This window comes from Drosophila bipectinata, chromosome XL (assembly GCF_030179905.1).
Source record: "Drosophila bipectinata strain 14024-0381.07 chromosome XL, DbipHiC1v2, whole genome shotgun sequence".
In the NCBI taxonomy this organism is placed as follows: domain Eukaryota; kingdom Metazoa; phylum Arthropoda; class Insecta; order Diptera; family Drosophilidae; genus Drosophila; species Drosophila bipectinata.
This window is the reverse complement of record NC_091734.1, coordinates 1-140,533: the sequence shown is the minus strand read 5'-3', so window position 1 is coordinate 140,533 and position 140,533 is coordinate 1. Positions and strand designations below refer to the sequence as shown.

General features: G+C 42.2%; 12 protein-coding genes and 1 long non-coding RNA gene across 16 annotated transcripts in view; 8 read left to right on the top strand and 5 right to left on the bottom strand.

Moving 5' to 3' along the window:
* LOC108119382 (aminopeptidase Q) overlaps positions 1-510 on the top strand; it is a 3,061-nt gene extending 2,551 nt beyond the window's left edge. The window contains exons 3-4 of the mRNA XM_017232552.3: positions 1-137; positions 200-510. The exon at positions 1-137 is cut by the window's left edge and continues 366 nt beyond it. Coding sequence (XP_017088041.2) covers positions 1-137; positions 200-446 — 384 coding nt within the window. The 3' untranslated portion in view covers positions 447-510. The remainder of the gene's footprint in view (positions 138-199) is intronic.
* X11Lbeta overlaps positions 1-46,324 on the top strand; it is an 85,695-nt gene extending 39,371 nt beyond the window's left edge. Inside the window, exons 3-16 of the mRNA XM_070281894.1 lie at positions 18,609-18,655; positions 35,355-35,528; positions 35,610-37,075; positions 37,562-37,768; positions 37,829-38,265; positions 38,325-38,909; positions 38,966-39,488; positions 39,547-40,032; positions 40,091-41,326; positions 42,390-42,520; positions 43,127-43,132; positions 43,335-44,102; positions 44,160-44,300; positions 44,363-46,324. Coding sequence (XP_070137995.1) covers positions 35,371-35,528; positions 35,610-37,075; positions 37,562-37,768; positions 37,829-38,265; positions 38,325-38,909; positions 38,966-39,488; positions 39,547-40,032; positions 40,091-41,326; positions 42,390-42,520; positions 43,127-43,132; positions 43,335-44,102; positions 44,160-44,300; positions 44,363-44,434 — 6,216 coding nt within the window. The 5' untranslated portion in view covers positions 18,609-18,655; positions 35,355-35,370 and the 3' untranslated portion in view covers positions 44,435-46,324. The remainder of the gene's footprint in view (positions 1-18,608; positions 18,656-35,354; positions 35,529-35,609; positions 37,076-37,561; positions 37,769-37,828; positions 38,266-38,324; positions 38,910-38,965; positions 39,489-39,546; positions 40,033-40,090; positions 41,327-42,389; positions 42,521-43,126; positions 43,133-43,334; positions 44,103-44,159; positions 44,301-44,362) is intronic.
* On the bottom strand, positions 11,331-12,373 carry LOC108119380 (uncharacterized). Of its 2 annotated transcripts, none has more exons than XM_017232549.3 (3): positions 12,129-12,373; positions 11,935-12,053; positions 11,331-11,880 (listed from the first exon to the last, which is right to left on the bottom strand). In XM_017232549.3, the coding sequence occupies exons 1-3, from the start codon at positions 12,300-12,302 to the stop codon at positions 11,802-11,804; spliced, it is 372 nt and encodes a 123-aa protein (XP_017088038.2). In that variant the 5' UTR covers positions 12,303-12,373; the 3' UTR covers positions 11,331-11,801. Both variants share the same exon structure in this region, with proteins under 2 accessions (XP_017088038.2, XP_070133931.1).
* Positions 13,369-14,346, top strand: LOC108119379 (uncharacterized). The gene has a single exon (XM_017232548.3). It carries the CDS (start codon positions 13,496-13,498, stop codon positions 14,303-14,305), a length of 810 nt encoding a protein of 269 aa, XP_017088037.2. The 5' UTR covers positions 13,369-13,495; the 3' UTR covers positions 14,306-14,346.
* Positions 46,325-60,529: 14,205 nt separating the features above from the next.
* stx (ubiquitin-like domain-containing protein stuxnet) lies at positions 60,530-90,909 on the bottom strand. The gene is made up of 4 exons (XM_043210166.2): positions 89,439-90,909; positions 73,670-73,757; positions 62,857-65,094; positions 60,530-62,786 (listed from the first exon to the last, which is right to left on the bottom strand). Exons 1-4 carry the CDS (start codon positions 89,798-89,800, stop codon positions 62,088-62,090), a joined length of 3,387 nt encoding a protein of 1,128 aa, XP_043066101.1. The 5' UTR covers positions 89,801-90,909; the 3' UTR covers positions 60,530-62,087.
* Positions 90,910-91,755: 846 nt separating this feature from the next.
* Positions 91,756-95,963, top strand: ras (Inosine-5'-monophosphate dehydrogenase ras). Its single transcript, XM_017231967.3, has 6 exons — positions 91,756-91,856; positions 92,096-92,459; positions 93,332-93,482; positions 93,712-94,363; positions 94,548-95,088; positions 95,146-95,963. Exons 2-6 carry the CDS (start codon positions 92,308-92,310, stop codon positions 95,249-95,251), a joined length of 1,602 nt encoding a protein of 533 aa, XP_017087456.2. The 5' UTR covers positions 91,756-91,856; positions 92,096-92,307; the 3' UTR covers positions 95,252-95,963.
* Positions 95,964-98,336: 2,373 nt separating this feature from the next.
* Rph (Rabphilin) lies at positions 98,337-109,881 on the bottom strand. The gene is made up of 5 exons (XM_017231968.3): positions 109,526-109,881; positions 104,152-104,615; positions 101,523-102,427; positions 99,614-99,828; positions 98,337-99,558 (listed from the first exon to the last, which is right to left on the bottom strand). The coding sequence occupies exons 1-5, from the start codon at positions 109,600-109,602 to the stop codon at positions 99,255-99,257; spliced, it is 1,965 nt and encodes a 654-aa protein (XP_017087457.2). The 5' UTR covers positions 109,603-109,881; the 3' UTR covers positions 98,337-99,254.
* A 2,688-nt stretch (positions 109,882-112,569) lies between these two features.
* Positions 112,570-118,143, bottom strand: Tango5 (Transport and Golgi organization 5). The gene is made up of 5 exons (XM_017241641.3): positions 117,989-118,143; positions 114,586-115,024; positions 114,244-114,525; positions 113,880-114,186; positions 112,570-113,804 (listed from the first exon to the last, which is right to left on the bottom strand). Exons 2-5 carry the CDS (start codon positions 115,005-115,007, stop codon positions 113,280-113,282), a joined length of 1,536 nt encoding a protein of 511 aa, XP_017097130.2. The 5' UTR covers positions 115,008-115,024; positions 117,989-118,143; the 3' UTR covers positions 112,570-113,279.
* LOC138926054 (uncharacterized) lies at positions 116,696-118,953 on the top strand. 2 transcript variants are annotated; one of them, XR_011442367.1, is made up of 2 exons: positions 116,696-117,375; positions 117,481-118,953. It is a non-coding gene; the product is annotated as an uncharacterized lncRNA (long non-coding RNA). The 2 variants fall into 2 exon arrangements; XR_011442370.1 differs by having other exon boundaries at positions 117,477-118,953.
* On the bottom strand, positions 118,752-121,525 carry Atg8a (Autophagy-related 8a). The gene is made up of 3 exons (XM_017241673.3): positions 121,257-121,525; positions 119,527-119,724; positions 118,752-119,462 (listed from the first exon to the last, which is right to left on the bottom strand). The coding sequence occupies exons 1-3, from the start codon at positions 121,344-121,346 to the stop codon at positions 119,385-119,387; spliced, it is 366 nt and encodes a 121-aa protein (XP_017097162.1). The 5' UTR covers positions 121,347-121,525; the 3' UTR covers positions 118,752-119,384.
* A 1,709-nt stretch (positions 121,526-123,234) lies between these two features.
* Positions 123,235-127,658, top strand: Amun (protein amun). Of its 2 annotated transcripts, none has more exons than XM_017241662.3 (3): positions 123,235-123,768; positions 124,736-125,713; positions 125,885-127,658. In XM_017241662.3, exons 2-3 carry the CDS (start codon positions 124,897-124,899, stop codon positions 126,760-126,762), a joined length of 1,695 nt encoding a protein of 564 aa, XP_017097151.1. In that variant the 5' UTR covers positions 123,235-123,768; positions 124,736-124,896; the 3' UTR covers positions 126,763-127,658. The 2 variants fall into 2 exon arrangements, with proteins under 2 accessions (XP_017097151.1, XP_017097142.1); XM_017241653.3 differs by having other exon boundaries at positions 124,733-125,713.
* A 734-nt stretch (positions 127,659-128,392) lies between these two features.
* On the top strand, positions 128,393-132,425 carry LOC108125429 (alpha-(1,6)-fucosyltransferase-like). The gene is made up of 5 exons (XM_043209949.2): positions 128,393-128,517; positions 128,599-129,414; positions 130,140-130,686; positions 130,797-131,221; positions 131,282-132,425. The coding sequence occupies exons 2-5, from the start codon at positions 129,170-129,172 to the stop codon at positions 131,919-131,921; spliced, it is 1,857 nt and encodes a 618-aa protein (XP_043065884.1). The 5' UTR covers positions 128,393-128,517; positions 128,599-129,169; the 3' UTR covers positions 131,922-132,425.
* Positions 132,426-137,395: 4,970 nt separating this feature from the next.
* LOC122321002 (uncharacterized) lies at positions 137,396-139,204 on the top strand. Its single transcript, XM_043209747.2, has 2 exons — positions 137,396-137,568; positions 137,626-139,204. Exons 1-2 carry the CDS (start codon positions 137,564-137,566, stop codon positions 138,014-138,016), a joined length of 396 nt encoding a protein of 131 aa, XP_043065682.1. The 5' UTR covers positions 137,396-137,563; the 3' UTR covers positions 138,017-139,204.
* The last annotated feature ends 1,329 nt before the right edge of the window (positions 139,205-140,533 follow it).

The following is a 140,533-nucleotide window of genomic DNA, read 5'->3' as shown; positions in this document are numbered from 1 at the left end:
CGAATGCTCAAGTCGTCGTTTCAGAGTGACGGAGTTCGGAAATCAAAAAGAGCTTTCCGGGCCATTGTCTCGAATCCCCTGGGGTATCGAATAGCCATCGATTATATCTCGGAAAACATCCAACTTGTGAAGAACTTGTAAGTCCTGGGAGGTGCTTTGCAAGATTATTTATTTCTTTTCTTGACATTTTTCCAAAAAGTTGCAACAATTCAACCACCAGTGTGGTGGATTTAATGAAACCTTTGGCGGAGAATCTCATAATGGAGAGCGAATTGCAGTTCCTGGAGAAGTCCCTGACCGGGCAACTAAAGGATATTGCGGGGATTGACGAGATGATGAAGTTACTCCTTGAACAGGGCAGCAACAACATTCACTGGCTTAGCTCTAAATACGAACCGATGCTGAGGGCTATCAGGGATATATCACTCTGGAAGTATCAGAGTTGAGAGCCCGTAGTACCCATCCCACTGAGTTGTAAGAATAATAAACCATATAGTATTTAGATTTTTATATTTTTGCTCGACATTAAGCCCTCTTTGTGTGACATAACTGGTGATGGGTCGGTCGGTTCGCAGGGGCAATTAGTGGAGCTGCATATCTGCTGCTGCCAGTTGGCATTTTCCAGTTTGTGCATCATTCAGTTGCGCCACGCAGTTGCAGTGGCAAATGCGCATTAGCAGGCCACACGAGGCAGCCAAGTGACAACTGACAATTGACAACCGACAACGACTGACGACTGACGACTGCCAGATGATGAGTGTGTGGCACGAACAAGGGCGGTGGCACTGTGACTAGGAGGCACTATCTATCGGCTTACATGCTCACACACTATCCTGTGCCACCCCCGCCTCCCTCTGTGGACCAAAAGGGTGGGGGCGTTGCCTTAAGGCGCTTAGTTTTGGACTCCTGGGCCCCAGAATCGAACATGGTTATGCAACTGCAGCTCTCGGGGGGGTTCTGTGAGGTTTTTGGTGGTTTCTTGCTTTAGTGTTGCGGTTTTTTGGGGCATACAGAGAGAGAAAAGGATTTAGAAAATAATTACGAAATACATCTTCGACTTTATGGGATATAGATTTTAAAACTGTTTAGAAAAGTGACAGTATTTTCAAAGAAAAACACATTTTTATAATAAAATTTGTATAATTTTTGACAGTGCATATGTATGGGGAACTGGAAAAATCATCATCATTAGCATACTTGGGGGGGAGTGGGCGGTTGGTGGCTATCATTGCTCTCATTGTGGGTGTGTGGGATTTCTGAAAATGGCATCAAATTCAGCGGCTAATTAGCTTCTTATTTGCCGTTTTCGGTTTTAGCCATTTTTAGCCGTTTTTCGACGCGAGAGTGTCAGGGCTTATTACGCAAACAAAAAGCTAATGAGCTGAGTCTCAAATTTCTGGTATTAGTCGTGTCAGGACCGAGTCGGCTTCCGAATGGAATGGGTTTTCCATGATGACAGGGTTTCTCATTTATTCAAAGCCTGGCAGGCAGGCAGGCAGGCAGGCAGGCGGGCAGGCGGGCAGGCGACTGGCTACCAAGAACACAACAAAAACTGAATGAATGCAACTGTAATTTACAATTCTCTATTTTCAAAAGGGGCTAGGGGGGTCTGGGGAGGGGTCAGAGGTCAGTGGCTAGCCAAGCGTCAAACGTTGGCCAGAGACTCTGTATTTACATGTTGTTGATTTGCAGTAAGTTACTTCCTTCCTTCCTGTACATCTATTTTGTTCTTTTGTACAACTTGTCCGGTGTCCTTCGTCCTGTTCGTCCTGGTTTTTCAATCTCCTCCTGGGCCAGCTTCGGCCAAGAATCGACTTTTGTTGCCTGGCCATTTGGCTGCCATGGCTTTTGTTCGTTTTTGGCCTATTGTTTAAGCCTTTTCCATTATTTAAATGCAATTTTAGATGCCTAGCCTTCTCAGCCCTCTGGATTTCATTTTCCTTCTTGTTTTCTCTCATTTTTTTGTTTACGGCATCTATTTCGTTGGACATTCAATATGCCAGAGATCCTGTCGCCGCCATTTCTAATCCTTCTTTGGAAAAACAAGCCACTGAAGCCCTTCAATCTCTCCGGGCTGTATTAATTACAACTCATCCTTTGTGGCACAAAACTGCAACTGCAACAGCAACTGCAACTGCCACATTGTAGCTCGTAATTGAAAATATTTCCACACCAAGCCACACCCCAACACACACACACCCAAAATTGCATAAAATTAATTGCCATTCATAATCAATGAGCTAGAAAAAATAAATTGAAATTTAATTGAAATGTTGCATTTTGTATGCAAATAAATAAATAAATATTTAAGAGAGCGACGCTGAGCGAAACCATCATAAATAATAAACAGTTCAAGGAAATAAAACTTAAAAAACCAGTGGCATTTAGCACATTTTTTATTAAATGTTTTTTTATTAAAACTATGTCGGTCTATGCCAGAAAGCTTAAAAAAAACATTATGCTTAGAGAAGTGTGCGTTTTGGTATCTCTTTTAACAAATGGTTTCCGTTTTGTGGTTTTCTGGCTTAAATGATTTTTTTTTAATATTTATGGCCTAGAATTAAGTTCAAAGCTGTATTTTAGAAAAATATTCTCGGATGAAAATTGGGGAAGATATAGCCATCGCGGTGGGCCCTAGAGGGGAAAACCCCATTTTCAAGGGATCCCATCGAAAAATGGGAAAAAAATCTGAAAAATATTTTGTCTCAGGGGTTTGATGCAGAATGGTGGAGAATCGTTCCACAAATCGATTAAGGTACTTGGCTTGAGAATCGGATGAGAATTAGCGAAGATATAGCCATCGCGGTGGGCCCTATAGGGGAAAACCCCATTTTCAAGGGATCCCATCTAAAAATGGGAAAAAAATCTGAAAAATATTTTGTATCAGGGTTTTGATGCAGAATGGTGGAGAATCGATCCACAAATCGTTTAAGGTACTCCGCTTGAGAATCGGATAATAATTGGCAAAGATATAGCCATCGCGGTGGGCCCTATAGGGGAAAACCGCATTTTCAAGGGATCCCATCGAAAAATGGGAAAAAAATCTGAAAAATATTTTGTCTCAGGGTTTTGATGCAGAATGGTGGAGAATCGATCCACAAATCGATTAAGGTACTTGGCTTGAGAATCGGATGAGAATTAGCGAAGATATAGCCATCGCGGTGGGCCCTATAGGGGAAAACCCCATTTTCAAGGGATCCCATCGAAAAATGGGAAAAAAATCTGAAAAATATTTTGTCTCAGGGGTTTGATGCAGAATGGTGGAGAATCGTTCCACAAATCGATTAAGGTACTTGGCTTGAGAATCGGATGAGAATTAGCGAAGATATAGCCATCGCGGTGGGCCCTATAGGGGAAAACCCCATTTTCAAGGGATCCCATCAAAAAATGGGGAAAAAATCTGAAAAATATTTCGTCTCAGGGTTTTGATGCAGAATGGTGGAGAATCGATCCACAAATCGATTAAGGTACTTGGCTTGAGAATCGGATGAGAATTAGCGAAGATATAGCCATCGCGGTGGGCCCTATAGGGGAAAACCCCATTTTCAAGGGATCCCATCGAAAAATGGGAAAAAAATCTGAAAAATATTTTGTCTCAGGGTTTTGATGCAGAATGGTGGAGAATCGATCCACAAATTGATTAAGGTACTTGGCTTGAGAATCGGATGAGAATTAGCGAAGATATAGCCATCGCGGTGGGCCCTATAGGGGAAAACTCCATTTTCAAGGGATCCCATCGAAAAATGGGAAAAAAATCTGAAAAATATTTTGTCTCAGGGTTTTGATGCAGAATGGTGGAGAATCGATCCACAAATTGATTAAGGTACTTGGCTTGAGAATCGGATGAGAATTAGCGAAGATATAGCCATCGCGGTGGGCCCTATAGGGGAAAACCCCATTTTCAAGGGATCCCATCGAAAAATGGGAAAAAAATCTGAAAAATATTTTGTCTCAGGGTTTTGATGCAGAATGGTGGAGAATCGATCCACAAATTGATTAAGGTACTTGGCTTGAGAATCGGATGAGAATTAGCGAAGATATAGCCATCGCGGTGGGCCCTATAGGGGAAAACCCCATTTTCAAGGGATCCCATCGAAAAATGGGAAAAAAATCTGAAAAATATTTTGTCTCAGGGTTTTGATGCAGAATGGTGGAGAATCGATCCACAAATCGTTTAAGGTACTCCGCTTGAGAATCGGATAATAATTGGCAAAGATATAGCCATCGCGGTGGGCCCTATAGGGGAAAACCGCATTTTCAAGGGATCCCATCGAAAAATGGGAAAAAAATCTGAAAAATATTTTGTCTCAGGGTTTTGATGCAGAATGGTGGAGAATCGATCCACAAATCGATTAAGGTACTTGGCTTGAGAATCGGATGAGAATTAGCGAAGATATAGCCATCGCGGTGGGCCCTATAGGGGAAAACCCCATTTTCAAGGGATCCCATCGAAAAATGGGAAAAAAATCTGAAAAATATTTTGTCTCAGGGGTTTGATGCAGAATGGTGGAGAATCGTTCCACAAATCGATTAAGGTACTTGGCTTGAGAATCGGATGAGAATTAGCGAAGATATAGCCATCGCGGTGGGCCCTATAGGGGAAAACCCCATTTTCAAGGGATCCCATCAAAAAATGGGGAAAAAATCTGAAAAATATTTCGTCTCAGGGTTTTGATGCAGAATGGTGGAGAATCGATCCACAAATCGATTAAGGTACTTGGCTTGAGAATCGGATGAGAATTAGCGAAGATATAGCCATCGCGGTGGGCCCTATAGGGGAAAACCCCATTTTCAAGGGATCCCATCGAAAAATGGGAAAAAAATCTGAAAAATATTTTGTCTCAGGGTTTTGATGCAGAATGGTGGAGAATCGATCCACAAATTGATTAAGGTACTTGGCTTGAGAATCGGATGAGAATTAGCGAAGATATAGCCATCGCGGTGGGCCCTATAGGGGAAAACTCCATTTTCAAGGGATCCCATCGAAAAATGGGAAAAAAATCTGAAAAATATTTTGTCTCAGGGTTTTGATGCAGAATGGTGGAGAATCGATCCACAAATTGATTAAGGTACTTGGCTTGAGAATCGGATGAGAATTAGCGAAGATATAGCCATCGCGGTGGGCCCTATAGGGGAAAACCCCATTTTCAAGGGATCCCATCGAAAAATGGGAAAAAAATCTGAAAAATATTTTGTCTCAGGGTTTTGATGCAGAATGGTGGAGAATCGATCCACAAATCGATTAAGGTACTTGGCTTGAGAATCGGATGAGAATTGGCGAAGATATAGCCATCACTGTGGAGCCTATAGGGGACTATATCCTATAGGAGTTCAGTTTCTATTTAGTGACTTATAACCTTAACCCTTATAAGTCTCCCATTTATCGCATAAACCTGTTGCCCATTAGGTCCAGAAGCTCAAATCTCGACCAAGTCGGCAACCATTAGCCGAATTGTCAGTGGCCTTAAAAATTCATCCAAAATGCTCGTTGTGCTCTGGCTTTGGCCAATTAATCCATCACAATTAGGGCCAGTGGTTTGGGTGGTGCGACTATGTATGCCACACTGGGTGGTTGATGCAACCACAGTGCTTTCCCCTCCTCTCTGTGTCTCTCGTTTGCTCTGTTGTTGCATTGATTGACTGGACAGGACTGGACGGTACCGAACTGGTCTGGCAAATAGCAGAAAGTTGCAAAAAACCAACAGAATTCCGTTTTGCGAATGTGTAGATGCGGATGTTGAATGGTCCTCCATGGGAGATGCCTCTTCCTGTTTGCTTTTCTGATTATCATGGCATTTATTTTTGCTGGGTGGGTGGTTGTACTGCTCCGTAAAAACCATTTTTTTTGGCAACAAAAAATGTAAAAATATTATTTCAATATGCAACCGAATGTGCAACTCGACGGGGTATGTGTGTGAGTGTGGAAATTCTGCATTTGAATTGTTCTTTATATATTGTTTCCCCCCTAGCTTACCCTAGCATACCCATTAGAAGTCTTACAAGGGTATGATGGAATAACTAAAAGTCTTATACTGCTTTTAATTAATTTTAAGTCAAACTCAAGTTCCTAAAATGAGGAAGAAAATCATTTTTAAAATATTGTTTTTCACAAAAAAAGATGGGGTAACAGTGGGTATATTCCTAGCCACATAACCTCACACTTTGTGCCATTTTTGCTGCGCTGTTAACGCCATTTTGTTGTGTAATGGCTCAGAAGTTTGTTTGCTTTATCCTCACACCCTTACAGGACTCGTTGTTTTTTTCCTTTTTCCATCGCTTTGTTCATTTTCAAGTGCCAGATGAGTAAGTCAGCTCCGGGATTACAGAGAAAAAATTGCCAGAATGCTGGACATTTTAATATTTATTAATTTACGGCTTGTTTGCTCAGCTCTTCACTGAAGCGAAGCTATCCAGTCGCATAATGTATATGCGATACATGGCCATTGGCCACCATATATGCCAATACACATAAGTAGGCAAAATGTATATATAATGTGGGGATGTGTGGCGTCAAAATTGCATTGTAAATGTGAGAAAATGTGTTTGTTTGCCTTGTCGGTCTTGTAAACACGTTTGTCCGACATTCATTATGCATGATTTCGATTTCAATTAATTGATTTCTCACTTTTTTGTTGTTTTTTGGGGGTTTTGGGAGAGATTTTCCACTCAAATTGGCATATACTTTGGGCACAAGAGCCATCGAGGCTTGAATATTCAAATCATTTACTAGAAGTGATTTGTTTTTATTTTTGATAATTAATTTCAAATACTCGATAAGCTTGGGCATTTAATTATCCATAAAAGTCGTCTGGATTCACCGCCTCTATTCGTTTATTTCCCGAGGACATTACATCCGTCTTGTGTGTTTTGGGAAAGGACACTGCCTCCACACATAACCAGTTTGAGTTTGCGTGTTTGTTTGATTGAATCAATCATTTAAATACAAATACCAAATAATGCTAAATTGCCTTTTCTGGGCATTATTATTTTAATTAGAAACCAAAGTTAAATTTGCATTCAATTTATGCTTGCGCACTTTCAATTAAACGGCAACACATGGCGTATGAGTAATTGGGGTGTGTTGTGTGTAGAGTTAATATTACGCATACGCCGTGTGGTTTGCTAACTAAATTTTGGATATAAATTGCCAAAGGGTTTGGATAATTTGGTTCAAAATTGGCGAGACTAGGCCTTTGGGCTTTAAAAAAAGTCCGCTTATTCCCAAACAAAACCATTTCCATCCAATAGAACTTTTTAATCTCTCCCTTTACCTATTAACTAGTTTTTATTTTAGTTATTTGTTACTTTTAGGCTATATTTTTGAATTTTATATATACAATCTATATATACAAAAGCTTGTCCGCGTGCCTGTTAAACAATAAAAGCAAAGAATTACTAATAAAGCTTCTCATTATCTTACTATTAAAGATATAGAGTAAACAAAGGTCTCCGTGTGTCCGTGTGTCTGCTAGTTTTTAAGCGAATTACTCGCTAACTGTCCAAGCTATTATTCTCCTATTTGAAACACTAACTTTTCCTAACTTATCGGTTAACATTTAAACCATTTTGAAGCTTTGGAAAGCACTAGAATTTTATTTAATGCGAAAAACTATTAAGTGCAAGCTCTAAACGGTAATCGTTTATCAAAAAATAACTTTTTTTTGTTGCAAACTATCTCTCTTATGACGGCGATTAAGTGAGTGGCATCACCTTGCCCTGCCTGCAACCAGCCACCAGCCACCTGCCACCTGCCTCCAGGCACTTGCCCCGTGCCACACTCTCGCCAAAAAGTGGGTGGCACTTTGCATTTTATTGCCAGTGCCAGTTAACGGCTTGTCGTATTAATAAATGTTTATGTGTGTGTGTGAGTCTATGAGTGGGCGTATCTGGCTCTCGCTCTGTGTATGTGTGGGCCATGAATGAGCATCGAAATCGCTTTGTAAAGCACTTGTAATTATTTCTCATTGGATATTAATGCGCCCAGAAGCTGACTGCACTTTGCCGCTTCGCTGTTTTCCACTAAACGTGGCAGAAAAAACAAAAAAAGCATTTAATTGGGGTTTATGCCACACACACACACCCACTAAGTGCAACCTCCAAAAAGTTATAAACACCCACACACACACTATAATGTATATGTTATGTAGTGCGGGGGTCCTGGGTGAAAGTGGCTTTGGCGAAAGTAATTTAATTATGAAAAATTGGATTAGCTGGGTAGTGCTTTGTGCTCTCCACATAATATATACCATATATTTAAGGAAAATAAAGCAAACATGTGTGTGACCTTTATGCATTATGGTCTTTATGCAGTTGACATTAAAAGTATTCCTCTTTTTTTAATGCATTTTAATAGCAGCGGTGGTGCTGTGTCTTAATTTATGGCATTTTAAATGCAATTTAGTGTCGGGACTCAAGGACTCTATGGCCAGAAAGAGATGGCTAGTGAGAGATAGAGAGATGGAGAGATTGTGTCACAAACTATTATGCACTTCCTGTCACATGGAAACTTCAGCAATCAAAGCCAAAAACTTGTTGTTTTTCGGGGCTGTATGATGGCATTGTCCTTGGCAGGAGCTCTGTTAAGGTCCCCAAGCTCTCAGGCCACATGTATCCTTGGTCCTTGGTCCTTTTGTTTGCACAGTTCATCTCTCTTTCTGGCCGGGTCTGCCCATCTCGTTCCTACCTTTGTTGTGTACTTTGTTTGTTGGTCTCTCCGGCTTGCAGGCTCTCTGGCTCACTCTGGCTTACTTTAATTGTTAATTTGGCTTATAGCTCTTCTCCCCCTCCCTCGCTCTGTGTTGACCACAAATCATATTTTACCAAAACCCCCCCGCCCCGTCACCGTCCATCGATGCCCCCAGGGGAGGCAGTCAGTGTCCTGTGTCGACAGGGGAGGACTCACTTAAGGTGTTTTCACTGCCGCAGTCGTTCTGCGGCCAGGATGAGTAAATGTAATCAAAACCAAATTGCTGAAATTATTATTTAATTAATATAGAGCCAGCTGTGATTCGCACGGGCTACGATGGACTCTGCCAGCCAGCCATATGCCTGAGATCCAAGGTGGATCAAATTAAAGCTTAATGCCCTTCATCGAGCAGGTTGCCGGCTGTTAATTCAAAGCCAATTAAACAAGGGAATTAGGAGTCTATAACTGGGCATTAAATAGGGCTTTTTTAAAGGATCATTATAGTTGTTTAATATTTTAAATTATTAAAAGGTTAAAGGTCTTGAAATATCTCAAAAAAACTTTATTAAGTTGTGACTCTGAAACCAAAAAAGCAAACCCATACTCTCTGCTGAAAGCTGCTGTCTCTTGTCATAATTTGTTAGGAATTTGAGATTCTTGACCTTTCACCTTGAAGGTAGACTTTAGAAGGAGAAAAACAATGAATGACGTAGAAAGATAAGAGAAGAAAGCACTTGCCAAGGCAATAACTCAATGGCTAAATCAATTGACGCTCTCTCGGCCACTCTGGTAGTCCGTTGAGAGTGCAGCTTATACCAAGTCATGGCCAAAAGGACACAGCCTCCGCTACAGCCTCAGCCACACCCACCATCCACCTGCTGTTGTTCTTGGCAAGCCTTGAGCCTCCTCCTCCTCCTCCTGCACATCCTTCGAAGGCTTCAAAACAAAAAGTCAAATTGAATTACTTTTGCAACATGGCAGCCACTCATTGTTGTGCGGAGTCTGTATTGTTGTTGTTGTTGCTGGCATTATCCTTGTAGTGTTTCCGTACAACAGTGGCAACCAGCAGCAGCAGCACCAGCACCAGCACCTGGCCATAGCAGAAGTTTTCATCCTGCCACACCTGACACATCCTTCGCATCCTTCGGCTTCCGCTCAACTGAAAAGCTATTGAAAGAAGAGTCCTTTGCCGAGGCAGGAGGAGGGCTGGGGGGTGGTCGTGGGCAGGATTCAGGACATGGCTGGATTGGCCAGCACTTTGGCCAGGACTCCATCTTCCAAGAGGCTGCAGTGCATCTGCCGGGCATTCGAACACTGGAGCATCCGAGCAGCAATATGGCCTGCACTCGAAAAAATAGTTATTTCCTTTTGCTGGTGCTTGATCGAAGAATATAAAGGTAGGGAACAGAGATAGGAATACTTCTAAAGAATTATTATACTTTTATTTAAATTAAATATTTTTCCACAAAAAGCTGTACAGTAAGGTGACCTTTAAATATAAATATTTAGGAATTTCCATCACCTTTTATGTTATTTTCTGAAAATTGAACATTTGAAAAGGTTTCTCGAAAAGGGATCTCTCAAGAAATACATTTAAAGTATAAATGGAAACCATACCAAATATTTCTTCCAGTGTCTGGGCCACAGAACACAAATAATAAAAAAAAAAAGTCCCGAAAGAAGGGAATTTTTTACGCTTTGTAAGCAAAAGTGTGCAAACTTCCGCCGGAACTGAGACAGAAGGGAGAGATGCAACGAGGGAGGGGGTGAGGAAGTGTGGCAGGGTTTCGGGTTGGGGGAAAACTTGGCAACTCCAGGGGCAGGATGTTGCAGGAGGCTCTTAAACGCCGCGGACACTGGCAAACATTGCGCTTCTGCTGTTGCCGCGTAAGTTGCCTGAAAAGCTGTCGTACCTCCGCCCTTTACAGCCTGCTGCCTTCGTCCTTCGTCCTTTTGTCTGGGCTCTATACAATGCAAGTTAATGCAGCCACCAACTCGGGGCAACAGCTGCTCTATTGCCAATGCGCCCGCCTGCCCATTTTTGTGGCAGAGCCGCCAACAACTTGTTGGCGTTGTTTCCTGTCAATCAGCCCACGTCCCGGGGTCCTGTCAGTGTCCTGCTGCCTGCATTGTTTGCGGCCAGGACACAAAAATAAAAATAAAACGAAAGAATAGCAACAAAAACAAGAGAAAACATAATCTAAATTTTTTTTGTAATTGTCCCAGGAAGGACCTCGTTGCCTCGGGCAACCAAGGCAGCCGAGGCAGTCGAGGAGGAGGCAGGGCATTCACTGGGATTTTGTTGCCAGTCAGTCATCATTGTCCTGGAGCCGGGCTCTCTCTCCCTTTTATTTTTAATGCCCTACGAGAAGACACAACTAAAATTATGTCCATGGAAGTTGTAGAGTTTGAAAGGCCTTTTAAGATCCTAGGGTATTTCAGACTTCGTCAAAGCTTTTCAGCTTTCTCTCTTCTTCCTGTCGGTCCTGTCCTGTATGCCCCGTCCTGTATTATTTTTTGTAATCACTTTAGGAGCAGTCCCCCAGGCCTTTCGTCCTGCCATGGTATTCCCTCCCTAATACAATATCTTCCACTCAATTTGGTCTTAATGCCCTTTTTTCATTTAGTCCTGCCCACACACTACCACATTTATTTAGTTCCTTTAATTTTTCGTTTATTTCATTGAAATCGAATCGGGGTTCTACATCATTTCGTGGCGCAACCGGGCACCCACAAAAGCCACTCCTAACCCAACCAGCAGGTACACCGCCAGTCGCAACACTGAGCCCCCAGCTTCAATAGGGAGGCAGGGCTCGAGGGTGGTGGCCTTTGTCGGATTTGGGCAATGTTTGTAGTTGGCGGCCGCCTTCTCCGCGACCAGTTGGGACATGGACTGATCCCACAGAGCCGCCGTTTCGCTGTGGCACAGGTGGTAGTTCTGCTGCAACTGCTGTTGCAGGTTCAAGCTCCGCTCCGACATCGATTTCCACAGTTTCCCGTTCTCGAACTCCATTTTATTTTACTTGCAATTTACTGACAATACTAGCTTGATTGAAATTTGATTTACTTTCACTAGGAATTTCCAAATACTCAAAGAAATATATGACTTATAGCTCTATGATATAACACAGAGGCATTTTTTAGAGCTTTCTGGCTCATCGTGACTAGATTCTGGTTTAGCTGCCTTTTTCAAACTAAAGTGATAAAAAATATATAAAGTAAAGGCTTATTTTCAACTAACAGCTTACCCTTCAGATTTTGTAACAAAAGCTGCCTCCTGAGCGGGATGAGAGTGCAGAGTTCTTTCAATTCCAAGCTCTTCCAGATCAGATTGTATGTCTTTTAAAGTGTCCACAATGATCGCAAGCTAGGTTAGAGTTTATCTCAGCAAAGCCTTTCTACACGCTTCTGAAGGTGACCACCTATGGCTCTTACTACTCACCTTCTGTGAAATTTGAAATCTCTCCTGCTGATAGTGTTCGAAATCGGAACAATTCTGCTCATAAGTGGCATGATAATTACGGAGTCGTTTGCTCCACTTGTCATTGAACTCTTCAGTAATTTTATTAAGCTTTTGGCGCGGAATTGCAACAGTCAGTTCCATATTAGAGGCCATTTTTCCAGTCAGTTCTCTCCGAAATGTTCACGTTTTTCGTTGTGTTTGAAACTCCCTTCAAGGCCCTCTGTTTGACAAGGAACGTGGGGGTATTATTGTTGTATTTCCCTGCTTCTCCATCTTGTTTTTTTTAAACGAGGCCAAAGGTCAGGGCATGGACCAGGGAGCAACTGAATGGCAACTGGGTCAGTGAAATAAATAATGAATATTGTTGCCAACAGCAGGGCAAACAACAGCAGCAGCAGCAACTCGAGATGTGTTGCAAGTGCAACACGCGCACGGCGGCGCTAAGCGGCTGCATTAAAAGGCCACTCGTTGGGCGCCAAAATAACAAAAAAAAATAAAAATTATTTTTTTTATAAAACAATGGTGGAGAACTTTGACTGGCGGGGCTCGAAGGCTCGACAAAAAAATCGAAATACTGGCAACAGAATGATGAAATGCTAAAAAGCATGAAACTGCAACACCAGCAGCAGAAGCAGGCACCCGGGGAGGCAGCTGTGGGCCCGTGTGGCAGGACTTGTGGGGCGAAAGGGGCGCCCTGAAGTGGGCGCTTGATTACACTGAAATGCACTCAAAAGTGGCGAACGAAGCGATGCCGCCAGCGAATGCAATCGAACGGGAATAACTCGACCTGCCACCCGCCGACCCGCCCTCACACACATACACACTTGCCACACACTAATACCCCGCCCCCCGAAAGGCTGGGGCCGAAAAGTTCCACAAATTACATTTAAGTGACGCAAAAGTTAAGTGAAACTCATTGCGAAAATCGCGGCTAGATGCAATGTGGCATGACTGAATGGCGGTAACGGAGGGCTGACTGCCATAGCAGGGCTGTGTTGCAAGTTCAGTATGTGTGTGTGTGCTTGCAACACTGTTAAGTGCTTTGGCATGCCGAAAGTAGGCACTTGAACTATTTCTGTGTTCTCGCCGCACTCTCCCACACATACGCATCCTGGCAGTTGTTTATGGCTTGGCGATGTTTCTGAAGGGCTTGAACCCCTCCCCCCAACTACACCCGCTACGGGACGGAAATCGAGATAATCCATACTCCTGGAATGAGTCCCAGTAGGCTTTCCAGTCACCCCACTTGTGGCAGTCAAGTCCTAACTCCAAAATCCCAGTTATAATCCCAGTTGTGGAACAATCTCTCAAATATCTCGAAGTATCTTATTAAACCCTCTGAGACCATGGCACCTCGTGTTCCGTATACCTGGCGTCTGCCAGACTTTCCCGGCGATGGCAGCGACCTCAAGTGGATAGATCCCAGCCTGCTGGTCATCTGCCAGAATGCCGATGTGGATGCCGCCATCCAGCCCCTGTTGCAGACACTCAAGCAACCGTTTGCCCCCCGATTGGTGGCCAGTGTCTTCTGCCACGAGACGATGCGTGAGGTGTTCAAGAAACGGGTTGTGGCCTCCATGGAGCTGCTGCATCGCCATGCCGGCAATCATTCCCAGTACAAGAAGGCCTGTCGCATGATCGAATGCCTCAACGCCGAGGTGATCTGTGTCCTTTACTCGGACTACATCGGTTTCCATTGGCAGCGGGCCGACGGCTCGCCGGTCATTGTCTGCGAGTTCGACCAGAGCTTCTTCGGCGGCCAGAGGCCCACCTCGGTCGTCACCCTGCACACGTTCCGCAATGTCCAGGAACTCCCGCAACTGGTGGCCCGGGAGCGTATACCGTTCGTCAGTGCCGCCGTCTGGTGTCCCAAGATGTCGGCCGCCTACGAGACCGCCTTCAAGCTCGGCTTGGACGTGGTCTACATCAACTGTCACTCGATTCCGCTGGTCCCCATCATGGAGTTCTTTCTGGCCCAGCAGGCGCATGTTATCCTGGCCAATCACCACCACTATGAGGTTGTGCGCCACGAGGACAAGTGCCGACTCATTGTCTTTCCGGCCGTTGTCCTCTGGTGCCCTGCCGAGCCGCCACAGCCGGAGCCCGCGAAGAGGAAGTCAGACCAGGGCAAGGGTGCAAAAATTGCAGAGTCCTAGACCCTAGTGTAAATAAAATTTTAAATGCTTTTTTTAAAGGATTCTTAGATTTTGGCTAAGAGGTATATGTGAGAACTATGAGATCCCACAAGTACCGGGTGTTTATTCTGTTAGCTCTCAGATCGTCGGCAAATCCCGTTGTCTCTTCTTTAAGATTCCAGAGTCGCCACAAGTACCGGGTATCTATAGACTCTCAGTGACTTCACAAGTACCTGGTATCATCTATCCCTCACTTAAACCTAGATGAAATCCCATAATTCCAGTGTCGGAAGCAAACTGGATTTTCGGGAGATTACAATTCGTTAGGACTGATTCCTAGATTTTTCGTTTCGTTGGTCACAAAAGGGTGTGTGTGTGTGTGTCGTGTCTCCGGTTGTTGCATTAACAACTCAATCCCTTTCGAGGAATCTAACATATCCTGGCAAGACCAGTCAGCGTTCGTTCCCCCCGCCCGTTCAGCCCCTGCCTTGGATATCAATTCCCCGGCAAGGAAATGAACACCGACTGGTCGTCCTCCTCTCGTTCTAGTCCCTAGTTTTTCGTAGCATGCCCCATCCATCAGTGCCACTTGGCGATGGAAATGTAGATGGAGACATCGTCTCTGGTTTTGCCTGGCTTCACTTGTGTTTTAGCCTCATTTGCCACATGGCTTCCACACTCCTCTCCCCCCACACTCCTTTCTGAAGTCCCGCAACCCACAATGGTATTCCCATTTCTCTGCCTTGTGGCTGTGCCTCACTAATGATGCATTCTCACTTGCAACACAGCACTGCTGCTGCACGGCACATGCAACACTGCAACATGGCAACACTGCAGCAGCAGCCACAGACACAGTTTGGAGACCGAAATTGCGCCCCAGTTCACTCGAGTAAAATGGAATATATCCCCGCGTCCCAGTATCCCAGTATCCCAGCTCCCGACTCCCGAATCTCAAATCCTTAATCCTGTATCCTCTATTCCGGTATCCTGTATCCTGTATCCCATATCCTCAATCCCAACTTGTGCAGCACTTTTAGCACTCGTGGGAGCAGCCAACCCAAGGCAGTCAGCCATGTGCCACATGCAACAGCACTCCCTGCCACATGGCGCCCAGTCTCCATTCTCCGCATATGTGCAAATGCCTTCTATCTGTTTCCATGACGCTGGCAAAATATTTAGCTTAAATTAGTAGGATTTTATTGCACTTTTTAAAAGTTGTTCATGCTTTTTTTTTTCTATTCTTCCATTCAATACCAAAACTGTAGTGGAAAAAGTTTTTGGTATTAAATGCGAAAAGTTTTTCTCGGGAATTCTTTACAAAATACTTAGTTTCTCTGAAAAAGCATCCCTACTTTAATTAAAACTAAAATACTATTTAAGAAGCAGCTTAAAAACAACAAAAAATGTTTTGCTTTATTCACTTTAATCTTGAACCAATTATCTTAAACGAATTTCGGTATATTTTGTTGTCTGGACATGTCTGAACATGACAAGACATTAATTTTTATGTATAAACTGGCTGTTTTTTGCAAAAATCATTGTTTTTGGTCTTTTTTTGTCGGTAGAGTGGCTTAAAGAGTTGCTACCACACAGAGGGAGGCTTGTCCTCGTAAAATGAAATCCCTTTCCAGGACATACCGTTGCCCAGGCATATGGTCACTTTATGCCTCTTTTGTGTGGCCATGTTGTTGCGGTTTTGTTATTTTTTCCTTCTGTGTTTTTTTTTGTTGGTAGGGAAGAGTCACTCGATAAACACGTTGCGCAAAGAAACCGTTGCATAAATTAAGCCTTAATATCCTGACCTCATCGATGTGCCTGTGCAAATGCCGATATCAGGATACCAGTTATCCTGGCAGGCCTTTGTTGGCTAACAAACCACCTCCCCCTGTCAGCAGATTGCAATTTTGCAAAGACCCCCACCCCGCACCAGGGAACCACCTCCACCTCCAAATCCAAATCGAAAATCGTTCAATTTTTCAAAGTCCGACAAATGAATATTTGAGGCCGAAAAAGTGAAAAAGTGGAAAATGGGCAGAAATTGCTAAAAAGGACTAGATGGTGGAGATGGGCACGGGAGTGCCTGGTCAGTGGCCAAGTGAAAAGTGGCAAGTGTAAAGATTTACGAGCAAATCTCCACTTGGCTCAGTTTTCTCTTCTTTCTCATTTTTGCCATTTTCATTGCCAAAGCCAGGAAAACCTTGGCAAATTGACTTTTGCCTTTAAACTGGTTAGCACTTTTCACTTTTCCATCTGGCCAAGATACCGACTTTGTAAGGATTCTAAGGAATGTAAAGGGAGCTTTCATTATAGCCCCAAAGCAGGTGGAAAGGACTCTTTTGATTTTAAACTTTTCCTTAAAAAATTGTAGCTTACTAGAAACCTCTCCATAATATCTAATTTGTTAAGCATGTTTGGACATGTCTAAGCATGAAAGAACTTGTTGGACACCTCAAGAGTTAACCTTCAAAATCTGGTCCGACTTTCAACCTTTCGCCTTCTTGTGTTGGGTAAATTGAATCCTTTTCACCTCACCAGGCAGGTGAGTGCCGAAGGCCAATCAATACACGTTGTAACACTTCATCTCAGCCAGGACCAGGGCCAGGACTAGGACCAGGACCTGGTAGTCCTGAGAAACCCCTGGGTTGCCAGGCAATAAATTAACAGAAAAAGAAAACACGCACGCCCACAAGCGAAGAAAAAAACCTAAAAACCAAACTAAATTAAAATTTTTCATGGATGTGGAAGAGGATTAGGGGTAGGGGGAGGTACAGTTATCATGGAAATCCTGGCCAGCACCTTGCAGCAACAACAACAAGCGGAGCAAATAAAAAATGAAACACAAAATGACACAAAGAATTTATCAAACATCCGCTTCCAGCGAAATGGCAACGCGGCGTCGCGAGGGAGGGAGGTGCCATAAACCCTAAGGGGGGATGGGAGGGGAGGGAATGTATGTGTCGCAACCAATTTACAAATGCCTAAGGGGCGGAGGGGGGCCTGACAAAAGATAAAGACAGATGAAGAGAGTGAGAGAATGAGAGAGGAAGAGAAAAGAAAATTGTTTATTGTTTCATAATTGAAGCCAAGAGGTCCTTCGTGTTGACCCCTAAAATGACCTGTGCCTCCCAGACCAAGCCCTCTAAGAACTATTACTATATATTTATAAATATTCATATTTACCTCATAGATCCTGTATAGCACACTTTAGGCCTATTTCTTGAAAATTTCATTTAAAATATTTTTTAATAGATTCTTTAAAAAGGTCCTTTAAAGAAATACAAAATACCTTAACAATTGTAGCATACTTTTTTGCGCTTATTTCTAAGAATTGTGTGTTATTCATAGAGCCTGTAAATAGCTCCATTAAATACGTCCTTTAAATAGCTCTTTCATAAAAAAAAATCATTTTTTATAGAAAGTTGATTGCCATTTTAATTTTTAAATTTAACAATTTCCCAGGCACATTCCTGGAATTTAGACCAACTTAAAAGGCGAAGAGCTTCCACCCAAAACGGGGGTACGGTGCTCCATTTGGCAGATAATCTGATGGCACACCTCCACCCCTCTTTTGGGGCAACTTTGTTAATTGCCTTAACGCAAATAAATTCAAAAAAAAAAGAGAGGCACAAATAAAAATGCAAAACAAAAGCAATTTCATCAGAAGGTGGATTGAAAATGATTTCCACGAAGGATGCCTGAAGGTCCTGGCCACGTGTGGCAGACATGCCTCAGATGGCCAGGGATTCTGCCATGGAATCCTGTTAGCCATCAATTGCTGTCTAAGCAGGTGGGTGGTGGGAGGCGGATGGCTGGGTGACTGCGATGGTAAGGGGTGGTAAGGTCGAAACAAAAACTTCATTAAGCCCTGGGTGTTTCAACAATAACATTTATTCTCATCCTGCCACTCCCCCAGCAAACAGACACACGCATATTGTGTGGAGCAAGATTTATAAGCATTTTACACCTGTGGCAGCATCTTTTTAGGCTTGCAACAAATGGGGGCAGCCCCACTGCCACACACTGCGTGCAAACAAGCTGAAAATTCATTAAACTCGAGCCATAAATTCTTTTAATTGTTTTCTTTCTTTCAAGTTGCTTATCTGTTTTAGCTTTTTATTTATTTTCTTACTTATTTCTTATATCATTAATTTTTGTGTAATTATTTGTTGTATTCTCATTAGCAAACTTTGACAGTTAGATCATTAATACTTGGAGAATCTAATGTATATAGTATGCACGTATATATTCCTCTTTCCAACCGACTTGTCAAGAATCTCAACTAATGGATTTCCACTTCGATTCTTTTACTTTTTCCCACTTGCAGGTGTCTACGGCATCGACTTATTTCATGTTGTAATTCGAGGACTTTCGGTAAGTTTACCAAAAAGGACAAAAACAAGGATAAACAAGAAATTGGTAAAAGTATTCTATTTTGAATTGTTGCCAAACGAAAGAGGAAGGATAACCAAACCGACGAGATTGTCCTGAGAAACTGCAACAGAAAGTTTCGATTTGGTTTTTGGGGTCAGTTTTTTTGTCGAAGGAAGCAAAGCTACCAAAGCAGGAAGGACGAGAGTCCTTTTAAGGGGAAAAGGGGGTTGCTGAGAGACAAAACCCCAAAAAGTAGATTTTCTTTAAGTTCGAAGGACAGGTGGAAGTAATTCCAAAGCAAGGCAAGTCCTTTATCGGCACATGCATACACTTTTGTTAACTGAATTAGAAAATGTTAGAGAAAGGACCCTAAAACAAGGATATGAAATTGTTAATTAAAAAAAAGAGAATAACACTTATATCCTTAAATAAAAAGCACTCTATAAATGCTCCTTAAGTGTGTCCTGCACCAGATGCTGGCGAATTAGCCCGACTGTCTTAATCATTGGCCAAAAGGACATGGCCTGGCTCCAGGACAGCTGAAGCAGAAAGCAAGAGAACAGCAGGAGCAGGAGAAGCACCTGAGCGTTGCTTAATTCCTTGCCAATATATTAAACTTATTGTGCCTGGCAGAAGGACACTGCAATCCTGAAATCCTGCCATCTCCTGCTTCTGCTGGCAGTTGCACTTCCGGCCCTGTCGTCCTTGCGGCAACATTTGACATTTCGCAAAGCCAGGACAAGCTGGCACCATATACATGGTGCTCCATCCACCTCTCTGTCACTCTTCATCTCCGGCCTGCAGGACCCTCGGCCTGCAAGCGACTCCTTGTCGCTGTTCATTTCAGGAAATGCATTTCGTCAGCGTTGAATGAAAACGAAATTGCCAATTTCAATGGAGGGATAAGGATCAGGCGGTGTAAAGAGATTGGCCAAATGCAAGGATATATGTATGTATATAGGGTGAGGGGTAGCAGCTAAAAAGGACACTCACGCACACACATTTAGGCGTTCAGGCGTTCAGGCGTTTAGGCTCAATCAGTCAGTCACTGGTCCATGATTTTTTTCGCCCCAACATCGCGTTTCTACTAATGTGATTTGCACGAAAACTGTGACACTCTTCCATCTTCAGAGAAGAGAAAGAAAAGCCAAAAAAAGGACGAGACAAGGAATTGGGGAATCTAAGAAAAAGGATACATATCATAGATAACCTAATTACTTCCAAAAAATGCATTTAAAATTAGTATTAGAAAGATATCTTTAGAATTCCAAGTACCAGATATCATATAGTCTTTCTTTATACTTCTTTCTTCCTTTTTTCGTCCTTTTCTTTTAAGTAAGTAATAATATCCTTTACAATAGTTTCTCCCTAAATCAAATCAATTGAAGCCAAATAATACAATAAATTCTCCAAAATAGTGGAAAATCTTCGGTTGCTTCTGGCAGAAGAAGAAGAAAAAAAGCCAAACTCCTTCATAAAATCCTTGGTTATCCAAGTGGGCGAAAGCCAAATGGTGGGGCGTGCCAGCAGTTAAGAAACCTTAGCCCAGTTATGAGAGCAACTGCGTAAATCAACTCGAGCTCAAGCGAATGAAAGCCAAACAATGAAGGAGCTCGTTTGCTTTTACTTAGCCACCCAAAGGCTTGCTCCTCCTCCTTCTCGGCCTTCTCCCGGACCCACATCCCACCGCCACTACTATTGGCAATCCAAACAAAAGCTATGCAGAATTATGTCAATGGCATCGTTGTCATGGTCGCTGTTAGTCCCTCATTCCTTCTTTCCCGACTTTCCTTCCTCCCCTTTCACCTCTCTCTTCCTGCTACTTTCTCCAACCACTTTTCATCATTCTCCAGGTGCTCCTCCACTGAAGCCATTATCGTCAGCTATTGCCGCGCTTCACTCAAATAACCGCGAAAGTATTACACTTCGAGAAACAGATTTGGGTTTTATTTTTGAAGGTAAAATTCGAAACTCGTAAAAAAAATCAAAAATATATTTTTATACAGGAGTTTGATGCAGAATGGTGGAGAATCGTTTAAGATACTTGGCTAAAGAATCGGATAAGAATTGGGGAAGATATAGCCTCAAGGTGGACCCCATAGGGGAAAACCACATTTTCAAGGGACCCCATCGAAAAATGGAAAAAAAATCTAAAAAATATTTTATCTCCGGATTTTGATGCAGAATGGTGGAGAATCGATCCACAAATCGTTTAAGGTACTTGGCTTAAGAATCGGATGAGAATTGGGGAAGATATAGCCATCACGGTGGACCCTATAGGGGAAAACCACATTTTCAGGGAACCCCATCGAAAAATGGACAAAAAATCGAAAAAATATTTTGCCTCAGGGTTTTGATGCAGAATGGTGGAGAATCGAGCCACAAATCGTTTAAGGTACTTGGCTTAAGAATCGGATGAGAATTGGGGAAGATATAGCCATCACGGTGGACCCTATAGGGGAAAACCACATTTTCAAGGGACCCCATCGAAAAATGGACAAAAAATCTAAAAAATATTTTGTCTCCGGATTTTGATGCAGAATGGTGGAGAATCGAGCCACAAATCGTTTAAGGTACTTCGCTTAAGAATCGGATGAGAATTGGGGAAGATATAGCCATCACGGTGGACCCTATAGGGGAAAACCACATTTTCAAGGGACCCCATCGAAAAATGGACAAAAAATCTAAAAAATATTTTGTCTCCGAATTTTGATGCAGAATGGTGGAGAATCGAGCCACAAATCGTTTAAGGTACTTGGCTTAAGAATCGGATGAGAATTGGGGAAGATATAGCCATCACGGTGGACCCTATAGGGGAAAACCACATTTTCAAGGGACCCCATCGAAAAATGGACAAAAAATCTAAAAAATATTTTGTCTCCGGATTTTGATGCAGAATGGTGGAGAATCGAGCCACAAATCGTTTAAGGTACTTGGCTTAAGAATCGGATGAGAATTGGGGAAGATATTAGCCATCACGGTGGACCCCATAGGGGAAAACCACATTTTCAGGGAACCCCATCGAAAAATGGAAAAAAAATCTAAAAAATATTTTATCTCCGGATTTTGATGCAGAACGGTGGAGAATCTATCCACAAATCGTTTAAGGTACTTGGCTTAAGAATCGGATGAGAATTGGCAAAGATATAGCCATCACGGTGGACCCTATAGGGGAAAACCACATTTTCAAGGGACCCCATCGAAAAATGGACAAAAAATCGAAAAATATTTTGCCTCAGGGTTTTGATGCAGAATGGTGGAGAATCGAGCCACAAATCGTTTAAGGTACTTGGCTTAAGAATCGGATGAGAATTGGGGAAGATATAGCCATCACGGTGGACCCTATAGGGGAAAACCACATTTTCAAGAGACCCCATCGAAAAATGGAAAAAAAATCTAAAAAATATTTTATCTCCGGATTTTGATGCAGAACGGTGGAGAATCGATCCACAAATCGTTTAAGGTACTTGGCTTAAGAATCGGATGAGAATTGGCAAAGATATAGCCATCACGGTGGACCCTATAGGGGAAAACCACATTTTCAAGGGACCCCATCGAAAAATGGACAAAAAATCTAAAAAATATTTTGCCTCAGGGTTTTGATGCAGAATGGTGGAGAATCGAGCCACAAATCGTTTAAGGTACTTCGATTAAGAATCGGATGAGAATTGGGGAAGATATAGCCATCACGGTGGACCCTATAGGGGAAAACCACATTTTCAAGGGACCCCATCGAAAAATGGACAAAAAATCGAAAAAATATTTTGCCTCAGGGTTTTGATGCAGAACTGTGGAGAATCGATTCACAAATCGTTTAAGGTACTTGGCTTAAGAACCGGATGAGAATTGGGGAAGATATAGCCATCACGGTGGACCCCATAGGGAAAAACCCCATCGAAAAATGGACAAAAAATCCAAAAAATATCAACATTTTTTTTTCAGTGCAAAAAAGCAAGTTAAAACCCCAAGTCTCCCCATCGCCCATCAAAACCAAAATTGAATACAAAAATCTCATCAAAAATCGATTAGAGCTGCGAGCGGGAAAATGACACGAGAGGGTGGGGTAGCAGAACAGAATAGAGAGCAGGGGGCAGTTGGGGGATGAGGGATGTGATGCCAAGACGAAGGATTGAGGTGGCAGGTAGCTGGTGGCAAGTGGAAAGTGGCAAGCAAATTTATATGGCAGCACGCTATGCCACAAGAATCGTGTTAATAAACGAAACTCCATTTTCCAGCAGCTCAGGATGCGACAAGCTTTACTTGCCACACACACACACTAGCTTGCCACATGCACCTTGTTTTTCTTGTTATTTTTTTCTTCTGGCTTTTTGGTGGCAAGTGGATTGAATAAATAACATTGGCGAATGCAATTTGCGAAATTAAAACCGAAAGTAGTGGTAGCTTGTCTTCTCCACTCGGTCCCAAGCCTTCTCCTTCTGGCCCGGCCTTCACCTCCTCCGCCTCCTTCTTTCTGGCCAACTTCTCTTGGCCATTGTCAGTATTTGGTCTTATCAGTGACAGCAATCATTTCTGCGGTTTTTTTGGTAAAACTTTCTCCTAACGACGCCAAAGCGATGAAACTGAAAATGAAAATGAAAATGATGATGATGATGATGGGGAGGATTTCGGTTAGAAAAGTGGGTGGTAGGTGGGGGAATGTGGTTTTTAAGGGGGTCTGGATGGCTGGGAGCCTGGCTGGCTGATTCCAAAGCAAAGTGTTCATTTGTAAAATTAATAAAAATAGTTTTCCACTCGCTTTCTCATGAATATGCATTGAGAAGTGGTTAAGCGAAAATGAGTTTTCATCGATCCGAGATGTCGAGTTTTCATTTGACTTTCCTTTGATTATATATTCTTGATGAGTGGACGAATATATATTTTACAAATCCCGAAAGTTAATATATTTATTTACTTTGTATCGAATGGCAGTGGCAAGCGTTTACTTTTTCACATAAGCCTGTAATCCCATCGGCAATTGCTTTAAAATAGAATCCAATTATAGAAAAATAAAATATCCAATCATGTGCCCACCAAATGGAAAAATTCCAATAAAAATTGCAACAAAAAAAAACGGGGAAAAAATTGGAGAAAAATTGCATTAATGTTTGCATTTGATGTAACAGATTAAATGCCATTTTATTTTGTAACTTTAATTGACTTTTCAGTATGCAAACTGGCAGAAAGAGAGGAGTATTTTTTATTCTGACTGCGAGTAGTTATGAAAAATCCATTAATCCAGATGTATACTTGAGATCCTGTTGGTCCCATTCGATTAGATTTCATCTTGAGTGTGAGTGTTATTTGCTGCCCTGTCGAGCAATGTTCGACTATGTCTGGCCTCCAATTCCCTTGCCACATATCGCCCGAATATCCTGTGTATATCCTGCTGCCTGGACCCATCCCACAAAACATTTAGCAGTGTACACAAAAGGCGAAAGCAAAATGTGTTTTGTCAGTGACATGGAAATCAACTGAAGCGTTTTGCGCGATTTGCAGGCCGAGGACATCACTCGTTGGGCATGGGCCTGCGCTACAGAGAAACAAGGATAACAACACACACACACACTCAATTCACATAGAACACGTGTGTGTGTGTCCACGCCCACTTCCGCCTCCGCCTCGTAGAAATAAGAAATAAGAAAAGGAAAATCCTGTTGGCAGGACATTTTTCGGCTGGTGTGGGCCGAGGTGGGAACAACTCAATTAAGCATGCACAATGCACACGAATTTAAAGCGTCCATACCCACCATCCCTACCCACCTATATATGTATGTATCTCCCTCGCCCACTAGCCCCCACTCGCTTGCACTCGCTTTTAGTGGCCTCTTGGGGAATTTTCAATGCTGACTGCATTCTCAAAAAAATACACAAATAAAAAAAGAATCCCACCCACACCCACAAAAAGATATGGATAGCAAAAGCTTTCCCAAAAAATAAAAGACATTGCGACTTCAGTTGAGGTTGTGGGCTACATGATACCCGGTACTTCTGCAATGGTGTACATAGATAGGCGTGTCTTTATTATATCGGCGTTTTTTATTGATTAAAAATGTATTTATAGTTTTAAGAGTCTATTAAAGTATAGTCTTTAAAATGACACCCGGTGCTTCTATAGTACAATATACCCTTACAAACCCACAAGTACCAGGTATTAAAATGGTACAAAAAAGGAAATATGGCAATGCAAACTGCGGCTGGGGTAGAAGGTTGAAAATAAAAATTGTTTTATATTTGAGTCACATAAATTTCCATTGATTTTCCGGCCCCTGTACCACCCGGAAGCCCATCCACCCAGCCCACCGTCCTCAATTTTCTGCATTTTGGTACGTGTCTTTGGGCAATTCTTTCAAATCGTTTTTAAAAGCCAACATTCGAACTGACAGCCGCAGGAGAAAGTTAATCTAATGAATGGCTATTTTATGCTTAAAGGTTGCGGTATTTTCGGGAATAAATTATATTAATAGAGTGATACTTTTAATAAAGGTTCTTGAGGGTTATCCTTCGACATCAAAAGCCCTTATTTTTATCGGGAAACTCTTTCAAATACAGAGCTCTATTTATTTTCGTAGGAAAAACCCTTTTCCCAGATTCTCCCACATCCCTAGGTTAGTATTTGTATCCGTATCTTTATTTGTATTTGTATCTTTTGAGTTTTTCTCACTTTTTTGGTTGGCACTTTCATTGGCGGGGTGTGTAAGAATTTTCGCAGACAAATGACAAAGCAATGGAATTGGAAATAAATAAGGGGGCCCGACCTTTGACGCCTGTCCGGACGACTTTTTTTCCTATCCGAATTCGATTCCGCCCTTGCGTAGCCACACCCCCTTGCTTCCTGGGCGACCCTACGCCCAGCCCGTCACCCCAACACCACCTCACTTTCCACACCCGGCCCCACCCCCTGTTTGTTTGCTTAATAAATGAATGTGGAAAGTGCTCTGAATATTTGTACAATGTTTTCCTTTGCCTCTGGATTTTCCCCTTCGGTTTTTCTTATTTTCTTCCCCACTGGCACTGCTGGCTTTTCTTACTTTTCCCAAACAGAGCAAGAGCTCTGTTTTGTTGTACATCTTTTATCTTTTTATTTTTATTTTTTATCACAATTCCAATTGCAAGTCTACGCGTGACATTTTGTTTGTAATTTTCATTCTCGTTTTATTTTTATTTATTTCTTTTTATATTGATTTATCGGTATTGCGTATTGTGAATTTAGTTAACCACAATATTTGACCTTATCCCGGGTATTCCAGGGGTTTGTTTTCGCTCTTGCCTCGACTATTAATCTTACCACAAATAAATAACAAAAATAATGAAAAGTAATCGGAAACATAAAGGTCTTCTTTGGTCATTTGGTATTGGATTTATAAAGAGAGTATTGAGGGATAATCTTACAATTAGGCTTACTATTATCGATATTGAATGGTTCGTTTTTAAGCTTCCAAAAAGAATATTGAAGAATAACCTTTTTGAAGAAAAGCTAAGTCATCTTACTTGATTTGGTTATAGAGAATATATAGATAGTTTCCATTATTAACAGATATCTTATTGAAATTAAACAATTTTATAGACAATAATTAGTGATTTTTATAGCCTTCATACCTCCCCTTTCTCTGAAACATTTCTCAGTGCATATCCTTTATTTTTTGTATATTTTCTTGATTAATTTTTCTTGGTCTGCCGAGTCGGGCTTCTTGGGTTGTCTTTCTGGTTTTTATCAATCAATGAAAATCGATTCGTGAGTCTCAATCAACGCACACCCCTGCCATGGCGATGGCGTGGCAAGAAAGAGAGGGCCAGACACACTGTGCCACACACACACACCCCCTTAACACTTAAGTAGGCAGCCATCTCCTCGTCGATGTCGTGTCATTGAACTCGTCCTTTAGCCCCTTAGGGTGTCTTTGTCAGATCATTCTGTGGGGTGGCCCATGTTAGTGGGGAAACGATTTGTTTTCGTCTAAAAATAAAGCCTTATGCCCTGTTCCAAGTCCGAGCCAAGCGAGTCCCGGGGAAACTAATTTGCCAGCTGAAACCGAAACTAGAACTGAAACCTTTTCAACCCCAAAACTTGTGACTCATCGATGATGTTTTTCGGAGGAAAACCCAATAGAATTGGCCAAAAACAGAGGAGAGAAACATAATTGTTGTTGCCGGCTTAACGCTAAACGTTTTCCCCCAAAAGCACCAAACTTGCAAGCCCCCAAACACTCCAGCACTCCAAACCTTTAAACCCTTAACCCTCCAAAATCCCCATACCCCCAAAAAGTAGGCAACAACTGTTGCTAGGTCCTGGCCATATGTGAGTGTTTGGTGGTGTGTCCTGTTTGTCCGTGCACCTTAATGACCATAATCCTAGCTCATGGGTCTACCAGTCCTTTGGCAACTTGCAGCACGGTCTTTGGGACTTAAGTTATTAAGCGTACTTAGTGGTAGATTGGAAAATACTTGGCCAGATTTCCGTTCGGTATTTGCCACCGAAAATGCTAAAAGCCATCCCCCTGATTTTCCTGATTCTCAGCCCTTCAGTTGAATACATTTTGCAAGGCCCAACTAATCAGAAAGGATCTACAAAACTGCACTGAGAAACTTCAAGAAAAGCTTTTGAAGATGACGTTGAATTCTTTTTAAAATATCCTTTTTGTTTCTCTCAGTGTCCTGTGTCAACTAAGAAAAATTGCAACAATTTTTGGCTGCTGCCCCATGGAATCGTGCCTCATATATCTTGCCACCGCCAACGCTGGCAACGTCAACGTCTTCATTCCAGCTGTAATATAAAAATGCGTGCCACAAGGATTGGCTTCTTGCAACTATAAAGTACTGCGTGGGGTGTAAGTACATACAGCCCACATTGTTGTGTGGCCTGCTTGCCTCTGGATCCTTCTTCTGGAGCCTTTTTGGAGCCTTAACTTCCTGCGTTGCCTTCGCATTCGCCTTCGCCTGGCGGTGACGTTGACATTTTGAGTGTGTCATTTGGTTGGCTTTTCCCGACATGGCTGCCACACACTTTTTCACACTTTTGCCTGCAACATGCACATTGTACATGCAACATCTTAGGTTACAACATATACATTTTCAAGAAAAACATTAGTTTTCTTAAATAGTTTTCTTAAAAAAGAAGGGTATCACAGAATTTCGTTTTTATATTCGGATTTTATTTATTTTTTAGCTTTCTTGGCACGCACTTGGCTAACGCCTACGCCGGCGTTTGCTGCCACAGTTTGTGGCAAGCGGAAATACATTACATACTCGGCAGCTTGACAAGAACAACAGAAGCGAAAGGGGCAAGTGGCAAGTGGCACGGAGGCAAGATGGAAATCCTGGCGACAACAGCCGGAAACGGAAATAGAATAAAGTGGCTTTCTGGCTGATGTGTCGCTAGCCCTCTCTCTACTATAGTGTACATGCAACATTCCACTCTTTCTAGTTGCCCCATAACTTCTTCTTCCATCTCTGGTAATTTATCCCAATTGTCGTCGTTCCAGTATTTCATTAGCCTGGACTTTCAGTTCGGGGTTAATTGTCCGGGCACATCCATCAGCGGGCTAAGGTCTCCCGGCGAGTGGCAAGTGGCATGTGGCAAGCTGCTAATGAAGATGGTGTTCCGGTCTCTTCCCGAGAAAAGTTACCCGCGACAGCTGATTGATTAAATTCATGCACTAGCATTTGGCTCGAAGGACCAAAAGTATTTTCTTCAAATATTCCGATTTAGTTCTTAAATCCGGACATCTTTAAAAGGTACAAACAGGATATCTAGCTGTGGGGACTTTAATAAAGTTCATCTACAGAGCCAAAGGATTCTCAAGGCTCCCATTAAGGACCTTCATTTATCGCCACAACCCCTGTCTACCAACAAATGTTAATTCCAAACATTTTATTGCCCAAAAAAAAGAAAAGAAAAAAAACTAAACAAACTGGAAATGAAACTGGAACTTTTATATAGAAAGCAAGGACGTTGGGGGGTCGGGGTGCTTGCCACAAATTGCAATGGGGACATGACAACAACCACAACACCAACAACCACAACAGCAAAGGGGTGTGACTTTTGTAAATTTCCGCTTGCTATTTTTGGCACTTTTGTTATATATTTGGATTGGCACAAAAAAAAAAAAAGAGAAACCAGAAAAATCGTTGAAACTTATAGAAGGAATGAGGCTATATACGCATACGTATATATATGTACAGAGAAAGGGAAGTAGAACAGACACGAAGCGGCTGAGGACGTGACTGGAATAACATTCCAATAATTGAAGGCAGCGTCGACAGGCAAAGACGCGAATTAAAGTCCAACATGAAGTATGGCAGCTATATATTCCATACATACACACATCCTCTTGATATATAAAAAGTATATATGTCAGCTGGGGGTGGCACTCAATCCTGCCTCCTGAATCCTGTACTCCCTGAGCTGCAAGCTGCAACACTACTGATAATAAACTGACAGCAGTTGCCGCCAGGAGGCCAGGAGACATCTCCCACACAACCAAAAAATGTTCTTTTATTTTTTTAAATAAAAGAAATAAAATAAGACAGAAAAAAAAGATTTTTCAAACGTCACATGCAAATCAATCATGGCCAAAAGTAAAATGGTCAACAATATACCCGTATGGTGGCTTTTTCTTTCGTTTTTTCATTTACCAAATATGCTGATTCAAATATTTCATACGTGGCTGTCATTGTACTTCAAAATATTTGCTTTTCATTTGAAAATATTTTTAAGGGCAAGCCATCTTGCCAATGAATAATAATTAGGCTTTAAATCAAATGACTTTTAAAGAAGCTAGACTGGCATTTGGTCCTTCGAGACAGCTTGTAGAAGAATATTCCCATTTTTCAATCCCAAAAATTCGAAAAGGAAACCCCCCTTTTTGGTTGTGTATTTTCAAGCTTTACACGTTTTGCTAAAACTTTCAACGCTATCAGTTTAAATGCTGGCAAGTTCGAAAAAGGCATTATAATGGCTTCAAAAAAGGTGGCAATTTCTGGGGGACTAGGGAGAAAGGCATGGGCATGGTCCTCTGGCAGAGTTGGTTGTATCCAATTTTAAATATGCATTAAGCCAATGAAAACTTGTGCCATAAAACCCGCTCAGCACGCACCGGCGAGGAGATGTGTCAGAAAAGAGCCATAGCCGGAATTGGCAGGTGCTACGGTTTATAGAGAGGGAGGGCACGGTAGAGTGTTGGATGGGGGCACAGTCTGGCAGTTAGACAGGTGAGTGTGCAGTTCAGGTGATAGCCAAAACACTTTATCGTCAGTCAAACAGAAGCACACACACCACACTCTTTTTTTTTTTTGATTTTCTCCTTTTGGCAAACGAAACATTGGCAAAATAATATTAGCATCCAAGTTGTGAGCTAAATTTTACGATCCATTTAAGGAGAAACGATGTGGGGTGTTAGGAGTGGGAAGAAGGTGAAGAAGAGTAGTGGGTCTCTTTATTTTTAAGCCGATTTTGCTTAAGGATGTTGGCTTTGTCGTCAAGTGCTGCATGAAATATTCACTTTTCAATCGATAACCTGTCTCTCCCTTGCCCTCTTTCACTTTCTATATACAAAGTCGAGTATCCTGTAAGCTAAGGACATTGCTGTCAGTTGTAATTTATGCTGAACTGATTTTATTAATGGATCCTTAGGCCCGTAAGCAGGACACATACTTGCCAGCGGCGACAATGACACCCATTCAACACACACTCCCCCTCCCAAAAGGATACACACACACACACGTGTATAGAGTCTATATACCTGAGCATGAGTCAGTCAGTCAGTTAGTCGAAAAAACATTTCATCCAGTCACTCCACGCTCCAACTCTCAACCCTCGTGTGTTTTCGGGGCATGCAACAAATTTGATTTGTGTGTGTTTGTGTTTATTTGCACGGCATGTGGCGCGGCTCGAGGCTGGCGGAGGGTGGCTCCAAAAGTTGTTCACATTCAGGCCTCTGTTCCTAATAGTTCTTTTGTGAGACTTGCGGTGTCCTTGAGATGATGATTAGTAGCTTGGCGGAGGGGTAGTCACTCCCCATCCGATTAATGAAAGATGAATTATCTTTCCGGTGTGTTCCATTTAAGAAAATAAAAGCCATTCTTCAGCCATTTTAAATAAAGTGCCTTTCTCCTCGATTCTCATAGATGGGACAGAATTAGAAATAATAAATAATACATAGAAATAAATATTTGAATTAAACATTTAAAAGAAATAAATAAAAAAAGCAACTCCTTTCTCGATTCTTGATTTTCTTTCTTGAATTCTTTATTTTATTTATTTTAATATTACATTTTGTTATCCTGTTTTGTAAAAACTTTAACGTCAACCCTCGTGTTTTGTGTCCTCCTCTTTGTTTGCTTTGCACTTTATTCGCCATCTTTCTTTGCATCTCCTTTACCGCCATTCCATCCCCACCCCTCACCGAAAAAATGTCCTTTCTCGCCATTTTTGCGTGTTGCCATTTTCATTTTGGCAAAACGGTACAATTTCTCTCTTTACTGTTACTGTTGTTGTTGCTGTTGTTTTTGTCAACATTACAACTTGCCGACGTCATCATCCGAGCAGGAACAACAACAAATAGAAGAGAGAAGAGTGACTAGGAAAAAAGTATCTTAGTCACTTTCACTTTTCATTACACTTTCTGCCTTCCATTCGTGAATGTGTTTCTGTTTTTGTTTTCTGAGCCTCCCCCTCAATTTCTTTTATCGTTGTGTGCTTTTGTCATGCGGCATTTTACATTAAATACCCCCCTTACTTGCCACCACCCCCCCTTTTAGCCCTATTTGCTGTCTCTGTCGGACGCATTTTTTCTTAGCCAAAATGGTTTTTAACCCAAATTGCAGCAATTTTCACGCGCTGCACTCAAATCCGCTTAGCGACAATTTTCCCACACGAATGCTTAACGAGTGAATGGCTCTGCCTCTCACTCACTCCCCATCTGGCCGTCTCTTTCCTTTTTTTTGGGTGCCATTTTTCCGTCTCTTTTTTTCCATAATTGAATTAATCCTTGAGCAATGAACACTCTGAGCCTGGGGCCTTAATTCCAACGGGAAATGCTTTTAAAATTTACAAAATATTTGGGGGAACGTGTGGAATAAATTAATTAATAAACAACAGCGCCTTCCTCCTGGATTTCCATCTAATACTTGGATAGTTTTTATCCAAAACAGTTGAAGCCTTAAGTGAAGAAAAGTCTAAGCTTTCCAAAGCTATCGAAGAAGGCCTTGAATTAGGTCAGTTTGAAGGGCAATTACTTCTAAAAAAAGAAACCCTACAAGAAACCCTAGCGTGATGGTTAAGTTCTAAGAATAACTGCAAGGAGGAAAACAATCCTTAATATGTATTAAAATTTTTCTGAAACTCCCCTAAACATTTCTACAGCCCCCACAAATTCAAACATAAAACAATGTAGTCAAGTTTTCTTCGAGTGTAATTGCATAAGACTAGAAAAAAATCCAAAAAAAAAACAGCCTGCGATTTGGGTTAAAATAAATTGCATGTTTCATTTACGGCGCATTGCATGCAACGGCCAGGAAGTCGTCCAAAGTTGAAAGCCACCCACGAGCACGAGGACGACTTGCGTGTCCTGGAGCCAGCTCGGCCACGCCTCCCACAATACTGGGCGTCCTGAGCGCCCCGAGCCCCCATAGACCACTCCTCGCTGCGTTAGTTGTTTTGCATAATTAATGCCATCATAGGCAAAAGGTAATTGCATCTAACCCATTGCCCACGTCGTTGTCCTGCCGCAATGTGGCCGTAATGACGGTATCAGGACTCCAGGACCTTACTGGCCTCCCTCTAGCTAATGCCCAACCCCCCCAAGGGTGGCAATTGATTTTGATTTTGATTCATTGACTGAGTAGGGAGGCAGGGAGAAGGCAGGCAGGGCTTGACTTGCACCACCGGTTGGAATTAATTTTAAATATTTAAAGAGCGGCAAGCGACGCATCGTTTAAGCAGACATTAAGTTAATAAAACTCCAAGGACGCGCAGGACCAAGAGCAACAGCAGGAGCACCAGCACAAGCATCAGTTTCAGGACCTCGTCCTCGTCCTCGTGCCTGGTAACTTAATTATGCAGCTTGCGAGGACCCAGGTCTAGGAGCCGGAATATGTGCATATGTATTATATACCTGAGTGTGTGTAGGTCGTGAGTGTGTGGGTCCTTTGTGTATGTGTGGGTGTCCTGGCTGGAAGAGAAATTTATGAAATTTTTATGACTCGCACTTGACATCGCTTAAAGGCACAAATGCCAGTAGACACTTGCAGAAAAAAGGGTTAACAGTTAAAGGATTAAATTACAAGGACTTTTCATCAACTTTTTGAAGGATAAACATTTCAATAATATTTAAAAAAGGAAGTCAAGCATGAGTCCTATTGCAAATCCTTGCAAAGCTCTATTAAAACCCATTCAAAAGCATCTTCCTATATTTTTTTCTTCTCTGTATAAGATCCTGATGATGTGTTCTTTCTGATCCTGCTGAAAAACACCTCGTCCTGTGTACCTCGTCCTGTGTACTTCGTCCTGTGTACTTCGTCCTGTATCCTTCGTCCTGCTCCTGCTGCTGAATCGGTCAAAGTGTCAACGCGTTGCGAAGTAAATCAAAGGAATGGCAATCGAAATCCTTTCACAGGCTGTCAGACTTCTGCTTAAGCGCAGCCAAGGCATCAAATTTCAGGACATGACAAGGACCAGGGTGTTGGGTAGGTCCTTCCCCCGAAAAATATCAGAAAAAAAGCATCCGAAGAGCCTCGTGGAAGGATGAAAACAGCAAACGGATTTGAGGCGACAGATTGATGTTGATGCGAAGAGCAGCTACAAAGATGGATGAAGTGGCAGATAGATGGTTCAGGACTCTTTATTCTCCCCCCTATCTCTCTGTCTCTCTCGTGACTCTGGTCGTAAGGACATGAGCAGGTCCTACCATAAATGTCGAGAAATGAAAATGTTGGCCCAGCCGTAAAGAAAATGTTGTTGCTTGCACCGGAATACGGATACGGATTTTTGGATTCTGGCTGCTCTGTTCTACCTTGTTAGCTACATAGAAGAGAGAGAGAGAGAGAGGGAGGGTGGGGAGTATGCTCCCCCTTTTTTTTGGGAAAGTCCTGCCATTATCCTGGCTGCGTTTTAATGCCAAGCGAAGCGTGCCAGGCTGGCTCCTTTTGCCGGCTCAGTTGTGTGGCATTCCAGAAAACGAAAACATATTTTCCATGCGAGTGCACAAAGCAGGAGCAGGAGCAGGACGAACTGGATCCTAACTCTACACACATATCCTTAAAATTTCTATACCCATGTGTGTGTGTATGTGTAAGCTTGCCTTGTGGGTATTTTCGATGCTTTCCTGCCTCATCTCCCCCTCCGGCCTGTTTTCTTGTTTTTGTTAATCCTTTTCGAGAATTTTTAGTTTGATTGTTGGGAAAATATTTTAAGCCTCAAGCACACGCACACATTAGCATGCAGAGAGGGGTGGCGAGGGGGGAACAAGTCCTGGGCAAGGACTCTGGCCTGGAATGTGGGTGGAAGCAGGGTGGTGGAGGTTGGAGGTCAAGATTTCGTTTCTGTGGCACGTGCTGTTGCTTTAAGCGGCTTAGGCCTCAAAAATTAAAGGCTTAAGAGGCTTTAAGGCTTTACATATTTATTTATTTTTAAGGAAATATTTCTAGAGATATCCCTAAACCTAAAAAAAACATAAAAACTATTGTAAAGTTTATCTACAGTTTACTATATTTTTCGACCAGCCCCACTGAGCTGATGGGCTGTCACTTTTTTGTTGATGATTTCAAGTCTTTGGCTTTAACATTATTTTAGTTATTGCTTAATGGTCAGCACCCCCCCTCTAAAACACCACCCCCCTGGCCGTTTGTTTACACGCTTCACGTCCTGCTGGCAGTTGTTTTAATAAAGCAGGCGCAATGTCAACCTTTGTCATGTCCGAGCGGCAACAGGGCGTGACAGTAACGAGTTCTGTCGCCGTCGCCGGGTCACGTTCCAGGAGCGCCACCATCAAGGGGGGCTCTTGCTTCTGCTTTCCCAGTAAAAGACAAAAAAAATAAAGAGAGAATGGGAATGGGAGACCCAAACAAATGGCGGCCATAAGACAGGCAAATATTTAATTGTCCTGCCCCGGGGCGAGAGCGAGAACTGAAATGAAATGCGAAATACTCCTGCCACCCAAACAGAGAAAAAGGAAACCCAATACAGCAGCCAATCAATGTCATTGAGCGATTGCCAGTCTGTCCGTGAGTCCGTGTGTCCGCTTGTCCGTTTGTCCGCTTGTCCGTTGTGTTCGTAGGGTCCTTTCTGTCTGTTGTATACATTGTTTTGGGTCCGCTCTGTCCGTTGTATATGTTCCATGATCTATCCATAGTGTCCGCTCTGTCCGTTGCTCTGGAGTGTCCGTTCTTTCTACAGTGTCCGCGCTGTCCGCTAGGTATCTCTCTGTTCACTGTGTCCGTTCACTTAATGCTGGGTCCCTGGTTTTAAATTGAATTCGATTTGCCTGCGTAGTACCTACCACGTATAGCTCCTGCATCTCTTGTGGCATGTGGCATGCAAATTGCCTTTGTTGCGTTGCGGTGTTGGCTCTTATGTGGAGCTCTCCAACCGATAAAAGCATTTGAAAGTGGCATGCAAATTCTTTTAATTTGCATAATTCATTATCCTCTAAGTCTTTTAAATCTTCTTTAACTCTCAACACTTATTCTCTGCTCTCTTTTCCAGTTTATTGGCAACAATAATGGTCAGCACAACATTGACAACACTGGCTGCTGGACAAACAACTAGTAGCAGTAATCATCATCATCATCATCATCACAATCAGCAGCAGCAACAGCAACAGCAGCAACAGCAACAACAGCCACAGCAGCATCATCAGTTGCAGTTGCAGCAGCAACAGCAACATCAGCAGTATCAGAGGTTGCAGACTCAGGCAACTGCCACCACAGCAACAGCAGCAGCAACAGGAACGCGCAACAGCAACTTTTATGCGTTAAACGGCGATACACAGCACGATTGCGACAACAGCAACACAGGTACTGGGTACCAGCAACCCTTGAACTTGTCGCAGGCATTGCTGTCGCCATCGCCGCCCTTGAACGATCAAATCAGTTTGCTTTTTCCCAAGTGCCGACCCAAGCAACCGCAGCAGCCGCCACAGCCAACGCAGCCTAAAGAAAAGCAGCCACAGCAGCAGCAGCAGCAACAGTTGCAACATCAGCAGCAACAGCAACATCCTCATCAGCGACATGAACTACTGGCTGACTTGAATCTCAACAAAGGCGAGAGGAGCAACAGCAACAGTCCCATTTTGGCCAGCGAAGCAGCTACCGCCTGCGAGGTCCTGGCCAGCAGCAACACCACACCGCCCCTGGCCACGCCCACCACGACCAGCTACTATAAGAGTGTCAACATAATAACCCAGTCCCCGCCACCCCACTCCGCCTCGTCGCACTCCTCAGAGTCGCTGTCGTCGGTGACGCCGCGTATCTCCACGAATCCGTTTCTTTGCAATCCTCCCGAGTCCCCGGAAAAGGTCGGAGAACAGGTGGAGGACCAGGACCGGGATCAGGATCAAGAGCAGGACCAGAAGCAGGCCGAGGCAGCGGACTATCCGGCCTCCTTTTACTATCACACGGTGCAGCAGGAGAGCAGCAGTATGCCGAGGAAGCGCAACGGTGCCATCCCCGCCAGCAGCAGCAGGCAGCAGTTGCACAACGGCAATGGCCCGGGATCGGGTGGTGGCAGTCAGAATCCCTTCATCAAGGAGAACTACTGGGAGACGGCGGCCGTGCCACCGACGAGGGCCAGTACCTTGTTGCACTCACCCACCGAAGAGGTGCAACAACAGCAACAGCAGCAACAGTTGCATGCCTCGTCGCGAAGGGCTTACCACCAACAGAGGGAACGGGAGCAGGTCTATGGCCTCAGTCAGCGCTCGCAGCAGCAACAGCCGCACATCCTGCGGGTGGGCCGAAGTCCTGTGAACCGCAACTTCCCCCAGCAGCAGCAGCAGCAGCAACTGCAGCAGCAACAAGTTGCAAGTAACAACAGCAATCCCTGTGCCGATGGCCTGACTCCTCTGGCAAGTCACTATCTCTACGGCAGCAAGTCCTCCCTGGACCAGCATGGCAGTGCTTCCGGAGACTGGGAGTCCCGGGAGCAGCGCAAGATGCGTCTCCGCGAGGAGAGGGAGAGAGAAAGGGAGAGGGAGAGGGAAAGAGAGAGGGAGCACCTGTTGCTGGAACAGCAGAAACAGTTGCAGTTGCAGGAGATAAACGCGGCTAGGGACACTTTGCTCAGCCAGTTGGCGGGCCAGCAACAGCAAAGGAAGCGCCACGGACATCCCGAAGACAGAGACAGGGAGAGGGAGAGGGAGCGAGAGCGAGAGAGAGAACGCGATCATCGGATGGTAAATGGAGGAGATCCCAACGAAAGCTGGCAGCGTAAGTATTTTCCTAAAAGGTACTTCCCCTGCGTGTTGCTATGTGTGTGATGTAGTGTGGTTTGGCTGCACGTGTGCTGGTGCCTCGAAGCTAAAGCCCCCAGAGCCTGGACGCCAGGAGCCTGTGAATCCAATTTCCGACTGGCTGACTGCCCGGACATGGCCCGAGGCTACGTGTCCGCTTGTGAGGCGTGGGGGCCAGCCAGTCTATGAGTATGATGGCCGAGTCCCTGCCCTGGTTCGGGTAATTGAATTGCAAATCATGCGTAATGAAGTGTACTGCAAATATATATACACACACACGGAGCAAGACAAGGCAGCTGCCGGTGTAGGAAGCACACCAAAGTGGAATTTAATTGATTGTGCAATTAATTGGCAAGCCAACCGGGTCTTAGAATTCTAGTTTCCTAGTTGCCCGGTTCCCTGTTGGTCCATCACCCCATTTACTAATTTATTTATTTTGTTTTCTTTTCCATCCAATCTTTAGATCTTCGTGTCACAACTGAAAATTCAATGAACGATGAGGCTGGCAAGCTGACGGAAAAGTCCCAGACCCTCGGCCACAATATCCTTGGCCAGAATCAGCTCCAGAACCAGAACCAAGTCCACAACCAGGAGGGAACTCTCTACCGGGATGCCTGGCAGTTGGAGCGAAACTACACGCTGGCCGTGGAATCGCGACATGGCATTATAGGTAATGCTCCTCAAAAATATATTTTGCAAAATATTAATGCGTTTTTTTTTAAATAAATAGAATATGAAGGCTCGCCGAGGCGTATTGGAGTCGCCACCAATAACATGGGAGCCATGGCAGCGGCGGCAGCAGCAGCAGCGGCGGCAGCAACAGCCACAGCGGACGAAAGTGAACCACCAGCAGCAGCAACAGCAGCAGCAGCAGCATCAGTAGGAGCAGCACAGCAACATCTGCAGCAGCAGCAACAGCAGCCACAGTTGCCCATGGCGACAGTGACGCCACTCAGCAACACGGCGACTTCCTTACAGAAGACAGCGGCCCGGGCTGCGTTGGCTGCTCTGGCGCAGACCCAGGGGCATCCGCAGCACCATCCACACAACCACAGTCGTCCACATGCGCCTCAGGGTCATGCCCCGCAAGGTCACAGCCTCTCCTTCGGCAACCAACCGCCCCAGCAGCCCTTGCAAGCTTATCCCGTGCGTCCGGGCTTTCCACAGGTGGGGGGACTTGAAAGATTAATTAATATCATTATCTATTAAATTTATATTATTTTTAGAGGATTATATCGCCACCACATCGTGAGATACGCAGCACATCCCCTCCCCCACAGCAACAGCAGCAACAGTTGCAACAGCAACACTTCAGCAGCCTGATGAGCGGCAACAACAAGCCGCAGCAGCAGCAGCAGCAACTGCAACAACAACAGCAACTGCAGCAACAACAACAGTTGCAACAACAACAGCAACAACAACAACTGCAACAACAGCTTAGCAGTGACAACAACGCAGAGGACACCAGCAATGATGTTTCAGAGATCGGAACCATTTCGGATCTCACCACTCCCGAGGCTGTGGCCGCCGTGGTCCTTGCTGGCGGTGGCGGTCTTGCCACATCCGAGGTGGCCAGTAGGGCCGCCACCCCCCCTCAGGTGGCAGCCGCCTCCCCGCCAGCGGCAGCGGGTCAGGGCACTAGCAACGGCATGTCGGGCGGCCTGGGACCGCTCAGCTTGCACACCAAGTCCTCCACCTTCGACTATCTGTACGAGTTCTCGGAGACGCGCAAGGTCCTGGAGGAGTTCTTCAAGTGCCCCTCCACCGACGAGCAACCGATCATGGAGAACGGCAGTGATGTGGATAGTATTGTGAGTATTTTCCAACGAATTCGATGTCCAGGTTTGACACGCTATCCATCTTTCAGGATATCCAGTACGAGTTCCACAGCAACTTTGAGCGAGAGGACGAGGATCTGGCCGAGGAGGAGGAGGCTGAGGACGAGGACGAGGCCGACGAGGACGCCGACGAGGAGAACGACGAGGCTGAGGACGATGACGATGGCCTGGATCAGGATCATCTAGAGCAGAATTATCGCCACCAGCAACAGCAGCTGCAACTCCAACAGGTGCCCACCAGTGGGGCGGCCACCGTCGAGCGGCATGTCTATGGAGGCTACGGGCAGGCGCAGACCCAGCAGCAGCCGGCGCACGTAGGCGTGGCAAGGCGCCACTACAGCGGTAGTCCACTAATGCGGGACTTTGATTTCTTCCTGGACTCGGCCAGCCGGAGCAGCGGCGAGCGAGACGGTGACCCAAATCAGCTGCTGAGCACCGGCAGCGGTCAGGGCGGCCTGGGCGGTGGAGTGGGCGTCGTGTCGGGCGGGGGACACAACTACCGCTACTCCCCGGAGACCACCGACTATGATTCCAATTGCGGGGACTTGGACAGTAAGTGTTTCCCGAAACGTTGCTCCCAAAATCAAGAAACTAATCCTTCAAGCTTTAGGTCTGTCGGGGGAAATGAATGGAGGAGTTTCCACATCCTGTTCGAACTACGCCAAGTACTACGCCTCGGCCATGCCCGTCCTAGAGGATGGCCTCTCCTCCGGCCACACCAGCGACACCGAGAACAACAACAACAAGAACCTGCAACAGCAGCAGCAGCAGCAGCAATGCCCGACTAGCTTGAGCGGCAGCACCAGCATCGGTGGCAGCGGCGGCATCTCCATGCTCATGAACATGAAACGCATCTCCACCAACAACAGCCTGAACAGTATGCACAACCTGACGGCCTCCACCACGGACAGCAACGGCGGAGGTCACAACCACGGGGTCATCGGGATGACCACACCGAGTCCCAGCAATGGGCTGGCGAAGACGCAGTCCCAACAGCCGCCGCAGTCGCAGCCACCGCTCCTGGGCCAGAGTCCCAGCAACCACAGCAAAGTGTTCAAGAACATTGATCCGGAACTGGATTCCCTGTACTCCATTAGTGAGTAGATCCCTCAATCCTCAAAGGACTTCCGCTATTGAATATCTGTACTTTTCAGGTGTTTTCCATCGACCGGATACGGTGCAGATGACACCACCGCCGCCTGCCCCGGCGCCGCATCGCAAGCCCACGGCCGGTGGGGCAACCACTCCGAACAGCAACTGCAACAACGATGTGGATCTGCTGCAGCCCAGCAGCAAGCACACACCCCTGGCGGCGGCCATCAGCAGCACCCTGCAACGCAGCTCCCCCACCGGAAACGGAAAGCCACGCAGCGCCGGCAGCAACTGCAGCAGCAACGGCGCCAACGGCAGTGGCATGCCACCACCCATACCCGAGCGTAGCAACCTCCAGATCGCCGCCAGTCAGCGCTCCCCCTCGCCGCAGGGACTCAGCTCGCCTGTCTGGCTGTCGCGGCACTTGGAGCAGGGGGGCACTGTCAGCGGTGGTGGTGGCGGCGGAGGATCCGTGGTGGATCATTCGAACCACTCGAAGAGCCACAGCGCCGATGAGGAGGATGTGGACACCGACTTGGAGACGGATCGCCTGCTGGGCCATCAGCGGCTGGACGATCAGGGCTACTACGACGAGAACAAGAGCTGGGAGAGCCGCAAGCCGCGGTCGCTGCTCTCCAAGATCTCCCCGAAGCAGCCCAGCACCAAGACCCGGAACGGCTACAACGCCCTGTTGAGCTCCACGCCGGAGCTGCCGCCTCCGCCGCCGATACCGCCCAAGAGCCAGGGCCTGGGCCTGGGCTCGCTGGTGGGCAGCGGCAACGGGGGCAAGCTGCTGGACCTGGTCGGTGGCATGGTACAGAGGAGCCTGTCGAGGAGCTCCTCGTCGGAGCACAGCGACAAGTCGCCGACGAAGCTGCCCAGCACCGATGTCTGTGCCGGAACGGTGGATGTGGTGGCCTCCGCGGTGGCGGCTGTGGCGGCGGCCGGTTCCCCAGGCAGTCCTGGCAATGGCGGTGGCTCCGAGCGATCCCTCGGCGGAGGAGGAGGAGCTGGCTCGGGTGCCGGCTCGGGCACTGGATCTGGGAATCAAGCTCAAAACGAAAATGCCAGCAATGGTGGTGTTGGCGGGGGTATTGGGCTTCTGGCCAATGGAGTGGCGACCACCACGACCAACCACAACAACAACAATGGCTCTGGCAACAGCAACCCCACCACGGGCAACAACACCAACAACAATAATAGCAACAACAACAACAACACCAGCGGCGCAGGCAGCAACAGCGGCAGTGGCAGCGGCAGCGGCGAGAAAAAAGTGAAAAAGAGTAAGAGCAAAGAAGGTAAATGCGCTTTGGCCTTTGACCTTCGTTCGATTGTTATTCCATAATCGTAATATATATATATCGTAATATCCACTATATAATTGTGATCCAAACAGCGTAAATAGCTAAACAGAAAAAACCAAAAATGTGTTGATATATATATTGTGCGTAATATTCTAATATGATCAAAAACAAATTGTATTTAATTAATTATTCTATCATTTCTCTTTATTCTTTCGCAATTTACTTTTTTTGCGTATTTTTGCATGCGTCGTTCGTTCAATCGTTCAACCAAATCAATCAATCAATAATTCAATCCAATCAAATCAAATCAAAAAAACAAAATGTACTCTTCATTTTAACTGTGTCTGTGTGTGTGTACAATTAAAAAATAAAATACTTTGTAAGATACAAATTTTAATATGTATTTAGTTAGTAAGTTACAACAACACTAACATGAAGAAACCAAAACACAAGACACAGACATTGAGGCAGTTTTAAGTTCCTTAAAAATTTTACATTTTTAAATTAAAGAAAGTCTGGAAAACTAGTAGTGTCTAGTAGTATTATTGAAACCTTTAAGAATTTGCATTTTCTTAATTTAATATTTTTTTTTCATTTTCTAAAACTAGATTCAAGCCTGTAGCTCTTGTTTTCATCAAGTTATAAGCAAACCCTCTCTTGGACGGACAAAAATAACGAAAAAAAATAACGAAATAACGAATAAACGTTTAAAAACGAATATTCCTGTAGATACTTGTTACTATGAAACTTTAATGATTAGGACTTTAAATATAATTATTTATTTCATTATTTTTTTAATTTTAAAGACTCTAGCTTTCGAAATAACCAAGTTATGAGCCAATTCTCTCTTAGGCGGACAACCTAACGGACAAGACATACAAAAACAAGCACTAGCACATACACTAACCACTTGAAAACTCCACATGTACTCTATAAATCCTAGATATTCTACAAAAATATTTCTAACACGAATTTTTCTCACTCTTCCTCCTCCATCCACGGACACCCTCCTCTTACGGACATCCTCCTCTCACGGACATCCTCCTATCGACCTCAGGCGGTGCAGTGCTCATCGAGGGCGTTCTCTTCCGGGCCAAGTACCTGGGCTCCACGCAGCTGGTCTGCGAAGGACAGCCCACCAAGTCGACGCGCATGATGCAGGCCGAAGAAGCCGTCTCCAGGATCAAGGTAAGGTCCTTCAGGCTCCAGTCTGGCCAGACCTTATTATTCTTAGAATATTATTTTAAACGTAATGCTAGCCCGACTCGATCGATTGCTTCGATCAGTTTGAGTTGCGATTTGTGTATTTTTGTAGTTAATTAAGGTCCTGGCAAGATGTCCTGTCACAAGGAAGCTAAAAAAATAGATGGTTACAGAGGAGGCTTGTACATATTTTAAGAGTAAAATTTCTACAAAATTATGGGCTTTTGTTTTTATAAATCTAATTTTTAAATCATTTTTGTAAGCTCCCCTGTAACAATCCAAGCTTCTAGACTTATTTTTGAATTTCCAAAATTCCGCAGCTATTTTTTGATTCCCCGCCCTGCCCTGCCCCGCCCACTTCCATACCCAAAAAGCTTAGCTTAGATTAAAGGATTTAATTGAAAAAAAAAAACCAAAAAAAAAACAGAAGAAGATACAGTCATTAATTATTTTTTTAATTTTTACTTTCATGCATCCACCACCTCCTTCACATCAAAAAAACAAAAAAAACAAAATGCTCCGTTTCCCGCCTTCGCATATGCATCTGTGATGAAATAAAAAATAAAAATAAAACTATTAAATGCTAAATAGGCCTTGGTAAGTAAAAAATAAATAAAAAACACCCTTCACCTTTTAGCCTGATTTGCCAGAAATCAATTGGCTCCTTGACCTTTGGCCCGCTAATACTATTTTATTTTGACTCAAAAAAGCCAAGCTTCATTTTTTTTAATCTTTGATATATTTTTTACGTTTTTCATAATTTGAAATATTTCTTAACAATTTTTTAATCGACTTCTAGGCTCCCGATGGCGATGTCCAGCCCAGCACCGAGGTGGATCTATTCATTTCGACGGAAAAGATAATGGTGTTGAACACCGATCTGAAGGAGATCATGATGGATCACGCCCTGCGTACCATATCCTATATAGCCGATATCGGGGATCTGGTCGTACTGATGGCCCGCCGCCGGTTCGTGCCCCAGGACATCGATGATGCGCCCAAACCGAATCGCACTCCGAAAATGATATGCCACGTCTTCGAGAGCGACGAGGCCCAGTTCATAGCCCAGTCCATTGGCCAGGCTTTCCAGGTGGCCTACATGGAGTTCCTCAAGGCCAACGGCATCGAGGACCATCGCTTCGTCAAGGAGATGGACTACCAGGAGGTGCTCAACAGCCAGGAGATCTTTGGCGATGAGCTCGAGATCTTTGCGAAAAAGGAGCTCCAGAAGGAGGTGGTGGTCCCCAAGTCTAAGGGGGAAATCCTAGGCGTAGTCATCGTGGAGTCTGGTTGGGGCAGCATGCTGCCCACGGTGGTAATTGCCAATCTGATGTCCAGTGGGGCAGCGGCTCGATGTGGCCAGTTGAATATCGGGGATCAGTTGATAGCCATCAATGGTCTGAGTCTCGTGGGTCTCCCCCTGTCCACCTGCCAGACGTACATCAAGAACACCAAAAACCAGACGGTGGTCAAGTTCACGGTGGTGCCCTGTGCTCCTGTCGTGGAGGTGAAGATCAAACGCCCGGAGACCAAATATCAGCTAGGATTCAGTGTCCAGAATGGAGTGGTAAGTAAAAGACTTAAAAGACTCTTATAAAGATTATAATTTAATTATTTTTAAAAGATCTGCAGCCTGTTGAGGGGCGGCATTGCTGAGAGGGGTGGCGTCCGTGTGGGTCACCGCATCATCGAGATCAACAACCAGAGCGTGGTGGCTGTGCCCCACGAGAAGATAGTCAACTTGCTGGCCACATCCGTGGGGGAGGTAAGCTTCTAATAAGCCCTATAAATACTAAACAAATCTAAACAACTATCTCCGTATTGTAGATACTCATGAAGACCATGCCCACGTCCATGTTCCGGCTGCTCACCGGCCAGGAGAATCCCATTTATATTTAAGCCAGCGCCAGGATAATAAACGGCCTCTATTGTTAACTATAGAAATGAAAGGAGAAAGCCCCAAGAAAACATTTAAGGATATTACGATATTTAGTATATATATTTAAAGAAAAGAGAAAAACAACATACCCATACGTATAGAAAGAGAAAGCAACAGGAACATAGAAAGAGATAGTCGGTGAGAGAAAGAGAGTATATAAATATATATGAATGTATATGCGTGTATAGGTTTAGGAGAATATGATTTAGCTCACCTATATATATATTATATAAACTATATACTATATACTACATATATATTCATTTTTTTTTGTGAGGCGCGAAACTAAAAAAAAAACGACAAATAAGAGGCAAAAAGCACACAACAAGGCACGCCTTTTTTGCAAAAAAAAAAAAAACAGCTTAGTATAATAGTTAATAAAAGAAAAAGGATGTTCATATAAGGACATAAACGATGACCTTTTTGCGAAAACGTCCTTAGCTTAGTTGAAAGGCGACACTCGAAGGATTACAGAATTGCAGTTCTACCCGCCCTCCTTAAAAAAAATCCCCAAAAAATGCTTTCAAAAATATTAATTGTATAAAAAAACACAAGAAGAAAGACAGGCAGCTCTTTTTGATATAACCAACTCACTATATAGCACTCTATATATATATTTATATATAAACCTGGAAAGTTTAGAAGAAGCTTAAGAAATGAAAGAATACTAATAGAAAATGCAGTGTTTCGTTTTCTACTCGCACACATAGCCGAGTAAATTTTGATAGTTGTATAACCTATATATATATATATATATGTAACACTCACACTCATACACACCCACTCATTCCCCGATCAAGGATTTAGTTTAGCAAAGAAACCCAAAAAAAAAAAAGAAAGCAAAATTAAAGAAAAGAACACTTACACTTACTTAGACGCTTCGATTTCAACCATCTTCGTCCAAAAATTGTGCTACTACTCGTTAAACAAGTTGATAGATATAGAAGACAGAGAGAACCAGAGAAAGAGAGGGCAGATTCGCAAAGAAAGAGATAGCCATAGAGACAGAGTTAACCCCGAAAACCTAAAAGACAAGGATATATATAAAGAAAAGCTTGCAGCAAAAAAGTAACTTATAGGATTGCATTACCGTTAGATCAGAAAAGAGAGATAGAGAGAGGGAGACCACTTGAGAAAGAGATGGCAACAAGAGCAGAGAAAGAGATGGCTAGTCAGATTGCATTTTATTGTATTGTATATGTATGTGTAAAATACTCGCTTTTGGCCACCAAAAATCAGAGGAAAACGCCATCTACTGACACCACTAAACCAAAAAATAAGGGATTTAAAGAAAAGTAAACTATTATTAAAACAAAACTATGCGACATTTGCTTAATATTTTTCCAAATTGAATTTCAATGAATATTTCGGCCGCATTCACTGCTTGGCTAGGGCCACGCCCACCACGCCCACAAAATACAAAAATATTCAAACCAAAAAGCTAAAGAAACCAAAAACAAACAGCTTCAGCAAAACCAAAGAAATTAAATTGAAAACATTCAAACATAAACACCTAATAAATAATAAATTGTTTTTTTTTTTTTTGTGGTGTACATTATTTATAAATGAAAGAAAAGTAACACAGAAAATGACATAAAAAATGCATAACAAATTTAATGGATATATGGATATATATGGAATATTTATGAAAATGAGAAGAAAAAATTGCATAGAAATTGTATAAGAAAAACGATCATAACGATGATTATTTGTAAAGGTAAACTAAACCCAAACCAAGAAAACACAAAAACGGTAAAAGACAAATGAATAAATAAAAGATATATAATCACATGCGTAAACAACAGTATAAAACCAAAAATTGAGCATAATAAACATGAAAAATAAAAACAAAAATACAACAATTTCAGAGATTCATTTCAAATGGACATAAGAGGTAATATTTTTAAACTCTATTTAATTATAGTTACTATCTACATCCGAATTGCAGTCTAATTTTATTATAATTATTATTTCGTCATTTTTTCAAATATTTTAAATTGCGCGCCAAACATCTAATTGGAATTACCCCTCCGTAGTGTGACCGTCGCCTGTTTACGCCCTTTCTCACACTATTGCCGTGCCGCCGATCGCAAGTTCGCTATAGTCCTGTGCTTTATCACGGTTTCGTTCGTTGTTCTTTCCATTCTATCTGAGTTTATTTCACGCAAAGGACGCTAATATTTAAAACATTAATTAGTTTAGCTAATTTCGTTGTTGTTGCGTAAAAATAAAGTGAATCGCGGCTGTTTGACTTCGCGAGTGCCAAATAATAGAAATACCTTCAACTTTTCGCATTCAAGCGGTGTTTTTACATAAGTGTATAGTTCTCGGAAAAAATGGCGTCATTTTTATTTTATTTCAATAAGATTAATCAGTTTATAAAGAGTTTTTAAAGTTATAACGTGGAATTTAAATCAAACTCGAAAGAGCGCCATTTCGAAAAATCGTGTGTGTTCTGTGTGTGTCTCTGTTAGTTCGTAAATCCGCCGCTTAAGGCTGCAGCCAACAACGGCCAGTGTACAGTTATCCGGTAATTAATCATACATGTACATATTAATCATGTACATATGTAAAAGAATGTAAATACATAAATAGGAGCTTGTAATCCATCTTTGGAAGATCACGTTAATGTAAGTTTATGATTTTTCTTATTATTTAAATTTTTTTATTGTTTCATTTTGTTTTTCCTTGTTTTATTACGATATACACACACAAACATTTGATATTTAATATATGTATGTACATACATCCATATGTATGAATGTACAAAGGAAAGCCCTATATACTTTTCCAGATCCAGGGGAAAACGCAAATGCTTTTCTTGTTTTCGGTCGCCGCTATTCAGATTTTTCGTAAATAGCCGCCAGGAAGGGTTCTTGGGAATCGGGTAAGAAATGGTTAAAAAACGGACAAAAATTTTGAAAAATATTAAGTGCCAGGATTTTGATGCAGAATTAAAGTAAATCGTTCTAGAATTCGTTTAAGGTATCCCGCTTGGGAATCGGGTAAGAAATGGCTGAGATATAGCCATGGACCTGGACCATATATGAAAATCATGCATTTCGCAGGGGTCTCCCCACAAAAATGGACAAAAATTTTGAAAAATATTAAGTGCCAGGATTTTGATGCAGAATTAAAGTAAATCGTTCTAGAATTCGTTTAAGGTATCCCGCTTGGGAATCGGGTAAGAAATGGCTGAGATATAGCCATGGACCTGGGCCATATATGGAAATCATGCATTTCGCAGGGGTCTCCCCACAAAAATGGACAAAAATTTTGAAAAATATTAAGTGCCAGGATTTTGATGCAGAATTAAAGTAAATCGTTCTAGAATTCGTTTAAGGTATCCTGCTTGGGAATCGGGTAAGAAATGGCTGAGATATAGCCATGGACCTGGGCCATATATGAAAATCAGGCATTTCGCAGGGGTCTCCCCACAAAAATGGACAACAATTTTGAAAAATATTAAGTGCCAGGATTTTGATGCAGAATTAAAGTAAATCGTTCTAGAATTCGTTTAAGGTATCCTGCTTGGGAATCGGGTAAGAAATGGCTGATATATAGCCATGGACCTGGGCCATATATGAAAATCATGCATTTCGCAGGGGTCTCCCCACAAAAATGGACAACAATTTTGAAAAATATTAAGTGCCAGGATTTTGATGCAGAATTAAAGTAAATCGTTCTAGAATTCGTTTAAGGTATCCCGCTTGGGAATCGGGTGAGAAATGGCTGAGATATAGCCATGGACCTGGCCCATATATGAAAATCATGCATTTCGCAGGGGTCTCCCCACAAAAATGGACAAAAATTTTGAAAAATATTAAGTGCCAGGATTTTGATGCAGAATTAAAGTAAATCGTTCTAGAATTCGTTTAAGGTATCCCGCTTGGGAATCGGGTAAGAAATGGCTGAGATATAGCCATGGACCTGGGCCATATATGAAAATCAGGCATTTCGCAGGGGTCTCCCCACAAAAATGGACAACAATTTTGAAAAATATTAAGTGCCAGGATTTTGATGCAGAATTAAAGTAAATCGTTCTAGAATTCGTTTAAGGTATCCCGCTTGGGAATCGGGTAAGAAATGGCTGAGATATAGCCATGGACCTGGGCCATATATGGAAATCATGCATTTCGCAGGGGTCTCCCCACAAAAATGGACAAAAATTTTGAAAAATATTAAGTGCCAGGATTTTGATGCAGAATTAAAGTAAATCGTTCTAGAATTCGTTTAAGGTATCCTGCTTGGGAATCGGGTAAGAAATGGCTGAGATATAGCCATGGACCTGGGCCATATATGAAAATCATGCATTTCGCAGGGGTCTCCCCACAAAAATGGACAAAAATTTTGAAAAATATTAAGTGCCAGGATTTTGACGCAGAATTAAAGTAAATCGTTCTAGAATTCGTTTAAGGTATCCCGCTTGGGAATCGGGTAAGAAATGGCTGAGATATAGCCATGGACCTGGGCCATATATGAAAATCATGCATTTCGCAGGGGTCTCCCCACAAAAATGGACAAAAATTTTGAAAAATATTAAGTGCCAGGATTTTGATGCAGAATTAAAGTAAATCGTTCTAGAATTCGTTTAAGGTATCCTGCTTGGGAATCGGGTAAGAAATGGCTGAGATATAGCCATGGACCTGGGCCATATATGAAAATCATGCATTTCGCAGGGGTCTCCCCACAAAAATGGACAAAAATTTTGAAAAATATTAAGTGCCAGGATTTTGATGCAGAATTAAAGTAAATCGTTCTAGAATTCGTTTAAGGTATCCCGCTTGGGAATCGGGTAAGAAATGGCTGAGATATAGCCATGGACCTGGGCCATATATGGAAATCATGCATTTCGCAGGGGTCTCCCCACAAAAATGGACAAACATTTTGAAAAATATTAAGTGCCAGGATTTTGATGCAGAATTAAAGTAAATCGTTCTAGAATTCGTTTAAGGTATCCTGCTTGGGAATCGGGTAAGAAATGGCTGAGATATAGCCATGGACCTGGGCCATATATGAAAATCATGCATTTCGCAGGGGTCTCCCCACAAAAATGGACAACAATTTTGAAAAATATTAAGTGCCAGGATTTTGATGCAGAATTAAAGTAAATCGTTCTAGAATTCGTTTAAGGTATCCCGCTTGGGAATCGGGTAAGAAATGGCTGAGATATAGCCATGGACCTGGGCCATATATGAAAATCATGCATTTCGCAGGGGTCTCCCCACAAAAATGGACAAAAATTTTGAAAAATATTAAGTGCCAGGATTTTGATGCAGAATTAAAGTAAATCGTTCTAGAATTCGTTTAAGGTATCCCGCTTGGGAATCGGGTAAGAAATGGCTGAGATATAGCCATGGACCTGGGCCATATATGAAAATCATGCATTTCGCAGGGGTCTCCCCACAAAAATGGACAAAAATTTTGAAAAATATTAAGTGCCAGGATTTTGATGCAGAATTAAAGTAAATCGTTCTAGAATTCGTTTAAGGTATCCTGCTTGGGAATCGGGTAAGAAATGGCTGAGATATAGCCATGGACCTGGGCCATATATGAAAATCATGCATTTCGCAGGGGTCTCCCCACAAAAATGGACAACAATTTTGAAAAATATTAAGTGCCAGGATTTTGATGCAGAATTAAAGTAAATCGTTCTAGAATTCGTTTAAGGTATCCCGCTTGGGAATCGGGTAAGAAATGGCTGAGATATAGCCATGGACCTGGGCCATATATGAAAATCATGCATTTCGCAGGGGTCTCCCCACAAAAATGGACAAAAATTTTGAAAAATATTAAGTGCCAGGATTTTGATGCAGAATTAAAGTAAATCGTTCTAGAATTCGTTTAAGGTATCCCGCTTGGGAATCGGGTAAGAAATGGCTGAGATATAGCCATGGACCTGGGCCATATATGAAAATCATGCATTTCGCAGGGGTCTCCCCACAAAAATGGACAAAAATTTTGAAAAATATTAAGTGCCAGGATTTTGATGCAGAATTAAAGTAAATCGTTCTAGAATTCGTTTAAGGTATCCTGCTTGGGATTTTGATGCAGAATTAAAGTAAATCGTTCTAGAATTCGTTTAAGGTATCCTGCTTGGGAATCGGGTAAGAAATGGCTGAGATATAGCCATGGACCTGGGCCATATATGAAAATCATGCATTTCGCAGGGGTCTCCCCACAAAAATGGACAAAAATTTTGAAAAATATTAAGTGCCAGGATTTTGATGCAGAATTAAAGTAAATCGTTCTAGAATTCGTTTAAGGTATCCCGCTTGGGAATCGGGTAAGAAATGGCTGAGATATAGCCATGGACCTGGGCCATATATGAAAATCATGCATTTCGCAGGGGTCTCCCCACAAAAATGGACAAAAATTTTGAAAAATATTAAGTGCCAGGATTTTGATGCAGAATTAAAGTAAATCGTTCTAGAATTCGTTTAAGGTATCCCGCTTGGGAATCGGGTAAGAAATGGCTGAGATATAGCCATGGACCTGGGCCATATATGAAAATCATGCATTTCGCAGGGGTCTCCCCACAAAAATGGACAAAAATTTTGAAAAATATTAAGTGCCAGGATTTTGATGCAGAATTAAAGTAAATCGTTCTAGAATTCGTTTAAGGTATCCTGCTTGGGAATCGGGTAAGAAATGGCTGAGATATAGCCATGGACCTGGGCCATATATGAAAATCATGCATTTCGCAGGGGTCTCCCCACAAAAATGGACAAAAATTTTGAAAAATATTAAGTGCCAGGATTTTGATGCAGAATTAAAGTAAATCGTTCTAGAATTCGTTTAAGGTATCCCGCTTGGGAATCGGGTAAGAAATGGCTGAGATATAGCCATGGACCTGGGCCATATATGAAAATCATGCATTTCGCAGGGGTCTCCCCACAAAAATGGACAAAAATTTTGAAAAATATTAAGTGCCAGGATTTTGATGCAGAATTAAAGTAAATCGTTCTAGAATTCGTTTAAGGTATCCCGCTTGGGAATCGGGTAAGAAATGGCTGAGATATAGCCATGGACCTGGGCCATATATGAAAATCATGCATTTCGCAGGGGTCTCCCCACAAAAATGGACAAAAATTTTGAAAAATATTAAGTGCCAGGATTTTGATGCAGAATTAAAGTAAATCGTTCTAGAATTCGTTTAAGGTATCCCGCTTGGGAATCGGGTAAGAAATGGCTGAGATATAGCCATGGACCTGGGCCATATATGGAAATCATGCATTTCGCAGGGGTCTCCCCACAAAAATGGACAAAAATTTTGAAAAATATTAAGTGCCAGGATTTTGATGCAGAATTAAAGTAAATCGTTCTAGAATTCGTTTAAGGTATCCCGCTTGGGAATCGGGTAAGAAATGGCTGAGATATAGCCATGGACCTCGGCCATATATGGAAATCATGCATTTCGCAGGGGTCTCCCCACAAAAATGGACAAAAATTTTGAAAAATATTAAGTGCCAGGATTTTGATGCAGAATTAAAGTAAATCGTTCTAGAATTCGTTTAAGGTATCCTGCTTGGGAATCGGGTAAGAAATGGCTGAGATATAGCCATGGACCTGGGCCATATATGAAAATCATGCATTTCGCAGGGGTCTCCCCACAAAAATGGACAAAAATTTTGAAAAATATTAAGTGCCAGGATTTTGATGCAGAATTAAGGTAAATCGTTCTAGAATTCGTTTAAGGTATCCCGCTTGGGAATCGGGTAAGAAATGGCTGAGATATAGCCATGGACCTGGGCCATATATGAAAATCATGCATTTCGCAGGGGTCTCCCCACAAAAATGGACACAAATTTTGAAAAATATTAAGTGCCAGGATTTTGATGCAGAATTAAAGTAAATCGTTTTAGAATTCGTTTAAGGTATCCCGCTTGGGAATCGGGTAAGAAATGGCTGAGATATAGCCATGGACCTGGGCCATATATGGAAATCATGCATTTCGCAGGGGTCTCTCCACAAAAATGGACAAAAATTTTGAAAAATATTAAGTGCCAGGATTTTGATGCAGAATTAAAGTAAATCGTTCTAGAATTCGTTTAAGGTATCCCGCTTGGGAATCGGGTAAGAAATGGCTGAGATATAGCCATGGACCTGGGCCATATATGAAAATCATGCATTTCGCAGGGGTCTCCCCACAAAAATGGACAAAAATTTTGAAAAATATTAAGTGCCAGGATTTTGATGCAGAATTAAAGTAAATCGTTCTAGAATTCGTTTAAGGTATCCCGCTTGGGAATCGGGTAAGAAATGGCTGAGATATAGCCATGGACCTGGGCCATATATGAAAATCATGCATTTCGCAGGGGTCTCCCCACAAAAATGGACAACAATTTTGAAAAATATTAAGTGCCAGGATTTTGATGCAGAATTAAAGTAAATCGTTCTAGAATTCGTTTAAGGTATCCCGCTTGGGAATCGGGTAAGAAATGGCTGAGATATAGCCATGGACCTGGGCCATATATGAAAATCATGCATTCGCAGGGGTCCTCCCCACAAAAATGGACAAAAATTTGAAAAATATTAAGTGCCAGGATTTTGATGCAGAATTAAAGTAAATCGTTCTAGAATTCGTTTAAGGTATCCCGCTTGGGAATCGGGTAAGAAATGGCTGAGATATAGCCATGGACCTGGGCCATATATGAAAATCATGCATTTCGCAGGGGTCTCCCCACAAAAATGGACAAAAATTTTGAAAAATATTAAGTGCCAGGATTTTGATGCAGAATTAAAGTAAATCGTTCTAGAATTCGTTTAAGGTATCCCGCTTGGGAATCGGGTAAGAAATGGCTGAGATATAGCCATGGACCTGGGCCATATATGGAAATCATGCATTTCGCAGGGGTCTCCCCACAAAAATGGACAAAAATTTTGAAAAATATTAAGTGCCAGGATTTTGATGCAGAATTAAAGTAAATCGTTCTAGAATTCGTTTAAGGTATCCCGCTTGGGAATCGGGTAAGAAATGGCTGAGATATAGCCATGGACCTGGGCCATATATGAAAATCATGCATTTCGCAGGGGTCTCCCACCAAAATGGACAACAATTTTGAAAAATATTAAGTGCCAGGATTTTGATGCAGAATTAAAGTAAATCGTTCTAGAATTCGTTTAAGGTATCCCGCTTGGGAATCGGGTAAGAAATGGCTGAGATATAGCCATGGACCTGGGCCATATATGAAAATCATGCATTTCGCAGGGGTCTCCCCACAAAAATGGACAAAAATTTTGAAAAATATTAAGTGCCAGGATTTTGATGCAGAATTAAAGTAAATCGTTCTAGAATTCGTTTAAGGTATCCCGCTTGGGAATCGGGTAAGAAATGGCTGAGATATAGCCATGGACCTGGGCCATATATGAAAATCATGCATTTCGCAGGGGTCTCCCCACAAAAATGGACAAAAATTTTGAAAAATATTAAGTGCCAGGATTTTGATGCAGAATTAAAGTAAATCGTTCTAGAATTCGTTTAAGGTATCCCGCTTGGGAATCGGGTAAGAAATGGCTGAGATATAGCCATGGACCTGGGCCATATATGAAAATCATGCATTTCGCAGGGGTCTCCCCACAAAAATGGACAACAATTTTGAAAAATATTAAGTGCCAGGATTTTGATGCAGAATTAAAGTAAATCGTTCTAGAATTCGTTTAAGGTATCCCGCTTGGGAATCGGGTAAGAAATGGCTGAGATATAGCCATGGACCTGGGCCATATATGAAAATCATGCATTTCGCAGGGGTCTCCCCACAAAAATGGACAAAAATTTTGAAAAATATTAAGTGCCAGGATTTTGATGCAGAATTAAAGTAAATCGTTCTAGAATTCGTTTAAGGTATCCCGCTTGGGAATCGGGTAAGAAATGGCTGAGATATAGCCATGGACCTGGGCCATATATGAAAATCATGCATTTCGCAGGGGTCTCCCCACAAAAATGGACAAAAATTTTGAAAAATATTAAGTGCCAGGATTTTGATGCAGAATTAAAGTAAATCGTTCTAGAATTCGTTTAAGGTATCCCGCTTGGGAATCGGGTAAGAAATGGCTGAGATATAGCCATGGACCTGGGCCATATATGGAAAATCATGCATTTCGCAGGGGTCTCCCCACAAAAATGGACAAAAATTTTGAAAAATATTAAGTGCCAGGATTTTGATGCAGAATTAAAGTAAATCGTTCTAGAATTCGTTTAAGGTATCCCGCTTGGGAATCGGGTAAGAAATGGCTGAGATATAGCCATGGACCTGGGCCATATATGAAAATCATGCATTTCGCAGGGGTCTCCCCACAAAAATGGACAACAATTTTGAAAAATATTAAGTGCCAGGATTTTGATGCAGAATTAAAGTAAATCGTTCTAGAATTCGTTTAAGGTATCCCGCTTGGGAATCGGGTAAGAAATGGCTGAGATATAGCCATGGACCTGGCCATATATGAAAATCATGCATTTCGCAGGGGTCTCCCCACAAAAATGGACAAAAATTTTGAAAAATATTAAGTGCCAGGATTTTGATGCAGAATTAAAGTAAATCGTTCTAGAATTCGTTTAAGGTATCCCGCTTGGGAATCGGGTGAGAAATGGCTGAGATATAGCCATGGACCTGGCCCATATATGAAAATCATGCATTTCGCAGGGGTCTCCCCACAAAAATGGACAAAAATTTTGAAAAATATTAAGTGCCAGGATTTTGATGCAGAATTAAAGTAAATCGTTCTAGAATTCGTTTAAGGTATCCCGCTTGGGAATCGGGTAAGAAATGGCTGAGATATAGCCATGGACCTGGGCCATATATGAAAATCATGCATTTCGCAGGGGTCTCCCCACAAAAATGGACAACAATTTTGAAAAATATTAAGTGCCAGGATTTTGATGCAGAATTAAAGTAAATCGTTCTAGAATTCGTTTAAGGTATCCCGCTTGGGAATCGGGTAAGAAATGGCTGAGATATAGCCATGGACCTGGGCCATATATGAAAATCATGCATTTCGCAGGGGTCTCCCCACAAAAATGGACACAAATTTTGAAAAATATTAAGTGCCAGGATTTTGATGCAGAATTAAAGTAAATCGTTCTAGAATTCGTTTAAGGTATCCCGCTTGGGAATCGGGTAAGAAATGGCTGAGATATAGCCATGGACCTGGGCCATACATGAAAATCATGCATTTCGCAGGGGTCTCCCCACAAAAATGGACAAAAATTTTGAAAAATATTAAGTGCCAGGATTTTGATGCAGAATTAAAGTAAATCGTTCTAGAATTCGTTTAAGGTATCCCGCTTGGGAATCGGGTAAGAAATGGCTGAGATATAGCCATGGACCTGGGCCATATATGGAAATCATGCATTTCGCAGGGGTCTCCCCACAAAAATGGACAAAAATTTTGAAAAATATTAAGTGCCAGGATTTTGATGCAGAATTAAAGTAAATCGTTCTAGAATTCGTTTAAGGTATCCCGCTTGGGAATCGGGTAAGAAATGGCTGAGATATAGCCATGGACCTGGGCCATATATGAAAATCATGCATTTCGCAGGGGTCTCCCCACAAAAATGGACAACAATTTTGAAAAATATTAAGTGCCAGGATTTTGATGCAGAATTAAAGTAAATCGTTCTAGAATTCGTTTAAGGTATCCCGCTTGGGAATCGGGTAAGAAATGGCTGAGATATAGCCATGGACCTGGGCCATATATGAAAATCATGCATTTCGCAGGGGTCTCCCCACAAAAATGGACAAAAATTTTGAAAAATATTAAGTGCCAGGATTTTGATGCAGAATTAAAGTAAATCGTTCTAGAATTCGTTTAAGGTATCCCGCTTGGGAATCGGGTAAGAAATGGCTGAGATATAGCCATGGACCTGGGCCATATATGGAAATCATGCATTTCGCAGGGGTCTCCCCACAAAAATGGACAAAAATTTTGAAAAATATTAAGTGCCAGGATTTTGATGCAGAATTAAAGTAAATCGTTCTAGAATTCGTTTAAGGTATCCCGCTTGGGAATCGGGTAAGAAATGGCTGAGATATAGCCATGGACCTGGGCCATATATGAAAATCATGCATTTCGCAGGGGTCTCCCCACAAAAATGGACAAAAATTTTGAAAAATATTAAGTGCCAGGATTTTGATGCAGAATTAAAGTAAATCGTTCTAGAATTCGTTTAAGGTATCCCGCTTGGGAATCGGGTAAGAAATGGCTGAGATATAGCCATGGACCTGGGCCATATATGAAAATCATGCATTTCGCAGGGGTCTCCCCACAAAAATGGACAACAATTTTGAAAAATATTAAGTGCCAGGATTTTGATGCAGAATTAAAGTAAATCGTTCTAGAATTCGTTTAAGGTATCCCGCTTGGGAATCGGGTAAGAAATGGCTGAGATATAGCCATGGACCTGGGCCATATATGAAAATCATGCATTTCGCAGGGGTTTCCCCACAAAAATCGGACAGAAAGTCCTTTAAAAATATGGTATATCTAGACTTTAATGTCGATCGGTGGAATATCGAACCCCAATAAAGCAACCTCCGAAGCCCCCGAATAAAGTCAAAGCCGGATCTGTGTTTTTGGAAATAATGTTTATTGACGAATACTTTACTTGCATTGTTTCAGTTGCTTACTTTGTATCTTTTATACATGCAGTTGTTGAAATTGTTTCCCAACTTGTCTCGTTTAAGTCCTTCCTCCTCCGATTTCGGCTATGGCAGAGTGTGTATATATCTATATATATATATATTTGTTCATATATTTGCCTCATTTATGTATATTTTTGTGTTACTATATGTGGTTTATGTTCACGGTCGCACAACAATCAAAAATGTGGGTTTTTGTTGACAAACAAGTGAATCCCATTAATTTTTGCATCTTAATAGTATATTCTTTAATTTTTTTAATGCATGTGTGTATGTATGTGCACAATCCCAAAAAAAAAGCTTTGCAGCACATTTCTGCTAATTTTTACTCAACTTTTTGTAATTCCCATTTATGGATGTCTTAGTTTTTTAAGGGAATTTTTAATGTATTTAGCTTTTGCGACTTTGGCTGCTTGATTTAAAATTTTTCTAAGTCTGCCCGTAGAGGCAGACCCACTTAGTGTCTAAGGATTATTATATAATATAACTTTTCTCTCCAAGGATCCTATACATTGAATATTCTCTGTTCGCATATAATGGGTTTTTTTTGCAAAAGTTTGTGGGAAGGGGAACGTTGAGTGAAGAAATCTAATAATAATTGTCTTTCCAGGGCCTCTCGCTAATAATTTTGCTAATTTTTAAATGGTTTTTCCCGTTTTTTTCATCAAAATACTTATCTGATGTTTCACTTAATTTTTAGAAAGATTTCAACAAAAGACGATGCAAAATCTCAATTAAAAAATATATTATATTCCATATATGGATGTGTGGGGTGTATATAAGATTAAGTGTGAGGGGGCTTTTTGGATAAATTTCAACTATTCAAAAAATAAATGCGACAAAATATTTAGTTTAGTTTACAATTTAAAAATTTGTAGATTTTTCTTGTTTTTCAGCAAATGTTGCGCATATGTTTTGAGTTAATTTTCTTAATCGAATTTTTGGGTGTTTTTGGGATCAATATTTGAACTATGTTGTTGTTTATAAATATAATTATAAAAAATCGCATGGTTTTCGTGTATGTTTTGTACTTTGTTAGAAATTCACGCAGATATGCTGAAAATTATCCAACCGAGTCCGAATCAATCCAATCTAACCGAAATCCCATCTGAACCAAGTATAGCCCTTCTCATTTCCCATTCCTTCCCGTTCCTTTTTTCCCACAAGTCCCACAATCAATGCTCTCTCATTAATCTCGTTACTCGCCATTCGTTACTCGCTACTCGTTATATATCGTACATCAAACTTATATGCCACCTAATGCTACTTTATAAGTTTCGTTATGAAGAAATATAATTGGAAAGCTATATAGACTGGATAGCTAAATAGTGGGGTGGGTATAGAAATAAGAAACTAAAGTGTTTTTTGTTTTTGTAAAAATTGCACATAACTTTTCTTAGCACTTAAATAACTACCATCTTTAATTTTACACATATTTTGTGTGTGTTTGGTTAGGTTTTTTGGGGATTACATTTATTTTCTTTATTTTCAGTGATAAAAGTTTTCTTTTGGTCGATACTCTTCCTCCTCCTCGTGTGTGTGTGTGAGGTTACGTATTTTACAATTCTTACTAAAGTTCCACATATACATATATAATAGATATATATACATATATATATATATATATCTTTATAGCCCCATATGTGTATTTTTGTATCTGCAATTGGCACATCTTTTCTAAACCAAAGAATAAATCAAAAATAATAGGTGATGTGTGAGTTTCTTCTCGCAGTGTATATTGCACATAGAAATTAAGAGCTAAACTGAAAGAAAAAAACAAGAAAGGAAAGCTAACTTCGGGCGGAGCCGAAGTTTATATACCCTTGCAGCTAAAACCGGATATATATCGCAAAAATCGGATATAGTTTGCCGATCCTTATGAAATTTGGTAGGATGGATCAAAATATAATCTGTACCAAGTTCCAGCTTTCTATCTTCAAAAACACAAAAGTTGGGTCATTTCCGATCGTTCAGTTATATGGCAGCTATAGGATATAGTCGGCCGATCCTAATGAAATTTGGTAGGTTGGATCAACTAACCAAAAATAGAGTCTGTACTAAATTCCAGCTTTCTATCTTCAAAAACACGAAAGTTGGGTCATTTCCGATCGTTGAGTTATATGGCAGCTATAGGATATAGTCGGCCGATCCTTATGAAATTTGGCATGTCGTTTTATTTTGCCAAAAATAGCTCTCATGTCAAATTTGAATTCTCTAACTCTAAAAACACCAAAGTTATACCATTTCCGATCAATCAGTTATATGGCAGCTATAGGATATAGTCGGCCGATCCCGGCCGTTCCGACTTATATACTGCGTGCAAAGGAAAGAAGGGTGTGTGCAAAGTTTCAAGACGATAGCTTTAAAACTGAGAGACTAGTTTGCGTAGAAACAGACAGACGGACAGACGGACAGACGGACAGACGGACAGACGGACATGCTCATATCAACTCAGGAGGTGATCCTGATCAAGAATATATATACTTTATAGGGTCGGAGATGTCTCCTTCACTGCGTTGCACACTTTTGGACAAAATTATAATACCCTCTGCAAGGGTATAATAAAATAATAGAGAATAAACAAGAAAGGAAAGCTAACTTCGGGCGGAGCCGAAGTTTATATACCCTTGCAGTTAAAACCGGATATATATCGCAAACATCGGATATAGTTGGCCGATCCTTATGGGAATAGGAATATATAATCCAATTTATTACAATACAAAATCTAAAAAAAGTCCCAAACTTCTATCTTCAAAAATACGAAAGTTGATATTTCTACCGAATACCATTTCCGATCGTTCAGTTATATGGCAGCTATGGGATATAGTCGGCCGATCCTAATGAAATTTGGTAGGTTGGATCAACTGACCAAGAATTAAATCTGTACTAAGTTCCAGCTTTCTATCTTCAAAAACACGAAAGTTGGGTCATTTCCGATCGTTCAGTTATATGGCAGCTATAGGATATAGTCGGCCGATCCTTATGAAATTTGGCATGACGTAATGTTTTGCCAAATATAGCTCACATGTCAAATTTGAACTCTCTAACTCTAAAAACACCAAAGTTATACCATTTCCGATCAATCAGTTATATGGCAGCTATAGGATATAGTCGGCCGATCCGGGCCGTTCCGACTTATATACTGCGTGCAAAGGAAAGAAGGGTGTGTGCAAAGTTTCAAGACGATAGCTTTAAAACTGAGAGACTAGTTCGCGTAGAAACAGACAGACGGACAGACAGACGGACAGACGGACAGACGGACAGACGGACAGACGGACATGCTCATATCAACTCAGGAGGTGATCCTGATCAAGAATATATATACTTTATAGGGTCGGAGATGTCTCCTTCACTGCGTTGCACACTTTTGACCAAAATTATAATACCCTCTGCAAGGGTATAAAAATAAAAATACCATTTGTATAAGTTAACTAAACCATTTACTAAACATTTATTAAAATCAAGTAGTGTTTGCAATGAAATCAACTCAAAAGTTCAAAACTCGCCTATGAACTAATTGCATTATAAATGAATTTTTAGGATAATTGTGTAGGTGTAGGAATAATAATTAGAATAATAATAAAAAAAAACATTTAATTTATATAAGTCTACAACGTAGGTTAGCGATAATTGCTTAGACACTTGTTTTTTTTCTTTTCGGTTTTTTTCTTTTCGGGAAACTTAACTAACGATAATCATAAAAGGTTTTTGATAATTTTTTGTTTTTGTTTCGTTTTTGTTTTAATGAATAGAGAACATAGTAACTTACTAACTAATTCAATAGTGTGTGTGTGGGTGTGTTTGAATAAAAATTTAATTCGAAATTAAAACACATTCTCGCTGGTTTTTTGGGTCTTAAGGGGGGGTTTGAATAAAAAAAATTAAATATAATAAACGATTTTCTATTAAGGCAAATTAGGTTTAAAGCGCCACATTTTGTTTCTTTTCTTTAAGTGTAAAACATAACATAAAGCTGCCAAAGCCAGGTGTGTGTGTGTGCTTCCTGTGCGTACAATTTTTCTTTTTCATTTATTTTTTTGTTTTTGCTTTAGCTCTACAAAGTTTTTAGCATTTTTAAGTGTTTTTTGTTCATAATTCTAAATTGTATATTCCATTAAATTTTCATTTTCATTTTGGTTTATTTTTAATGTTGTTTTTTGGGGTTTCTATTAACCCGAATTTTTCGTTTAATGGTTTACATTGAGTTGGGTTTACACACAAAGAAAATTTCACTAAATTCAATTTACAAAACATTAAATGATGTGTTCCGAAAGTTTTTTATCCGAAGACTGCAAAATTTTAGTCGGTCCATTCGTGTTTCAACTCGTTTTCTCGGAAGAGTACAGCGTTTCAGGCCATATACTCGTGTCTGAACTTGTTTGAACATGATCCAAAGTGTTTAATCTTGAACGAACGTTTTTGATCGGGTTTGACGTGTTTAAACATGCTCTAACGGGTTTTCTGCGAAGAATATAGCATTTCAGGCCATAAATTCGTGTTCAAACATGTTCTAACGTGTGTGATCTTAAACAAACATGCTCCTTCGTCTTCAATCTTGCTCAGTTTTACACAAAAAATGCTCAAATGTTATTAATTAATAGTTAAGGGATCTCTTGGTTTCCGTTTCTCGATCTACCCTTCGAAGTTGGGGTTTTCGGAGTAAGTGGGTTGTTGTTATAGCTGTTCTTTTCTTAAAATTAATTTAACAGAGTCCTTTTACGTAGGGATGCCCTCACATCTCACATCCTACTACTTTATTTTTGCCTACGTCTGCGTGTGCGTCCTGTAGTTTGCTATTTTTTAGTCTTATTTGATGCACTTGCGAATCCAATGGTGTTTCGGTTTAGTCCTTGAAGGTGTTGTCTTGATGATGATGTTGTTGTTGCCGTTTCAACCTCGTCTTCTACTTCTTCATATTGTTATTGTTGTTAAACTAGTAAATGCTACAAAATAGGATCAAGCTTAGGGATAGACCTTAGGCCGCCGTATCCACCTCCTCGACGATGTGATTCGGCGAGACTTCACTTCCGGCTGCCGCCGTGGCCGCCGCTGCTGTTGTGGTGGCGGTGGTGGTTGTGGCCGCGGCCGTGGTTGCTGTGGCGGAAGATGTTGCAGGATTGCCGCTGTTGGTGGCGCTGCCACTGCCCTTCTCATTGTTGGCCACCAGGGCGCTAACGGCACTGTACTGCATCGCTGTGGCAGAACCGGATCCAGCCGAAGTGGTGCTGCCACCGGTGGTCTGAGCCGCCGCCTGGGCAGCTGCCGCGGGCGTGGCATAGGGACCGCTCTTGAGCTTGCGGGCCTCGCGCTTCTGCTTGTGCTGTTGCATGACCAGGCGCAGCTGGTCCATCTTGGAGCGGGTCTTCATGTTGGCCAGCTCCACGGTGCACTTCTGGCAGGTGTGTTCGCGTTCGCCGTCGCGTCCGAAGCGGCAACTGCAGCCGCCGTTGTTGGCGGCTGCCTCGGCGGCTGCTACACAGCAGCTGTGCGGCTTCGAGGATGATGCGGATGAGGACGAGGATGATGCCTTCGAGGACGTGGAAGAGGAGGATGACGAGTGATAGCCTTGGCAGTCGCGGTAGGAGCAGCTTACTCCGTTGCCAGCCGCAGACTGCTGTTGCTGCTGTTGTTGGGCGCGGCTGTTGCACTTGGCGCAGTTGTGGTGCTTGGAGTACTGCAAGGATTAAAGGAAGGACATCATCAGTGAGCACACGAACCCCGAGAATACCCTTCCTACAACTTACCATTTTACTGCGCGAGCCGTGGTGCATGCCACTGCCGCTGGATCCAGAGCCGGAGCTGCCGGAGCCAGAACTGGAGTTGCCAGAGCCCGAGGAGCCGGAGCCTGTGCTGCTGGGAGCCTCGAAGCTGATGCGGGCACCCCGCCCGTACTGGGGCGTGGCACTCAGCAGGTCGTTCAGGATATGTATCACCGTAGAGATGTCGCGCTTGGGCCGGCCGTAGCGATCCTGCAGCGCCGGGTTAAGGGTGCCGGAGAAGGTGCCCGAATAGATGCCCTTGCCGTGGTTCTTCATCGACTCGATGACGGCACCGGAGCCGCCTTTCCGCGGCGTCTCGTCGCCGTTGTGACCGGATCCGCTGCCGCTGCCAGAGCTGCCCGAGTTGCCACCGCTTCCGGAGGAGCCGCTGCTGGAGGAGCCACTGCCCGAGGAGCTGCCTCCGCCTCCCGACAGATCGATCTTGTTGGTGAAGACCTCCTTGGAGAGCTTGCGCAGAGTCTGGGTCAGATTGCGAGAGGCCTCCGCCAAGGTGCGAGTGTCCGAGACGCCCAGAGTCGAGTCGTCCGGCTCGGAAATGGCCGGAGGAGCCCCCACTGCCGCTGTTGCTGTGGCAGAGGCCGTTGTTGCCCCCCCTGCCACTCCTGCTGATCCTGCAGAACCTGCTGCCATAGCCTGCTCCAGCTTGCGACGCGACGAGGTCGAGGATGATGCAGTAGTGGACGAGGATGAGCAGGAAGACGATGATATTGTTGATGAGGAGCCGCTGCCGCCGGTTGCTTGATAGAAATGTCCGTTTCCGTGCCCGTGACCGTGTCCTCCGTGGCTATGTCCTCCATGCCCGTGCCCGTGACCGTGTCCATGGTAGTGGCGGTGCTTGAGCCGCGTGATCCGGTTGTTGCCCGTCTTGTGGAGCATCGAGTTGCCGGAGAAGACCACGCCCGCTGCTCCCGGCCCTATGGAGCGTGCAGCGAAGCCGGCGTTCGTGCAACTGGCGTCGGGGCACTTGCTGCTGGTGATGGTGGGTGTTGCCCCGGAACCGGACCCGGATCGCGTTAGTGGAGGTGCTGCTACGGGGGCTGCCTGCGGCGGGGGGAGCGGCGTGGGCGGTAGGCGGGTGCACAGACAGGATGTCAGTTTGGCGGCAATCGGATCTTGCTGGCAACCGCCGGTGGCACATGAAGAGTTGGTGGTGGCGCTGCCGGAGCAACTGCATCCGGCGGCGGCAGCGGAGGAGCTGGAATTAGAAGTGGAATTGGTTGTGGAACTGGTGTTGGTAGCAGCAGCAGCACTGGCCACCGGCTGAGGAATGGTCTTGATGGCCGTCATCTTGATGGGACTGGAGACCAGGTTCGACAGCGACTTGATTGGCGACTGTTCCATCAAGTTCTTGCCGTTCTTGGAGGAAGTCTGTCCGGACGTGGACGATGTCTTGTCCTTGGCCAGGTTCTCGACAATGCTCTGGCAGCCCTTGATCAGTAGCTTGGTCAGATCTGGATTCTGAAGAGCCGATCCAGCGGTGGAGTTCGATCCGGAGGCATTGTCTTCGTACAGCTTGCGCAAGCTTGAGGACATCCTGCCACCACTGCCGGCCGCCACGGCCGAGGCGTTGTGGTGATGATGGTGGTGATGGTAGTGATGATGGTGGTGATGCTGGCCGTGTCCATGACTGGAGGAGGAGTGGCCGTGGCCATGCCCGTGACTGTGATGGCCATGCCCGTGACCCTGACTGTGCCCGTGGTGATGATGGTGACCGCCATGCCACGACCCGTGCTGCAGACTGGGATGCTGATGACTGTGGACATGTCCATGTCCGATCCTGCCGCTGGCTCTCTGTCCCGACGAGCGGTTTCTCGACGACGACGAGGAGGAGGACGATGATGAGCCAGATCCCGAGCCAGAGGACGACGATGACGCGCCGCCTCCGCCCACGGCCAGAACTGGCACGCCGCTGGCAGAGGTGGCAGCTGAACCGCCACTTGCCGTCACAGCTGCTGTAGAGCACCCGCTTCCCACTGCCGGCGTGGTGGAGGCCGAGGAGGTTACTGCCCCGTTACTACTGCTGCTGCTGCCTGTGCCGGAAGAGGCCGGATTGACCGTGCTGAGTTGCAGCTGAATGAGCATCATGTGGTCGCCCAGGCGCATGCTCAGGTTGAGGGGCGTCTTGCCGCTCAGGAAGTCGTTGACCTGCGATTCGTTAAGCAATTCCAGCGCCTGCATAACCGTGTTTTCTGGACGCTGAGCCTAAAAAGAGGGAGGAAATAAAAGAAAATTAGTTAAAAGTTACGATTTCTTTGGAAAATTAAGAAATAATTGAAGATAAGCACTGAGACTGGGATGATCCTAACCTAGTTTTCTCTGAACTGCTTTGAAATTACTGCTTGGTTAGCTTCGCAAGCAGTGCGTGCTGATAACTAACAGTAGACTTTTTTCTGGTGTAAACTCACTGTTATTTAACAGTACAATGTTCGAATACTAGCCTTTGCATTAAAAAAGTTTAATATTTAATATTTTTGCTGAATGTTTTATTATATTCTGGTTTATAGGAGCCTCTCCACCTCCACATTCCTTTCAAATGAAATCTCATATTTCAAAATATCTCTCCTAGACCTAGACCAACTATTCATGCACTTTTTCTTTTTTAGAATATTCATTTATTTGCTGGGCCCGCCAGGGGTCTATTGTTGAACGTGATTCAATTCAATACAATCCCCCATACAAACCCCCTTCATTGTGTTGCGATAAAATATTTGCAAATAGAGCCAACTCAGTCTCAATTGCGTCACAAAAAAGTAAATCAAAGAGTTTTACACTTAGTTTTAAAAGAAAACTTAACTTAAGCTTTAAACTACTCAAGTAAAGTTAAAAAACAAAAACAAAAAAAAGCGAGAGCGAAGTAACAAAGGAAAGTAAACTGTTCGAAGCTTGATTTTTGTTTTTAAAGGTCTGGGTCTGGGTTAATTAATCATTTCCATTGCATATGGAGCAAAACAGCAGCGGGTAAGTAAATAGGATTAAGATTATACAATTCAAAATTAAAAACAAATTAAATTGGTCTTAAGAATCGCATTATTTTTCATATTCCGTATATAAGATATAGATCTCGATGGACCTCGTTACTATAAGCTCCTCCTCCACTGTCGAATGCTGCAAGGCAGGGGCGCGACACCCGGGAGGGTCATGCCTTAATTTTCATTTACTCTGCGCTCTGACACAGTGACCCAATAATATTCAAATGAAGACAAAAAAGCTCTCCGCAACTAAAAACGAGGCAAGATACGATGAAGATATTATGACGATGATTATAGTGATGATGACGATGATGACCGCCTGCCTGCCTACTTTCTCTTTGCCATTTGACGCAGCATGGAACCTTATGCAACCTTGTCGAGGGAAGGGTTTCCCTCTGCTCACACCGCCTACCTCCTAAATAAATAAATAAATAAAAACCCGGCCTAGCAACCAGCCGGCCGGAGCCAAAAAAGAAATGAGTCGAGCCTATTTGGTGACGAAGGTTACTTGGCTATGAGATGTTACTTTTCGGTGTGTGTTGCCTGTTAAGTGTACCAAGGTCAACTTACGTCACCGCCAAGCCAAAGCCCCACAGTCAGAGTCTCTGAGTCGGAGAGACAGCAGCGGCGAAATCGAAATTTTCAAATTTGAAACCTCAAGACTCGGTCTCCAAAAGCACAACCGCAACAAAGCCAGTCAATGCTGTAATTTATTAACTTTGTGCAAATTGACTTGACGTTTTATTATTTCTTTTTTTTTATTTTTTTCACTTTGCAACTTGGCAGGGAAAACGTTTTTTGGTCAACCGGTTTTTTCGTCAACTCGACACAAAAAAACGAGGGAAAAGGCAATACAAAAGTAACTAATACATCATAATCGAAGCCCTAGATTTTTGGTTGAGGGAAAATGAAAGCTACTTGTTGCACTTGCATACGAAATTATTAGTGAGTTACCTAATATGTATCTGCCAGGGAGAGGAAACAATAAAGGTATAGGATGGCATAAGATACCTGGCGTACTTTGGAAAACTTGATTGATTCAATATTTCTCATTATGACTTTACTTATAATTTATAAACATTATTAATCCTCACTATTATCTGGATTAAATATTTTTAGGTACAAAACCATTTACAGGAAAAATCCCTAGTCTACAAAATATAATTTTCTGCACCGCCTCCTCATTATTCAAACGCTGAGGGAACAATAATGCCGCACTTGAAAAAAATCAAAGTACACGTAACACAAAGAAAAAATATTTGTACATTTTTGGGACAAAGCATTTGCTTTTTATATTTTTTGTTGTTTTTTTTTTTGCGTTAGTTTTGCACTGGCTATCTTTGCGTGCGTGTTTGTATGTGTTTGTTTGCTGACCATGAAATTATTTTTATTGCGTAGCATTTTCAATGGAAGTTGTGGAAGTGCGGCTGTGGATGTGTGAGTGTGGCGTCGGCGGCGCCTCAACCCCTTGAGCCACCTGCCTCTGCCTCTGCCTCCGACCACTAGCTCCTCTCTGGGCCTCTCCAAGAAAACACTTGACGATGTGTAACAAATTAAATTGGCCAAACTGCGCGCTGCTTTGCTTTTTGATAAGAGAAACCAACCACCACACCCACCCAAGCACCCAACAACCCAACCATCCAACCACCCACTTATATTAGTTGATGATTTTTTTTTTATTTTATAGTGCCAGAGCAGCGGGACAAAGACAAAGACCGGCGCCAGCAATGACGCCTTGTTTGCGTCCATTATCTGGACAACACGGTACCGGTCGCTCTCAGTCCACACTTCACAAAAAAAGGGGTATTTAGTTTGGCTTAAAAAGACCACAAATTGAAAAGCAAACGACAGTCACATAACACACACGCTAATAGTTCCAAGAAACCTTCATATATATTTCTATGAAAGAATCTCTTCAAAATATAATTAAGAGTCTCATATCTACATATATTTCTTTGTCATGTCGTCGCTGGGCTGGGTTCGGGATTTCTTATCTATTTAATTATGGGAATTTTTCATCAACTACAATAAAAAAAAAACAAAAAACAAAAGAATTCGAATAGTTTCACGTTTGAATTGTGCATTGTAATTGAAAGTTATCGACGACTGAAGCGCCGGGGTATAAAAAGGCTTCTTAAGCTTTCGATTAGAAAGAAATCTAATAAAACAACCAATAATTACTCATGCCCAACGGTAATTAAATCGAAACTAATAATAGCAAGACAGCCAGTCAGCTAGCTAGCTAGTAAATGGCAAACAAAAGCTGCTCAGTCTGTGCGAATGCAATTGTGAAATAGCCGGAGAGCCGATTTCACAGAAATAATGAATATAAATAGTTATGTGATGCCGCATGCTGGATAAATAACTTACTACAGAAAGGTAAATCACACAGACATTGGAATTTTATCAATGAAATTCAAGACGAGATCAGCTTAAGAATCAAAACAAGCAAGTACAGTCATCGATAAAGAAGCGAGAGGCGTGAGGCGAGACGAGAAGCGAGACAAGAGAGATGAACAACGAGAAACGTGTCTGGCACATCCGCTACAGCCAGTTAACAGTCCCCGCTTAACAGTTCTGTTATCCGGATGAAGAAAGAAGAAGATAAACCGGATTTGCGGAAATCTCAAGCTCTTGTATTTCCGTTGTTTTTTGTTTCCATCTCGGTGTTCTCCACACTCCGTTAAGAGTTTATGAACCAGAATGCACAGAAAGAACTCGTTGACACTGAACGATCTCGAGAAGTAGAGATTATGATAATGAAGATGACGGTAACGATGCTGATGCTGATGACAATGATGATGATGCAAGTAGTGGTGGCTCGTGTTGCAGAGATGAAGATGTTGCTTTGATTGAGATACTACTGATGACACCGGTAATTAATTATGATTTCAATCCAGATAATAAATAAGGGGACTCGCCAAATAAAACATAAAAACCTTGTTAATTAATAAATAGACTATCAGTCACTATGACTTCATAGCAACTGTATAGTATTTATATCAAAAGAACCAAAAGAAGAATTTCTTCGATAAGTAACTAAAAATATTTCCGGCGATGACGGCATCCTCGAAATTATCTGATAGATACTATGCCTCATGAGATATGGCCCATAATGAAGAGATACATCCAACAATGGGGCATCCCAGTGGAAGTGAAGCCATTCCCGATAGCACTTTACATTCCAAGCAGAGCCAAGATAAGTTGCCTGATTTCCATTGAAGAAAGCACCAGATAGAGATGGCTCTAGATGGAAAAAAAGAGAGAGGTAGGGAGGAGTGGCAGAAGAAGAAGGCAAAGTTCGCCAGACAAAGACAAATAGAACTGGTTAATAACCTGTCCCCTTGGCTTGTTCTTTCGCATCTTGTGCCTTTTTTCCTTCTTCTCTCTTTGCTTCTTTTTGGCAAAACATACAAAGGACACATAAATTGGACTGGTCACACCCAAAAAAAAGACAACATTGTTGTCATCATTGGGTACTGGGTCTCCGATATTTTGGTTTTTTATGAGCATCTTTGTTGCTTTGTCTGCGTTGGAGACTGCTGAGACTGGGACTATGGACTATCATTAGCGTCCAGCGTCATCACCATCATCATCATTATTATTTTTACCATCAAGCATCACTGTCATCATCCTCCTCTCGATCCTCTCGTGTTATCAGCTGGCCTGGCCCTTTGTCTGCCGCTTTCAGCTTTTGTCTTCTGGACTTGCAATTAAAATCATTTCCATAAATCTATGCACCACCACAAACTCGGGGACACAACACCCACACACTCTTAATAAACCTCTTCTTCTCAATCCTGTTGCAGAAATGCCAAAAATACAAAAAGGAAAAGTAATTAATTTGACAGGCAAACGCCAGCGCATCATTTAAACCACATAAATAATAAAAACGAATTCGAATCGAAATGGGCAAGAGCCAGTAAGCAAGTGGGTAGAGGAGACTTGCAGGTTGGAGGAGGACGTCTCCCGTCAGTGTCGCCTCCCAGTTCTTTTGGTTTTCATTCTCCTCTGTCACAGGCGGTCATGGGGCATGGTGGTGCGGTGGCTGACAACGCCCACCCACTTGATTGTCATTGCCGACAGTGACATACACTAAGAGACAAAGCTGCAGACTGTTTAAGATGATAGGAAGGATTATAAACAGCATAATCTATTCTATATTAATTTGTTAAATAAATGGTCTTTCTAAATTAATTCTTTCTTAAGCATTTATCTCAACTAGTTCTCGCTGTGTAGTTCCTGCAGCTGGCATGTGGTTATTGTTGATTTCTTCGCCAAAAAGTCGCAATGAAATCGAAAATAATGACAAAACCACAAAAAGGTGCCCCACTGGGAAGGCCAAATGAAGATGAAAACTGAAAATCAAGTCAGCGGGGGAATTGCAAAGAAAATTTTGGTCAAAAAAGAAAAGAGCTTTTCGGCTGACAGAAGTCAGAGAATAATGCATTTCACTTGACGTATTGGGAGTTCTTTTATGCTTTATGCTTTTTTATTTGAAAAAGTCAAAGGAAGAGAAGTAATTTAAAGATTGAAAATAAAAATCGAAAGTGGGGAAACAACCACTCATCTTTCCATCCGGCTGGACTTCATAAAAGTATACACACTTATTTTTAAGTATATACATCGCAGAATGCCAGAATGCTTCTCCAAAAAACATTGCGATAATAAACTTTACAAAATATTATTACTGTTAATAATAGCAGCTGAAAAATAAGTCTCTTTATACAATTTTTTCGTCGGCCTGTCTGCGATAAAATGTGGGCCAGAGGCATAGGATGGAAGGTAGGGGTATGTGTCAAGATAAAATTGGAGCAATATGCAAATGTCGTGACAGACAAATGAATATATATTTTTAGGCTATACAGAGCAGAGACGAAATGCAAATTAATTGGCGAATACTTTTACTTTTTTCGCTCTTGCTTAGGCAATTGAAGCTGACTGCAAATGGGTTTAAGAGAGGAGGTGAAAAGGTTGAACTTTTTGTGATCCACAAGTTCGGAAGATCAAAGTCACCTTCGCCTTCGTCAGTTTACTCACTCGAACAGTCAACAGTGTCAATAAATCCAGAGATGTCTCCATCAAATCAACCTGTCACTTGTTAACATACATTTAACCAAAAAAAAAAAATGTATATACAGGGGGTATCTCGGAGAAGGAGGATACAACACACACCTGTCCAGGTTGACAAGCAGTCGCCACTGAATTGCAATGTTTCAGCTCATTTTTCTGCTACCTTTTTGGCTACTCTGCTGTTGCTAATTAGGAGGCAATGGCATGAGGTGGCAAAAAAGGACAATATAAAAAATAAATACAAAATTAAAGCATCGTGACTCAGAACAAACAAAAAAACAATAAGAAAACCTTTGCGCACCTTTGAAAGATACATAAAAAAGCATACAATTCTTTTCAAACAGAAATTGCCAAAAATAACACAGTATGAAAATATTTAAAGTAAGATTATAGGGATGTCTTCGTACCTTTCTGCATTCTTAGCCAATTTATTTTGTAAATTTGTGCGACAAAGTACAAATAAAATGAACAAAATAAAAACAAGCTATAAAACAAAACAAAAAAAAAGTAAAAAGAAGACGCAAATTGTTAATTGGCTATTTAAACAATTTTTTTTCGTTGCAATTTCGTTTTGTAAATAAATTTTAATCAGCATTTCTTATTGACTTTTTTCGCTTTTTTCCATCAAGACTCTGAAATTGTATTCTTTTGAGAATTATTATTTATTCTAGTTGATAATTTGTTTATATTCGGCATTAAATTGATTAATGACTTTAAAGCCTTATTAAAAAATGTATAAATTCTGTTCTATATAAGTATTTTTTAATGGTTTTTGTAAAACGAATACAGCAATGTATGCAATGTATTATATGTACAAGTTTTAGCTCGTCTGCTCATCTTTTTTTTTTGGATTTTTATGGATTTTTCGTGCATGCCAAAATATTTCTTTGTTCAGATCACGAAAATTGCATGAAATGTTATATATGTATGTGTTATTCAAACACATGTGTGTGTTTTGAATGCAATATGAATTGCAATAAATATGGCCAACAAATGTCTGCCAAAAAAAGTAACAAAGGTGTGTAGAGGATATCATCCATAATAAAAATTCTCATATTAGAAATACATTTTCATAGCAGTGGAAAGCTATAAAATAAATCAATTTTAGAGCTTCCTGTGGTACTCCCTTGGTAAAAAATACATATTGGAACTAGAAGTTATCATAGTGAAAAAGTGGAAAAATATTAGCAACACTGCAAAGATGAGTCTGAGATACTTAGAAACAAAGAAAATCCTTGATTGGCACAAGTGGCAATAGGTTTCCTTATTTCATCCAAAACGATTTTCATTTCTTGAAATTACTCCACAACATTGAGGTTACCCAATTACTGGATTTATTGGCGATCCAGAGTGCGTGCCACTCGCTGAATGGCCAAAACCCATTGATAATAATGTTGCAAATGGCAATCAGACAAGCAAACGAAGCCGGCAACTTGTTGCTGTTAACTGGTGCTGCATCATGTTGCAACATTGCAGAGTCACGCGCATTGAAAGAGATTGGTAATACCCACTTCCAGAGCCCACTGGCAGAGTTGTTGGAAGACTGGAAGTGGAGTTGTTGCCAGGTTGCCCGCTTGCCCCGTCGGCTCATAATTCAAACGGTAAACGGTAAATCAAACGGTTGTGTGTAGCAACTACACACACACATACATACATAAATGTATGTACAAGAAGTGGAGCAAGAGGAAAAGTGCAAAGAAGCGCAAAAAGAGTGAACGACACAAAAATATAAGATGAAATAAACTTTTTTCTTTTGTACACCAATCTTAAATATGGCGAAAAATGTACCATTTCTTTTAGTACGAACTATAGCTAGCAACTCACCATACTCGAACTACCACTCACTCCTAACCCACCACACATCTAGCCAAAAATCCACAATCAGGGCCAACCGGCGCAGCTGCGCATACAAATGCAAACTTGACCTTTAGATGGCGCTGCTCTTTAAATTCAAAATCAGCCAAAAACTTTCTCATTAAAAAATCGCGCACACCCAACACAATACGCCGACAAAAAACCTTCAAAAGGCCAAGTCAAGGAGCGAAAAAGGCTAAAAGAGAGAGGGAGAGGCTAAAACTGTTTTTTTTTTTTTGTGAAAGAAGGAGGGTATATGTATTGTCATGCCCATCAAGCGATCGTCAACTCCAAAAAGGTTTGTATTTTTTTATTTGTTACTTTGGAATAAATTATATGCTCCACAAGTCGACTGAGAGGCACGGAGATTCCAGAGAGCCTGCATTTTAAGTTACACCCCCTCGAAAATCAAATTAGGCTAAAACCAGTCGGGACTTAAAAAATATGTGTGTGTAATAAAATAAATATGTAAATAAATTAAAATTAATTAATGTCAAACAACTTTGGCAACGACAAATGACAACAACTGGCCAGGCCAGCGATGAACAATAATCAGCCAGAATTCCGATTCGAATGTGAAACGGAATTTAGTCGAATTAGTCACAGTCACAACAGAGTGATATCTAATCGTTCTGAAATTCATTATACACACTTTCAAATTCAAGATTTGGCGACTAAGAGATAGAACTTTAAAAGAATTATGATATAACGAAACCTATACTCTTGAATACTAAACGGTTTCTATAAGCAGTTGAGAATTTTTCACTGAAGTATGAAGCTATATTTAACTACATAACTATATTGGAATAACTAAGACTATTAGCTATGAAGACTTAAACAATCTCTCATTGTTTAAGAATTAATATAAAGCCTTCACTTACCAATAGACCAGTTTCCACATTTGGTATCAAAAATATCTTGGATCCATCCATTAGATTGTGATTTTTAAGTGTGCCATCCTGTAGTTCCCTGAAAATAGATTGAAAGCAAAAAAAAATCATTAGTTTAAAGTTGAAAGATTCTATAAACAGCTGACGAATGCCGTCAAGCTTGCCGAAATAGCTGGACAGAGACAGCTATCCAAAAATACAAAGAAGTAGACAAAAAAATAATAAAAGATAGAATTAAGAGTCAATTCAACAATAAACGAAAAGGCGTGCGCCATTCGTTGTATTTTAGCCTCTTTCGATGACCACTTAACAGTATAGTCACAAAACAAACACACTGAGAGAAAAATAGAGACACTAATAAAGACGCTGAGGTGGATTATATCGGCTTTTTAATGGATAATACAATTAATTTGACAATTGGTTTCTTTGCTTTTGTTTAGTCTCTCAAACGAGAAGCGTTTTGCAAGCGATTTTGGTCGCAAGGTAAGGTACATATGGTATATATTTATCGATATTGCAATATTGCTGGGAATTGGCGATCGTTTTTTTTTTTGTTGAGGCGTTGATTTGCTGCTGTCAGCACTCTTGCATGCGTAATGATATTTTTTGTGCGACATTTGAGACATTATACAAAAGTCAGCCCAAGGTACAACAACAACAATAATGAAACGAAAGCAAACAAAAATAAAAATGCGGCAAAAGCACATAAAAATCGATGCGTTTTTTGCCACTTTAACAAAAAGTCGATTTCAATTATCCATGACTACACATATATACTGCATTATATCCCTTGATATATGCCAGGCCACGTTTATTTGGTATTATAAACTGGTCCGAGTAAAAAGACTAATATCGTTAGTCATTGAGAAAAGATAAAAAAAGCAAAGATATGGTGAGATGCTTATAAGGAGAGATTAAATCAGAATAATAAAAAGTGATTTTGTAAGTTAACTGGGTTAAAAAGTGTTGGGGTTTATATTTAATATAAAGATATTATTTTATAAAGAAAAATAAACAAAAAAAACCTCAAACGAAGTCGAACCTGGACCAGCGTTTGTGCTTTTTTTCTTGCCTATCTTTTCTGAACAAAGTAAATCTGTTAAACCCACAAATATCAACTTCAAAAACTTAGCAACAAAACAAAAACCCCGCTTAAATAAGAATTTACAAGCACACAGGTAAAAATTAAAAGTTCAAGCACTTTACAGGTTTTTTCGGCTTTTTTGGTTCAGTTGATGATTTCGATTCCATTTTTTTGTTCTGTTTTGTATTTATTTTATTCTTATTTTTATTTTTTCTTGGTTTTAACTTTTTTTTTTCCTGTAATTGTTTCTTTTTTGTTGTTTTCGTCGTGCAATGTAACAAAAGTCAAAAGTTAAACGCTGTTGACACTTTACTTTTCACTTGCTGCTGAATTTTATTTTATTTTTTGGTCATTGCATTTCGCAGGTGTGTTAAGTGAGAACAACACAGTAGGAACAGACCGACCGACAGACAGACGAACAAACAAACAGCTGCCGCTTATTTGTTTAATTCCATTTACTTGGATAATAAAGAAAAATATGGGAAACCGAAACAGCCAGCAGCCAGGCGCAATTGAGACTCGAATGAAAATTAACCGCCACAAGAATCGTTTTTCATTATTTGCATGCTAAATTGTCAACAATGGATAGGTGAGGGATCCATACATATACAACGTATAGTTCTATAAACAATTGCGTCTGCGTTTCTCGAGTGACGCAACTTTTGCCAAGCTTTTGTTTGGATGTAATTTCATCCATTGTTTATTGAAAAGAAACTGAAAACTTTAATATAGAATATGCCATACAGGAAAGGCTAATTAATTAAGATTAGTTCGGTAGTTTAGTTATAAACGTTATCTTGTATCTGCGGCAACCTAAGCTTATGTTTTGTCGTTAATCTATTGGCCCGATTTTGGGCTTCCCCTTCACCACAAAGTACAGTTGCCACAACAGCTGACGCAAGCCCTACAATACAGAGTATATACATAATTACACGAGTGTGTGTATATATGTAATACATATACTAGTTGAGGTATAATCAATGTCGTCTCTATATATAAATATATATAGATAGTCGATGCATTTGTTTTGGCTAGCAACGAAAACGCAAAGCCATAACAGAGAAGCGTATAAAACGTTGATCCAAAACATAAATCGAACAAGGGGGTGGGATGAAGGTAAATGATACGGATGGGGAACTACTCTGAGGACAGGTAGGCCTTAAATTTGAACCACAGACTCCTCCATGGATAGCCTGGTGTGGGTTCGACTGCTTTGTAGTTCCCTCTCTTCAATATCACTTTTTTTTTTTTGAAAAATCTGCCAAGTTGCGGCGAAAGGTAGCAAAGACAAAGCTGCCTTTACGGCGAATTGACAGACAATGCGATGCGGTAACCCCGGCAACATGAACACAGCAACAATGGCAACACTGACAGCAACAAAAACTGCTTGGAAACGAAACGAAAACCGAAAAAGCAAAATGCAAACCAAAAGCAAAAAGCAACGCAAAAGCAAACGAGGCAAACGAGCGCGTTTAATGACTGCATGCATGATGATGAATTGATAAGATTTTGGTTAGCTGGCTGGCTGGGTTGACTGGGCTGGCACGGAAAGCGTATTCGAATTTGGGTCAACGAAAGGGGCGTGGCAACAGCAACGCTCCGGTTGCACGCAACATTCGGTTACACAGACAAACACGCACCGGCGAACTCGTGGAGGGGAAGCCCCTTTGAAACGACAAAGCGACGAAAAAGGAAAACAAAAAACACCACCGAAAAATCATGTTAAACTCACGAAAACCAATTCAAACTTTAAAGTTTAAGCTCACGAATTGCATAAAATATATATATTTAAATACCACTTCACTTTTAAGGGTTAAACTAACCATTTCTTATGCCTTTGTATAAAAATTTAACTTATTTGAACAAGAGCAAAGCCTACTTGATAGAAAAATTAGAAAAGTTGAGATGTTAACAAAATAAAGCAAAGCACATGTGATTTAGGAAAAAAGAAAAGCACACGCGAAGTAAAGCATACTTGATTAAAAATGAGAAAAGTATAATATTTTACCGAAAAAATATAAGTTTTTACGAAACAAAAGCAAGGCACATGTAGTATGCTTTGGGAAAAAGCAAAGCGCTATATTTTTATACTGAAAGAAATGTTGAAGTAGTTTTATGAAGATATGTACGCTATTTATTATACGCCTTACATCTTATGTTACGCAATGCAGCATAACATAGTGCGTTTTCTTTGTTACTTGCTCTCTCTTTCGCTCGGTACCTCTCCGTCTCGCTCTCACTCTTGGGCAGGCAAGCAGCAACACGTTGCAGTTATCAATTGCAGGTTGCAGGTGCCAAAATGAGCGAAACTCACCACAGCGGAAAGAGAGAAGAGAGAAAGAGAGTCTGGAGAGAGGAAGCGTATAGAGAGAGAGCATAAAATCAACAAGGGAGAGAGGAGTAGCTCATTAAAGTGCTTTAGTTTTATATATTTTTATAATTTAATATTTAATATTAAAGTTTTTAGTATTCTCGTAATTCTTTTTTGTAACTGTTGAGGTGTGGCTGTAGGTGTATAATTTTTGCTTAAGCTTTTGTGTCTGTGGAGGTTTCCGCTGCCTCTGCAACTGCCTCTGCCGGCGGCGCTGCCTTTACGCAATAGACGACGCAATGTGACGCGACGACAAAGCAACAGCAACAACAAAAACAACAATAGCGAAGGCCGCCGTAGCCGTAGCCGCCTTGTGGGCGGAAAGGGGGGCACGACAGGCCAGACAGGCAGACGGATAAAGGGGGCGTGGGGTGGCGGCAAAGGTGAGGCTGAAGGAGAAGCCAAAGCAGAATTTAACGACGAAGGTGGAATGAAAAACCAACAAAAAAAAAATATGTATAAAAAAGGGAAATAGAAGAAAGCCCTAAAGAGTTAAAAGTCGGACATTTTTTAAGCATGTATCTGGGTATCTCTTTAAAACTGTATCTATTGGATACTAGATACTTTAAGGAAAGATAAGCAACGTTGGAAGAACTTGAACAAACAGGCCTAGTATTTAAGGTTTATTTGAGGTTATATCACTATTTATAGGAAAAAGAAGAAAAACCTTTGAAGATATCAGCTATAAAGCTTATACGCTGTAAGAACTTCATATTTTAACCCCCTTGTTTTATAGTTACTTTTTTTTTGAAAGAAAACACCACCACCAGTCTTGGATTCTGGCTTTGGATTTCAGAGGTGCCGCGGGATCAGAGGTTATACGCTTCCGGCACGCTCTCTTGACCTCTCTCTCTCTTTGGGTCTCTCTCTTACGATCTCCTCATGGCCCCTTCCCTCCATGCCCTCAACAACAATCCCCCTTTTATATGCTCTTGTATTCCAGAGCATAAGCCTCTGGTTTCTTTCCTCAGTGGGGGCATTCGGCATAGCATTTTCGAGCCCGCTATGTAATTTCAAACCGGGGAACCAAGTGAATTGCCCTTTGTTGTCATAAAATTCCACCACCTTGCACATACGATTCTGTAGTTGTTTTTATGCTAGTATATGTGTGTGTGTATGTATTGGGCATGCTGCGTAAATTATCATATTTTACTGCCTAGAAAGGAAAAGGAAATGGTAAGGAAGGAGGCTTCTGGGATTCAATACTGGAAAGAGAGCGAGAAAGCCAGCCAGCAAACGCACACAGGACACCTAAGGACATGCCATCCAGTGTATCCAGTATCCAGTCATCCTGCTCGCTCTCTCCTCGGCTCTTTTATTCTTTTTACACATGAGGGTTAGAGGAGCAGCCTAAAAACGCGATAGAGCGAAAGAGAAAGAGCGACTGGCTGCGGCTTCAATTGAGAATTGAAAATGGGCAAGAGATTGTCCAAAGGATAACGACCAGGAGATGGTCAGAACTGCCCCAAAAAAAGGCCCTAAAAAATCAGCCAAAAACCCCCAGAAAAAGTCTATGTCTGTGTGTGTATCTGCGAAAAAAAATAAAAGTAAATACAATAAAAATGCCGACTAAATGTCTGGCCAAAAAGTTTGGGGCTAAAAGAAGGCCGGAGAAGGGGCCAGGGCGGGGTTGCGCTCTGGCGTACAGCCAGACTCCCCCTTTAAGGACTCAAGGGCAACACTCCCTGTCCAGGATTAAAGAAAACATAACAGAATAAACGGCCTAAAAAAAGAAATGAGAAAATTCCTAGAAGAAATGATAAAGAAGAGAACAAAAAACTAAAGAGTGGCCAAGGGTCAAATGAAAAAAGAAATAAAATGAAAAAAAATTGATCTCTCATCAAAATTCTTCAATAAAGTAAGAAAAAGGTACTACTTTTTTATTAGTTACCTTTGGAAATAAATAAGAAGATACTTAGATAGATAATATATAGAATATTTCCATGAAAAGTTGTAATTAGTGACGCTCTTTAAACTAAGCAGAGTCGACCCCAAGAGCCAAGAGCCAATGTCATGACTAGAACTCGAAACTCTACACCAACATATGATATCATATCATCCCCTAAACTATCATATATCTGCCGCCCCCGCCTGCGAGGCTCTTTTTCAATTTTCTCACCCCGTTCTGGCCAAGTCGAGCGTAACCCATAATGTCAGCCAACTCTCTCAGCCAGTTAATGATTGCATAACCTTTTCTTTGTTATTGTTGTCGAGCGGTCGGTCGGTCACTTGTCTCCATTTTTATTTCAATTTCGATCCTCACCTTACACGGAAATGTCAACTAGCTTGAATAGATATTAATTCCTTCTCTAATCTAGTTTTGAAATAAAAGCATATACCGACAAGATAACTCAGTGTATCCGTAGATAGATAGATTCTGTCTCTGAATACATTTAGTTTTTTATTTTATTTATTTTTGTTTTCGTTGGCGTGGCTTGTGTTATCGGAGTGTGTGTCTCGAGAAACGCGTTAAACGAGAATCAGAGCCAGCCGTAGAATAATATTTTTCGGTTTCGGTTTCGGTTCCGTCGAATTATTTGCCAAAGATATGAGGAAGTATTTATCATATTTGCTCAAAATACGTCAACAGAGGTGCAGATACAGCTGCCAGATACAGATAGGAACGTGTTAATTGATAGAATTGCACAAGAGTCTCTAGTAGATACTTATTTTCAAGCCTAGAGATGGATTTCTTGTGGATCTCATAGATTTTATTAAAAAGTAATCGAAATGCCTTCAAAAGCCCATTTTCCTCGCCCTTAAAGTCTGCCGTTGATGGTGTAGATACCTGATGCCTAACAAATACCCAAACAAAAAACCTTCAGAGCCGTATATCCCTTTTTCCAGCCTAGCAGGAAGGGGGCTTTTTCCGCGACGGTCGGTTGCTACCCCTAAAGGCTACTTTAAAGTCAACTAATCCCAACTTTGATTACCAAATACCAGATGGGGAACTCCCACGCAGCCACGAGAGGACGGGAGGGGAAAAAAGCCGCCACAGCCTGGTGCACCATCATCAACACCAGCAACCACAGGAGAAGCTGAAACAGAAGCAGCCACCACTTTGGAAAATAGGCAGGCTGGCCAAAACGGAAAAACAGAAAACACAATTTTCAGCCCAGCTTTCACTTGAGAGAAGCTTTTCCTTCGGCCTCGTGTCCTCCACATCATCCTCATCACCATCGTCCTTTGGAACAAAACCACCCACATGGCAACTTGGGGTTGCAACCACCATTCGCTGCTTTGGCTGCTGATGACTTTCATTAATTTCCGGCCGAAAAAGCTGCACCACCACAGGGCCAGAGGCTGAAGCGGTGTGGTATGGCGTTGTGGTGGTATGTGGGTGGCAGTGGATGTGGATGTGAGAGTGGTAGGTGGTGGTGGGATTAGAACGCCTCTTTTAAAAGGCAACTCTTGGCATTGACCATATGGTGGTGTGGGCCAACCAAATGCGGGCTAGTTGCCTTGCTTATAACTGTATCTAATCTAATTCATTCATTTTTTGTCGTTTTTGCATACGATTATAAATAGTTTAGGTAACTAATGGGCGTTGGGGTTCGACCCCTAAGGGTTTAAAATAATATTTTTTTATTTTTTCATCCTCTTTTCTTCTGGAAAGTATTTTTTGATATTTGACAAAAACGCAGTATCTGAGTATCTTTGGATCTTTGTAGCTGAAGTATATTTGTATCTATGTATCTGAGCTACGGCCACCGTGGGAGGTGAGATTCATCCGGGCTGTCAGCTGCAGTTTAGCCAGCCAGACCACGGCTCCACCCCCTAAACGCCCCTTTCGATGATTTTGTTAAAGCTTTTGTTTTAAGGAAAAAATTTAAAAAAAATGGAAAAGGAAAGAAAGAAAGGGTTGAGCCAGGCAGAGGCAGCCGTAGAAAGGAAAGAGAATCAAAGTGTTAAAGGGGAAGGAAAAAGAGAAAGACGTGGGAGGTGGGTGAGGAGGGTGCTTGGAAGGAGAATCTGGAAAATCGATGGCAACAGCTGAATCGCAGCTTTATAGAGTCAACACATCGCATTTGCATGCCGGCATGCGGGGGCGTGGAGGGGCGTGCCACTGCTGGAAAGTACACAGATACAGCATCCCCACACAACAAAGACAAATTAAACAAAGAAATCAGCGAGCGGGGGGTGGGTGGTGCGGTGTGGTGTGGTGTGTCGGGTGTGCTGGTGATAAAGTAAAGGGAAGGGAAGGGAGGCAGGTGGGAGGTGGGGGCTAGGCGGTCTGGCAGCAACAAACAACAATGAGAAATCACAGCAAGCGACTAAAAATAGGAAAAATAACGAAACGCCCCCGCAAGCGACAAGCGGCAAAAAAAAAAAAGTCCACCTACGAGAAAAAAAAAAACAAAAAAAAATCAGCAAATGCTTCTAATTTCGAACTATTGATTCAGAAGGTTTCCGCTGCCGGCGTCGACTGCAAGGCTAGAGCTGAGACAGTGAGCGTCAGCAGCAGCAGCGACAGAGGCAGCAGCAGTCACCGGAAGACATTTTTGCGCGAAAAGGGCAAATAGGAATATTATAGAAATATAATTAGCAGAGAACAAAAAAAGGTAATAGCCAAGGTAAAAATAATTTATTTCATTACTGAAATTATTATTTAGTACCACTGTAGCGCCTCCTACCTCCCCTCTCTAGAATAGATTGGTTTTGAAAAAGGCAGCAAAAGCAAAGATAGCAACAACAACTGCAATAACAGAGCAGCAGCAGCAGCTCTTATTTTTTTTAATTCATCATCTATGGGGGCTGCGCGCGCACACACAGGCACAACCAAATCGTACACACGTATGCAACACACACGCAACAAAGAGCAAAGCCAAAGCACAACGAGAGAGAGAAAGCAAGCCAGCGTGAGAGTTAGACGACAGTGGGGCACACATTGGGGGAGGGCTTGGGAGGTGGGGAGAAGCCAAAAGACCCACAGAGAGCGAGAGCGAGAGAGAGCCAATGCAGTGCAAACAACAATTGCCGGCCGGTCGAGCTACAAGGCAGCGCTGCAGCAGAAAGCAGCGAGGCAAAGCAATCTGTTGATGGAGCTGTTGGGCCTGCTGAGGTGGGGGAGGGGAGTGGGCCGGGAGGTGGTGATGTGGGGCTTCTCTCTGATGACGTTATTGATGCCGTAAGTGTTGTTTTTTTCCTTGTTTTATTTTTTTTTTTTTTTTTTTGCATTGAAAGTAAAGACGACGACGTAGAAACTGCAGTTATTGAGGAAAATTGTTAGATAAACTGAGAGAAAACAACAGGGCATTTAAAAAACGAAAATATATTTAAAAGAATAAGAGATGACCCCTTAAAAAAAATTATTTTATTTCTTTAATTATCTAACATCTTTCTTATATTATCTTATCTTTTCCATAATAAACTCCAACACATTTTTGTTCAGTGTCTGAACTGAAAATTAGAATGGCATTGTACGAAAAGTATGAATGCCAAAGCCGATGATGATGCTGATGTTTAGCATGATGCCCACAGTGATGATTATGAGGAAGGTGATGATGAGGAAAAACCCATGTGAATGAAAACCATAATCACAGATTCGAGTCACAAAGGGAAAGGAAATCAATCATAGAATTGGGAATGAATGCAAAAAAAAGGTCAGATTATATCAATTAATGGATTTCCGTCGTCTATGAATATTTTTAGAATTTTTAGAGCTACTTGAAGTACTCATTTATTAATTCAAATAATTCATAGTGAGTCAGATTGGGGTTCGAGTGCGCGTTAGAATGATTAAGGTTTTTAGTCAGAATGTCCATAGATGATTAGTAACCTGGTTTTTGAAAGAAAGAGTGGGAATATTGCACATTTTTGTAGAAGCCCTGCCTTTGTTTTCTTCGCTTTGTCTATTTTTTCACTTTGAAGATTGCTGTTAACGGCTGTAAAAATTGTTGTTCAACCGACTGACTCTGCGCATCCAGAAGATACAAAATATTCGAAGGCGAATGCAGGATTGGTGAGGAGAAGAGGCATCTTTGTTAATCGCCGCGGCACGGCGATACGGCAATACGGCAATACCGATTTGCATTTTTTTATGCGCATAAACAATGGCTTTTTGATGCGTTCGTTACTCGACACTTTGGTGGTTGATGGTGGTGCAATGACACATCCCCAACCATCCAGCCAGCCAACCAGCCAACCAACCACCGAAAAAAAGCGAAGAAAGAGGAGCAATGCCAGGAGGAGGTGGGTCAGAAAGAAGAAGTCATTGGTCTGGGCCATAAATAGGCGGCAGAAGAGATCTTCTCAGTGGCGGCTGTTCCTTCCTCGTTGTTGCATGCAATTTGGCACAATTAAGGCGGCTAGCGGCAAGTATCTGCCAGATACAAGATACACAGAGAGACTAACAGCAAACATGCAAACGTGCCGTTAGTTCAGATTTGGCCACTATTTTTGTATCTTACAGATACACACACACTCACTAGGCGTAGGCATTAGATACAGATACACAGATACACACAGAGCACCTTAAATAAACTTAAAAGAAGGCGGCCAACCACCCAAAACAGAAAAACAACCACCCAACCCACCCACTCACTCCAACACCCACCCATCCACCCATTCATCGCCCAACCCATCAGATACACTAAAGGAAATACATACAGGTAGATGAGAAATCTATATTAGTGCAGGTATCTATACATATTTTGTGAGGAAAGCTTTCAGTTGGCCGAGAGTATGATATCATTTTGGGATTTCCTTGGCGGGTGTTCCTTACCCCAAATACCGTTATAGATCTGCTTCTGCAAGAGGAAACCCTCTATTCTTGCAGTGCTTCTGGGGGTCTAAACCACCCATTCCCGTTCCCATTCCCATTCCCACAACTGAGGTGGTGGAGGAGAGATGCTTTCTATTTTTAATGCCCAGAGCAACTTTGTTGCAGGCCGAGAGTTTTCAGTTTATTCTAATAATTCAGTGGGTGGAAGAACGTCAGACTGCAGGCTGCAGTGCTCAGTGATGGGAAAATTTATTGAATGCGCCAGCAGTGGCAGTGGCAGAAGCAGCAGCAGCGGAAGAAAATGTGGTAGTAGTAGAGAAGAAGAAGAAGCATTGAGGCGTGGCGCCATCTAGCGCCGAACAGAGCCAAGGCTAAGGCCTGAGGCCATAAACAAAATCAGGGTTGTTGGCAAGACCAGAGGGGGGCAAAATGGCAGCCAAGGGCCATTTGCAGAAAGGGCAGGGCAGGGCCTGGCCTGAGCTTGGAAATTGGCCAGCGGGGGAGTGGTAGAGGAAGAAGCAAACTGAGAGAAGGCAGGTGATGCCCCACGGTTGCCATACCAGTGGTGGTGTTACTTTCCCAGTCACTAAACGAGTTTCCAAAACACATACAAAGATACTGAAAAAGGCGAGATGCACATGAAACGGAAGTATATATAATGCAAGGAGAATCCGATTTAGTTTTAGAATGAAAGAAATAACTTCCAAAAAATAAACCTTCTTTGAAGCAAACCAGAAGCCCCGCGCAGGTTGTGCAAGAAGTCGACGTCGCAGCTCCAAAGGGCTGAGAGCGAGAGAAGAGAGCATGAGAGAGGGCGTGCTCTGAAAGAGAGTCTTGTGTAACCTGATCTTCAAACAATGACCAAGCGGGGACCGGGGCAGTCAGACAAACAGACAGTCGGACTAATAGAGACCCAAAAACAACAAAAGGTATCTAAAAACTAAAAAAAAAAAAACAGAACAAAGCACGTTGTTCGTCCGTATTTCAAACAAGATCTCTACTCCTCTCACTTGCTCTCCCGGCTAATCAACAACAACGTCAAATAAAATATAAAAAGTATATAGATATGTGTGTACGGAATACAAACAGACAACAACAACTAACAACTGCGCAGCGTAGGCAACAAAGCGAGCAAAATCGAAACCAGCGCCGGAAAGAAAAGTGCCTGCTTTTCACCCTTAACCCACGACAGCCAAACCTCCATAGCCGGCGAAGTTTGATCGAACCGAGGAGATAAGAGCAGATCATTTTGTTTTGCCGTGAAATCGAGTGCCTTTTCGGCAAGCAGACCATTAATTCTGAAAAGGAGAGTAGCGCGGCAAGCCCCAAAAGGCAGCGCACAAATCCACCACTCGTGACCCCAGAAACTCAACTCAAATGGCCTCGATTTCAACAACCATGCCAACTACAAGACTAAAACAAACAGGCGAGCTACGCTACAGTAAATTTTTTAATGTAAATTATATATTAAAAGATCTAAGAGGTCTGTGTAGTACTATCATAACTTTATACAATCACACCCATCTCTGAAGGGATAACCACAAACAAGTTCCAGGCTTCTATGGCCAAAAACCAGTGAGTTACGGATCTGTTATATACAGATATGCTAAGAAACCAAAAGAATATAGACAAACTGATAAAAAAAAGCTTATATAAGAGGTTCAGGTGCTTCGAATTAGATATGATCCTATACTTTGTAGAACCAGTGGCCATCAAACGCATCAACAAATCCACAATACCCCCTTTGAAGAGTAGAGAAAGCACTAAGCAACACGCGCTGTGGCTCTCGATGACGTCGACATGGGGACCGAGAGACCCCGACATGTAGCGAAACATAAAGCATAGACCGAATATAGACCCCTCGTGCTGACCGACAGTGTGCCCATCTGCCGTTGTCTGTCGGCTTGGCGAACGCCCCACCTATGTACTTCCTGCTCCTGCTCTAAAATCACCATCATACATAAGTGTAGGTGAAGAAAAAACGCATACTAAAATTAAAACTGTTGATAATACAATAAGCGCCAGGGCCAAAGCGAAATCATGGGAGGTTTATTACGACTGCGACTATATTGCTAGCGTGTGCGTTGCGTTATTACGTAGCCGCCTCCTCCGCCTCCGTCTATCTGAAGAACCCTAAGATAGAGTAGTAATACAGGACTGGAAGGGAGGTAGGTGGGTGAGGTGGTCGGATCGGTGCCGGACCTGGGGGCTTATGTCATACCGAGTGCGCCACTGCGCCGCCAATTCGGGTACGAGCATATAGCCCCTGGCTGCCTGATAGCGACCTGGGCACTGGGACATCTAATCTGCTTTCAATATTTCTGATACGACATTATTTCTCCTCTATTCGCACTACTATTCGTGCTTGTTTTTTCGTTGTTGATGGAAAAACTTTTTCCTGCTATCTGCGTGAATCTTTTCAGTTCCCAGTACTCGTTCTTGCCACATTACGTAGTACTAGAGTGGGTACTACTACTACTGCATCTCCTACCTACTGATCCAGTGCTTGGGCTCTCAAATCCGGTTTCTTGTTAGGTGTGTGTGGAAACTGTTCTTGGTTTGTTGGTTGAACCACCACGTGTGTTGCGTTTAAAGGGTTGATGTTCGAATAAACAAAGAAACATAAAATTTTTCATGGCTTTTAGTTACGGCATTATTTTGTTTCCATTTAAAATGCTATTACCCGTTTTTGTTTCAAAAAGTTGTTTAAAAACGTTCTCTGGACTCGAAGGGAGATGGTTTTTTGGAACTCATTTTAGAAACTGAAAGATATCTTATGTATCATACAAGATAGACATCATGCATATGTCTTTTAGCTATAAATTAAAATAGACCATAGAAGTAATAGGTTAAGAAGGAACCTCCTTTAGGAGTTCTAACTTCCTATAGTTTCTTGCAGCATTTTCCTTTTCAAGCCTTAATACTCTGATTCTGTAGTTCTTAAAGGGATTCATGTTTTATATAGTGTTTTATTGTAGTATTCTACAGTTCTAGTTTCTTGAAACTTCCTTCCTTTCGAGCTTTAATACTTTGGGTTCTAATCAGGTTTTTGTTTAAAAACGTGTGTGTTATCCATCCAAACCACGTGTTTTTGAAGAAGGGTTGATTATGTATCGAGTTCTTCTCAAGGGCTCTCCTCCCTCCCTGGTTGTGGGTCTTCCCGTCTACCATATTTCCATATTTTTCATTCGAAAGGTCGGTCCAGTGAGGTCGGTCACTTTTCGCCATATAGACAGGGCATAGTATTCGGTGATGTAGTGATTCCAGATGCCTGCTTTTGGTGGTGCATCCAACGACGCCTTTCCGTCACACATTTTGGTGGCATGGTGATTGCTATGATGGTGGTAGTGGTGGTGCTGGTGGTGGTGACTTTATAAATGTGCTACAAAATGCGACTCGTTCAGTGATGTGTGCAGCAACAACATTTTGTCTTTGGGCCCTTATTTTCTAGGTGGACTTCTTCGTTTTTCCTGGTGGTGGCTTCCATTTCCTTCATTTCCTTTTCCCATCTTCCTTCACGGGGTTTGCTCGGTTAAGTCTTTTTCTGCGGGCGGTGGTGCACAGCACAAGTTTTATGTTTTTTTTTTGGTCGGATGGTGGTGGTGTGAAATAAGCTTTCACCGAAAGGCTTTTTTTTCTCCGAGGCCCGGGTGGTAGGTTTTTCTTGTTATCAGTAATTGGAGGGGTGGGCATCTATGGCTTCTTCTTATTTCTTTTTGCAGTTTGCTTTTAGGCCTTGTTCTCCTTCTTCGGCCTGCTTCGTTTTTGCCAACGGGGTTATAAGCCAACAACATATGACATTCAGACAAAGAAGAAGACGAGAGAGGTAGGCCATTTTCCGAGTGTCCGATAAGAGCAGCAGCCTGCCAACATTGTTGAGAAGAAGAAGGGGCAGAAGAAGAAGCACAACAAGAAGAAGAGGAGCAAGATGAAGAAGAAGCAAGGCAATTTGATTGCAGAACAAAGAGAAGCGTGTACAAAAATCTCTGCCACACACACACACACACACAGACACATGTTCGAAGCCGGCAGAGGATGATGAAAAAAAATAAATAAAATAACTTCAAGTGGAAACAAAAAACCAGCACTGTAAGATGAGGAAAAAAAAAATTAAAACACACACACACACACACTCGCAACCACACCGTGACGCCATTGCCCATTTTGTTGCTTTTGTTGCATTCTGTAAAGTGGCATAAAACAGATGCAACACAGCCCAGGCAGAGAAAGAGAGAGCAAAGGAGCCCCAAGGCAAGTAGAATTCTTCTTATCAGTCAAGTTTTTCTCTTCTCCCGAAGAAAGCCAGAGACAAAGAAAGGGGTAAGGGCTGGGCAGGGCCGGGTAGGGCACTCCTCTCAATTAGAAATCTATTTGCAGAAATACAGTACAGTACAGGAAAGGAAGAAAAAACATATGGAGGTGCAACCAGAAAGGGACAGAGGACAAAGAGAAGCCCGCATTGTTGGGAAGCCACTGTAATGCTGCCAACACACACGCACACATGCCAAGCACTCTTTCTAGGAACAAGAAAAGGATATTTTATTTTCTAATCTAAAATGTTTGTGTTTCATTTTTTGATTAATAAGAAATACCTGTTTGTTACCTCAGCATGCAGTTAACAGAAGCATTAACAGTTGCAGTTGAAGACCTAACAGTTTCATGCAACTAGTTGGAAAACGTCTCTCTGTTCCACTGCCTCTCTCCCTCCCACTTGCATGCACTTCTCGCTTTGCATTTGCACTGTTTTTGTTTGTTTTTAATTTTTTTTACCTTTTTTTTGCCGGTTTTGTGTTATGCGCACACTTTTCTGTTTTGTTGTTGCGTTTTACTTTTTTTTTGCGTTGTTTTGTAAAAATAACAAATTGATTATGAAATCATTGTGGCAAGTGTGTGTGTGTGTGAGTGTGCTTGTGATCAATTGGCACTCCCCGCCCTCTTCTAACCAATCTACTTTGAGGCTAACCCTTTAAATATGCCAATTTTTTGTTGCTTTTTTGGAGGTTATATCAATAATAACCATAATAATGAGAGGAGAGCAACAAAAGCAACGCAACTAAGCAAAAAGCCCAAACAAAGAGGTTAGAAAGAGACGATAACATAAACGATAATCAAAGGCATTTAAGCTAAACAAAGCTTTAAAAAACAGACACACACACACTACACTGAACTTTCAACCTGACAATCTGCATTCCATTTATGTCCCAATCAGTAGTGCGCTCCATATAGAAATTACCTCACTGGGCATATAATCTTGAGAATGTATTGCCAACCACTGAGGTCCAAGGAAGCAAAGGTTGCAACACAAAGTTGAACTACTTCTCAGTTTGCAACCCGAAATTCCACTCCAAAGCATCATCTCACCGAAAGCACGTGTCGGAACACGTTTCTGTTTCATTTTAGAGTGGCCAGATGTGCCATTTACCTTTTCTAATTGCTTGCAAATCTGAAGCATGCATCTAATTAAGTTTCGACATGAGTTCTCCTGTTGCCAACACATGTCAGCAAATAGGAAGTGGCTTGCAACCCTCAGATTCGGATATTTCAATATTTCAAGATACAAATAGGGGTAAGAGGTACTCACTTTTCGCGATGCAACAAACGTATACGATCCTTGGCCACCTTCAGCTTTTTGGCAATAATCTTCTTCAGGCTCTCGATGCTGATGTGCGGCTCGACGCTGACGCCAAAGTTGCCGCCGGTGCTGGTGCTGATGTTCAGGTTGATAGTGGCTGCTGCGGCTGCGGCACTTGCTGCCACTGTTGTTGTTGCCAAGCGCTGCAAGGCGTTGCTACCGCCGCCAGTATTGTTGCTGCTGTTGGTGGTGCCGGCGTTGCTGTTGCTGCCACACCCAGCTGCGCTGCCGGCCGAGGATGCTGCTGCTGCTGTTGCTGCCTCGTTTTGGCCATCGGCAGTAGTGGCCGAATTGGCCGCTGATTTATCCATGTCCGATGTTTTTGTGTTATTTTTACAGGGTTTTTATTTGAAATTTTATTCTTTTTTAAGGAGATGGGAGCAGTATTCCTCCCTAGCTCTTCTCCTTTCTGTATATATTTGTATATATATATATATATCCCTTTCACACACTTCAGGGCTCACAGAAAAAAACAAATTTAACAAAAATTTTGCGGCGAGGTGACTTGAACTGCTGCGGCGGCGCTGCTGCTGCTGTTGCTGCTGCTAAGAAATCGCGTAACGGCACACACGCGGCGGAGACGGCAACTGCGGCGCGCTTGGTTCGATTTCAATTTCCAATCGATTTTCTATACACACCACACCTTACACACGCACACGCACACACATGGATGCCGCAACTGCCTCTGCCGCTACGAAATTGGAGTTTTCGGTTTCGGGTTCAATTTTTGTTTCTAATATTTTATGAAACTATTTTTTTAAATTTTTAATTTTGTGTCTCTGGGTCCTGAGATGTTGGTTCTTGCGGTGATGATGCGGTTGCCACGGGATCTGCGGGGGATGTTGGTTTTTTTTTTTAATTTTTGGGGGAGCAACGCGGAACAAAATGCGGCACCAATTTCTTGAAATTTTGTTTCTCTGTTTTGTAGACCAGTTATGGACTTGCGGAGATTGTGACTTAACGTCTTCTATGTAAGAATTTTGTTTTTCGTTGAATTGCAATGGCCAGGTACGACGGGATGCTCTAATCGCTATCGGCTTCGGTTATATATTTGATACAATAATGTGTATTTTGCTATTGGCTATTCGACAAAAAAATTTTGTGTGTTTCTGCCTCAATCGGTGCCCGCTGTCACTCGTACTTTTTTTGTATTATATTACTCTACCAAATCTCCCCGTGCGTCAGTTTGGATTCTGTTGTTACGTTGATTGGTGTTTTATTTTATTTTGTATCCCTCGGTGTCTGTTTGTTCCTTACGCCACTGCTGCTTGGGGTTTTTGGGTTTCTGTTTCTGTTACAATTTGCTGCACTACACACACACACACACTCGGCCTGGAGACAAACGAGTCGAAACACACTGGCAAGTGAAGCGGTGCCAACCGCCAAATAGCATCTGACCAGGTCGCCCGTGTGGCCGTCTTCGCATGCAATGCTTTCAGCCCTAGCGCATTGCCGGACACCCTGTAGTTGTTCACGTGCCACCCTGTGTCCGGAGCACGCCGGTGTTTGCTCTGATAGGCGTACCTTTTGCAAGGAACTAGTTCGATAACAACAGTTTTTGGCCATTTTAGAGCTAGATTTTGTTAGATTTAGCTAAATTCAGTTTCTTAAAATATTATTTTAAAAGAAATCCCAATTTTTTATTCTCAAGAAAACTAATAGAATACACTCTTATTATTTATCCATATTATTAGTAAAGAAAGTGGTTATTAGTAGAGTAGAGAAAGTCTGTTTTTTTTATATATATATTCTTAGGGTTACAAAAAGTAAAAATAAGAAAAAGGCTCTTAAATATGTTACAATGTATTTATTTCCAATTATTTATGTTCGATCTTATGTTAGAAGAATTGGGAAAAAATTGTTGAAATAAACCTGTATTTTAATCGATAATAGCATCGATACTTAACTGATTTTTTCTCTTCTTCATTGACATATTTCTATAAATGTTGTAGATTTCTAAAGTTCTTCATAAGAAACATAGGAATAACATATAAATTACCTCATTTTATGAATAATGAATAATTCTAACTTGATTTGATATTATAAAAAATATAGACAAAAAAAGGTTTAATTTTCTTCCCAAATATTTTTTAAATAAAAGCTAATCTTTTAAGTGCAGCTTCTCAATAATATATAAATATAAATAGGGATATTTGGTGCCTTAAATGTATCACTAAAAATTTTTTTAATATAAAAACAATGTTCCCAAAAAATAATTGACCGGAGCATTTGGTAACCCTGCTGCGAACCAGTTCAAAGCTGTCAACCGGAACTGGAACCAGTCGCCGCGGTATATAGAGGCACCACGTTTCGGCTGCCGCCGCATTGCTGAACTGCAACGACTTCGACTTGCCTGCGGCTGGACTGGTAAGTGACGAAACCATGTGCTCGGTCTAGAAGCTGGCATGCCAACCGACTTGGTTCTGGAATCATCCCGGCCACCCACAGCTCCCGCCGCGTCGCGGTTATTTTTTAAAGCGGCAATTAACCTTGTTATATTTTTTCTTCGCTCTTATTTTTGTTTTTTTATGTGTGTTCCTTGACAATTTTCTTCTCTGATGTGGGTGTGTTGGTGTGTCTGTGTGTAATTGCGTTGCGGGGAAAAGCTAATCGAGGAATCCAACAAGCATTTGCCAAAAAACCCAATAAATATTACACGAAAGCCAAAATCGAAGTATATCCAGCGGCGATTATCTAGCCAAGATCTTGAACTTTTGGTTTGTTTACCCGCACCCGGTGGCCGCTGTTTAGCACTCGCATCTCGTATCTCGCTCACTCACTCGGTCCGTTGTCGTTGCCAAAGTTGAACGGACGGAATATGGAAAGCCAACAGCAGCAGCAGCAGACGGCGGCGGTGTCAAAGTTGAACGGATTCCTGGAGGCCGCCAAGGGATCAGCAATAGACGACCAGCTGCAAGACGGTCTCAGCTGCCGGGAACTCTTCCAGAATGGCGAGGGCCTGACTTACAAGTAAGCTACAGAAAAAAAGCGAAAAAATGCATTCACCTCATGGTTTCAGTTTGCTCTTTCAAGGGAGGAGAAATACAATTAGAAAGATGTTGAATTCAATTATATTTTATACTTTTAGAAAGGTTTTTATGATCTACTTTTTGTTTTTCGTTAGGATATTTTTGGTTGCAAATTTCATTTTAAACTCTTATAGACATCTCCTTGTCTGTCTGTCCTTTTAAGGAAATCCTTGAAGGAATACAAAAATTCAAGTACAAATAAATAACAAGAATTAATATAGAAGCTCCTCTATAGCCTATATCTATACTGTAGATTCTTCATTATATTTTATCTTAAAAGTTCTGTACTAAGTGTCGTGTCCGTTCAATAAAATTCTAAGAAAATTCCATTGAAGATCCTAAATCATATATAATCCTAAAAGTTCTAAAAAGTCTATCCACTCCTTTCATTGTTTATGGAAAGCGTCTGGCCAAAGACCTCAATGCAAAAATATCATGTCCTCTCTATAGCGCTCTTTAGGCGTTATTTAATAGCTGTGTGAAGACAAACGAATAAACAGACCCATGATCTTGTTATTGTTGATTTGAAAATCAAGAAAAAACAAACAAAAGTAAATCAAAACAACAACCGATTTAAAGGTGTAACAGAAGTCATATAATATTCGTAAAAAATGCCATAGAGAACATACATAGCTATCTCATAGCTTTCAGTAATCATTTTGTTGAAGAAACCCTTTCCCTTCATTTTGGAAGCCCTTCTAATTGTATGCTCCCCCCTAACCGAAAGACTAACACGAAAAAAAAAGAAGAAAAACCTGAAAAATACTTACATATATAAGAACCTCCTAACACCCCGAAAACCCCCGCCCACAGCGACTTTCTCATATTACCCGGCTACATAGACTTCATCGCCGAGTCGGTCGATCTGAGCTCGCCTCTGACGAAGGCCATAACCCTGAGGGCGCCGCTGATTAGCTCGCCCATGGACACGGTAACCGAATCGGAGATGGCCATCGCCATGGCGGTAAGTAGAGAGATCTTATAATCTAGATGCTAGAACTTGATACCAATTGGCAATACCAACAACACACAAAAAAATAAAAAAATTACCAATTGGAATGAAAGCTGTGGTTGTAACTCAACACTTTTACGCGCCTCTCTAACCGCCAAAACGTGTGTTTCTCTCGCTCTGATCCACTCTGATCCACTGACTGGACCCACTAACTGGTTCCACTTCGATCACCCTCGTGCAGCTGTGTGGTGGCATTGGCATCATCCATCACAACTGCACGCCGGAGTACCAGGCGTTGGAGGTGCACAAGGTTAAGAAGTACAAGCACGGCTTCATGCGCGATCCCTCGGTGATGTCGCCCACGAATACGGTGGGTGATGTCCTGGAGGCGCGCCGCAAAAACGGCTTCACCGGCTATCCGGTCACCGAGAATGGAAAACTTGGTGGCAAGCTCCTTGGAATGGTAACGTCGCGTGATATCGATTTCCGAGAGAACCAACCGGAGGTCCTGCTGAGGGATATCATGACCACGGAACTGGTCACAGCCCCCAATGGCATTAACCTGCCGACGGCGAACGCCATTCTGGAGAAGAGCAAGAAGGGCAAGCTGCCGATCATCAACCAGGCCGGTGAACTGGTCGCCATGATTGCCCGCACGGATCTGAAGAAGGCCCGCTCCTATCCGAACGCCTCCAAGGACTCCAACAAGCAGCTGCTGGTGGGCGCTGCCATCGGTACGAGGGTGGAGGACAAGGCCCGACTCCAGCTCCTGGTGGCCAACGGTGTGGACGTCATTGTGCTGGACTCGTCGCAGGGCAACTCCATCTACCAGGTGGAGATGATCAAGTACATCAAGGAGACGTATCCCGAACTGCAGGTTATCGGCGGAAATGGTGAGTTCTGATCGGATTTTTTTTGGCGACCTAATGGGAGCAATTAAAACGGCACTATCTTTGGAAATATCCGATAATGTGATGGGCCATATTGTTATCTGGAAGTGGGGCTAGAAAAACAGCCCACTATCTGACCAATTAGGAGAGAGATCTGATTCCAACACACACACATTATTCATTCCAGTGGTGACCCGGGCTCAGGCCAAGAATCTGATCGAGGCGGGAGTGGACGGCCTGCGCGTCGGCATGGGTTCTGGTTCTATCTGCATCACCCAGGAGGTAATGGCTTGCGGCTGCCCCCAGGCCACGGCCGTCTACCAGGTCTCTACCTACGCCCGGCAGTTCGGAGTCCCGGTGATAGCCGACGGCGGCATCCAGTCCATCGGGCACATCGTTAAGGCCCTGGCTCTGGGCGCTAGTGCTGTGATGATGGGCTCCCTGCTGGCGGGCACTTCCGAGGCTCCCGGCGAGTACTTCTTCTCCGACGGCGTCCGACTGAAGAAGTACCGGGGCATGGGCTCCCTGGAGGCCATGGAGCGCGGCGATGCCAAGGGCGCTGCTATGTCGCGTTACTACCACAACGAGATGGACAAGATGAAGGTGGCCCAGGGCGTCAGTGGCAGTATTGTGGACAAGGGCAGTGTCCTGCGATACCTGCCCTACCTGGAGTGCGGTCTCCAGCACAGTTGTCAGGACATTGGAGCCAACTCTGTGGCCAAGTTGAGGTGAGTCTTAAATCCTTTCCCGAATCCTTACATGATTTAATATCCATCTCATTGTAGGGACATGATCTATAATGGACAGTTGCGATTCATGAAGCGCACTCATTCCGCCCAGCTGGAGGGCAATGTCCACGGTCTCTTCAGCTACGAGAAGCGTCTCTTCTAACATACACCCATGTGTGGCGGCGGTGGTAGTGGTGGTGGTGGTGGTGGCGGCGTTTCTGGCCAACATCAGCATCCTGTCCAGCAGCGCAGACAGCCGCAGCATCGCCACCATCGATCGGGCAGAGCTAACACGCTTCCCGACTATGCCCGCCTATTCGATCGCAAGTGAGGATTGGGAAGAGATCAGGATCCAGATCCAATTATTCTACTATCTGGCCTTCGTGCCAGTGTTTTAGGTTTAAGCCATGTTTTCGAATCAACCAACGATTCCCTTTCCGCAACATAGATTCCCCCATCACTCCCAGGTTATTTTATAACAAGTGTTTTTTTTTTTAGTTTTTTTGGTTACCCGGAGGTTGGTACCGAAAGTCGAATGTGTATACCATAGTAGCATACCATATATCCTGTCTCTGAGCGACAGAATCCGTAGAATCCTTAGGAACATAAGTGTTTTCAGGCGACTTGGTCTGTTTAGAATTGTATGTACACTATATATATGAAATATATACACGATATATATTATATATCCCTTCCTTATATACTGAGCGCAACGCGTTTGTTGGCCTCCTACTTATTATTCTCTTGCATTCGCTATATGTGCATAGATGTTGATTTTCTACTTGTATAGTGTTTTGGATGTAGAGTTGGATACTTCAAGTGTTAAGCACCTCTTTATGCCAAAATTTATTAAATGTGAACTGAAACAAATGGAATGTGCGATCAGAGTTGTTTTTCGCTTATTTCGAGGGTTAGAACGTGTCCAAGGGGGTTATCTTCGGCACGTGGAAGGGGTTCGACTGGGAGTTCTTATCTCAAATATTTATTTTGTTTCGATTTATTCATAATGATTATGATTATGCTTTATGTGCTGTAATTTGGGAGGGGTATTGTTTGTTTTTATACTCTTGCAAAGGGTATTATAATTTTGGTCACGAGTGTGCAACGCAGTGAAGGATTCATATCCGACCCTATATAGTATATACATTTATGATCAGGATCGCCATTTTCAAGGGGTCAACACAAAAAATGGAAAAAAAAATCTAAAAAATATTTTGTCTCAGGATTTTGATGCAGAATGGTGGAGAATCGATCCACAAATCGTTTAAGGTACTTGGCTTAAGAATCGGATAAGAATTGGGGAAGATATAGCCATCACGGTGGACCCCATAGGGGAAAACCACATTTTCAAGGGGTCCATCAGGAAAAATGGACAAAAAATCTAAAAAATATTCTGTCTCAGGATTTTGATGCAGAATGGTGGAGAATCGATCCACAAATCGTTTAAGGTACTTGGCTTAAGAATCGGATGAGAATTGGGGAAGATATAGCCATCACTGTGGACCCAATAGGAGGAAACCACATTTTCAAGGGGTCCATCAGGAAAAATGGACAAAAAATCTAAAAAATATTCTGTCTCAGGATTTTGATGCAGAATGGTGGAGAATCGATCCACAAATCGTTTAAGGTACTTGGCTTAAGAATCGGATGAGAATTGGGGAAGATATAGCCATCACTGTGGACCCAATAGGAGGAAACCACATTTTCAAGGGGTCCATCAGGAAAAATGGACAAAAAATCTAAAAAATATTCTGTCTCAGGATTTTGATGCAGAATGGTGGAGAATCGATCCACAAATCGTTTGAGGTACTTCGCTTAAGAATCGGATAAGAATTGGGGAAGATATAGCCATTACGGTGGACCCCATAGGGGGAAACCACATTTTCAAGGGACCCCATCGAAAAATGGACAAAAAATGTAAAAAATATTTTGTCTCAGGATTTTGATGCAGAACGGTGGAGAATCGATCCACAAATCGTTTAAGGTACTTGGCTTAAGAATCGGATGAGAATTGGGGAAGATATAGCCATCACGGTGGACCCTATAGGGGAAAACTACATTTTTAAGGGACCCCATCGAAAAATGGACAAAAAATGTAAAAAATATTTTGTCTCAGGATTTTGATGCAGAATGGTGGAGAATCGATCCACAAATCGTTTAAGGTACTTGGCTTAAGAATCGGATGAGAATTGGGGAAGATATAGCCATCACTGTGGACCCAATAGGAGGAAACCACATTTTCAAGGGGTCCATCAGGAAAAATGGACAAAAAATGTAAAAAATATTTTGTCTCAGGATTTTGATGCAGAACGGTGGAGAATCGATCCACAAATCGTTTAAGGTACTTGGCTTAAGAATCGGATAAGAATTGGGGAAGATATAGCCATCACGGTGGACCCTATAGGGGAAAACTACATTTTTAAGGGACCCCATCGAAAAATGGACAAAAAATCGAAAAAATATTTTGTCTCAGGATTTTGATGCAGAATGGTGGAGAATCGGACCAGAAATCGTTTAAGGTACTTGGCTTAAGAATCGGATGAGAATTGGGGAAGATATAGCCATTACGGTGGACCCCATAGGGGGAAACCACATTTTCAAGGGACCCCATCGAAAAATGGACAAAAAATGTAAAAAATATTTTGTCTCAGGATTTTGATGCAGAACGGTGGAGAATCGATCCACAAATCGTTTAAGGTACTTGGCTTAAGAATCGGATAAGAATTGGGGAAGATATAGCCATCACGGTGGACCCTATAGGGGAAAACCGCATTTTGAAGGGATCTCATCGAAAAATGGGAAAAAAATCTAAAAAATATTCTGTCTCAGGATTTTGATGCAGAATGGTGGAGAATCGATCCACAAATCGTTTAAGGTACTTGGCTTAAGAATCGGATGAGAATTGGGGAAGATATAGCCATCACTGTGGACCCAATAGGAGGAAACCACATTTTCAAGGGGTCCATCAGGAAAAATGGACAAAAAATGTAAAAAATATTTTGTCTCAGGATTTTGATGCAGAACGGTGGAGAATCGATCCACAAATCGTTTAAGGTACTTGGCTTAAGAATCGGATGAGAATTGGGGAAGATATAGCCATCGCGGTGGACGCTATAGGGAAAACCACATTTTCTAGGGGTCCCTCAGGAAAAATGGTCAACAAATCCGACATATGTATGTATCTATACATATGTATCTATCCCACATTCTTATGGGAAACCCCAAATAAAAGAACCCAAAATCCATGATCAGTTTTAGAATATAGCTGTATATATATATTTCGATATATTTTGAAGTACGTAAGTGTAAGTTTGATTATAGATTGAATTTAGCAATGAATCGAAAAGATTTGTTGTAGTTTTTCGTTTTTGTTTTTGATGTTGATTAACCCTTGGTAAGGACACTTAAATAAGCTATATACAGTGTACAAAAATGCCGATAAGATCCAAAGTATATAGACATAGAAAATTGAGGTTAAATTACGTAGATATTTTTGTTTTTGGAAAGCTTAATCGATCGTACATACACACACTTGTACACTCTCACACAATATCTTTCTATCTCTTTTCGTAGTAGCTCTTTCTCATTCACACGCAGGCATATCAAAAATATATGTATATAATATATATTTATATATGTATGTATATGTATAAGTTTAAATATTAGTGTATATTTGGAGCTAAAGTCATTTTTGGGGGTTGGAGGTTCTAATTTTTTGGCAGACCTTTTTTTAAGTTTTGAATTTTTAAGAAATTTTTAATTTTAAATTAAAATTTTGTTGTGTTTTTGTAGATTTTTGTTTAAGGAAAAGAGTACTGAAGCCTCCTAAAAAATAGGCATATGATTAAAGTCTTCCGGTTTAGCCCATATTTTAATTATACACATTTTGAACCGGATATAGTTTCTGAATAAAATTGAATAAACTTTTTTTTTTTTTAGGAGAAACAAATAACAGCTTTTATGAAACAAATAATCAGATTTTTTTACAATAACTGCCACCCTTAATCTTGAAGTAACACTGAAGAAACAAAACAGAATTCCCACCAAAAAATTAGAAACCCAGCGGTTGACTTCCAAGGATAAGTTCGATAAGATTGGATCGATTTGGTTTTTATGCTTTTGGATTGGGGGCAGGATGGGCGGCGGGATTGTATGGTGTTGATCCTTTAGTGGGCGGGATTGTCGGGGGCGAGGCAGTGCCACTTCTCATGGAAATGATCCGGCAACCGGATGCAGTCGAGCCACTGCTGGAGGCGATCGCCCTTGCTTTGGGCGCCCAACTGCAGGCTGCCGAGGAAGTCGTTGCTCTTCCCCAGATCCTTATCCCAGACAGTCAGGATGAGCATCTCCTTGTTGAGGTCGTGGGGACTGGCCTCGAAGTAGAACTCCTCGTTGTAGATCGGATTGAGCGTGCGCCACTTGACGCTGGTCTTGTGCTTTTTGTTCTTGTGTGCGTCGGGTTTTAATTGTCTTAAAAATAAATTAATTAATTTATAAATAAAAATAGTAGATGGGGGCAACTCACATTTTAACAAAGGGATCCGAGCTTCCATTGTTGTCCATCGGCATTAGATTGATGCACTGCTTCACGTTCACCACCAGAGCCCGGCGCTTCGTGTTGTAACAGAGCGATAGCAGCATCTTGCCATTCGGCCAGTTCTGGGACATCTCCGCCGCATTGCTGTACTGATCCTCCGCTCCCAGGGGCACTGATATCCGGTACTGGGTTGTACTATGCACCTGCGGCCCCACAAACATTTTACGTAAAATTTTTAATCATGAAACAACTACAAAATTAATCTAAAGATGTGTATCGGAAGTGGCTTCGAACCAATCCGAAACAACTTTGAGATAGAACAGAATCAGCAACCACGTAATTATAAAGACCCACATCTTCTTCCACCCGTTGCAGGACCACAAGGGCGAAAAGGTTTTTCAAGAGTCCAAGGCACAATTTGCAAATAAGAAGAATGCAAAAAAAAAAGGTAAGAATAATCAGAAATTAAAAATAAAATAAAAATTTTCCGCACTATTTAGGACTGAGGCACGATGTTGCCGTTTTCGGTTCGCAACTATGACTGAATGAAATTGGGAAGGATTTTGGGGTTTAAAAAATCCATAAAAGTCCAGGCCAAGGTGATGATTGAGAAAAACCTAGATTTATGGCTATATCTGGTAAATAAATTAAACAAACGTATCTTATACAAAAAAATTAATTCTTCAATAATATAAAATCAGCAATCACAAAGAGTCCTTGGCGAGTGTGAAAAATTCACACGGGCGAAAAACCGTACAAGAGCCCACAGTATGTTTTTTTTTAAATAAAATTAAAAAATATAAGTTTATAAACAAAATAAAAAATAAAACGAAAAGGAAAAAGTAAAAAAAGAGTGTCCCAAAAGGAGCTTCGGCAGGTGTATAACAAATACCACTGAATAAAAAAATAATGAAATAAAATAAAGATCTGTTGTCTGTGTGAAAAATTCACACGGGCGAAAAACCGTACAAGAGCCCACAGTATGTTTTTTTTAAATAAAATTAATAAATATAAGTTTATAAACAAAATAAAAAATAAAACAAAAAGGAAAAAAATAAAAAAAGAGTGTGTCCCAAAAGGATCTTCGGCGGGTGTATAACAAATACCACTGAATAAAAAATAATGAAATAAAATAAAGATCTGTGGTCTGTGTGAAAAATTCACACGGGCGAAAAACCGTACAAGAGCCCACAGTATGTATTTTTCTTTTAAATAAAATTAATAAAAAGTAGTAAATAAACAAAATTAGAAATTAAACAAAAAGGAAAAAAATAAAAAAGAGGTCCCAAAAGGTGCTTGCTCGGATGTCTAACAAATACCACTTAATAAAAAAATAATGAAATAAAAGAGTTGAGCCAACCACACGGGAGATCGTCCTTTCAAGAGCCCAACGTAAAATAAAAAATGAATCAAAATAAGAAAAAATAAAAAAAGTTAAAATAAAATTTAAAAAATAATATTAAATATTCCTAATTCCTAATATGTTGTCGCCTTTGAGTCCGAATGCCGACTGAATAATAATGGATAGAACTCTAGGTCCCAACAAGGGGGCGGGTATAGGCGTAATTAAAAACCACTAAATAAAAAAATAAATAAAGAAAAATTCGAAAAACAAAATTAAAAAAAATATAAATAAATAAATGTTCCTAATTATTTAGGAAAGAGGCAATATGTTGTCGCCTTTGAGTCCGAATGCCGACTGAATAATAATGGATAGAACTCTAGGGACTTGCAATTTCCATAAAAAGTCAAGGCTACTGTGATGACCGACAAGGCTAGTGTTGGAAAGCAACACTTTTGATGTCTTTTTCAACACTATGTTTAATCCACATTTGGCCAAACTTTAAAAATCTTTAAAAATCCTAAGAATCTGAATCAAAACCCGGTAATAACTCACCGTAGAGAGGCAGACCTTCGCCGCCCCCAGGAAATCGTGTCCGTACTTGTCGTCATCAAAGAGTGCCACATAAAGCAGAGAGTTACCCAGTTCCTCCGGCTCCACGCCGACGAACTGCAGCGTCTCATTGAACTCCGGGTTGCGGGTCTTGTGCACAGTCTTGGTGCGCTGCCATCGGGTGTACTTGGTGTGGGCCTCGGGGGTGATGATGTTGAGCTTGCAGTAGGGATCGGTGAGACCGGCGGCATCCATGGCTGGCAGATCCCTGGCCCGGACCATCGTACAGTCCAGGCTGTGGAAGGCCTCCCTATAGCTGATGGCGATCTCCAGCCAGCCGAGGAGCGGATCCCGACAGTGCTGCTGCTGCTGTTGATGATACAGCTGGGATTGGGACTGGGACTGGGTGGTGGATGGGGCCTGAGACTGGGTGGTATGCGAGTTGCCAGAGTTGCCCGATCCGGAGCTGTCGCTAATGGACCAGGAAGAGCTCACAGAACCACGCCGCAGGAAGCTGCTCTCCCGCCGCAACTTGGACATGCTGACGCTGTCGTAGTCCGGACACTCCGAGGGCCGATGGCTCTGCTGGCGGCCGAAGAAGAAGGAGTTGGACAGTTTCCGTTCGCCGCCGTCGATGAAGCTCCGTATGGAACCGTAGGCCCTCAACCGGAAGCTATCGTCCCGCTGCAGTCGTCCGCCGGTGGCTGACCCGCTCTTAGGGACACTCCCGGCTCCCCCAGCACTGCCTCCGTTGCTGGCCGAGGCACCGCCTGGTCCGCCGTCCACTTCGTCCTCTGGCTCGGAGTGACCCGAACTGGAACTGCTGTCGTTAACCCGGATCGTTAGCTTCTTCACCCGCGCCGGACGCGTCGGTGTGCCGTGGCAACTCTGCACGGCCCGCGTGTCTCCTGGTCAAGGAGAGAGACAAAAATCAGCGATTAACGATAACGATTTAGTTTCGATTTTTCGATTTTTACACCAGACTCCTAGGGACAGTGGCACTTAGAAATAGGTTATCCTAATCTTTAGATGTAATATGGAGATTTCTCAAGCCTTTCTACAAGAAGCGATGACTAACGATAGCGATTATTCCGATTCCGATGGAAATTGAAATTTTAGTTTTTTTCATCGAAAACGGAGTTTTAAACACATTCCTTTTTTCAGTTTAATCGGAGCTTTATCAATTACTGATAGAGTTGAAAGTTTTATCGATTCCTAAGCCCTTTTTTGGTTATCGGAGTTTTTCGATTGCTTTTTCGCTTTATAACATACGTTTTCAATTTAAGCTCTCTTTTATTCAAAGGAAAATACATAAACCAATCACTCTTTTAAAGGATGAAACATTTTATGATGTTTCTGAAAAGAGAGATTAGAAAACAAAGATAAAGATCGCATTACTGACTATCGCCACTGACTTTAGTTCAATTTTTAGCAAGAATTTAATGGCATTAAAAGGTATTCAAATATAAAAACAAGAGATCAGGAAACACTAGCTTTTTTAAGTTTTTAGCCACAACTTAATGGCATTAAATAGCATCATGTTGCCTTATTCCATTTGGCTTCACTTGATAAATTGCGTAATTTGCTTTCGTGCGCAAATTGCTATCAAATTTTCATGCGAATTTTGCGCTCTTTGTAGCCATATAAGCCGGGCATAAAGGGCTTACATTTCAAGGCCAATGCAATTTCCCTCCTCCACTATAATTAAATAAGTTTGCATACATATACATATATGTATGTACATGGATATGCATGATGCGGTTGTTTTGTTAGTGTTGTGCATGGATTTTGTGATAACTTTCCCCCCAACCCCACCCCGTTTGTGGAAAGTTTTAACCTTTATCTGAGTAATTAGGTGCTGTGTTACATCCTATATCCCCCGAACTTTAAAGAGTTTTTTGAGTTTTTTTTGTTAACCACTCGCTTAATTTCAGCTCAATTAAAATTCAATTTTCAAGCCATTTCAATTAGGAGCGGAAATTACTATCAAATTTAATTTGTCAGGTTTCGTCAAAGGCCGTCCACTTGCAACTTTTCTATCTATTAGGGTTGGGCCCTTTTTTTGCACCCTGACAAGGGGTTTCCGCGGAAAAAGTATAATTTGAATAAATAAATGTTTGTGCTGCGCGTTTGGTGGGGCTATGTTTATTTGTGTCTCATTTTGAGACTTAAAATAGACGCAAAAGGGCCTCGTGTTTATTTATCATTGCCTTAGAGGAGCTCCATGGAGCATGGAATGTTTATTATTGAACAGGATTTGCTGGAAGAGGGTCTTCTTTTCTATTTAACTTCTATTTAAGATTAGAAATACTATATTCTTATATATTATATATTCTTTTCAAACCACGCGTCAGATAATCGCAAACTGCAATTACATTTTGTGGAAAAACGGCTCTCAATTGCGAACATAATTCCCTCCTTTCACTACGTGACTGCGTTAACTTTTGGCCCTAACTTCATTTGGCTCCGGGAATTTGGGTCAATTTGCATGGGTTATTTACGGAATTTAGACGGAATTGAATTCTTCCTTGAGGAAACTTTAAAGCCGAGCCGAGGCCACGAATTCCCGACACGTTCTTGTGCCTGGATTTGGCATGCCAACCCAAGCCCAAACTCAAAACGGAAAACCCACCTGCCATGCTTCCTGCGCAGGGAGTGGGCGTGGGCGTGGCACTGGCACTGCGTGGAATGTCGTATTTGGGTAAGCCCTTGAAGAACCAGGCGCCGGACTTCTTCCACATCTCCCTCGTCTCGGAGCAGATGCGACACAGCCAGATCTCACGGGACTTCTCGCTGGTGTGATACCGGATGTTGATATCCAGACTGCACTTGGTGCACACCGCCTGGCGGCAGTCCTCGCATATGATCCGGTGGCCGCGAAGCAGGCCGAAGGTATCGCCGCAGAGGCGACAGCAGTTCGGGCCCCGTTCCACGGCATGCTGCTTGATCTTCTCCACGCGCTCCACAAGTCGCCCCACCCGTAGGCGCTCCGCCACTTCGATCTCCTCGTTCCGCCGGATCACCGATATGATGGCCTCCTGCTCCTCGGGCCGCAGGGGTTCACTGCTCTTGGAGCTGCTCCATCCGGCTTTCAATCTGAATTAGGAAAGGAAAAGTGTTGCGAGATTAAATATAAGAGAATACTATAGCACTGAAAGAAAAATACCTATTATTATTATTGAATTTCATAACTAATCGACAGAAAAGAAAACCAACTCTATAGCCTCTGATATAGTTGAAAGAGAAATCCCCAATGTTTTTCCCCAAGTGTACGCAAATTAGGGTTGTTGTGGGTGTCTCTGTTAGATTGGGGTGGACCCTAATGAGCGTCCTTAGCGAGGGGGGAGGGGTTGGTGTTGAGTACCGAAAGAGCAGGTCTTAATGCGGTTTCCATGTTGCCGCTCGACCACTCGGCCAAAATGTCAAGTTCAAAGTTAATTACCTCCAGCTTCGGGTTCATTACACCCATAAAAAGCCCCACCACTGTTGCCCAGAGCATGTATGAATTATAAATGGAGAGGGTGGCAACCCTAACGCCCAGCTTCGAAACATGAGAGGAAATACAATTTTAAAAAGTATTTTTCATAATTAAACATGGACTGTGCCTATTAGTCCATCAATCCTAATTAACTTTTAATAGAAACCACCAGTCACCTAATACGCAAACAATCTATATATTTTTAGCCTGTTGATTATTTTTTACAAGCTCGTGTAAAGATAAGAAAATATCCCCATCATTATAATAACATTAACAATATCACTCTTTGGACACGTGATTAGTCGGCTCTTCTAGCCAACAACTGGCCTTAACTTTTCGTCACTTTTTTCTCTCGAATTCCAACCTTTTTTAAGAAACTCCTCAAACTATTTTTGGCCCATAAACTTTTTAAGGGTGTACCTAAGTTGCTTAAATATTTTATGCGGTCGCCCTTTTAAATAATAAAACAAAAAAACGTAAAAGGAAGACAGGAAGGTCGTTGAGGAACTTTTTGTGTGAAAATTTGGGGGAGAAAGCAAACATTTTGGGCAGAAAATGTAACTACAAGTTGCCCAGAAATTTGCAGTTCTGGGGACTCACTTTTCTTGCTCTCTCATTTACATAGTTTGCGATTGTTTTTAGTTGGGCTCTATAAAGCCACTTAGATGCCATTAAAAATGGGAAAAGAAAAAAGTATAGCCCACATACGGGCACGCACTAGCATGTCCGGAATGGAGTGGCATGCAAATCCGGACCCCGACATGTTTTACTTTTTTCGTGTTGTTGCCTTCGCGGCGGCGGGTTTATTGACTCTACGTGGCACAGCCGGGGGTGTGTGGGAGTGGGTGGCTGCTTAAATGCCCTTGCGGCGGGTTCCTTAACATCATAATTAAATTAGAAATTCGTTTAGTGCTCTATCAACATTGGCCCCGCCAAATAACCAAATCAATAGGGAGCTCCAAATGGAAACCCCGAAAACCTCAAGCCCCAAACCTACTCATGACGACGATGATGATCCTTAAGCCCACGGGACAGCACTCTCTCTCAGAGTTAGGTCAGAGTTTATTGTTACACGAAAATCTGATTGTTTCTGTCGCCGAAAACAATGAGGGAGAAGTACTTGGCTCACTCGACTTGGCATGACAAAGTCGACTCTTATCCCCAACGTATATTACATATATCCCTGTCAGGGGGATAAGCCAGTGAGCCAGTTTCAGCTTAAAGCCGCAACAATCAAATAAATGTGCATTAAGCTAAGCCCCACAAGGATTTCCCTTCGATTTGATTTAAATCTATAACAAAATACCTCCCAAAACTCCAGACCAGAACCCGCAATTAAAATAATTTATTCAAACTGGAACCTCGTTTCACAGTCGCTTGAACCGAAAATGACGAAAAAGCCTGTAGTTTGAATAGCATTTGCATCTCTACGAATACCCATTCAGGTTTTTGTTATTATCATCGTTATTAGGGTTTCGCAACTGTGTTTCACTTTTTAAATGGAAAAGTTGGGCGGAAAATCGGGTTTCATCTCTTCACGTTGAAAGTAAATTAAAAAGTCGAGACTTTGACAATAAGAAGCCAACATTTCACTCGATTCAATTTTGTATATAATACGGCTCCTTTAGCACCGTAGCCAGGCGAAATTCAATTTCGACTCGCAGGATATATAAAAAAGAAGAGAGAAACACGCCAAATTGAAGCTCAATTTCAATTTTAAAAGTCAAGGGGAAGCGCTGCCAGCTGACTTGCTTCAATACTTTTCTCTAAAAGTCGATGTCTTTGTAGCTTTACAATATTTGAGAAAAGAATTAAGAAGTTCTGTAATTTTTGTACAAAAAAGAAACCCCTTTTCTTGCGGGAGTTAACAATAAAGGCTAATCCGCCTTAATGTAGGCAATACATTTGGGAAGGATTATTTATTTAAATACCTACATTGGCTTGTAGTTTATCAGAAATAATATTGCCTATAACTTCCTATTCCTGTTTGATAAAGTCCTTTCCAATAATCCTCTTAGAAACCCCCAAAAGGCTGACAACAATTCCCCCATTTACAGCCTACTTTCAGGCATTTCCGGCAATCGTCTTACAAAAATTATCAGACACCCACGTAAATTATTTCATTTTACAAATGGCAGTCTGCGTGGCACATGTCACGCCGTGCATTTCTAAAATAAAGAAGGCCGAGCCACTTGCTTTTGCGGTTGGCACTCTTGCGTTGGATTTAATAAATGTCGGAGAGTGCTGCTGCGTGTCGCCAGATTTGGTGGCATGGCGGCTTTGGAGGCAGAGAGATCGTCTCATTTGCATAGTTAAGCATGCCAAAAAAAAAAGCCAACTGGAGTCCTGCCTGGGAGTCCTGTGGCCGCGATTTGAGTTCGCGTTAATTCTCCACTTCTTACGCTCCTTTGACTTTGGCTCCTTTGACTTTGGCTTTCCACGAGCCCTGTGGGTCTCCCTTGAGTTGTAATTTGAATTTCAAGTACAGAGCCAATGCCACGAGCAGCAGCTCAGCAGCACGGCAGCTCGCTAACTCAGGGTTCCCCGCAACTTCCCAAAAAAAATGCCTCAAACTGAACGAAAAAACAAAAAAATAAAACCCTATAGCCCCCTTACTCATTTGCTGGCAATGCCAGAAAGCTGCTTGTTTCTGCGCTGCTGTGTTTTTTGGGTGAACTTGAATGGTTCATTTAATTTGGGTAGCAAATAAAATACATCTAGGCATGAGGGTCTTCGTTTCGAGCTGCTTTGGAAACATGGATAGTTTGCATAAAAATTATACAAAATACGTTGCTGTCTTTCCATGTTTTAAAATAATATTAAGCATACGCACTGTTGGTTTTTTTGTATTTAATAATGTAATGGTTTAAGAGCTTAATGCGCATAGTAGAGACTATAAAGTCCTTAAAAAAAATGTTTAAGCCTTTCAGCCTAAAACTGTGCTTACAGTAGCATTAGAGATTGGGAATTAAGTTATATCACTCATACGCCTTGTTGTCCTTTTAGAGGACAATTATCTTTAAAGCATTGTCTCAGATACCTCTTTCTCCCAAAATTGAATAAGGAAATATTTTTACTATTTATTTGTAACAGTTTGGATTATTTTAAAGACTTTTCTAGGAACTTCGTCTTATTTTTTAAAAATCAATCATACGCCGTGTTGTCTTTGAAGAATGTCATCTTTTAGTATACTTTTTTATTAAATGTTTTCATCTTTTTAGAAACATTTGCTGAAGATACTTTAATTGAAGAAGTTAGCACAAAGGACCAAGTCCACCCTAGACTTTCCGTGAGTCCTTACAATGTTGCGAGCGAACGGAAGTGTAAATTGCACACTTGAAACCTGGCTGGCAGCCTTCAACCCACCAGCAGCCCTCACCCGCATATCCACCCTGGCGATGGGTGGGTGGGGTGTGTGCGGCTTTTTGTATTTTTAATGCGCCCAAGTCGCATTTACAGTCAGCTGGGATTGATTCGAGTTCAGTTGAGTCGAGTCGAGTCGAGCAGAGCAGAGCAGAGGCCAACAGAGTCGATTCGAGTTGGACAGCCCCGAACAGTATGCTACTATATGCGAGCATATGTCGGGGATATCGGGGGTAATGCTGCTACCATTTTTGTGTGGGGAATGAGGATTTTCTTTCTTGCTTTATTTATTTTATTTTTGTTGGGTGGCTGGATGGATGGATGGGCGTGCCACACAAATCATGTAAATGGCCGCCCACTTCCCATCCTTTTTTATTTTGTTTTTATTTTTTTCTCTCTGCGTCAATTGCAATAAATAAATGAAAGCCTCGGCGAGGGTCTATCAAGTTCGCAAGGGGCGTCGTAAAAATTGAGCATTATTAAAATTTAATTAATCTGTCAGCATGCAACAATTATGATTAGAAACGCACACTAAGGCATGCTAGCGCGCAGCGGATCCTTGACAGCTCAGGGACGCCCCTATGTGTCAGTGTGCTAGTATGTATGTAGGTGTGTGAGTCTCTCAGTGTGAGTGGCGCACATGTACAAATATTTCATTTGATTAGGACACAATGTCGTGTGCTTTCGGCTAATCAGCCGCAACCACACTCTCACACACGCGTATAAACTCTCTCCGGCCAAGTCAAAGTTAATTAAATTATGACTAAAGCTTTTGTCAAGTTCGCGCGTGTAGTTGTTGTTTTGTTTCACACACACACACATAGAGCAACACCGAAAAAAATAGCAAACAAAAAAACTGAAGCCACTCTTATCAGACGGCGGTTTTTTATTATTTTTTTGGAGAGGATAGTGTGACGCATTCAGCCAATTGTTGCATTTCAATGCCATGTTTTCAAGGGAAACATGCAGGCACAGTGGAACCTCTTTTTAAGCGCCTAAAAGTATACCCAATTTGGGTTATCCTTCTAAGCACTTTTCTTGTTTAAACATGTTTTAACTCGCCATAAATCTTGTCAGATCTTGTCATCACACACAATTCATCTCAAAAACACACGAAAAAAATAGTCTCTTTCCAGTTATAGAAGCTCTACTGTACTATACTCACTTGGCACGCAGGGCCAGCTGTCTGTCACTGGGACAGACAAACTTGTTGGCCGTGTTGTTGCGGTTCTGGAAGTCCATCTTGTCACATTATAGTCGCCGTCTTTTTATCTTGCGTCGCTGTCGCTAACAACAGCGCTTCCCATTCATTGCCAGCCGACAGGCTCGCGCTTATCCCCCAAGAACAGTTATTCTGCTGTTTTTCCCAACTGTTGTGTTTTTCTGCGGCATGCAGCAGCAATACACGTCTCCGGAGTCCGGACAACGGTTGCGAAGCGTTACGGAACGTTGGGCGGAGCGTCGACGTCCGTATGCGCACGCAGCCTGGTTGGCGTCTGAGGCACAACTGCCAAGCGGCGACTGTCGAAAGTCCGCCAGTACCGTTACAAATATTAATCGCAATGCCTGCTAGAGATGACACTTTTGCTATCGAAGCTATCGAAAGTGATCGAAAAATGTTATTTTTTTACCAAACTAACAAGAAATACTATAAAAAAATGTTCCAAACTTAAAGATAACGTTTATATTAAAGCTTTTTAAGAAAATATATATTTTTCGGACATGATTTGAAATAACAAGAATTTTTCATAGCTGGATCGATAGACCAAAGCTCCACCTCGACTCATCTCTAGAAAGTAGCTCCTGGTGGCCCCCTCGCCATGCCTGTTGCACTGTGGAGTCGGCTAGCGGCCATATGGCTGGCTACGCGCAGGAAGCTGCCAAAGTGGCGGGTTTTTATGCGGCTTTTGGGGGGAGTGCTGGGGAGAGCTTTGTCATATTTGCACGCGCACAGGCCGAAAGCAAAGCTCGCAGCCCCAAGCCAGGCACTTGAGCACGGCCATCAGCCGGGCCATATTAATGGCAACTGGAACACTTTCTAATTGCTTAGCGGTTTCTTTTCATTTCAAATAGGAGTACAAAAAAATATACTTTTGTTAGGATGATTGATCAGTTAAAATTTTTAATTTAAATTAAAAATAAAACACAATAATTCAATAATAAAATATATTTAATTTATTTTTAAAAGGATTTAAAAACATTCTTTTATCTTGAATATTTTGTTATCCAAACGTTATAGGCCCTGAAGAGAACCTCCCATTTTGGCTTTAAATCAGCCAACTCTCTCCTATCTGACGAAGGCTCTTGCACGCGCCTTATCTCACTCTCTCCCGCTTTTGCTCCCCTAGTCCTTGGGCATACTCAACAGCTCTCCAAACTCTCTGATGGCCTCTCGCTCGCACGCAGCATAATTGTATTGCATACTTTGGCGCACCGACTAAACTGCCATCAGAAGAGCTGGAGAAAGGGGCATAAAGAGATAAAGGGGGCCGGGCAAAGGAGGTGCAAGTTTTAAGACTAAAATGGAGGCTTTGCTCTCTTCGGTCGCAGCTGTGTGAGGTCGAGGTGTATCAACTAATGTCAAAGGCGACACGCACATAGCCTCTCACCTATATGGAGTTTGGAGCTCTGTTACTGTTTCTTGTGTGTGCGTGTGTGTTTGTCTCTCGGTCTTTCCGGCTGTCTGTCTATCGGACTGCGTGTGTGTTTGTCTGACTGTGTTGTTGTGGTTATTGTTGCTGTTACTGTCTGTGTAGCTCGGAGGCCACACCCCTACGCACCGTCCGTGCAGCCAAGCGGAATTTATGCCCTTAGCTTTGCCAGGACACGCTGTAACTGTAAATGCCCAGCTTCCAGCTTAATCCCCCCACTGTACCCTATCCCCGTATATTGTGTCCATTTTAAATAAATGCTGACAGCTAAATGAAAATATTTAACGTACGTGCAGAGTTCTAGCCGCTGACATTTCGCACGTCCCTTTATTTTATTTTTTTTAGTCTTGTGCGGACTTGTCCGTGTCCGTCTCTTAGACGGATAGACGTCAGCCTAGCAGCGGCCATCTCCCTCGCACTAGTAGCTCAACAACTAGAAGCACCTAGGCCCTGCCCACCGTCCGACCGAATGTGTTGACACTGTAGGACGTTTTCGCCGTTAGCCGCTGGCAGTTGTCATCGCTGTTTGCCTTCCTGCCGGCCAGTGGCGTGGCTTTAAAAGGGGCGGCTAATGCAATTAATAAGTATCTTCAAAAATAAACCTTTTTAGGAAACTTCAAGGCCTACTTTTGGGCAAACTATTGTTCATGCTTAAACATGAATTTGAAGTTCGAACAGGAAACTATTTGCATTAAGCCCCTGGTTGTTGTTTTTGTTACTTTTGTTGTTGCTGCGGAATGTTAAAGCTGTTGACAGGATTAGGCATTCAAAGCGCGTCGGCATCATCGCTAGCCTGCTCACCATCCCGGCTGGCCTAGCCCCCTTCTGGAAAACCATACCATGTCCTGCTAGCAGCGACAATTGTCCTTCAAGCCGGACACTCAAAACGGGTGAAGAAGAGAGGGAGAGGAGGGAGGCGTAGCCATGGGCCAGGAGCTATTTGGCTTAATGAGTGCCAGCTTGATTTCAAAATGGAGGCCAACTGTTGATAACGGATTTTCTGCAAATCTAAGCGACCCGTAATCCCCACGTAATCGAGAACCCCTACTATACCCGGGGGTTTCTATTTTGCTTTTAGAGGCCCTCAGGTCGTATGAGTAATTTTTGTATCTCCCCAACAAAAGGCAACATGTCGTATGATTAATTTTTTAAACTTCTCTTCCAAAGAAATAGAAACATTAATTGTTTATCCATATTTCCTTTATTATTCAGCATTTCGGTATTTGCATTTATTTTAATTTTTTTCTGCATAATGAATGCTCTTTTCCAGTTCAGTTCCTTTAAATTTTAGATTTCTTGTAGCCTTTTCTTCGTTAAATGTTTAATGAACTATTTTTTGCATATTTCACTTTCAGTTCCTCTTTTTTTGGGGTTTTACATCAGTTTCTGGTTTTGTATATCAATAATTTGTTAATAATACATATATAATTCAGGATTTGGTTACTTATTTTTCAATAACTCCCCAGTTAGTAGCCCATTTCAGTCCCAAATTAAATTTGTTGAATACATTGGGTTTCATTTCTTTGTAATATCCATATTTCGTTTATTTTTCAGCGTTTTTTTATTTTTTATGTTTTCTGTTTTAGTTTAATATTCTTCTATTTTTGCTTTTTTCACTTCTGGCTAAAAATTTTGGGCTAATTTCTGTTTGTTCTGGCATGTTTATGCATGTCTATTCTTGTTTGTGTTTGTTTTTGTTTGTCTTTTGCAGAACTTTTAGCACAATTTGCTTTTCATTAAGTGCGACTAGCAGCTCTCCGATTCGCTGTTTTTTCCTATCATTTGTATAATTAAAAAAAAAAGAGCTGTTCTGGTAAACTACTAAAATATATTTATCTTTTCTATATATTTAGTATATTTATCCTGATCCTGGCTAAAGTGGCTTCTCTGGCTGCTGCTGTTGCCTCCTACTCAAGGGCATTTACGTTACTTTTTTTTATTTTTTTCTCCTAATCTAGACTATAAAGGTAAATTCCTCAGGCTGAACCGGCCAAAAAAACTTTCTTCCTATATCTATCTCGCTCTTGCTCTCTATCTATCTCTCTCTCTCTTTCTATTTCGCTCACACATGCATACAAAATACAGAATTAATGATCAGCATCGCGCATACTTCCGGTTATAATTTGACTAAAAGCGAAAGCCATAACACAAAATAATTTAAAAGAATGGGGACGAGACCTCTAGAGGTTACTCGCTTTTGGTGGTAAAACATACAAATAGGATATTGCCGCTCTCTCTCTCTCTCTCTCTCTCTCACGCTATCTCTTTCTAATCGCGTAGTGCCTTCTGCTTGCCGGCTTTCCTGGGGATCACCGACGCCGTGGTTGACGCCGCCGATGGCGATGTGGTTGTTGTCACAGTTTTTTGGGTCGAACCGGCCGGTACCACGGCCCGCTTGTGCAGTCTCTTGTGGTAGCTCTGGGCCAGCGAGTTAACAATGGAGACCACAAAGTAACAGACCATGCCAATGACAAAGGTCTCAAAGATCTTCGACAGCATGTTGCCCGAATCGGCGGGGACGGCGTCGCCACCGCGACGATGCAGTCGCTGCTTCTGGTTCTTGAGGAAGGCCTTGAACGGCTCCTGCAACTTTTGGCCCAAATATGGCACCCCGGCCAGCAGATCCACGGCCCTTTCGATCAGTGTCTCATTGAAGGCGATGATTACGAAGACCTTCTGAATGTGCATCTTGATCACGGCCTTGCCGATGAGAGTGGCCCCGAAGAAGGTCCAGAATGGCACCAGGAAGTGGCCGCATGTGAGCCCGGCCAGATCAAACAGGGGATTAGGAATCTAAAATTCGAATAAAGCCAAGAAACTCAGTCAGCAATGAATCCTCGGGGTGCGACATTGATTTTCACCACTCACGCTTGCACAGGCCAGAATGCCAAAGAACCCGACTCGCTCCACCACCCGCTCCATGAACAGCTTGCCCTTGTCCATCAGACTGAGGTTCTTTTGGTGGCGCTTGGCGTTCAGGGCCTCGAACTCGGCCAGCTCCTCGGCATCGTCCGGATCGTAGCCGGATAGTCGCGCCGCCTTGGCCATAAAGTAGGGCGGCAGTTCGCCCAGGGCGGTACCGGCTCCCCATAGGAACGCCTCCAGGCGCACCTTGGACATGATGGACCATATATTTGGCACTCTTTTATCGTAAGGTTCCTCGGGACAAATGATGCTGGAAAGGATTAAAGATAAATGACAATGTACATGGAAGCTCTTTGGAAATACTTACTCATCCGGATACGGTGGCTGGGGGAAGCGGAGCGAATTGCACTCGTAGGCCGCCAGTGTGACACTGGCTATGTGCGGACCCAAGTAGAGGAGGAACGTGTGCAGGCCAGTGCCCAGGCCCACCGAGGAGAGAACGCCCAGGCCCAGCCAGTAGACGAAGAACCAGGTGTTTCTCCGCACAAGCTCAATGGCCAGCTGGTGGGGTCCGTCTACTTTGTAAACTAAGCTTAACGCGATGCCTAATACTATCAGAACGGCCAGCAAGAGTCGCTGCTGCAGCAATCTATTACGGAAGGAAAACGGATTAGGGATCAGGTCCTGAGGAGTTCCAGATGTGACTCACCTGGCACTCCACGTACGCAGCAGGGCAGTTAACTCGAGGGCGCAGTACTTAAGGGTTTGCAGAGGACGTCTCCAGAGTACCAGCTGGGTTCGCTCCTCGCGCTCTCGTTCCCGCTGCTTGTCTTTTTGGTTCTTGTCCTTACGACTGTTGGGCGCCGCTTTGCCCAGGAGCGGTTGATTCTGCATGGCGCTATTGTGGCTATTAGAGTTGTTGGCCTTTACACTGCCGTTGGCTGTCACTGCCGCCACCGCTGGCTGCCTCTTGTGGAGCTTGGTGGTGCTGTTGGAGTTGCTGTTGCTGTGGCGATTGTTCTGATTCTGATTCTGGTTTTGGTATTGATTTTGGTGGTTGTGGGAGGCATGGCTACTGCCGCTGCTACTGCTGCTGCTGATGCTCGTCTCCTTCTTCGAGTGTTGTGACATTTAAGCGGTTTTTAAGGCTGCGTGTATGCCGCGTGTTCAAAAATTGATACAAAAAATCACCAAATAAACAAATAAATAAAAAATCACAAATTTAATGCAATTTTAAGCTGTTGTCCAATTGATTTTCCAAAATAACCCCATCGGTATGTTCGAATTTCATACAATTTTTAAATTTTGAAACTGCTTTAATTTTTGGTTAAAAAATATACATATGTATATTGTACGAATGGTGACTACTTGGCGCTAACTTGCGAAGCAAAATTTAAACATTTATACAAAAACCAAAAGAGGAAAAATAAAACTCGTCAGATGGGCTGACAAACTGTCTCTACTGGTGGGTGCCTTAATTTGTTCTAACCGATTGTCCCGATTTCTGAAGGGCTTTGCAGTTGTATCCCACGCACCGGGTACCTCACTACATAATACTACAGAGTATTATATTATAATCGGGGCGTGATAAGAAACCAGAAGTCCTACTCATATTCAAATCGCGATCGGGTTGCGCGAAATACACTTTTCTTATCAATTTCGTGCGATATTTGTTGGGTTGCGATACAGATTTTGAAACTAACAAGAATCTTGTGTAGAATGGCAAGAAAGGGATTCGTATTAGGAGGGCCGTACTGTGTTCGACCCGGTCTTTAAAAGATTTAATTTTCTTTTTGGTTGGAACATTTTTGACCATTTATTGAGTGTCTATTTGTGTACTAAAAATGGGGGATCCCTTCAATTTATCCTACGCTTCATATAGGGTAGAAATCTCTTAGGGTTTTCATTGAAAAATCTTTTCTTTAAAAAAAGTATTTCCTCTTAAAACGTAAAATCCAAAATGCTAGAATACTAGGGTATTAACCGAATCGACTCGTGGGCTTGGGAGCTTCTTCAATAATTCAAAAAGTATGCGGGTCGGTGTCGGTTGATAGTTTTTTAAATTGAATTTGATTTGATGGGAAAATGTTTTTAATTTTCGGTAGCTATGCCGCCTGCCGCCTGCCGTTTGGCGCTGTCTGTGTGTTTGTGTTGGAAAGTGTAAATGTGCGAAGCCCGCGGAAAAGCTCAACAACAACACCAACAACAGAATGTGAGGAAAATAAAAAAAAGTACCAACAACAATACAAACAACACTAAAGAACGCAAAACAACAAAACAAACGTCGCCACAGAGCAGTAGCGCGAGATTATCATGCGATACTCGAGCACCAATAAAACGAATCCACGTGAAGCTAGCCAGAAACAGAACACAAAGCGTAACCGAAACGGAAACAGAAGCGCAAAACAGAACACACAAGCCCCACCAACAACAACAAAGAAGAAGTATCAAAGGCGAAAGCCAACAAAAACAAGCGCCCCAAAACCCAGGGCTAATGTTTTTTATTTCTTTATAATGAATACCCTTCTTAAGGGTTTTTTTTAATATTTTGGTCTTATTAGTTGTGGATGTGTCTTTTTTTTCTTTAATTTATCTTTTGTAAGCTTTTGTGGTCTTTAAGTTGTATATTTAAAAAAAACTCCTAAGATGACTCTATCTCTCGACCTTACTGTGATCTTTAAGTTTTGAACTTTTAAAGATTTCAAGAAGATAAGACCACAAATTAGTGTTATGTTGTGTTATCTTCTTAAGACTTTTAGGTTTTAAAAGACAATCTGATAAGAACAAAGTAGAAACTTTGAAAAATGACAAAGATCAGCTGATTATAATTGTATAATAATAATATATTCTTGCTTACATTAATCTATAACTTTAAAAACTGAACATTTTTGAATGTCTTACCATCGTGAACTATAAAACTAGGCTTTAAGTTTCAAAATGACTATTTGAAAACTATTAAAGTAAAAGATCATAATAAGAGTATACTAGAGCATTAAAAAAGAGTATTGATTTGAAAACTACGCCATTGGCATCGATTTTTCAGTTCAAAAACCAAAATTACGATAAACTGATTTTAAAAAACCACAAAATAAATAAATATTTTTGAAAAATGTAAAAGGGAAAGACTTTTCTAATAACCCATAAGGGCTTAAGAGTATAAGGTGTGGAAAATTAATCCCATCGAAGGTTTAAGACAATAAGAATGATCATTGTAGACCTAGACTAGAGTACGACAGAGACTTTTGAGTTGAAAACAAAAAACTATTTTTGAAAACCCAAAAAAAATACATTGTTATAAAATTTAAAGAATATATTATTATTAGAAACCTTTAAAAAGATTACCGACTATTAACAAAGCTTTAAAGTTTAAAAACCAGAAAAAGAAACAATTTAGTACAAAATTTGAAAGATAAAGATCACTGTAATATACCCATAAAAGAATAAGGGTATTGAATCTTCTTCTCCGGCCCCCGATGGCCTTATTCTCTTGGAGTTTTTGGTAATGTTTCGCTAGTAACTACGCCTAATCAGCATTTAAAGGCATAATTTAATAAGCGCCTTACTCATCACATTTTTCATTTATTTTTTTTTTTTGCAAAGTTAGTAACTGGTACTACGTGTGTGTGGCAACCAATGCAGCTGTTCCACGTCGTATCGGGGAGTTGGTGGGGTGCAGCGACGGCCACAAGGGGGTGATTGCAAAAGCCACCCCCAAATAACAAAAACAAAGAAAACACCGCCGCCACAAGGGGCAGCACACAAGGAACAGCAAAGAGAAATGTGAAAAACAAAAAGGAAAAATAGGAATCAAATAAAGAAAGGAAAAGGCGACAACAAATCAATTGAAGCCAAGAAATAACTACGCCACCATAAATTGTTTTTCTAATTTGTATTTTTTTCATACAAGTACTGTGTTTTTTTTAAACTAATTTACACAGTCACGAGTACAACGACAACAACAACAACAACAGCAATAACAAACAATGTCAGGGCGATTTTTTCGCGTTTTTTTCCCCATTTTTTTGTTGGCTCTCTTGCGACAACTGTTTTGTAACTTTTGGTTGAAGTAACCGCCTTTAAGGGGACTGCCAGTGATCCCACATGGTGTTTACCTGCTTCTTTGACTTTCTACGTATGCCCCGTCGTTGTGGCTCGGCCGTGATTGCACTTTGGCACGATGTTTCACATGAAAACAGCGATTTGTTAATAATTTTAAGTAGCCCAGCCGATCGACTGGTGGGTGGCTGCACCGACGCTTCACAACACTGCCACGCTACCACTGCCCAGCACTAGCAAAAGTGTGGCCATTTGAGCACTAAACGCCAGTGCTGCCCATACTGTGAGTGGTATGGCGCGAAATTCAAAAGAGCTGGGCTTGCGGCGTGGTGATAAGAGCTGGGTTTCTGGCGATAAGATATTGTGAAACAAATAAAGTATGAGTCACTAAATAAAAACAAAGGTACACCCTTTACTAAAATACTAAATACTAAAATATACTTTTTTTTTCCATTAAAAATTAAATAATTTGAAAAATCCGTAAAACCCTTAGGAATGCCTATAATACTCACACTCGTATGATTATATGTTAGCAGAAAGTACGAGAAAAACTGGTTCGACTTCCCTATAGAGATAACGATTTTTTCTTCAGTAAACAAAGTCCAGAACACGGTTTGCTTATTTGTCGGCCTAGAATACTTTTTTGTTTTGAAACCTAAAAAATATATATAATATAGTATATTTTTTAAGACATTCTCTTTGTCAAGGCGAGATAACAAAGCCCTAGAAAGACACCCAACCCAGCATTAGCTATCAGTCAAGTCTCCTTGCCTAATATATATGTATATTTTTATCAAAGAAACAAAGAAAACCAAGACCTTGTATACTTTTGTTGTTTTTATTTATTTAATAATAGATTAATTACCATACACTTAACCGAGAGAGTCCTATTTGTAACCATACACACTAAATATGCACAAAATTTTGTTGTATTGTAAAAAAAAAATCATATAGGGGGGAAGGAGCTCATCATTTTTAAAACTTTTCTTTTTTTTTAATGTTAAACCAAAGTAAGCAAAAATAAAGTACAAAAGTGCGAATTATTATTGCACGGTTTCAAGTTCGGCGGTTAAAAAAAAAAAATAAAAATAAACTTTTGGATGCGTGGGAAGGGGAGTCGGGGAGGGAAAGAAGTTGGTTAATGGATAGCATAATGCCGACTTTAGTTGAAAATACTAACGCGTTTAGAAAATGTATATATATAAAATAATTCTTCACATAACAATTCTTTTTTGTCGTTTTATGTTTTGTGGTTTTTTGTTTGGTTTTTCTTGTTTTTTTCTTTTTGTTTTTGTCTCCTAGTTCAGATCATATTTTTTTTGCAATTCGTTTAGCTAACTCGCGTCCGCGTTTTTTTTAAGCTGCTTGCGAAACATAAAATATAGTTTATATTTATATATAGATTTCTGTATAGGGTGTGTGTGTGTGTGTGTGTTGCTTCTGTTAGCCAAGTTAGTTAATCGTGGCCATGCCGTAGACGTTCTCATCCGAATAGGCTATGTACAGGAAGTAGTCCTCCTCGTGATGTTCCTACAGAAGGATATAGTTTTTTAAATAAACCACAATACAAAATATTTGAAGATTATGAACCAACCTGGTAGAGGGAGCCCATGGTAGCCGATGTTGGTGGAATGACGTTGTTCACAAAGAAGAAGAGTGCATCCTCGGGACGCAGGTGGATGCGCTTGCGAATCAGGAAGTAGAACTGGCCGACGGTGAGGTCAGAGGGCACCAGGTACTTCTTCTTGTCCAGGTCACCGATGCGCGCCTTGGGTGCCTTCTCAACAATGACCTGCAATGGGATTATAAGCCGAACAATGTAAACTCCACTACGTGCCAAAAATATTTCAACATATTTTGCAATTTTCGGTTTCTAATTAAAGTCCACTACGTGTATTTTTTTACACAAGTGGCAATTATATTCAAAATTCGTGCCTAATATTTACATTTTTATTGTTAAATTAATTTAATATAACAGTTGGCTTGAAATTTTCATCAAGCTGTAATTAAAATGAGTAATACTTTGTACACTCTTTATAATTTAGCAACTGCATCCCAGTATTTCGTAATTACTGACTAATATTTTTGTTCATTTTAGAACTAGAAATCACAACTTGTGATTAGTGATTGTATTTGTTTATTTCGGAGTATCCATCCTGGTGGAAATTAATTGGCCCAACTGGTTTTCGGCCAAGTTTGGATCAGGAAACCGGGGCCACAGCATAATGAATACCAAATTAGCAAAAATTAAAAAAAAAATCAACCTTTAAGCCGATAATTTTCATGCGACAAGCGTCATTGGCCGAAACCAAGGTGTTTGTTTTGTGAATTCTAATATAATGTATAGTACTATATAGAATTGGGATATATATCAGCTGGCCTTGCCCCTCGGTCAGCTGTTGTATGTTATGTGATTTTTCTCATTTTTGTACATTTGCCAAAAAAAAAAAATAAAATAATTGAAAAAAAAACTCAAACGAAAATAAGACTGTTTCGAACACAAACAAATACAAAGCCATAACAAAGCGAAAAACAATAATGTATGTATGTATGTATGCATCTTATATGCACTCATATATACATATAAAGAGCAAATTACGTACATAATGTACTTGTTGGGGCACCTTCAGGGGCTGCTGTGAAAGGAGTTTACTGATAAGGTGGTGAAATATTTAATTATTCAAATACTTTATTTATTTTGCTGTTTTTGCTCTTCATCTATGACTAATTCAAAGTCTGTGTGTGTGTGTGTGTGTGTGTATTTGCAAACAAAAACAAGCCTCGGATGACAGTGGTAGTGAGTGATTTGTTTTTATGCGCAGTACTGGTTCGTTTTTTGCAAACAAACCGAAAATGAAATTAAAATCAAAAACAACTGGTTGTGGTCTTGCTGGCCTCTCTATCTCTCTCCTGCCCGCTTCCACCACCCCCTGCAACAGCTGAGCAAGTGAAACGACTATACATACAAACATATATATAAAATATATGTACACGAAAAAAAAAAGAACAAAGCACTTTGTCTCTGTGTATGTGTGTGTGTGTGTTAGAAGGGGGGACTTCAGATTCATTTGAATTTTTTTTTAGACCCCCCACTGTACGTTTTTTTTAGGTGAAATGCACCACGTTTTATGCAACCACACACGCATCCACCCACCTATCTATGAAGCAGGTGTAAAATTATTAACAATAACTGGCGTTTCCCCCAATATGCGCAGTATTGATTTTCTTCGGGGTATAACACAAAAAAAAAAGCAAACGACGCAAAACAAACGCATACATACAGAGGTGCACACGCATACACCCACATATTCGTCCAGTACTTACAGGCACACGGTCGGGATATTTGCGACGGATCTTGTCTCCCTCGGCGCGGCGTTTCTCGAAAGCGTGCTCCTCCTTGTACTGGAACTTCATGATTGTGGCTATAAAGTAATTGGCTAAGAAACGCAGTTTTTGATTTTTCACTTCAACAACAACTAGACAAAAGTGTATCGATGGCCGTGTATTGAGTCTTTGCTTTTCGCTGCAAGCTTGTGTATGTGTGCGGTCTCCGCAGCTGTCGCTCCTATATTGCTGTATTGCTGATTGCTGCTGGGGGCTTTGAGTTAGGGCTCTAGAAAATATATCAATATATCGATATACGATGTTTGATAGTGATATTTTTTTTATCGATATGGATTTTGCTTAAATGTCTTAACGACACATTGATGAAAATATTTTCTGAAGAATTAGTTGGCCTTTGAATTAGTCGTAGTATTATCAACTATTTTGACAAGATGGCAACGCTGGCAGATTTTCTGGTATTTAAACAGTATTTCAAGATATCGATATTTTTTTTATTACTCATCACCGAGCTTGTGTATAATTTTATGATCGCTAGATGGCGCTAAAGAAGTTGTGTCGAAAGATCTTTGTAAAAAGGATGTAGATTTAAAAAAACAAAGAAATATTTAAAGTTTCTTTATTTTAACGCTTTAAAGGCGATGGGATGTAATTATTCTTTCCATAATTTGTTTTCTAAAGAAAGGTTAGCGGGCAACATAAATTGACATTTGGCAGCACTGAAAGAAACCCCACACACACACATGGCCTAAGTGTATTGGAGTGTGAAAAATGAAACTGGCAAAACGCAAAAACGAGCGAATCAGAAACAGGGTCGTAGTTAACTCGGGAGGGGGGTGTGTACGAAATGACTAATGTCCACAGCCGAGCGTGAGAGAACAAAGCTCTGCGAACGGGGGCACATGTGGGGAATTTCCAAATTTTTCAATACCCAATTGTTTTCGAATCCGAAAACGGGTTTTTAAAACGGTGGCCAAGTGGGGGAAAGAAAGTGGTAGAAAGCCATTGCAAACAGATGGCCCTTCTCATCGAAATATCGATACGATGTATCTATCGCACCGCACGTACTTAAAGTGGTGTGTGTTTGTAGAAGCAGCGACGGGGTAAAATGAGCGAATCGCAGGCACAAGAAAAGGCAGAAAACAACTAAATTGCAGCTGCTATATGGCTCGCGGTAAGGCGAAACAACGCCAAAGGCAAACGAGCGATAGGCCGAACCGAGTGGCGCGTCATGGGCGTAGCCACGGGGATCGTACTTGACTTGACTGTTAAGTAGTCTCTTAAAACAGGAATGCGACTGGTTATTCAAATGTTTTTTATGCTTTCTTTGAATTTCGGTTTTGGTTGCTTATTTAACAATCAATGAATGAACTTGGTGCTAGAAATAGTTGGAAAGACGGAAGCAAATAGTTGGGGACCAGCTGATTGAGGTATTTATTGGCAAAACCCTCTCAATATGCAATTCTATCGCCACACGTGGGGGGCCATAAATAAGCTCGTGCTTGCACAAACGCGACTAAAAATTAAATGCCCTGACGCATCCGCAACCCCTCATGAATAATGGCACAACGACGCCGCTGCTGCATCGCAACCAGAGGGCAGAGTTGCCAGCTTAGCTGCTTTAAAGAACGATTTAAGTTAAGATATTTTGTTGAAAAATTACAAAACTATGTAACTAAATAAACTATATGTAAAATATATTAATTGAAATAAAAATAGTATATTATTTTTTTTTTTATCAAATTAGATATAGAACTATTTAATAAATAGTATTTCAAGTTATAAAAACAAAAATAACTGCATCTAGTAATATCTGAGTAGGTTTTGAGTTGCATTATTATTTATACGTTTTTTTCTATTTCTAGCTGGTGCTTATTGCAAAGCTAGCACTTTGGTCGTAAACAACGTGGCAACACTACCCGCGACTGAAAGAGCCAAGCAGCGGTAGCACACACAGACGTCGCCGGCAAGCGAAACGTTGAGGGGTGCCAGAAGAGAGATACAGATACAATCGGGCAGCGAGAGCGGTAGAGATAGCGATAGCTCCTGTTACCAGTTCGCAGTTCGCAGTAAGGCAGTTGTTCCACAGCTGCACGCTATCCTTTTGTGGTGTGTTGTCGGCACACCGTATCGAACTGAACCCCCTTTGTGTGTTCAGGCCTGGTTGGCAGCGACGCCCCTGATCCACGGCACACAGGCAGAAAGCAAAAGAAGAAGCAGAGGCAAAAGCAAAAGCAGTGGCAGCAGCAGTAGAGAGAAGCGAAGCAGAGGCAACAGCAGAAACGAACGAAACAGCTCACAGCTCGGTAAAGGCAAAGGCAAAGCTGTGGAGTAGTTGTTTGGATGTGGACGGAACGGAAGACTGGCGGCGACTAACATAAAATCAAAACCAAATACATGCTGGCTGGCTGGCGGTGGCAATCGCAAGCTCATCGCATCAGGGCATTAAGAATCAAGCATCAGGCATCTTGCAACGGATTGTATCGCATCAAAGGTAAGCGCTAAACGCCGCATACTGTTTATAGGGCCCCCGGATTCCGGCCACATTCTACTCTCTTCATGTTCAGTTCTGCCGAAGTCGGATCCCAATCGCCATCTGAATCTTTCGCTGAACTGAACTGAATGATGTGTTTCAGTTGGCCTGCCAGCCTAGCGTGTGTGTCCGGGTGTTCGTGTGTTTGTTTGCGGGTGTGAGTGCAATATTTGGCAATGTAAGTGTGCCTAGTTTTTTTTTTGTAATCGTTGTTGTTTTTCTGTTTTGCCGTTGTGGGTGAAGAAAAGCTGTTCTCTGTCTTGCCAAGAATATAAGTACGAAAAAAGCATTTGTATTTTTTCAACAAAATTGTATGAAAAAGAAATTTTCTGCTGCTGCTACTATTGCCTTTGTGTGAGTGTGTTTCTGTTTCACTCACTTTCAGTGCATGTGCTTGTGTGTGGGTTGGCGGTGTGCTTGTGTGTACGCTTGCCTCTCTTTGGGTGTGCGAGAGAGTGTGTTAGTGACGGACCAAAAAGAACCCGACTTCGACGACAACGACGACACTGTAAAAATTCGATTTGTGTGTTTTGTGTGAGCGGTGTGCGAGGCGGCGAGGAAGCGAGAAACGAATTTTTGCGAATAGAGTTACCGATTATCGGATTTCAGTAAATAAAAAACAAAATAACAAAAGATGCAGCAGCAGCAGCAGTAGCAGCATTAGATGCGGCAGCGGCAAGCACTACTAACAGTAATCAATTGCAACCGAATTAAATACAAATCCCTTACCCCCTGCATATGTAATCGTAACTGTAAAGCTAATTGTATGTCTTTTTTTCTCTCTTTGTCCTCTCTCTCTCTCTCTCTCTGTGTGCCTCGGTCTCTGCCTCTTCCTCTCTCTTTTCGCTTCATCTGCTTCTTCTGGCTTTCTGGCATTCTTCCTCTTCATACGCTTGGCTCTGCAACATTTCGCCGGTGGAAATAGCAGTACATTGACAGGAGCAGCAACGGAAGGACACAAGCCAGGAGCCAGGTTGATATACAATCCGAATCCTGGGAAGCTGCACCACCAACACCATAATCATCCGCATCATCATCCCCTAATCATTCGTCAGGATTGGCACGAATTGGTAGGATCATAGCCCAACAATGTCCAACGGCAATGTGTCGGCCTCGTTCTTCGAGAACGGGACCACCACACAGTTCGAATACTGCTACCAGATGTACCCCGAGGTCCTCAAGCTCAAGGCCGAGAAGCGTTCCAAGAAACCCCAAGAGCTGATCCGTTTGGATCAGTGGTACCAGAACGAACTGCCCAAGCTGATAAAGGCACGCGGCAAGGACGCGCACATGGTATACGATGAGCTGGTTCAGACAATGAAGTGGAAGCAGTCGCGTGGCAAGTTCTATCCACAGCTGTCGTATCTGGTGAAGGTGAACACACCGCGCGCCGTCGTTCAGGAGACAAAGAAGGCCTTCCGCAAGCTGCCCAACCTGGAGCAGGCGATTACAGCTTTATCGAACCTCAAGGGTGTCGGTACCACAATGGCCTCCGCCCTCCTGGCCGCCGCCGCACCCGACTCTGCCCCCTTTATGGCCGACGAATGCCTGATGGCCATACCGGAGATCGAGGGCATCGATTACACCACCAAGGAGTACCTCAACTTCGTCAACCACATCCAGTCTACAGTGGAGCGCCTCAATGCCGAGGTTGGCGGCGAGACGCCGCACTGGTCGCCGCATCGCGTCGAACTGGCACTATGGTCGCATTACGTGGCCAATGACCTCAGTCCAGAGATGCTGGACGATATGCCGGCGCCGGGAGCAGCCGCTTCGGTCAATGCTGTAGCCGGTACGGCTTCCCTCAGCACAAACGGCAGCCTGGGCAAGAGCAGCAAGGTGCTTGACGGCGATGACACCAATGACGGCGTGGCCGTTGATCTGGACGACGAGAGCCTGGGCGCAGGTGAGTGTTTCCCTCTGAGATTCAACTGAGATTAGTGGCGGTTTGTGGTTTGTTGGGCTGGAATCCTTTCAAGACTTTCTAGCAGGTCGTAGCCAACTAACTAGCCGCTAACTAGACTGAACCCAGCACTGACCACTGAAGCCCATTGCTAAGACCATTTTTTTTCCACAGGTGGACGCAACACTGCTACAGAGTCGGAGACAGAGAACGAGAACACTAATCCAGCAGCCCTGACTGGCGACGCCAAGATCAACAGCAACAGCAACAGCAACAGCAATGCAGGTGCCGTGGGCGCCCTGCAGGACGGCGACTCCAACTTTGTGTCTAACGATTCCACCTCCCAGGATCCGATCATCGACGACAACGACGGCACCACACAGACAACGGCCACCACATCGACGGAGGATGGCGAGCCCATGTCCCTGGGCATTGGTATTGGAATTGGTATTGGTCTGGGCGGTGGCGGAACCCCGCTGGCCAGTGATTCGGAGAGCAATTTGGAGGCGCCGCCAAAAGCCAACAGTCTGATCAGCCTCAACCAGCCAGCACAGCCCACGAGCCAGGCCCACAGCCAGCAGCCGCACAACAACAACAAGCAGATCACCAACAACGGCCAGGCGGCCTCGCCGGCATCAGAGGCAGCTGCAGCAGCAGCCGAAGCCGAATCTGTAAAGCCTGCCGGCAAAACGGGAGCAGCTGCCGCCAATGGGAATGGCAACGGCAATGGAGTGCTGGGCGACGGAGAGGATGAGGACGAGGAGGAGGATGAATTGGATGAGGAGGATGAGAACGAGAACGAGGCAGAGCTAGAGGCTGAGGAGAGCAACAGCAGCAACGGCATTGTGCGGGGCAGTAAGCTCCAGCAGCTGCAGGTGCAGGCGACGAACAAAGTGGTGGCGACGGAGCCAGCGGCAGTGGCGCCGGCGGGAGATGATGGCGTACCCGCCATTGGCCAGAAGCGATCGGCTCTGCATTGCGAATTGGAGTTGAATAACGCCAGCGGAGTGGGGGAGAAGTCGCCGGAGCTGAAGAAACTGCGCAGCGAATGAGGCGGGCGAGGATGTGGAAATGAAAATGGATACGGATACGATAACAAACGGCGGATACGGATACGAATACGGATACGGATGCGGATACGGAAGCGAAAAAGGGGGAGAACATTTCGATTCCAGATACTATTCGGTCTGCCGCGCGTATCTGGTGGAAAGACATATGTATGTAGTGCTGTTGAGTCGACATAGAGACATAGAGCAACATTACCTACACTTTACCACAACAACATTCAAGAAATTCTACTATTAAGCAACTAATTATACCTACATATAATATATTATATATATATATATACGACATATAACGAGAACACACCCACACACACCCGACAGCACTCGACACAACACAAGGCAACACACACAAGTCTCATTAACGCAACAACACAACAAAAACTCACGCAACATGAAACATAAACAAAGCTCAGATTAGGACAGACCAGATCATGTAGAATGGGAAGGGGAGGGGGGGGAGCAGAACCACAAACATTTCAATAGGAATAGGAGGAAGTGAGCCAAGGAGCGACCGCCGCTAGACAGCTTAGATCAGCAGGCAGGGTAGACAGTAGACAAGCAGACCAGAAGACAGGCATCCGATATCCGATCACGAGCAGCAGAGCCGAGTCTCCAGAGAGTTCAGATTGCAGCAACAGCATGTTAACTTAATAATAATAATTGAAACGAAAAGCAAATACATAAATGAATAGAAAAGTATATAAATCAGATCAGATGGAATCGATATTTTTACACAAAAACGTCAAGAAGATGGAACATTTAAATATAACATTTAAAAGAAAATTTACAAATGCCGCAGTTGCCCACTACATACAAGAAAAATAAGATAAAAGAGTAATATAAAAGCAAAAACAAAAAAAAAAAACAAAAAAAAAACAAAAGAAACAGAAAAACAATAATTATAATAAAACAGAAAAGTAATTTATATACATAAGTATTTAAATTAAAACAATAAATCAAAACTTGTCGCATATAACACGCATTCGTCGTGATCCGAGTCCGAGACAACCCCTCTTTGGGGCGCCCTCTTGGAGCCCCCAGCCCCGCACATTCTGCCACAGCTCTCTCTCTCTAAATAACTCTCTCTCACACACAACAAAAACAACACAATCGGAAAGTAAAACAAAAACAACCAGAAAACAAAACTCATTTCAAAAGCTAAGAAATTTTTGTGGTCGTAACTGTAATAATATAATTTATATTTTATGTGTACAACTTTTTTTTTAAAACTATACATATACTGAATTTTTTATAATTTATACGATAATCACCTTTTTTCATTTGATTTCCACAAAGAAACGGAAGCAAACGTTTAAGTTGCACCTGAAGGAGTCCAAACTGGCGTCCGAGTGGCATGCTGGGGGAAAGCGGAGAGTGGAGATGGCGGGCGGTGCCTGCCACACACCCTCCTTATATGACCTCCAGTGCCACCCGGCGATCGGTTCGGACTTTACGAAAAAAAAAACAAAACAGAAAACAACTGAAAAACATCTCAAAATTATAATCATTTTATTATTAGTAGCATAAGTCCAAATAAAATGTGAAATATTAAGAGAACACGTCATCAAACAAAAACATGCCATACATTTTGATTTTTTTTACATGCAAAGCAGCGAGATTTTCAAATTCTTATTTGAAATGGAGTTGGTTTTTTCTCATTATATCGATATTCGATAGTCGATTAATCGATACAATATAATCAGTCACCTCATTTAGAGATGAGCGCTAGGTAACATCGCTGTGAGTTGATTACTTGCATATGAAATTTAAATTATATATGTCGACCAACAAATTATTTTATAATATTTTCTGCTTTTTCAGCAAACTAATAATATATATTTCTTGAGAGTGCGTAGTTGTTGGTATTTTTCGATAAAGCTATCGACAGCTAGAAATAGTACTATCGCAGTAACGGTACGCCTGTCACATCACTAGGCCTGACAGCACTGGCTAAAACAAAACACTGGGACACAGGAACAACATGTGAAAGCGCTGGCGATTTCGCACCAATTTGTTAGTGCCACGACTGCCGATCAGGCTAAACCCTCGTCTCCGGATTCTATCTATCTCCCTCAGACACCGACCGTCTAGCCAACACTCCCCCATCCACCCCTTCTTCATCCATGGCGCAGCAAAAAAGTTCTTAATTGAAGTCATCGGCAAGCTTTAAATTTTGCGGTCCACACTCTGCCATTAAGCATCCCATCGTCACACCGGTGCTGCCTCCTTAATGACGACGATGTTAACGATCCGTATTGGTGGCTGGTCAGTGGATTGGAGCTAAGGGACTATGCAACGGACAGCCTGCGGTGGCTGCAGCAGTGACTCCCCTTAGCATGTACTAATCCAAGGATAGTGTGCAACTTAACAAGGACGCTCTCATCATCCAGTCATGCTGCTGGTACGGCAGCTGTTCGGTGCTTCGGCCAATTCATGGGCCCGCGCCCTTTTATTTTTCGTCCTTGCCTGGGTGGCCCTGGTGTACGTGTTCGTGGTAAAACTGACGAACACCCAGGGACAGCAGGCGGCCGGCGAGAGCGAGCTAAATGCCAAAAGGATCAACCAGGCGCTGCAAATGCTCGAGCACACGCGCCAGCGCAACGAGGAGCTCAAGCAGCTCATCGACGAGCTGATGAGGTATGTAAGTGATAGGTTGGCGATTTGGCAGTGGAATGACAAGAGATAGTCTTGTTTTCCGATTGGAATAGCGGGATTTAAAGGGAAGAAACAAACAAGAAGAACCTTAAAAAGTCATAGATTCTTGACCATTTAGGCCACTTTGCTCGTATCTCTGTATTTTTGCTTCCTTTCTTTCTTTTCAAGGTGCAAGGAATATCTAGAAAATCCACTAGCACTGAACTAAGAACAGGAAAAATATGGCGAAAAACTACCTTTTTTAAATTTGTTGCTTTTAATGTTAACAGATGGAATGAAAGGCAGTTCATGCATCTGTTTCGTGGGTATAAATATTTTGATTCTAAATTTTGCCTAAAAAAATAAACTGAAGCGGTCATTGAACTCTGTGAGGGTAAATAAGATCAATTAGCTTAATTAGGAGTTATGGTTTTCCCTTTTCACTCAACAGTTTGGAAATTGAATTCACAGTTTCATTGGAATCTAGATGCATTTTATCACAAATTTTTATCAAAGCTTAGAGGCGGATACCCCGGCAAATGACTGTGTTTAGTAATTGCGAAAAATAATGGAAAATGTAAATGGCACTCGCCATTTGAGAGTCGCGACTGAGTTGAAACTGTCGTGCAGTGTCGTGGTTAATTATTCATGCCACGCCAACAGATTACATACGATAAGCTGCTTACTCACCCAATCCGCACTGTTATGTGCGTGTTCTCCACTTCTAGCGATCAACTGGACAAGCAGAGCGCCCTCAAACTCGTCCAGCGGCTGGAGAATGATGCCCAAAACACAAAAAACTCTGCGGCCGGAATCGGACCCGAACCGGAGACATTGTTTGAGTCGGCGCCCGCGGATTTGCGGAGCTGGAACAACGTGGCCGAGGCGGCGCCGAACGATATTGTGGACGTGGGGGAGCATGGCGAGATAGAGCCGAGTCTGGAGTACGAGTTCACCCGCCGTCGCATCCAGACGAATATCGGCGAGATCTGGAACTTTTTTAGCAGCGAGCTGGGCAAGGTGCGCAAGGCGGTGGCCGCCGGGCACGGTAATTCTGATCTGGAGGAGACCATCAACCAGGTGCTGTTGCAGGGCGCCGAGCACAAACGGTCGCTGCTAGGCGACATGGACCGCTTGCGGCGGTCGGATGGCTATGAGACCTGGCGTCACAGAGAGGCCATAGAGCTCAGCGACCTGGTGCAGCGCCGGTTGCACCATCTGCAGAATCCCAGGGATTGCCAGAATGCCCGCAAGCTGGTCTGCAAGCTAAACAAGGCAAGAAATGGAATAGTTATCCTGTTTCATTTATCTATTCTTTTTTATCCAAGTACTTCCTTAATTATCCATATTGCACCTTAACTAATCCTGTAATCCTTTACATCCAGGGCTGTGGCTATGGATGTCAACTGCATCACGTAGTTTACTGCTTCATCGTGGCCTACGCCACTGAAAGGACTCTGATTCTGAAGTCCCGCGGCTGGCGCTACCACAAAGGCGGCTGGGAGGAGGTGTTCCAGCCGGTCTCCAATAGCTGTAATGATGCGGGCACCGCCAACACGTACAACTGGCCCGGCAAGCCGAACACTCAGGTGCTCGTCCTGCCTATTATTGACTCGCTAATGCCGCGACCCCCGTACCTGCCGCTCGCCGTGCCAGAGGATTTGGCACCGCGTCTAAAGCGCCTACACGGCGACCCAATCGTCTGGTGGGTCGGCCAGTTCCTTAAATATCTGCTCCGTCCGCAGACAACGACGCGGGACTTTCTCACGTCCGGGATGCGAAACTTGGGATGGGAACGTCCCATTGTCGGGTGAGTAAGATCCTTTAAGAAGGAAGTATTGTGTTTCTATTGTGACTTATATTTCTCCAGCGTTCATGTGCGTCGCACGGACAAGGTGGGCACTGAGGCGGCTTGCCACAGCGTCGAGGAATATATGACCCATGTGGAGGATTACTATCGCACGCTGGAGGTGAACGGAACGAGCGTCACGCGTCGCATCTTTCTCGCCTCGGACGATGCCTTGGTGATTGAGGAGGCGCGACGGAAGTATCCGGAGTACCAGATCATTGGCGATCCGGAGGTGGCACGCATGGCATCTGTTTCCACGCGCTACACGGACACAGCGCTGAACGGTATCATCCTGGACATACACCTGCTCTCGATATCCGACCACTTGGTGTGTACCTTCTCGTCGCAGGTTTGCCGCGTCGCCTACGAGATCATGCAAACGATGTACCCGGATGCGGCAAACCGGTTCAAGTCGCTGGACGACATATACTACTACGGAGGTCAGAACGCGCACAAACGCCGCGTCGTCATCGCCCACAAGCCTCGTTCGCACGAGGATCTGCAGCTGCGCGTCGGCGACCTTGTGTCCGTGGCCGGAAATCATTGGGATGGCAATTCCAAAGGAAAGAACACGCGCACCAATCAAGGCGGTCTGTTCCCATCCTTTAAAGTGGAGGAGAAAGTGGACACCGCCAAGTTGCCGCTTTATCCGGGCGTTTAGTTGGATATATATATGTATTTATATATAATGATAAAGAACCCAGTTGGTCGGTTACCCCGCCATGTTGTAAGATTGAATCTGTAAATCTATGAATCTCTTTAGCCACATTCCACTCGGTATCCTACGGTGCCCGGTGCCCTTCGGTTCAGCATTTCTATAACCTCAACCAGATATATGTATCTCTAGCTCTATAGTATGTCTCGAACAATTCTCGTATGTTCCGTTCTTTTGTGCTTCTTCGTGTTCGTCTGGATTTTACTCCCTGGATCCGATTCTGATTCCCTGGATCCGATTCTGATTCTGCATTTGTACAAGTCTTTAATTATTTATAAGTCCAAAGCCGAAGAAATTCTGATGACAAGAACTTAAATTAAACAAAGAATATATATAAATAATTATATATAGGAATGCATGTAGGTTCACTAAGCGCAATGTAGTCTATCACCTGTAAAATAGTTGAAAACGATATGAGAACGTAAAAACAAAATCTGATTACTTTATAGCAAAATGAATAAATAAAATAAATGTTTTAACAAGAATCCACAGTGTGCTTTGTACAAGGCCGGTTAGTTCTAAGTGCCAACTGCTGTTAACTTGGCCCTGGTTCTAACTTATTCGTCATCCTTATTCGTTCCTTCCTAAAATCGGCTATATATAGTGGAGGAACTACGTGTCTCGAAAGATGGCAAAATGGGGAGAATCGGAAAATGACCATTTTTAAGGGGGACCCCTTGTAAAAATTGCGAAAAAATTGAAAACTGCATTTAAGGACTGTTTTAAATGAGCGATTAAGCTGCAGGTTGTCCTGATCACAGAATGGTGTTCCTTCCTAAAATCGGATATATAGTGGAGGAACTATGAGTCTCGAAACATGGCAAAATTGGGAAAATCGGAAAATGACCATTTTGAAGGGGGACCCCTTGAAAAATTTCGAAAAAATTGAAAACTGCATTTAAGGACTGTTTTAAATGAGCGATTAAGCTGCAGGTTGTCCTGATCACAGAATGGTGTTCCTTTCTAAAATCGGATATATATTGGAGGAACTACGAGTCTCAAAAGTTGGCAAAATGGGGAGAATCGGAAAATGACCATTTTTAAGGGGGACCCCTTGTAAAAATTTCGAGAAATTGAAAGCTGCATTTAAGGACTGTTTTAAATGAGCGATTAAGCTGCAGGTTGTCCTGGTCACAGAATGGTGTTCCTTTCTAAAATCGGATATATATTGGAGGAACTACGTGTCTCGAAAGATGGCAAAATGGGGAGAATCGGAAAATGACCATTTTTAAGGGGGACCCCTTGTAAAAATTTCAAAAAAATTTAAAACTGCATTTAAGGACTGTTTTAAATGAGCGATGAAGCTGCAGGTTGTCCTGATGACAGAATGGTAATCCTTTCTAAAATCGGATATATATTTGAGGAACTACGTGTCTCGAAAGATGGCAAAATGGGGAGAATCGGAAAATGACCATTTTTAAGGGGGACCCCTTGTAAAAATTGCGAAAAAATTGAAAACTGCATTTAAGGACTGTTTTAAATGAGCGATTAAGCTGCAGGTTGTCCTGATCACAGAATGGTGTTCCTTTCTAAAATCGGATATATAGTGGAGGAACTACGTGTCTCGAAAGATGGCAAAATGGGGAGAATCGGAAAATGACCATTTTTAAGGGGGACCCCTTGTAAAAATTTGGAAAAAATTGAAAACTGCATTTAAGGACTGTTTTAAATGAGCGATTAAGCTGCAGGTTGTCCTGATCACAGAATGGTAATCCTTTCTAAAATCGGATATATATTTGAGGAACTACGTGTCTCGAAAGATGGCAAAATGGGGAGAATCGGAAAATGACCATTTTTAAGGGGGACCCCTTGTAAAAATTTCGAAAAAATTGAAAACTGCATTTAAGGACTGTTTTAAATGAGCGATTAAGCTGCAGGTTGTCCTGATCACAGAATGGTGTTCCTTTCTAAAATCGGATATATATTGGAGGAACTACGAGTCTCGAAAGTTGGCAAAATGGGGAGAATCGGAAAATGACCATTTTTAAGGGGGACCCCTTGTAAAAATTTCGAAAAAATTGAAAACTGCATTTAAGGACTGTTTTAAATAAGCGATTAAGCTGCAGGTTGTCCTGATCACAGAATGGTGTTCCTTTCTAAAATCGGATATATATTGGAGGAACTACGTGTCTCGAAAGATGGCAAAATGGGGAGAATCGGAAAATGACCATTTTTAAGGGGGACCCCTTGTAAAAATTTCGAACAAATTGAAAACTGCATTTAAGGACTGTTTTAAATGAGCGATTAAGCTGCAGGTTGTCCTGATGACAGAATGGTAATCCTTTCTAAAATCGGATATATATTTGAGGAACTACGTGTCTCGAAAGATGGCAAAATGGGGAGAATCGGAAAATGACCATTTTTAAGGGGGACCCCTTGTAAAAATTTCGAAAAAATTGAAAACTGCATTTAAGGACTGTTTTAAATGAGCGATTAAGCTGCAGGTTGTCCTGATCACAGAATGGTAATCCTTTCTAAAATCGGATATATATTGGAGGAACTATGAGTCTCGAAAGATGGCAAAATGGGGAGAATCGAAAAATGACCATTTTTAAGGGGGACCCCTTGTAAAAATTTCGAAAAAATTGAAAACTGCATTTAAGGACTGTTTTAAATGAGCGATTAAGCTGCAGGTTGTCCTGATCACAGAATGGTGTTCCTTTCTAAAATCGGATATATATTGAAGGAACTACGAGTCCCGAAAGATGGCAAAATGGGGAGAATCGGAAAATGACCATTTTTAAGGGGGACCCCTTGTAAAAATTTCGAAAAAATTGAAAACTGCATTTAAGGACTGTTTTAAATGAGCGATTAAGCTGCAGGTTGTCCTGATCACAGAATGGTGTTCCTTTCTAAAATCGGATATATATTGAAGGAACTACGAGTCCCGAAAGATGGCAAAATGGGGAGAATCGGAAAATGACCATTTTTAAGGGGGACCCCTTGTAAAAATTTCGAAAAAATTGAAAACTGCATTTAAGGACTGTTTTAAATGAGCGATTAAGCTGCAGGTTGTCGTGATCACAGAATGGTGTTCCTTTCTAAAATCGGAGATATATTGGAGGAACTATGAGTCTCGAAAGATGGAAAAATGGGGAAAATCAGAAATTGACCATTTTTAAGGGGGACCCCTTGGCATTTAAGGACTGTTTTAAATGAGCGATTAAGCTGCAGGTTGTCCTGATCACAGAATGGTGTTCCTTTCTAAAATCGGATATATATTGGAGGAACTACGTGTCTCGAAAGATGGCAAAATGGGGAGAATCGGAAAATGACCATTTTGAAGGGGGACCCCTTGTAAAAATTTCGAAAAAATTGAAAACTGCATTTAAGGACTGTTTTAAATGAGCGATTAAGCTGCAGGTTGTCCTGATCACAGAATGGTAATCCTTTCCAAATTCGGATATATATTTGAGGAACTACGTGCCTCGAAAGATGGCAAAATGGGGAGAATCGGAAAATGACCATTTTTAAGGGGGACCCCTTGTAAAAATTTGGAAAAAATTGAAAACTGCATTTAAGGACTGTTTTAAATGAGCGATTAAGCTGCAGGTTGTCCTGATCACAGAATGGTGTTCCTTTCTAAAATCGGATATATATTGGAGGAACTACGAGTCTCGAAAGTTGGCAAAATGGGGAGAATCGGAAAATGACCATTTTTAAGGGGGACCCCTTGTAAAAATTTCGAAAAAATTGAAAACTGCATTTAAGGACTGTTTTAAATGAGCGATTAAGCTGCAGGTTGTCCTGATCACAGAATGGTGTTCCTTTCTAAAATCGGATATATATTGGAGGAACTATGAGTCTCGAAAGATGGCAAAATGGGGAAAATCGAAAAATGACCATTTTTAAGGGGGACCCCTTGTAAAAATTTCGAAAAAATTGAAAACTGCATTTAAGGACTGTTTTAAATGAGCGATTAAGCTGCAGGTTGTCCTGATCACAGAATGGTGTTCCTTTCTAAAATCGGATATATATTGGAGGAACTACGAGTCTCGAAAGTTGGCAAAATGGGGAGAATCGGAAAATGACCATTTTTAAGGGGGACCCCTTGTAAAAATTTCGAAAAAATTGAAAACTTCATTTAAGGACTGTTTTAAATGAGCGATTAAGCTGCAGGTTGTCGTGATCACAGAATGGTGTTCCTTTCTAAAATCGGAGATATATTGGAGGAACTATGAGTCTCGAAAGATGGCAAAATGGGGAGAATCGGAAAATGACCATTTTTAAGGGGGACCCCTTGTAAAAATTTTGAAAAAATTGAAAACTGCATTTAAGGACTGTTTTAAATGAGCGATTAAGCTGCAGGTTGTCCTGATCACAGAATGGTAATCCTTTCTAAAATCGGATATATATTGGAGGAACTATGAGTCTCGAAAGTTGGCAAAATGGGGAGAATCGGAAAATGACCATTTTTAAGGGGGACCCCTTGTAAAAATTTCAAAAAAATTGAAAACTGCATTTAAGGACTGTTTTAAATGAGCGATTAAGCTGCAGGTTGTCGTGATCACAGAATGGTGTTCCTTTCTAAAATCGGATATATATTGGAGGAACTACGAGTCTCGAAAGTTGGCAAAATGGGGAGAATCGGAAAATGACCATTTTTAAGGGGGACCCCTTGTAAAAATTTCGAAAAAATTGAAAACTTCATTTAAGGACTGTTTTAAATGAGCGATTAAGCTGCAGGTTGTCGTGATCACAGAATGGTGTTCCTTTCTAAAATCGGAGATATATTGTAGGAACTATGAGTCTCGAAAGATGGCAAAATGGGGAGAATCGGAAAATGACCATTTTTAAGGGGGACCCCTTGGAAAAATTTCAAAAAAAATTGAAAACTGCATTTAGGGGTGTTTTAATGAGCGATTAAGCTGCAGGTTGTCCTGATCACAGAATGGTGTTCCTTTTTAAAATCGGATATATATTGGAGGAACTATGAGTCTCGAAAGATGGCAAAATTGGGAAAATCGGAAATTGACCATTTTTAAGGGGGACCCCTTGGAAAAATTTCAAAAAAAATTGAAAACTGCATTTAGGGGTGTTTTAATGAGCGATTAAGCTGCAGGTTGTCCTGATCACAGAATGGTGTTCCTTCCTAAAATCGGATATATAGTGGAGAAACTATGAGTCTCAAAAGATGGCAAAATGGGGAAAATCAGAAATTGACCATTTTTAAGGGGGACCCCTTGGAAAAATTTCGAAAAAATTGAAAACTGCATTTAAGGACTGTTTTAAATGAGCGATTAAGCTGCAGGTTGTCCTGATCACAGAATGGTGTTCCTTTTTAAAATCGGATATATATTGGAGGAACTATGAGTCTCGAAAGATGGCAAAATGGGGAAAATCGGAAATTGACAATTTTTAAATCGGAAATTGACCATTTGACCAGACGACGAGTCGTCGTCGTTGGATGGCAGCAGCCATTGGTGCTGGGCCGTGCGATCGTCGAGGGACAGCCGGCGCCATCGTTGCCTACCCAGGCATGGCGTCGGTGGCTGCAGCAGGGCTGCTGTATTGCCCCACTAGCAGGCCAGCAAGGGCAAGGAGCCGTCATCGATGGATCAGGATCTCAACAGGAGTAACGGGGTTGGATGAGGTACGTGGTGTGTTTATTTTTATTGGATTATTTTATATTAATATTGTCATTTTCTAGGAACTTCTATTTTGTTGGAAGTCGCGTCGTGTTGTGCTGTGGCCAAACAAATGGATGCAAGTTGGCCATCCAAGAGCCACCCAGGATGCAAGGAGAAACGACGGAGTATTCTAAGGAGCCATCAGCAGGACCCAAAGGGGCAAAGGCACCCTCCAACGATGGATCCCAACATCGGATCCCTAAGGAGCTACCATCAGGACCCAAAGGGGGAAAGGCACCCTCCAACGATGGATCCCAACATCGGATCCTTAAGGGGCCATCAGCAGGACCCAAAGGGGGAAAGGCACCCTCCAACGATGGACCCCAACATCGGATCCCTAAGGAGCCATCAGCAGGACCCAAAGGGGGAAAGGCACCCTTCAACGATGGATCCCAACATCGCGGGATATAGGACCCAAAGGGGGAAAGGCACCCTCCATCGATGGATCCCAACATCGGATCCCTAAGGGGCCATCATCAGGACCCAAAGGGGGAAAGGCACCCTCCAACTATGGATCCCAACATCGGATCCCTAAGGAGCCATCAGCAGGACCCAAAGGGGGAAAGGCACCCTTCAACGATGGATCCCAACATCGCGGGATATAGGACCCAAAGGGGGAAAGGCACCCTCCATCGATGGATCCCAACATCGGATCCCTAAGGGGCCATCATCAGGACCCAAAGGGGGAAAGGCACCCTCCAACGATGGATCCCAACATCGGATCCCTAAGGAGCCATCAGCAGGAACCAAAGGGGGAAAGGCACCCTCCAACGATGGATCCCAACATCGGATCCCTAAGGAGCCATCAGCAGGACCCAAAGGGGGAAAGGCACCCTCCATCGATGGATCCCAACATCGCGGGGTATAGAAGCGGCACCGCCCTAAGGATCTTTTCCCATTTATTTTGTTTATATTTGTAATTGTATTTGAATTTTAGCGGGTTAATACAGTTGGTGGCTGCTGTTGCCGGCCAGAGTGGGAGTGGGAATTTGGGGTAGATTTCAGGGGGCGGGACCATTTCATAGAAGGATGACCCCAATGTAGATCCAGACCCCGAGATGGATACCGGCCCCAAGAAGCACGACATTGCGCTTCGAGATGCGATGGATGGCAACGCTGGCAAATGGATGGATTCATTTTATCTTCCCTGTTGCTATGGGCGACTAGACCGACGCTGCCCCTGAAGTTGTGTTACCCCTTCTCCGCCCATCTTCTCTTCACTTCTTGGTAAGTCAGCCACAACCTATAATTACTTATGTGGCTCTCGTTGCAATCGCAACATCCAGCGGGGCTGCTTCCTTTATGTAGAAGTAGGGCGCCTTCATGCATAGTGGGCTTCTACACCCGTCTTTGGTGTCCCCATATTGTTGGCACCGGTAGCACTGGAGCGACATTTGCCTCCGTTTGTGCCCGGTGTACCCAAGTGGCCGACTTATGCATCCGGCAAGGAGGGCGCAACGGAATCATCCAGATTTCTAGCAGACTCTCGTCTCGGAGCAGCGGTCCCATTTTGTTTGCTTGGGGTATCCTTTGTTTGTTCTTTAGGTGTTTGCGATAATGCCTTGAGTAGGGGCAATTCCAGCCAAAATTTGTATAAAAGGCGCGTAGTTGTATGTATTTTAGTGCATTTTTTGTACTTAACCGTGACGTGTTTTACATATCATAGGTCTTAGTGCCAGTCATCAGTGTCCATATCTATGGTACATTAATACATCATATCATACCACATTCATTGAATTATTAACATCAATCTTATCTGACTTTTATTAGTAAACTGGTACTACATTTATATTTATTTATTTATTTCGCCAACGGATAAATCCTTACATGGCTACAAAATAACAACTTACAAACTAATAAAAAATAGTACAATACTAACTTAATAACTGCCTGATTAGTGGTTGTTTTGTATTTAACCGTGACGTGTTTTACATATCATAGGTCTTAGTGCCAGTCATCAGTGCCCATATTTACACTAATTTTAACAATCATACCACATTCATTGAACTATTAACATCAATCTTATCTGACTTTTATTAATAAACTGGTACTACATTTATATTTATTTATTTATTTCGAAAAAGGGAAAAATCCTTACATGGCTACAAAATAACAACTTAAAAACTAATAAATAATAGTAAAATACTAATAAAAACTTAATAACTGCCTGATTAACTGCCTGATTAACTGAATTCGGAGGTTAGGCGGCAAAGAGTTAAAATAAGAAAGAGCCCGCTCAATCGGCTCGTTTAAAAGGTAATTGGCCCTGTGACTCTTGATCCGAAAGGGGGCAAATGTACGAAGATCCCTTTGAGGAACATTAAAATTAATGAGTTCCAGTAAAAAAGCGCAATCAATGTTATCAGCGACTACATTGTTCAAAAAATTAAAGCTACCCGTATACGCCGATCCCCCAAAGTGCAAACATTGAGAAGAAGGCAGCGGCTCCGGTATAAAGGTAAAGGATCCTGAAACCTTAAAGGCAGAAGAGCAAAGTTTAAGAATTTCTTCTGGTGTCGCTCAATTCTGTTGGAACGAACTATACAAGCCGGATTCCAAATGATTGAGGCATATTCCAGCCTCGACCGAATAAATGCATCGTAGACGCTGAGGCTCGAGTGTGGACTTTGGAATTGGTTAACGTGCCTCTTCACAAAGCCCAGCATAGCATACTCTTTAGGCAGAATATAGTCTAGAGACCAGAAAATTTAAATTTGGTGTAGAATAAGACACCAAGATCTAACATCTCCCCTTTAGCTGCCAAACTATAATTATTGATGGAATAACCCGTACATATTTCAAGAGACCGCTTACTGTAACGGGTAAACAGATACTTTGATAAATTTAATGGAAAAAGATTACGGGAGCACCATGAGTAAGCTCTGGATATATCCTCCTCTAACAAATAACTGTCACTAATGCAACTAA

What these genes read in the sequence shown, in the direction of transcription:
- LOC108119380 (XM_017232549.3), bottom strand. Translation starts at nt 12,302, where the DNA reads ATGGCCTCTAATATGGAACTGACTGTTGCAATTCCGCGCCAAAAGCTT. An exon ending in GATTTCAAATTTCACAGAAG is followed by an intron (nt 12,054 to 12,128) that starts GTGAGTAGTAAG and finishes ACTCTAACCTAG; the next exon opens with CTTGCGATCATTGTGGACAC. An exon ending in TTTGTTACAAAATCTGAAGG is followed by an intron (nt 11,881 to 11,934) that starts GTAAGCTGTTAG and finishes TTATCACTTTAG; the next exon opens with TTTGAAAAAGGCAGCTAAAC.
- LOC108125429 (XM_043209949.2), top strand. Translation starts at nt 129,170, where the DNA reads ATGCTGCTGGTACGGCAGCTGTTCGGTGCTTCGGCCAATTCATGGGCC. An exon ending in CTCATCGACGAGCTGATGAG is followed by an intron (nt 129,415 to 130,139) that starts GTATGTAAGTGA and finishes CTCCACTTCTAG; the next exon opens with CGATCAACTGGACAAGCAGA. An exon ending in TGGGAACGTCCCATTGTCGG is followed by an intron (nt 131,222 to 131,281) that starts GTGAGTAAGATC and finishes ATATTTCTCCAG; the next exon opens with CGTTCATGTGCGTCGCACGG.
- ras (XM_017231967.3), top strand. Translation starts at nt 92,308, where the DNA reads ATGGAAAGCCAACAGCAGCAGCAGCAGACGGCGGCGGTGTCAAAGTTG. An exon ending in GGCGAGGGCCTGACTTACAA is followed by an intron (nt 92,460 to 93,331) that starts GTAAGCTACAGA and finishes CCCCGCCCACAG; the next exon opens with CGACTTTCTCATATTACCCG. An exon ending in AGATGGCCATCGCCATGGCG is followed by an intron (nt 93,483 to 93,711) that starts GTAAGTAGAGAG and finishes ACCCTCGTGCAG; the next exon opens with CTGTGTGGTGGCATTGGCAT.
- Rph (XM_017231968.3), bottom strand. Translation starts at nt 109,602, where the DNA reads ATGGACTTCCAGAACCGCAACAACACGGCCAACAAGTTTGTCTGTCCC. An exon ending in CAGCTGGCCCTGCGTGCCAA is followed by an intron (nt 104,616 to 109,525) that starts GTGAGTATAGTA and finishes TTCCTAATTCAG; the next exon opens with ATTGAAAGCCGGATGGAGCA. An exon ending in TCGGATCCCTTTGTTAAAAT is followed by an intron (nt 99,559 to 99,613) that starts GTGAGTTGCCCC and finishes TTTATTTTTAAG; the next exon opens with ACAATTAAAACCCGACGCAC.
- LOC108119379 (XM_017232548.3), top strand. Translation starts at nt 13,496, where the DNA reads ATGGCACCTCGTGTTCCGTATACCTGGCGTCTGCCAGACTTTCCCGGC.
- Atg8a (XM_017241673.3), bottom strand. Translation starts at nt 121,346, where the DNA reads ATGAAGTTCCAGTACAAGGAGGAGCACGCTTTCGAGAAACGCCGCGCC. An exon ending in AATATCCCGACCGTGTGCCT is followed by an intron (nt 119,725 to 121,256) that starts GTAAGTACTGGA and finishes ATCCCATTGCAG; the next exon opens with GTCATTGTTGAGAAGGCACC. An exon ending in CCATGGGCTCCCTCTACCAG is followed by an intron (nt 119,463 to 119,526) that starts GTTGGTTCATAA and finishes ATCCTTCTGTAG; the next exon opens with GAACATCACGAGGAGGACTA.
- stx (XM_043210166.2), bottom strand. Translation starts at nt 89,800, where the DNA reads ATGGATAAATCAGCGGCCAATTCGGCCACTACTGCCGATGGCCAAAAC. An exon ending in CGTTTGTTGCATCGCGAAAA is followed by an intron (nt 73,758 to 89,438) that starts GTGAGTACCTCT and finishes ATCTATTTTCAG; the next exon opens with GGAACTACAGGATGGCACAC. An exon ending in ATGTGGAAACTGGTCTATTG is followed by an intron (nt 65,095 to 73,669) that starts GTAAGTGAAGGC and finishes CCCTCTTTTTAG; the next exon opens with GCTCAGCGTCCAGAAAACAC.
- Amun (XM_017241662.3), top strand. Translation starts at nt 124,897, where the DNA reads ATGTCCAACGGCAATGTGTCGGCCTCGTTCTTCGAGAACGGGACCACC. An exon ending in CGACGAGAGCCTGGGCGCAG is followed by an intron (nt 125,714 to 125,884) that starts GTGAGTGTTTCC and finishes TTTTTTCCACAG; the next exon opens with GTGGACGCAACACTGCTACA.
- Tango5 (XM_017241641.3), bottom strand. Translation starts at nt 115,007, where the DNA reads ATGTCACAACACTCGAAGAAGGAGACGAGCATCAGCAGCAGCAGTAGC. An exon ending in CTGCGTACGTGGAGTGCCAG is followed by an intron (nt 114,526 to 114,585) that starts GTGAGTCACATC and finishes CTTCCGTAATAG; the next exon opens with ATTGCTGCAGCAGCGACTCT. An exon ending in GCATTCTGGCCTGTGCAAGC is followed by an intron (nt 113,805 to 113,879) that starts GTGAGTGGTGAA and finishes TTCGAATTTTAG; the next exon opens with ATTCCTAATCCCCTGTTTGA.